The following is a 144179-nucleotide window of genomic DNA, read 5'->3' as shown; positions in this document are numbered from 1 at the left end:
GTATACAGAGAGCCCCTTACAAAGTACTGTACTGCAAGGGGGCACCCTCTAAGATATGCCAAGGGGAATTTCCCCACCCAATGCAATCTCTGGGGCTTCTGGCTGGCTGGTTGGCACAGATTCAAGGGGCTCGCAGTCCTTCACTCCTCTCTCCCCCTGCTTCATTTGTGCTAGCAGAGTCCACAGAACCCTCCAGCTTCCTTGGCAGACTCTGCCCAGCAATGTCAACCTCCCTGGAAAGAGGCACAGCTGGCCAGTAATTCAGTTACAGGTCTGTCTTGGGAGCCATACAACACTCCTAATACAGTGACCAACCATAAAACCAGCAATAAATAACACCCCACAAATCTTTAGAAAAGAGAGAGCTAAACAAATCAGGGGACTTGGCTGCAGGGCTGAGGGACCAGTGTCCCTCTTCCTGCCAAGCTGATTCAAAAGAGCAGCAGAGGCTCCCCACTGCCAGAGAGGTTGCACAACCCACTGGGTTATTGTGAGATGTTTCTGCCAGGGAACCCCTAACCCTGACTCTCCAGGGCTTCAAGAGAGATAGGATTTCCTGGGAGCAGACAGAGTATGATCTCTGCCCAGGCAGACAAGGCTGGGCTCCTTCAGTACTTCCCTCATCTGGCACCACCAGCAGCAAAAGAGGACATTTTCCCAGTTGCAGGTCCTTCCTGGGAGGGATGGGGAAGAAATCTGTCCACATTCCAAAACAATACTACGTGATCCACACATTCTGAAGCAATACCTCAGTTAAAACATACTCCTTCAAAACCTGCATTTCTCCAGATTTTGCAATGCCATTCCCCAGCCAAGTCATGTGTTCAAAAATGCATATAGCAGGGTGAATTGTGCACAAAAATGCACTTATTATTGGAAATAACTTAACAAATGTGTCAGGCACAAGGCAGCTTCCCCCCGTCGAACTAACGCAGAGGACAGCCCAGCACAAAAGGCAGATCATTAAGCAGTTTTCCTTCAAATGTTTAAAAATGCTGGAGGATAAATCTGCCCATGGATTTTCATTACAAGACATTATACAATGCATTGCAACAATCCTCCTTCAAAGAGCTGCGAGTGTTTGCTATCAGCATTAATCTCTTGCTTATGGAAATCTACCCAGCCAGGGCAGCTCCTCTGCAGTCTCCATTCATAGCTCTGCACTGCTCTTGCTACTCCAGCAGAAACCTCACCGCAAGGGCAGGGAGATGGAGAGCAGGGATGCTTACACCCAGAACCAGCTAAAGATCAACTCCGAATTCCTGGGGCTGAACATCAGTTTGCCCCAGAGCAGTCAGAGTGGCCAGGATTATCTGCCACCATCAGAGGAGTCTTTATAACTTACCGGACGTTCTGCCTAATTGACCAGAGAGCTTCCAGGCAGAAGTGAGGGCCCCAACTACCGTATCAGATTTACAAAATGAATGCAGCAACCACAGAAGCATGTTGAGCTCATCCGTCCCCCAAAGTGGTTCCCCCTTGCCTTGCAGCATTCAGTATCCGTCATGTGGTTTCCTGTCTCCTGCAGAATTTCTCCGTGTGGATTCCATGGCTTATTGTAGGCAAACACCTCCCATGGTAGCCAATCCATCTTCCTAAGGGGCTCCCAATTGCATTCAGTTTGAGAAAGCTCACAGAAACACAATCCATAAAACTGTTTTATATACAGCACCTAGATGCTGCAGGAATTCCTGGACGCAGCAAACGAGCTGGAAGACGATGCTGGCAAGACTCATTCGCCTCCTACCACCCAGCCCTGGGGATGAGGCACAATCAGGCGTGTTGTGGTGGTAGTGAGGAAGGGGGCTGCATCTGTAGGTCTGCTCAGCAGCATCCAGTGCCCCTGGGAAGCATGGAAGCAATCTGAGCCCACCCAGAAGCTGTGTACCCTAACCCCATGGTGGCCTTGACTCCCACAAAGAGAACAAGTGACATAGAACCTGCTTTATCCAGCCTCCTCCCCCATATTCTTCCACAACTTAATGTGCCCAAAGCACAGACATGGACCAGTGGGGACGGAGGTGAGGTGGTCATTCATCCTGCTGTTTGCCCAAGCAAGGCAAGTTGTATGGGCAACAAAGCATCCGCTTCAGCCTCCAGCCATCCTGAAGGCCACGTTCTGTCTCAAGGGCCACAGCAGTAAGAGTGTTCAGAAGAAGCCCCCCCTAATGTGAAGCTTTTGAGGAAGCCATTCCAGACCACTCCTGAAGTCACCCAGTGTCACCAGAAAATAGGGACACAGACAGGCTGCTGCCAGGCCTATATATGTGGAGATGCCCAGGAGGGAAACATGAAAGACCAGCAGGCTGTCCTTCCTCCTGTTCTGGGTGCCACAATTTAAGAAGGATATTGAGAAGCTGGGAGGTGTGCTAAGGAGGGTGACCAAGATGATCAAGTGTCTGGAAAGGAAACCAAGCCGGATGAGGAACGACTGTGGGAGTTGGGTATGTTTAGCCTGGTAAAGAGGAGACTGAGAGGGGATACAATAGCCATCTTCAAACATCTGAAGGACTGCAACACAGAAGATAGAACAAGCTTGTTTCCTCCTGCTCTGGAGGCTAGGATCCAAAGCAATGCATTCAAGTTACGAGGAAGGAGATTCTGATTAAATATAAGGAAGAACTTTCTGACAATAAGAGTTTTTCAATGGTGGAAAAGACTTGCATGAGAGGTGATGGACACTCCTTCCTTAGGGGGTTTTAAGCAGAGGTTAGATGGTCATCTGTCATGTATTATTTGGTTGAAATTCCTGCATTGCAGGGGGTTGGACTAGATGAGCCTCGGTGTCCCTTCTAACTCTACTTCGATGATTCAATTTCAGGCTCCCTGCCAAAGGCTGCCATAGCAGGGGATTTCAGGCAGCTAGACTCACCTTTAAGGACCTCCCACCTGATGCCCCTTCCACTCTGGCTATCATCAACACCGCAACAATGTCCACCTTTGTTGTCTTTCTCCTCATTCCTCAGTCTCACAGTGCCCATTAGCTTATGAGCCTTTGAGACAAAGATGCTTTCTACCAATTTGCTGAGGACAAAACTTCAGTTGACAGGTCTGCAATTTCCAAGATCCCTCCTTGATTATTTTCTTCTCAGTTGGTGCTCCATTTGGCTGCCTGCCAATCTTTGCCTTTTGTCTTGGAGCTCTTCCGTAGGAACCCACAGCTCAACGGGCAGCTAAACAGCACCCCCTCGCCTCTCACGGCATGAGATGCTCTCGTGGCTCTTTGAGGTTGAATCAGGCACATCACAGACCAAAAGCCCAACATCAGGCAGGCTTGGGTGGTGAGCGTCTTCTCCAGGGGTTTTACACAAATACCTGCATCCTCTGCCTGATCCAAATGGCCCACGACCCATGCCCCATAGAAAGGCCTGGTTGCCAACTCCTCTGATCACCCAACATTTACTCTGATGGTGGCATTCCAGAGCTCTAGCTGTACTACAAGACTGTGGCTGCTGAGGGCCACATGCTATGGCTCACAAGTCTCTTCTGTTGGCCATTAAGGAAGGATCCAGAGAGGAGCTGGCAGGAGTCAAGCGAGGCATTCTGAAACACAGCTTAATCTTTTTGCAGCCAAAAAGTCTTTCATCAAAACTGAGCTAAGCTGTGTTGGTGTGATCAACAGTTATTTGGCAGGTTAATTAACCGCAGCTACAGTTAGTGCAGTTCAGTGGGAGTGGAACTGACCAGAAGGAAGTCAAGGGCAGTCAGAAACTCACAAGAGACAGAAGAGGTGAAGAAGGAGGATCCAAAAATTGTGGAAGTACCAAATCAGCTGTTGGCAAAGCCTGTAGGAACAACAACTTTCTTTTGCCTGAGACATCATTCAGTATATAACCCTGTAGAAATATTTGGTACCAGGCAGTAGAGGAAACCATTCTGAGAAAGAGATGAAGAGTTCCAAGAGTGGTGGAAAGTTCTTTCCAGTACTGACTGCAACATCAAAATGCATTTTCATTCAATAGCCTAGTCAATATGCACTTATTAGGAATGGGCTGAAAACAAAGAATCTCAGAGCTATTTATTATTTTCAGCTCCATTAAGGTGAAGCACACTGAGCCATTCTCTCACTATTTCAAAGACTTCTTTTCAAACAGAGCATTAGATGTGTGCATCACAGTTAAAATTCCAAGGTACAACCAATGTTTATATATATCAAAAGAGAACCTTGAGAGCTGATCAACTCTCTCCCAAATAAATAAGCCAGTAATATGAGAATTATCAGCTCTGAGAAATGGCAGAAGCGAGAAACATTTCCACCAACCACAAACATTCAAGCAAAATTGCTTTGAACATGGTTAATAATGATAATAGAGATGAAAGTGCTCACATTTTACCTCCCAGACGAGCATCCTGGAATTGCAGCTGGCTTGTCATAAAGCAAATGATAACATTCTCTACCTTTTCTATGGCTCAGACCCAGCTGGCTGTTGCAGAGGCCCCGCTTCACATCCCTAGAAACGAAGACACAACAATCAGCTGTAAATATTAACCTGCATATCAACAACTCATCTAAGAGTACCACTTCTGCATTTCAAGCAGGTCCAATACTCTGTTCTCTGAAGCACACTCACATGTAAGGTGAATCTAAGCAGAATGATTTTAATTGCAGGGCGCAACTCTGTGTCTCTGACTAGGGATGCGGAACCCACCCCAAATGAATTTATCTCACAAATTCTGTTTTTACAAAACCAAGCATAGAACATACTTCAACACAAAGGGTTGCATTCAACTAAGTCTAAATCAGAGTAGACCCATTGAACATAACAAGCCTAATTTAGTTGTGTTGAGTAGAACTAGCATGAAATGCCCCCACCCCTTCCTCTACCCTCGCATCTGGATTGCTTCTATGCAAGTGTCAGTTGCAGATTTTGTAGTTCCAAGGTTCTGTAAACACTTTTCAGGCACATTTCACTCACAGTCACAGTGCATAAGGGTGATTACTTCCAAACAGGCTCCAAGCCAATGCACTCAGTGCTCCTTGGTTCAATTAACACACAGGTCTCGCTTCCAGCTGCCTTACCTACTCCAAGAGCAAAGCAGCTTGCAGATCCCCCTAATATTTCTAAAACCCAGGAACTCTGAGACAAATGCAGCCTGCAGTTCCCTTATAAGTTACTCAGAATGTAAAGGCAGCCTATCTTCCCCAAGTCTCACCTAGATCATACTGGCCCCTTACAACTCTGCTTCCAAATTGCAGTGGTCAAATGATGAAACATTATTAAAAATAAAAGGTAGAGGAAAAGCAGGCAGAAGGTCAAAACAGATTACAAAATCAGCAATGGCTCTAACACTGGAATTATCCTACCCACTAAAATATAACGATTCTAACTTAAAGAACATATCAGCATTTAAACTTGTGCCTTTTTGCAGAGATGATTTGATATAGATGCAAATCCCATTTGCCTTGTGAACTGTCTGGTATGTTAAATTGCTCTGTTGCCTATGTCTTCTCAAGTCACGCAGCAATCATCTACCTACAAATTTATCTAACCCTCTCTAAAAGTGTTTTCTTATTTTCAAAAGCACTTGTTTACTTGTTGGATTAGTTTTTCCTTCAAACAAACCCCTTCAGGTGGAGGGGCATTTTAAACTGACAATGTAAGGATACAATAATGGAGCGAGCCTTCCATTTAGTGAGTAAATACTTTAGCTAATATCTGTAATCCAAAACTACCTACATTCTAAAAGCTGGGGGTACACTCATACTCTACCAGGCAATAACATTGGATATATTGTTATAATGTGCAATGTTTTGCACATTAAAACTCTATTGAACTGGTCTGGTGTGTTTTGAGGAAGATGGTGGAATGTGTCTTGGGTCTCCAGTACAAAGCTGGGGCAGAAATCCATAAGAGGTTTGCATTATGCTGAGTCAGACCAATAGCTTATCTAGCTCAGCATGGCCTACACTGACTGGCAGCAGCTCCCAGGGGTTTCAGGTAGGTTTCAGTAAGGCTTTTGACCAAGTCCCCCATAATATTCTTGTGGAGAAGCTGGACAAGGTTACTGTGAGGTGGATTTGTAGCTCGTTGACTGACTGAACCCAAAGAGTGCTCACTAATGGTTCCTCATCTTCCTGGAAAAAAGTGACAAGTGATGTATCACAGGGTTGTGTCCTCGGCCTGTTGTTATTCAACGTCTTGGATGAAGGACTTGAGTGGATGCTCATCAGATTTGCAGATGACAGGGATCAGGAAAACAGAAATGGCATTCAAGATGATCTTAACAAATTGGAGAACTGGGATCAAACTAATAAAATGAATTTCGATAGGAACAAATGTAAGGCAGGAAGAACCAGCTGCACAAATATAAGATGGCGGACACGAGCTTGCAAGTAGTACATGTGAGAAGGATCAAAGGGTCTTAGCAGACCACAAGCTTAACATGAGTCAATAGTGTCCTGGTCAAGCCAAAGGAAGAAATAGTACTGCTCTATTCGGCCTTGGTCAAGCCACACCTAGAGTACTGTGTCCAATTCTGGGCACCACAATTTAAGAAGAGTGTTGACAAGCTGGCACATGTGAAGAGGAGGGCGACCAAGATAATCAAGGGCTTCAAATCCAAGCCTTATGAAGAACGGTTGAAGGAGCTGGGTATGTTTAGTCTGGAAAAGAGGAGACTGATAGTCATCTTCAAATATCTGGAGGGCTGCCACTTGGAAGATGGAGCAAGCTTGTTTTCTCCTAGTCCGGAGTTAAAAGAAAGGAGATTCTGACTAAACACCAGGAATAACTTTCTGAAAATAAGTGCCGTTAGACAGTAGAACAGATGCCCACAAGAGTTGGTGGACTCTCGTTCCTTGGAGGTTTTTAAACAGAGGTTGGATGGCCATCTGTCATGGATGCTTTAGCTGAGATTCCTGCATTGCAGAGGGTTGGACTAGAGGATCCTCAGGGTCCCTTCTAAAACTACAAATCTATTATTCTATTCCCTCTCCAAAACTGCTATTTGGAGACCAGGCCAATGTTCTCAGCCCCAGCTGTGTTCCAGGTAGATTTCTTGCCGTGCTAATTGCTCATTAGTCTGCTTCTTCAGTCCACCCTGGCACTCCCCCTCCCCCTCCCCCCCCAGCCCCAGCCAGCAGCCAGGAAGTCTGCCACACTCAAGGGAGAAAGCAAGCTATCTGCCTCACTTGACAGAAGCCTAACAATCACAACACCCATTAACACACCAGCTGCTGCACCAAAGCAGAGAAGCTCTGGATTTCAAGCAAAAGAGCTGAGGTTACTGATCTCAGCTATTAGCAGATCACAGCAAAGGGGAATAAGCAGCACAGAACCCATCTATCTGAGTATCCGCCATGATTCTCAGTAAACAACAGCAATATTTGGAGCCTATGGCTGCTGAGCATAAGTAGAGCTGGGGACAAGGCCATGCCTAGGGGCACGTGTTTGCTCCGTGTGATGTGATACACACACACCCAGAGGTCTCAGGGCGGTTCCCAAAACAGATCAACATAAAAACAACTATATCATCTATCTATATCTATCATCTGATCTATCTATCTATCTATCTATCTATCTATCTATCTATATCTATCTATCTATCTATCTATCTATATCTATCTATCTATCTATCTATCATCTATCTATCTATCTCTATCATCTATCTATCTATCTATCTATCTATCTATCTATCTATCTATCTATCTATCTATCTATCTATCATCTATTATCTATCATCTATCTATCTATCTATCTATCTATCTATCTATCTATCTATCTATCTATCTATCATCTATCATCTCTCTCTCTCTCTTTCTCTCTCTCTCTCTCATCTATCTATCCATATCTATCTATATCTATCTATCTATCTATCTATCTATCTATCTATCTATCTATCTATCATCTATCTATCTATATCTATCATCTATCTATCTATCTATCTATCTATCTATCTATCTATCTATCTATCTATCATCTATCTATCTATATCATCTATCATCTATCATCTATCTATCATCTATCTATCATCTATCTATCATCTATCTATCTATCTATCTATCTATCTATCTATCTATCTATCATCTATCATCTATCTATCATCTATCTATATCTATCTATCTATCTATCTATCTATCTATCTATCTATCTATCTATCTATCTATATCTATCATCTATCTATCTATCATCTATCTATCTATCTATCTATCTATCTATCTATCTATCTATCTATCTATCTATCTATCTATCATCTATCTATCTATCTATCATCTATCTATCTATCTATCATCTATCTATCTATCTATCTATCTATCTATCTATCTATCTATCTATCTATCTATCATCTATCTATCATCTATCTATCTATCTATCATCTATCTATCTATCTATCTATCTATCTATCTATCTATCTATCTATCATCTATCATCTATCATCTATCTATCATCTATCTATCTATCTCTATCTATCTATCTATCTATCTATCTATCTATCTATCTATATCATCTATCTATCATCTATCTATATCTATCTATCTATCTATCTATCTATCTATCTATCTATCTATCTATCTATCTATCTATCATCTATCTATCTATCTATCTATCTATCTATCTATCTATCATCATCTATCTATCTATCTATCTATCATCTATCTATCTATCTATCTATCTATCTATCTATCTATCTATCTATCTATCTATCATCTATCTATCATCTATCTATCTATCATCTATCTATCTATCTATCTATCTATCTATCTATCTATCTATCTATCTATCATCTATCTATCTATCTATCTATCATCTATCTATCTCTATCTATCTATCTATCTATCTATCTATCTATCTATCTATCTATCTATCTATCTATCATCTATCTATCTATCTATCTATCTATCTATCTATCTATCTATCTATCTATCTATCTATCATCTATCTATCTATCTATATCTATCTATCTATCTATCATCTATCTATCTATCTATCTATCTATCTATCTATCTATCTATCTATCATCTATCTATCTATCTATCTATCTATCTATCTATCTATCATCTATCTATCTATCTATCTATCATCTATCTATCTATCTATCTATATCTATCTAATCTATCTATCTAATCTATCTATCTAATCTAATCTATCTATCACGACTGCTGCTGCTGCTGCTGCTGCTGCTTGCGTGAGTGTAGGGAGGACCGCTCCCTCTCCTGCCAACTCCATCCGGCCTAGGGGGCGGGGCCTGCACTACCACTACAGTTTAGAAGCCTGAGCAGCTACCGGCAGCAATGGACAAAATGGTTTTAAATGTTTTAATCACTTTTAATTTGCAGCATTTTAAATGGTGGTTGTTGTTTTTTAGAATATTATATTATTTCATTATTTTATTTTTGCTTGGGGTGGGATAAGCACTGAGTCAGCAGTATTGTTCCTTGCTTTGTTTTGTTTTGTTTTGTTTTGCTCTGTTTTGTTTTATTATTATTATTCTGTTAAATTATTATATAGTTTGTATTTTGCCTTTTAAGGGGAGGGGTCATGGCTGCCTGGGAATGGGCCTCAGCCAATAGATTGGGTGGGGCAGGTTCCACAGGGGGGGATGTATTGGGACACCCGATCTCAGTGATCACGGGCAGGAGGAGGAGTTATGCTAAGACCAGACCATGTCAGTACCGAGGAGGCAGGTTTAGTCGTTGTCTGAGGACTATCCCTGCCTCCAGGTCTGGTCCTGACCGGAAGGATACAGTAATCAGCAAGGGAAACCCACATGACCTGAAAGTGTTGCTGTGCAATGCCAGGTCAATGATGAATAAAACCACTGCCATCCACGACCTGATTGTGGATGGAGGATTTGACCTGGCATGTGTGACAGAGACCTGGTTGGATGAAGCAGATGGGCCTGTCCTTGCCGCTGCTTGCCCACCAGGTTTCTCTTACGCACAGCAACCCAGGTCATGTGGGCGGGGAGGGGGGGTTGCAGTGATTTTTAGGAAGTCATTAGTCTGCACCAGGCGTCCTATTGGGAAGACCCAGTTTTCTGAGTGCATGTTCTGGAAGTTGGGCAATAGGGGCAGTACAGGATTCCTACTGGTGTACCGACCTCCCCGCTGCACCAAGGATTCCCTGCCCGAGCTGCTTCAGGTCGTGGCGGATATGCTCCTGGAGACACCTAGCTTGGTTGTCCTGGGGGATTTTAACATCCATGCCGACACGACCTTACAAGGAGCCGCTCGGGACTTCGTGGAAAGCATGGCCTCCATGGGGCTGTCCCTGAATAAGTCTGGCCCAACTCATAGCCACGGACATGCCTTAGACTTGGTGTTTACCTCTACGGATGTTGGTGATCTGACATTAACTAAAAGCGAAACAAAAGAAGTGCCATGGTCAGATCACTTCCTGGTGCAACTGGACTTCTCCGCAACCCTTCCCCTCCGCAGGGAGGTGGGACCGATTCGGATGGTCCGCCCCCGCCACTTAATGGATCCAATCGGCTTCCAGAGAGTGGTAGGGGATGCTTTATCCCAAGTTGATGGCCTTTCAGCTGATTCCCTGGTGGCCCGCTGGAATGCGGAGTTAACCAGGGCAATTGACTGTCTGGCTCCGAAGCGCCCTCTCCGATTGCATGGAGCCCGGACAGCCCCGTGGTTTTCCCCGGAGCTGAGGGTGATGAAACAATCGTTGAGACGGCTAGAGCGCCGGTGGCGGAAAACTCATTCTGAATCAGACCGGACACGGGTTAGAGCTCAACGTCGAGCCTACCAAGTGGCAATGGCGACGGCGAAGAGGGCCTTCTTCGCCGCCTCCATTGCATCTGCAGAAAACAGCAGCAGGAGACTTTTTCAGGTGGTTCGCAGTTTATCGGAACCACCTGTACCACCGGGGCCTGGTAGGGACCCCAAGATCTCCTGCAATGCTTTTGCAAAGTTTTTTGCAGATAAAATCGCTCAGATTCAGAAGGAGGTAGACTCCACCGTGGGAGCAGGGCCAGGGCGGGAGAGTGCTAGAGTTCTGTCTGGTCCTGTTATATGGGATCAATTCCAATCTGTTACCTCCGAGGATGTGGACAGGCTGCTTGGACGAGTGAAACCGACCACCTGTCTCCTTGATCCTTGCCCATCCTGGCTGATAAAAGCGAGCCGGGAAGCGCTGGGCGATGGGCTCTGCGGGGTGGTGAATGCTTCCCTCTGTGAGGGAGCCTTCCCAGACCCGCTGAAAGAGGCGGTCATTAAACCGCTTCTTAAAAAAACATCTTTAGACCTGGCCAATTTGGCCAACTATCGCCCAGTCTCAAATCTGCCATTCTTGGGCAAGGTGATTGAGCGGGTGGTTGCTGAACAACTCCAAGCACGCCTGGAGGAAACGGACCATTTGGATCCCTTCCAATCGGGATTCAGGCCTCACCATGGGACTGAAACTGCCTTGGTCGCGCTGGTTGATGATCTCCGGCGGGCTAGGGACAAAGGTGAGAGCTGTTTCCTAGTTCTGCTGGATCTCTCAGCGGCCTTTGACACCATCGACCATAACATCCTTCTGGACCGTCTAGAGGGGCTGGGAGCTGGGGGCACTGTCATACAGTGGTTCCGCTCCTTCCTCCTGGGCCGTGTCCAGAAAGTGGTGTGGGGGGTGAGTGTTCAGACCCCTGGGCTCTCACTTGTGGGGTGCCTCAGGGTTCTGTCCTCTCCCCCATGCTTTTTAATATCTATATGAAGCCGCTGGGAGAGATCATCAGGGGGTTTGGACTGGGTGTTCATCAATATGCAGATGACACCCAGCTCTACCTCTCCTTTAAATCAGAACCAGTGAAGGCGGTGAAGGTCCTGTGTGAGTGCCTGGAGGCGGTTGGAGGTTGGATGGCGGCTAACAGATTGAGGTTGAATCCTGACAAGACAGAAGTACTGTTTTTGGGGGACAGGAGGCGGGCAGGTGTGGAGGATTCCCTGGTCCTGAATGGGGTAACTGTGCCCCTGAAGGACCAGGTGCGCAGCCTGGGAGTCATTTTGGACTCACAGCTGTCCATGGAGGCGCAGGTTAACTCTGTGTCCAGGGCAGCTGTCTACCAGCTCCACCTGGTACGCAGGCTAAGACCCTACCCCCCCGCGGACTGTCTCGCCAGAGTGGTGCATGCTCTAGTTATCTCACGCTTGGACTACTGCAACGCGCTCTACGTGGGGCTACCTTTGAAGGTGACCCGGAAACTGCAATTAATCCAGAATGCGGCAGCTAGACTGGTGACTGGGAGTGGCCGCCGGGACCACATAACACCGGTTCTGAGAGATCTGCACTGGCTCCCAGTACGTTTCCGAGCACGATTCAAAGTGTTGGTGCTGACCTTTAAAGCCCTAAACGGCCTCGGTCCTGTATACCTGAAGGAGCGTCTCCACCCCCATCGTTCAGCCCGGACACTGAGATCCAGTGCCGAGGGCCTTCTGGCGGTTCCGTCATTGCGAGAAGTGAGGCTACAGGGAACCAGACAGAGGGCCTTCTCGGTAGTGGCGCCCGCCCTGTGGAACGCCCTCCCATCAGATGTCAAAGAGATAAAGAATTACCTGACATTCAGAAAACATCTTAAGGCAGCCCTGTTCAGGGAAGTTTTTAATATGTAATGCTGTACTGTTTTTAACACTGATTGGGAGCCGCCCAGAGTGGCTGGGGAAACTCAGCCAGATGGGCGGGGTATAAATAATAAATTATTATTATTATTATTATTATTATTATTATTATTATTATTATCATCTATCTATCATCTTCAAAATAAAAATGGCAACCCAATACCCCCCCCAAAAGAGCCACATTTTAAAAAGAGCATAGGATGTCAATCAGATCAAGAAAAGGCCTGGTTAAAAAGGAACATTTTTGCCACGTGCCTAAAGGTGTATAATGAAGGTGCCAGGTGAACTTCCCTGGGGAGAGCATTCCACAGGTGGGGAGCCACTGCAGAGAAGACCCTGTTCTCATGTTGCCTCCCTCTGGACCTCTCAAGGAGGAGGCACACAAAGAAGGGCCTCAGAAGAAGATATCAGGGTCCGGGTAGGTTCATGTGGAAAGAGGCATTGTGGTCCTGAGCCGTTTAAAGTTTTATAGGTCAAAACCAGCACTTTGAATATGGCAGCTTCCTGTGCATGGGCTGCAGCAAGTTGGGTGACAGATGCTATGAGGTAAGTGGATGAGGGACCCCAAGACCAGCTGCAGTGTATGGCTGCTCTTTGGGTGTGGCACAAACTGGAATTGGGGTCTTGTATTACTTGTGACCCCAGGAGCTTCCCTTTGGTTGAGCTATTCTTTGCTTCTGGCTGTTTTGATGGGGCAGGTAAAGGTAAAGGGACCCCTGACCATTAGGTCCAGTCACGGACGACTCTGGGGTTGCGTTGCTCATCTTGCTTTACCGGCCGAGGGAGCCAGTGTTTGTCCGCAGACAGTTTTTCCAGGTCATGTGGCCAGCATGACTAAGCCGCTTCTGGTGAACCAGAGCACGGAAACGCCATTTACCTTCCCGCCGGAGCGATACCTATTTATCTACTTGCACTTTGACGTGCTTTCAAACTGCTAGGTTGGCAGGAGCAGGGACCGAGCAATGGGAGCTCATCCCGTCGCGGGGATTCGAACCGCCGACCTTCTGATCGGCAAGTCCTAGGCTCTGTGGTTTAACCCACAGCGCCACCTGCGTCCCTTTTTTGATGGGGCAGAATCCTTATCAAAAGCTGAATGAGGTTCATCTGGCCAAACCATCTGAGTGAAGGGGTTTACAACAAAAACAAACCCCCCGCCTTGTGGAAAAAGGTGCCTTGAGCTGTCTTTAAGGAATCTCAAGCAAGGCAATGCCAGCAAACTACCAGAGAAAGTGAGCAAAACAAGATGCCCATTGCATGTGGCTCTTCTTGTTTCTCCTTTCCTGCCTTCCCATCATGCAACGCAGGCAGGAAAGAGGAGAAGCCAGGCAGTTTGGAGGTTTGGGGTGCCAAAGAGGTGGTGTGGACCAGAATGCAGAATCTGCAGTTTGAATGGGCCAGCTAAATCTTTGGCAGAGGACCAAAGGAGTCGCGTCACTGAGATGCCGCCAACATCAGAGCAAGACAAGAAGAAAGGAACAGCACCCTTCCAGGCACTCTCTTCTCCTGAGCAGGCAAAGGACATCAAAATAGTCTGAGGACTGCTGGGTCAAGTGAAAGAGGACTTCTCTAGTCCAGCACCCAGGTTGCCACTGTGGACAACCAGAGGCTTCTGATACACACTTGACCACCATCATACCGTATTTGGTCCATACCTTTACTGTCTTCCAACAATCCTCAGATGGAAAGACAGACATACCTCACTCCCCCACAACTGAATTTCCTCGATGCCACATGGCACATCCATGTGGACTACTGGCACCCAAAATGGCTTCCACGGTCTGGCTCTGACTGACGGAACAGGTGGAGCGGCAGAAGGTGGGGGGAATCAACAGATTTCTGACAGCAGGAAACTGGCTCCTTAGAAATACCCACTTCCTTCAGCGCAGGAAACTATTTTGCCTTGGATTTTGATAACAAAGAGCAGCAGCCATTAAGCAACACCACATTAACCTGCACACCTAGAGCGAACGCGTGCTCTCCTTCTGAGTTCACGGCCCTACCCAATGCTAGATGCCTGTAGATTTTCAGTGATTTCCTTACGATTACCCAGCAAGGCATTTAGGGGGAATTCGCGTCTGCTTTATGCTTTGTCATCTCGCAATCTCTCTCCCTGCTCCTCCCCTGGGAAGAAGATGTTTACTCCCGTCTGCATGGGGACCGACTGGAGAGCCACGTAAAGCAGCCGTGCTAAGGAAGCAAAGAGGCTGGCGGAGGCAGCAGTTCTGCAAGGCTGGAAGTGGGGACCAGCATCATGAATGAAGAAGCAATCTCTGTGTTGTTGTTTTTTAAAAAGATACCCACTATTGCCAAATTGTGAGGTGGGGGACGGGGGAGGGGACCAGAAATCATTTGTGCAGTCTTGTGTTACCATCTCTCCATTGAAATACTCGTGTACAGAAATGATGTAATCCCCAAGACCATTCTGCAGAGATTGGGAAGGGATGGGTTTTTTTGTAATTTTTAAAAATTAGTTTTCCAATATATCACCCCCTCAAAATAGCCAAATGATAACAACAACAATTAATTCCCAAATTATACCATTATCAAAATGCCAATCAACTTCCACTTAATACAGTTTCGTTAAAGTAACTCCCCGCGTGGTAGATTGGGTGCATTTCCGATCTTATATCACTGTGTTCCGTAATCTTAATTAATATCATTTACATTTCAGTTATAATAATAATCCCTTAGTCAACAGCTACATAATTAATGATTTCCATTCATGATGTTATAATATATAAATTTATAAAGCTTCAAGTGAGGAATTCAAACTATTATCTTTCTTCTGCCCTGCATGTGAAAGCTGTTATGTCCATGGAGATTCCTTCTGTCCATATATGTTGTTGCCTCTTTCACTTCCCAGTTGTTGTTTTCTCCCATAGTGATGTGGGCCAGAACTGAATCTTGAAGTTTCTCAGAGGTCTTATCTCTCCATCCCTTGCTTTGATGTCTTGGAGCAGGCAACTGTCAGCTGAAAACCATTCTACCTCACTAGTAAACATGTCACAGATCTTCGTCATTTTTCTCTCAGCCTAGGAAAAGGTGGGCAATTTTCAAATGTGCTAAAGATTTAATACTCCTTTCCAACTCCCAGAACTTTTGCAGCATTCTTATCACAGCCCCATAATTCTTTTCCTTTCAGCTAGAGATTTATGGCCCAATTAAACTTTATCTTAGATTACATTCCGTCAGTAGCACAAACAAATCTCAGTCTCTTTTTACTTGTCTGTTGTTTTTAAACAAAGGTGAGGGGAATTACTCTATCTTTCCAACACAGTAATACTTGAGCTCCCCACCCTCTCCTTTCTTCATTTCAAATCACACATAGTTTCCATTTTTGCTTGTTAATATCAATATTATTCCAATGTCCCTTCCTCACTTGTAAATATCTTTTTATCTTCTGTTCTGGAGAGGGTTGCCGAATCATAAATACATAAAAGAAACTTAGAATAAACAAACTGTGGGCTTCCCTCTCCCCAGTGGACTCACACTGAAGAAAATCTTATCTCAATCCAAACCTTTGATCCATGTAACTGATATGTTCCACAGTATGTTGTTGCAACCCTTTCCCATCACATGCTGGTACCTTAAAGTCATTTAAAAATCAAATTAAACAGAGAACCGCTGCTTCTTAATCTTAATCTTCTTAATTCTTAAGGAGGTTTTCGCCAGACGAAGTGCTTTTGCACTCAGCGCCTTCCTGCCTCCCACATTCCATGCCAGAATGAAAGCCAGGTACCGAGACGAACTGCGAGAGAAGCCCATTCCCCCCATCCCTGGGGGGGGGGGAATTTGCGAGGATGATTTACCCTCTGTCATCCTTGTTTTTCGTTCCCCGACGATCCCCCACTATCATGGGGGCTGCCTCCATTAAGGCAGGCAGGACTGGAAGCCTGGGAAAGGATGGGTTTTGACCAGGGGTTGTATCCCATACCTTCCAACATTCCTCAGATGAAAGTAGGGACATTTCTCACTCCCTGCCCAAATGGGCCCTACTCAACCCCCCCATGCCCACCCCTGTGTACTTGCTGTCAGAAGGAGGGCGAGTGCCCCCAGCACTATACGAACAGGGCCCAGCACCCACCCACACCACTCCATCCAAAGAAAACTCCTTAATCCCGATTTTATTTTATTTTATTCTTTGGTAGATTTACAAAAAGAAAAGCACACACCAATAAATAAATTTTAGAAAGTGGCAGGATTAGACACGGATACACAAAACTTTTTTAAAAAACAAAACCAAGCCAAGACTCCTTCCATTCCGTTCTGCTCCACTCTCTCTTTCTTCCCACCCAGCGGCTCTGCCCTCTGCCTGCCCTGAGGAGATTTCACCCCTCCCATATCCAAGAATCTCCTGATGAGTCTGCTGATTCTCCAGAGAGGAGGCGTGGTTTTCTACTCTCTACTTATTCTGCTCCAGCACCACATCAAAGAGTCAGTCAGTCAGTCAGTCAGTCAGTGTGTCGGAGAGAGAGAGACTGAGTGTTAGAGATCGTGTGTATAGATAAGGTTGCTGCTAAGAGCAGCTGCAGACACTCAGTATAGTGCAGCATTATGCTTAGACCTCATTAAGCTCTGTATATAGTTGTATAATAGTTGTAGATAGAATAAAGAAGATATTCTACAGAGCTGCTCTCCGAGTCGTTTGTACTCTGCTATACTCTGCTGTGCGACGACTGTCTTCTTGTTGGAGTGAATCCGGTGCTCACAACTCTAAGCTGTGAGTCCACAGCACTTTGACCTGTTCCTGTGCAGAAGGTGGTCTCTGGAAGTGCTACCCAGCTCGCCTAGCCCAGTCGGGGCTGAAGTAGATGAGTCCAGTTAGTGGCACTGGCTCAAGGGTGATGCTGACATGCCCCTCAGAGCCAGCGCATCATGTGGGGCTGGGTCTTGGTGGTGGCAGCCTCTCCTCCTCCTTGCCCACTCTCCAGTAGCCACTACGCACTGCCCAAGGGAGGAGCCCAGCAGTGGTGGCCATGGAGAGGCCATGGAGGGGGAACCAGATGTTGCCTTGCACCTGCTGCCACCCGGGACAAACACCAGCTCCTCTTCCTCCCCAAGCCTGGTGGTGGCAGCATTGGCGGGGGAAATAGGGACATTCTGGGATCAAATCAGAAGCCAGGATGGCTGTTGTAATTCTGGGACTGTCCTTGGAAAATAGGGACGCTTGGAGGGTATGGATCCTTAGATGGGGTTGTGTGTCAGACCCCCCTAAAGATGTTCCATTTTTCTAATATTTGTAATAAGGTTCCCACCAGTGTCTATCACAAAAGCGATTTCATTCCTCCTTTCTGCTTGATCAAACTGGGCCAGAGGTTGGATGTCCACTTCCTTGTTCAAAAGTTTCATCTTGGCAGGTTACCAAATTACCTGGTTCTCTGCCAGAGATGGCAATTGAATTCTTATCTCTCTTCTGTGGACATGGATCACAACTGCAAGACCGAGATAAGATAAGGATGGCAGGCGCCAGCCATTACCTTTGTGGTTTAACTTTGGAATCTTCATACTCTTGCGGCAAAGTCTTTTAAAATATTGCCCTGAAGGTATTTGGAGGATTCTTAACATGGCAGATTAACATAAAGTTGCCACCTGGCTTTGTCTTTTTGTCCGAAGGATCTTAGAGAAGCCTTCAAGGCCTGCAGGGACTTTATTTGCTTATTTCACAAGAATTATATACTGCCTGATTGAAATAGTAAAACCGCAAAGCAGTTTACAAGACTTGATTGCCCCTTTCTATCTGGTTAAGGTGACCAGAGTGAAGTTGTGATGAGAAATTGAGGTAGCGAGGAAATTGAACCGAGGAGTTGATTATATGCTCCAAAAGAAATATATTTTATCAGCACAGGAGCTGGAGCCCCAGACAGAATCTGCCAGGCCCTTTCTAAGATTTTTTTTGGCAGACGCGAAAGCCGGCTGCCACACTCAGTGCTGAATTTGTGACCCAAGAGGCAAAATCCTCCTCCCTCTTTGGCTCCCACACGTCCAACTCTCCACTTCCCAGTTTCTTTTCTTCACCCATCTCCGAAATTAGTACTAAGGTTCCAAACTTTTGCTTTCTGCTGCCTGGGATGAATCTCCTTGAATTAATCGTCTCCTGTAGAGCTAGGAACGAAATCCCCACTGACAGTGAAATGAACCACTTGTCAGAGGCATGAGACAAAACCCAGCCTGTGATTGGCATTTCTGGAAATCCCTGAGCCACCCGAGGCCTGACAATGTGCCCTCTTAACTTAGCAGCTAGAAATGACATTTCAGCCAAAAAAGCGTGGGGGGAGCATCTACCCCACTTTCACAATCTTTCATGCATCAGATTCAGGGCACAGAAATTTATAGAAATGTGTTTCTTTTGGACTGAGAGACATGGGTTGTTGTTGTTGTTTTGCTCTTTTTGCAATTTTTTTGCAAAATCTCAAAAAAAGAAAAGAAAAAAAGAAAAGTTTCTGAGCTATTTTTAAGGAAAATTGCAAAAATCTACACTTCCAACACAGACGAATCTCAGCTATGTCCGGGAATTTTGGACATACGGCAACCCTTACAAAGGGACTTTTGCCCAAGGGGTCTCCACAACCAGCCATCTCCCTCTTTTTGTGGATCTCATAGGAGCAGCCACCAGTGCCCTCTCCCCTCCCCAGAGCTATTTTCCTAGAAAAAAAGTGTTGCCTGAACTCACCATGAACACCTCTCTTGTTCTGTTAGAATGGCAATGGTGCCGACCTGAGAGGTGCAGGAACTGAGTTCCTCTGAGTTCCAGCTGGAGAAAGACCATGAGGTCTTGTGTAATGGAATTTTAAGGTCATATATATATATAATAAATGTTCATAAATGTACCAATGTCTGGAGCAGCACAGGAAGACCTTCCTGAAACCATTTTGACTCCCTGAAACCATTTTGACTCCCAAACTGACCAAATGTTTTCTCTGCAAGGAGGGAGGGGGCTGAGGGAACTTTCCCATTGTCTCAGGAAGTGGGTAATCACCAGGCAATCAGATAAGGCAGTATCAGAAAACCTGCCAGACAGGAAAAACAACAGCACTCAAATTTCTGCTGTAGACCGCCTTTTCCATGATGTAGGTATGATGTTTTTTTGGGGTGGTCTTAGGTTACACTCCTTCTGTGATGTATGTATGATGTATGGAGGGGTGGTCTTGAGCTCCAGGGCAGGGAATTTAAAATTTCTATATAAGGGCTTGGGGTTCAGGGTCCTCCTCCTTTCCTGCGTGTGAGGGGAGCACCCTGTTGCAACAGATCAATAAAGATCAGGCTTACTAGCTGCTTTGCTTCTCAATATTCTCTGGTTGGCCTCTGTTATTTTCTCCTACCAATAGGGAACCCACGTAAGGACTCTATACGGGCTCTTGGATACCCTGTAAGGGAAAAGGGGCAGATTTTGTTTACAACACTTGCAACCTGGCTGGGAATCCTGGGGGCAGTGCTTGTGGCACTCCACTGCCCCTGGCTGACCCTCCTGCCTGGGTCTGTCCCTCCACACACTCTGGGAACATCTCTTTTTCCACCAACTGGCCATTAATGCAATGCTGGCAGCCGAGGTGAGCTTGGGCTGTGCCACCAAAGATTCCCTCTTGGGAATATGAAAAAATGAAAAGCATCAAGTGGAGGGGTTGAAATGCCCCCCCCCCACAAAGGGTAAGGGGAGCGTATGAGAGGTTCTGGGATGGCAGCTGATCCGCTTCCTGCCTGACCTCGAGGAGGCAGTTGATGGACCATGCGAAGCAATCCTTGCTGGCTTGTCTGTGACATCAGTTGGACAGAGGAGCCATCATTGCTTCTTTATACACAAGAACCAAAGAAAGCTCCTCACAACTGAACACTGTGTGGAAAGCATCCTGCGCATCCTTCATCAGCCAGCGGTTTGGCAGTCTACCATGCCCTGAGTCAAAATAAGCGGTTGCTTCATGGCTGCCATCATAAAACAGGATGCAAGTTGCCTCATCAACTTCTTCAGAAGTTTCTTTCTTCCTCTCCCACTGCCTGCTTCTCCCAACCCCCTCACTCCCGTTGTTTGGCATCCAGGGAGCCCTTTAATCAGCCCCTCATCTTTCCGGAATGGACTCAGCCTCAAGGAGATTACCTGGCAGGTCTCTGGTTTGAATGCTGTGCTCAGCACCCTCGAGTCACAAAGTACAGGGAGGCAAAGGCAGTTGAACACGTCCAGGTTTTTTGTTGTTGTTGTCCTGATCCAAGTGGCAGCCTGATAAATTGATAATGTAGTAAAGCTGGGGGGGTGGGGGGTGGACAGGACACCCGATATAAAATCACATAGTACCCAACTGTGGGTGTCCTGAAATGCATTGTGTAAACAAGTTTTTAAAATTATTATTGAAACGTGTGTGTGTGTGTGTGGTGATTTTGCTGGGCGCCATCACCACACCCCCTACTTCTGTTGGGGAGGTGCTCCTTGATGGAGCCATGGTGGGGTGGGGTGTGATACACCTTTCTTTTTTAAATAACAACAACAACAACAACCCCACAATGATAACCCATTGTTGTGTGCAAGTCTGGCATATTGAAAAAATTGTATCTCAAAAATTAAAAACTTGGCCACAGACACAGGTAAGCACATACCTGCCGACATGCCTCAGGTTCCTAGAACATTGTGGGGGGAGGTTCTAATTGAGGGGAGGGGTCCCCAACCCACAGTGTAAAGACCCCCCATCCTAGCAATGCCTGCTACTGGGGACCTGGAACACTGAGATCACTCAATGAAAAATGCTCATTTGATAAGAGCTCAGTTGAAAGTGCTCGTGTGTGGATGCACATGCACAAAAGCGCATATGGAGGGGGAGGCTCAGATCTTTGTGACCCACAGACATAATGAACCCCAGTGCTGAATTCCTCTGGCAAACAGAATCATGTCTCCCCAACTGAGCCCTCGAAAGGTGATGTCAGAGTGGCCTCTGGTGGACCTGCAGAGAATTGTGCTTTCCAGAAGAAAACAGGAAAGCAGGTTTAGTGAAGAAAACAAAGAGCTGCAATACAAATAATGTACAAACTTCCCCCATTCCTGCAAAAGAAATCTGTTTGCCAGAATGCTAAACACAAATACATAGCTGGGCACAGTCCTAAATAATATTCAGAGTAGGCCCATTGCAACGAATGAGCTAAATTATGTGATCCCCGTGCCAAGGAGATAAGTAACCATACAACCTTTAGAAGACATCTGAAGGCTGTCCTGTATAGGGAAGTTTTTTAACGTTTAATGTTTTATTATGATTTTATATATGTCAGAAGCTGCCCAGAGTGGCTGGGACAACCCAGTCAGATGGCCGGGCTATTATTAATAATAATAATAATAATCACCATCAACATCACTGTCATGGAATAGTATAGGTAAAGGGACCCCTGACCGTTAAGTCCAGTCACTGATGACTTTGGGGTTGCAGCATTCATCTTGCTTTATTGGCCGAGGGAGCCGGTGTACAGCTTCCGGGTCATGTGGCCAGCATGACAAAGCCGCTTCTGGCGAACCAGAGCAGCACATGGAAACACTGTTTGCCTTCCCGCCGGAATGGTTCCTATTTATCTACTTGCACTTTGATGTGCTTTTGAACTGCTAGGTTGGCAGGAGCAGGGACCGAGCAATGGGAGCTCACCCCGTCGCAGGGATTCGAACCGCCGACCTTCTGATCGGCAAGCCCAAGGCTCAGTGGCTTAGACCACAGCTGCCCCTATTTGCATCGGGAAAATGTTGGAGGGTATGTTAAAGAGGGAACTGATGCCAATGGTCCACTTTGAATATGACACAGGGCCCCTCCAGGCATCCCTTGTTCTTCATGACGATTTGTGTCCAGGAGGGTATTGGGGAGGACTCACTGCCAATACTGTTTGAGCCTGCAAAAGGTTCTGGAAGGACAAACTGATCCATTTCCAGTTGGTGCATGCCTGGTAGCTTCCTGGCAGGAAAGGAGGGAGGGAGAGGGAGATTCTGGCAGGGTCAAGGCTCTTCACTGCAAAATGGCACATGCAGTTTCTCCATAGCTGTCAACCTTCCCTTTTTTTGCGGGAAATTCCCTTATTCCAGCGCTGTTTCCTGCTGCTTCCTTCTGCTATCCCAGATTGTTAGATATCCCGTAGACTGTCCCTGGGACAGGTGATGCTGCTGATCCCTTATTTTTGAGGCAGCTGATCCCTTATTTTCAAATCTGAAAGGTGACAGCTATGCGTTTCAGGCTTCGCATTGCAAGGCACAGGCTGGCGGTGATGATGAGGAGAGATGCACCCACCCCCACCATTTGCCTTGTCACCATTTGTGAAATTCTATCTATTATCACAAACAACAATGAGGGTTTATGCCCTGGAGGGTTTCCAGGGCGAGAGTTGGGGAGCAGGCCTCCCATTTCTGTTTCCAAAACAAGGTAGAATGTTGATACAAAAGGGGGGATTTTTCATCAATACTCCATCACATTCTGCAAAAGATGACACAATAAATCCTTTGCCCTTGATGCGTCTTCCCTGAAGGAATCTGAGCTGTTTTGTCTTTCAGTGGTGTTGACATCTGTCACAAGGTTGTTAACCACTAATTAGCTGTCTGCAGCCCAAGAAGCTCTCCCCCCCTTTAGTAGAGATCCTCAAGGTCTGACAAAGAGCGCTGGGCAAAGTCATACCCCCTCAGCCCTCCACAAATTGCCCAGTGTTCAAATATGGAGCTCATCACAAAACTGACCTCCTTTTCAGACGCTTGGAAAATAGAGAAGGCTGCTTCATTTGAAAAGGTTCCAGGATACCAGAGGGAAGAAGGGAGCTTCTTTCCTCCGTCAAAATCCCACTGACACACAAATGGAGCAGGAACAGCCAACGCAGGTGAGGGGGGCATATCCGTTTGCACAAACATGCACAAGAGGCCCAACAGCTGATTTTAAGAGGTTTATGGAAGGTTTAAACAGGCAATAAAGCAAAAGCACATGAAATAAATAAATAGCTCAGTTCTTCTTCTTTTTAAATATTTTTATTAGGAATTTAAATAAAACATGTTATCTTAAAACATATCATCCTTAATCCCCCCCCCCCGACTTCCCTCAGTTCCAATCTCTGGTTTCTCTATAGATGCTATTCTCTGCATGTTATAAAATTGTGTAAGCCCTTAGTTTATCTGACTGGTTATTATCAATAAAAGGTTTGTGAGTGTTTATTAAAAGCCTGCCAAGGAGTCCAGTTCACTTTGTTGCTAATAAATAGCTCAGTTCTACCTGTCCTAACACAGCTACTTCACAAAGAGACTTCCGATCTCCTTGTGAATAACATAGCTTCCTTGTATGTTCAAAAAGACATTGAGGGGAGACAGGGAGTTGGCAACATGTCAGCTTTCAAGGGCCCCTGACCCTGTCAAGCTCTGATTGACAGGTGGATCGGTCTAGCCAGTAGAATGAAGGCGAAGGAAGGTGCTGTCAGTGGTCCATTAAGGCAAATGTGTGCTGTCCCACCAACCTTAGCCTGCCCTCAGCCAGCCCCCAACTGTGTGCCTTCTTTTTTTTTTTATAAATATTTTATTGGGTTTTTAATAAACAAATTTCCACTTTCAAATACATACTTCCATAAATCCAATGGACTCCCCCCATCTCCCGGGCACCGCATTCCCTGTGTAACCAAAACCTCAGCAATTTGTTAACTTGTTTTATACATAACAATATATCTTCCATTTTATCGTGTTATCTAATGTAAACATTTCAATACAATTGCATTAATTTTTAATTTCCACACAATAAAAATATTTCGTTACCTTACTTCTGTCTTATAGTGTCTTATTTATCAATTCAGAAATTTGCCGATACTGAAGCTATACCTTCCTAGAGAGGAGCATTTTTTAACATTCATACAACTTATAATACTTTTTCAAATAGTCCTTAAATTTTTCCCAAACTTCCTCCGTTTCTTCTTCTCCCGAGTCTCGAATTCTGCCAGTCATTTCAGCCAGTTCCATATAGTCCATCAGCTGCGTCTGCCATTCTTCCAATGTGGGTAGATTTTGTGTCTTCCAGTGCTTTGCCAACAGAATCCTCGCTGCTGTAGTAGCGTACATAAAGAAAGTTCTATCTTTCTTGACCATCCTCTGGTCTACCATGCCCAGAAGGAAGGCCTCCGGTTTCTTAGGTAAGGTGAATCTCAGCCCCTTTTTTAATTCATTATGTATCATTTCCCAGAAGGCCTTCACTTTCGGGCAGGTCCACCAGAGGTGTAAAAATGTCCCTTCCTCTTCCTTACATTTCCAACATTTATTATCTGACAGGTGATATATCTTTGCAAGCTTGACTGGGGTCATGTACCACCGGTATATCATTTTCATAATGTTTTCCTTCAAGGCAGTACATGCCGTGAATTTCATTCCGGTGTTCCATAACCTTTCCCAGTCTTCAAACATAATGTTATGCCCCAAATCCTGTGCCCACTTTATCATAGAGGATTTGACAATCTCATCCTGTGTGTTCCATTTAAGCAGCAAGTTATACATTCTCGAAATTAGCTTAGATTTTGGCTCAAGCAACTCTGTTTCTAGTTTCGATTTTTCCTCCTGGAAACCCACTTTTTTGTCTGCTTTAAAAACTTCCTGAATTTGAGCATAATGCAACCAATCTCGCACCTTGTTTTTTAACTTTTCCATACTCTGTAACCTCCATTTATCTCCAATTTTTTCAATTATTTCCCAATATTTAGGCCAGTGGGCCTCCATATTGAGTCTTTTACGTGCTTTGGCCTCCATCGGTGAGAGCCACCTCGGAGTTTTACTCTCCAATAAGTCTTTATATTTTGACCAGACCATGAAAATTGCCCTTCTGACAATATGGTTTTTGAACAATTTATGAACTTTAACCTTGTCATACCACAAATATGCATGCCACCCAAAAGCATTATCAAATCCCTCCAGGTCAAGGACGTCGGTGTTCTCCAATAGAATCCAATCCTTCAACCAGCAGAGGGCTGCAGCTTCATAATATAACCTCAAGTCCGGCAGGGCAAACCCCCCTCTTTCTTTCGCATCTGTTAGTATTTTAAACTTTATTCGGGGCTTTTTGCCCTGCCAGACAAATTTAGATAAATCCCTCTGCCATTTTCCAAAACATTCCACCTTATCCACGATCTGGAGGGACTGAAACAAAAATAGCATTTTCGGCAATACATTCATCTTTATAGCAGCTATTCTGCCCAGCAAGGAAAGTTTTAATCTTGACCATGTTTCCAGATCTCTTTTTATCTCTGACCAACATTTCTCATAGTTATCCTTAAATAAATTCAAATTTTTGGAGGTCAAGTGCACCCCTAGGTACTTTACTTTTTTAACCACATTTAGTTCTGTTTCTTTTCTGAACTCCTCTATTTCAGTAGTTGTCAAGTTTTTTGCTAAAACTTTAGTTTTTTGTTTATTCAGCTTGAATCCCGCCACCCGACCAAAATCAGAAATTAATTCTAACGCTCTTTTAGTACTAGAGACTGGCTCCTGTAATGTCAATACCAAGTCGTCTGCAAAAGCTTTCAGTTTATATTGTTTCTCTCCGACCACAATTCCCTGTGTCAACCGGTCATTTCTAATCATGTTCAGTAGCACCTCCAGGACTGAAATAAACAACAGAGGAGATAGAGGGCACCCCTGTCGTGTCCCTTTTTCAATTTTAAACTCCTCTGTCACCACGTTGTTTACTATCAATTTGGCTTTTTGTTCTGAATAAATTGCTTCTATTCCATTTTCAAACCCCCGCCCTACTCCCATCCTTTCCAAATTTTTCTTCATAAACAGCCAAGAAATGTTGTCAAAGGCCTTCTCCGCATCAATAAAAATCAACACCGCTCTTGTGTTTGAATTAATCTGTAAAAACTCCAAAATGTCAATGATGTTTCTTGTGTTGTCAAATAAATGCCTACCAGGGAGAAAGCCTGCTTGGTCCTTATGAATCACTTCATTTAAAACTTTCTTAAACCTACTTGCCAAAATGTCTGCAAAAATTTTGTAATCCACATTTAGGAGTGAGATAGGACGGTAGTTTTTAAGTTGAGTTTTTTCAGATTCTAGTTTTGGAATCAACGTGATGAAAGCTTCTTTCCACGTTTCCGGTGCCTTCCTCCCCTCCATAATCTGGTTACAAACTTCCAGCAATGGTTGTGTCAATGAGTCCTTCAGTACCTTATAATATTTGGAAGTAAGCCCATCAGGTCCCGGAGATTTGCCCAGTTGGAGGTTCTGAATGGCGCATTCAATTTCTTGGGTTGTAATATTACAGTTCAGGGTTGCTCTCATTTCCTGGGGTATTTTTTGTAATCCATTAGTTATAACAAATTGGTCCACCTCTAAACTTTTTTGTGGCCTTTGAGAGTAAAGTTCTTTGAAATATCTCTGAAAGGACCTTCTAATTTCATCGGGTTTCTGAACCATTCTCCCTTCAATCTCTAGATTTGTAACTGTATTAAGTTTTTGTCTCTTTTTCAACTGCCAGGCTAACAATTTTCCACATTTGTTTGCAGATTCGAAGGATCTTTGTTTCATTTGTTTAATTTTCCATTCCACCTCTTGATTTATCAGTTTCGAGTATTGTGCCTGGAAAAACTTCACTTCTCTCAATACTTCCTTTGATTTAGGCCTGGATCTCAGTTTTCTCTCTCCTTCTCTTATTTTCTCCAAGATCTTCTCCTTCTTTTCATTCCAGAGTCTTTTTTTAATCGTGTTCTGTTGTATTAAAAACCCTCTTATCACTGCTTTGCTTGCGTCCCAAATTATTCTTTTTTCCACATTTGTCTTTAAGTTTATTTCGAAATAGTCCTTTAAAACTTTTTGGGCCTTCTTAACAATCTCCTGATCTCTTAACAAGGCGTCATTCATTCTCCATCTGAACGATCCGGTTGTATTTAGTCTCAATTCCATTCTCAAGGCGTTGTGGTCGGAGCAGGTCTTTGGGCAGATTTCCACTTTTCTGGTCTTAGGCGCCAGCCCTCTAGTTATCCATATTTGGTCGATTCGCGTCCATGTCATATGGGCCTCCCAACTGTGTGCCTTCTTGCTTGGGCCTAGTCCAGGGGGTGGTCCTCCTCCTCCTCCTCCTCCTCCTCCTCCTCCTCCTCCTCCCTGTAGAACTCAGAGGATGAGGGCAAAATGAGAGCCAGTTGGCTCTGTCCACCATTGACTCTGCCTCCATCGACTGTTGGTCTCTCTGCCTTCTGCCCACCAGTCACTGCTGGGTGCTGTTGGCCCCTAGGGAAGTGGAAACTGAGGCTGTTGAAGTATTCCTGCCTGCTGGATTCCCCCTCCCCTCCCCTCCTGAAGGGCAAAGTTCCCACAGACTGACTACTGGAAACTTGGTGGGACTCCATGGCCTGTCTCCTCTGGGAAGCTGAGGGACTTGGAGGTGTTTAACTACAGGTGTCTCAGGCCGGAAGGTAGCTGAGAATGAGAGGTGGCCCAGGATACAATATATTGTGAGACATATGAGCAGCCCTTCAAATATTGCTGGTGGCCAGCATGGGCAATGGTCAGGGAGGATGGTGGTGGGCCCCATGGTATCTAAAGGGAACCCAGTTGGGAGGGGAGCATGCGGCAGGGGCAGAAGAGCACCAGCTGGGGTGAGAAGAATTTGACTTCCCCCTGTGATCTAATGGATGATAGGTCTGGTCATTGGCCGGGGGTTTGCCACCATTCAAACTAAACTTCACCTTTTCCAGAATCTGCTTCTCTTCACCCTAGTTTGGAACTGAACTGGCTGAAAAAAGGAAGGCACCTCCATGCTGCTTCATTTATCAGAATTAAATGCACCAATCCTGAAGCCCAGTCATCTGCCCAGAATAAGGAGAGCGTGCCCAGTCATCTTGTGGTAGTGGGGGCCAACATGCACCCACCTTCCTGGCAGTGCCAAATCTTCTCCAAAGCAGGCTCAGCTATTCCACTGCAGCTTCAGGGAGAAGCTCAGGGCTGGGAGAGGCAAGGTGGGGAGGAGAAGGCTGGGTGAGCCAAGCCCAGTTCCGGCCAGCTGGGACTGCTGGCCCAGAAGGTGCCCAACCCTCAGCCAAGGTCAGTCTCTGTCAGAGCAGGCAAGGGGGGGGGGGAGGGAGCGTCTTCTGCGCTCAGCCAGCAGCAGCAGGTGGAGACCCAGAGAGAGCTCCTCCTCCTGTGAACTGAGAAGAGCTCTAAGAACAGCAAGCTCCCCACAGGCAGGCTGGACCCATTTCCCAGCACCTGGCTGAGGAGAGGGAAGAGACTGGTTAGGAGCACACGTCCCCAGCCCCGTGAAGAGCCTTGATGCTGGTGAGTTGGGGTTGCAGAACCCAGTCCTGGGAAAGAGTCAGGATCCCCCCTCTCCCTCCCTCCCTCTGTGTCCCCCTGCCCCACAAAGCTTCCCTGGCTCTGGGTCAGCATCAGCCCAGGGGAGTCAACAGAAAGAGGGTCCCATCTGGGCACTGAGGGACATACAGCCCACCTCATGCCAACTGCCATGAGCTCTCCTCTCTTTCGCTCCCAGTGGCTGGCAAGGAGGCTGTGCTAGTGTTGGGGTAGAGGAACACCAGTGTGGATTCAGTGGAGGGATTTGTACCCCTACCTGACCCCTGGGCCCTCCCCTCCCTGGATCTTTGGGGTGGGCAGGGGCAGGCTCTGGAGAGCCTACTTGCAGGGCCAAATTCAGGTTTGCCTTTCCTTGGAAATTTAGTGCCCGAAACTTTACACCCCACCCCATCTCAGTTTCTGGCACTATTCTAATATTCAGCTAATGTTTATTGGATGGATTTCCCCCCAAATTGATTTTTTGAATTCTGAATTTATTGTTATTCACGTTTTATACTGTATTTTATGCTGTTTTTTTTGTTGTGTCAATTAAGTGTTTTAGATTTGTTGTTAGGTGCCCTGAGCCCGGTTTTCTGAACTGGGAAGGGCGGAGTATAAATAAAATATTATTATTATTATTATTATTATTATTATTATTATTATTATTCTCTGACCCACCCTGCTGCTGATTACAGAGGAGGTTGTGTAGCTGCATCCTTTGTTTTGGGAGGGGGTTCCAGATGCTCTGTCTGTCAGTACCCACCTGGGCATAAATAACAAGGCCTGGGTCCTCCTTCTAATTCCATGCTGGTGTCATGGAGGGTCTGTGTTGGCAAGAGGTGGCAGGCAGGCATTTTCATTTTGGGATTCCCTTCTAAAAAAGGAGAGGTTCTGAGGCTTGGACCTGCCTGCAAGCCCCATCCGTCCCTCAGTCCCAGACACAAAAAAGCACTCTGCATATGTAAAGAGGCACTCTGTTCTCTGGGATTACTGTTAAACCTCTGGCTTTCAAACTGTTCTTTGGGGGTGGGGAGGCAGGGAGGTTGTGGGCTTGTAGGGTGTGGTTCAAATGACATTCCAGCCCTTTCCCCCTCTTTCCTCCCTGCAGGCAGCAGCCCTGCATCAAGATGCCTTGCAAAGCCCATTAGTCATCCTTGCTGAGTGTTTACCCTAAACAGTGGCTGCCTAACAAGAAGAAGGAAGAGAGGGGGGGTGAGAGAGAATGCAGCTCAGTCCCAAATGGAGAAGAATAAGGAACAGGCAGAAAACTTGGGCCATGAGAATTGCCAGATCAAAACAGTTGAGTTCTGATGATCTGGGGATTCAGTCCCACCCCACCCCCCCTTGCTGGACAGAGCCACAAGGTTGTGTGTGTGTGTGTGTGTGCGCATTTCAGAAGTGTGGCCCAGGCTTTGCTTCCTGATGGACCATAAATGCTGCTCTTGTGTACTGTTTCAACATGACCGGATGCTTCTGAGGAGCAGGAACCAAAACATGGCCTGTAAGATCTGCTTGGCAGGGTTGAGTGGAAAGAGAGGTCAAGGTCACAGGAAAGCTCCTGCTGGCACCTCTGCTTGACAACTGGGAGCATTTGGGGTCTTCTCACTCGGTTGACTTGCTTCAGACCCCTTTGCTTTGATTATAGCCGATTTTGTCCATTTGGGGTGCAGATATTGCTGAACTCCAGCTCTCCTCAGCAACCAGCATAGCTGGTGGTCAGGGAAGGATTCCAACAACCTCTGATCAGTCCCAAGATCCCTAAACTTGTGTACTGTTGAAGCCTGTGGAAATTCGAGGTCCCATCTGATAGTTTAAGCATTTGAGAGGCCATTATTTTTCCTTTATGGCCTTTTTCTTTAAAAGTTCAACATTTATGAATCACCATGGGGGAAGCACTGTTAAACCCCTTTGAAGCATTTGCAGGAATTCATCATGTTCAACCTGAGGCATAGCTCAGTGGTAGAGGATGAGACTCTTAATCTCAGGGTCTGGGGTTTGATCCCCATGTTGGGTGAAAGATTCCTGCATTGCACGGGGTTGGACTAGATGATCCCTGTGATCCCTTCAAACTCTATTTATTCTATGATCTTTCACCTTTTTCTAAAGCATTTTGTGTGCAAAGAGGTCTTGTAACAATTGCAAAACTTTGCATGTAGCCATGTGTGGGCCGTATGTATCAGCCACAGTTGAATTATATGGCGAGAGAGAGCCTGGTGTGTGTGTGTGTGTGTGTGTGTGTGTGAGAGAGAGAGAGAGAGAGAGAGAGAGAGAGAGAGAGAGAGAGAGAGAGAGGGAGGTGGGGACTTTGGTACTGCCTTCCTGCAGGCTTGTAGAAGATGTGTTCAGAGATTCTTCTTCTCTTTTCACTGCCCTGTTCCTCAGTTTAGAAGCAACATAAACTATTTTAATTAATATTGTGTCACCAAAAGGGCTTGAGATGGCCAATTGAATTCTACCAAGATATAGTATTTTGATGAAAACATATCTTTATTGATTGTTGAAGATGAAAATCATTCTTAAAATGCAATCCAGAGAAAAATCATATCCCCCCGAGAAAATTCCTGAGTGGCAGGCCAAGATTAACATCATAAAATTGAATTTGTGCTTCAAACCTTTGATGTAATCAGCAGCTGGAGGATGGTCTTGCCCTCGCCGTGCTCCTTCTGATGGTGGGGAATTATGGAGGGGAATGAAATAAGTGTTTCTGGTGCCACTCATCCTAGAAATACAAACAAGATATTACTGGCGGACCCTGGCTGGTTGAAATAGCCTATATTGATCCCTGGATCCAGCTCACTGTGAGAGAGTGAGGGTGGGGGGAAACAGCACACGTGGATGGCCAGGAGGTGGGGGGGAGATGGCTGTCACTCAGCAGGGACTCCTCTGGCCAATCAAAAGGCAGCCATTGCAGGGTCCCAGGAGCCCAGCAGGTTGGAGCTTCAGGCAGAATCCGGGGAGGTCAAGAGCTCTTGCACATGAAACAGAGACGGATTTAGGGTAACACAACTGCTGTGGTCACCCCGAGTGCCGTGCTGCAGGGGTGCCAAAACAATGCTATAGAACAGAGTGCACAGGGCACTTTGAGACACAGGACACCACTGAAATTCAAGAACCCCAAGTCCACCACTGCACAAAGGGAAGTGGAAAGGCCAAGAGGATGTGGCAAGGGCTCTTTATGCACAGCTGCTGAGCAAGAGGTGGGGCAAGATTTGGGGCAACCGACTCATCGCTGCACCTTTGCACCACATGATTATACCCCCTTCCATAATCTGAAAAGAGCCCACAAGAAGTCCGTGCCATTCCTAGCCTTCTGGTTATCCTGTGTGTTATGTACTGAGTTGAATAGGATCCAAACTGCAGCAGTCTGATTGGTCCTAGAACAATAGGCTCCAAAAGGCAGCAGTCTGATTGGTCCTAGAACAATAGGCTCCAAAAGGCAGCAGTCTGATTGGTCCTAGAACAATAGGATTCAGAATGCAGCAGTCTGATTGGTCCTAGAACAATGCAGCAGTATGATTGGTTAGCAGGAACCACCCAATCATGCTCCAGATAGAAGTGAATCCACAACCTGATTGGCTTACAGTAGAATTCCGGAATTAGCCAATCATGTGCAGCCCATTGTGTAAATAATGTATATAAAGCAGATACTTGAGGGGACTTTCATTCATTCCTCCTCACCACTATGAGCTGAATAAAGAGCATGAAATCACTTTGCGACTCTGAGTATATTTCACTGTGGGTTTAGCCTCCTCCTCCCAGGCCATTCTTCTGTCCCACCTCCCCAGAAATCACAGCATTTCCATCACAGCAACAACAAGATGGTGGCGTGTGCAGATGCTGTGTCCCCAAACACCCCGGTAATAATATCATTAAGTTTGCAGATGATACAATGGTGGTTGGTCTAATTACGGCTGGAGAGGGGGAGGCGGCCTATAGGAAGGAAGTCAAGCAGTTGGGGGAGTGGTGCAGGAAAGACAACTTACTCCTTAACTTAAAGAAAACAAAAGAGATTATTGTGGACTTTAGGAAACGTAAATCGAATATTCAGCCACTTATTATTGAGGGGAAGTGCATGGAACAGGTCTCGGTGTTTCGATTTCTGGGAATGGAGTTGAGAGATGACCTAACCTGGGGAGAAAACAGCAAAGACCTGATGAAGAGAGCACAGCAGAGGTTATATTTTCTGAGAATCCTCTGGAAAAATAATCTCTCAAACGACCTGTTGATGGCATTTTACCACTGTACTGTTGAGAGTGTATTAACTTATGGTCTCTCTGTGTGGTTTGGGAGCTGCACGGTCAGGGGAAAAAATGTTGTCCAAGATTGTAAAAACTGCAGAGAGAATAATTGGGTGCAGTCTTCCCACCTTGGATCAAATCTATGCTTCCGGGTGCCATAAGAAAGCTGCAGAGATAGTTCAGGATAGTGCGCACCCCGGAAATGATCTCTTTCAGGTTCTGCCTTCTGGAAGAAGGTACAGGGTTATAAAGACTAGGACTAGCCACCTGAGAATAAAGAGTATTGTATTGTATTGTATTGTATTGTATTGTATTGTATTGTATCGTGTGACTTCTAACTTCTGCCTCTGTAAATGAAAGCTGGTGTGTTCCATCTTAAAGTCCCCAAACTGCTCACTTCTGAAGACACACACTTCTTTGATATGTCCCTCTCATCTACCAGGAATCATAGAATCATAGAGTGGGAAGAGACCACAAGGGCCATCGAGTCCAACCCCCTGCCAAGCAGGAAACACCATCAGAGCACTCCTGACATATGGTTGTCAAGCCTCTGCTTAAAGACCTCCAAAGAAGGAGACTCCACCACACTCCTTGGCAGCAAATTCCACTGTCGAACAGCTCTTACTGTCAGGAAGTTCTTCCTAATGTTTAGGTGGAATCTTCTTTCTTGTAGTTTGGATCCATTGCTCCGTGTCCGCTTCTCTGGAGCAGCAGAAAACAACCTTTCTCCCTCCTCTATGTGACATCCTTTTATATATTTGAACATGGCTATCATATCACCCCTTAACCTTCTCTTCTCCAGGCTAAACATGCCCAGCTCCCTTAGTCGTTCCTCATAAGGCATCGTTTCCAGGCCTTTGACCATTTTGGTTGCCCTCCTCTGGACACGTTCCAGTTTGTCAGTGTCCTTCTTGAACTGTGGTGCCCAGAACTGGACACAGTACTCCAGGTGAGGTCTGACCAGAGCAGAATACAGTGGCACTATTACTTCCCTTGATCTAGATGCTATACTCCTATTGATGCAGCCCAGAATTGCATTGGCTTTTTTAGCTGCCGCGTCACACTGTTGGCTCATGTCAAGTTTGTGGTCAACCAAGACTCCTAGATCCTTTTCACATTGAGTTGACGGAACAACTTCCCTTTAAGTTAACACCCACCCAGCTGCATCTCCTGGCCCCACAGGTCTTAAGAGCATCTTCCTGGCTAAGAGCAAACTCTGCCCATTGTCTGTGGCAAGCAGGCAGCCCATAACTCATGGCCACCTGAGCTCAGACATCATGCATATGGCTTATGGACAGTGCTCCTTTCTTCCTGCCTTTGACCAGCTAAGGATGCTGCCTGCTTCATCCCACTCTGGAGTATATGAGCATTTTGGGACTCTCTGCTATAGTCTGCAGCTAGATAGCTGTATATATTCTTTCTGTCTCTTAGATCCTATTCTTAATTCTGAAAAAAAATGTTTCTTTCATCTGGTGTTGAAGTGAGTTTCTGATGGGCTCCTTCACCAGCTAAGGTGGGGCAAGTCCATGAAAAGTGAACTGTGTTGTGGCCTGCAGAGCAGGAAGGGAGTTGTCCTCATCCAGGAAGGTAGTTCTACCTTCCAAGTCAAGAGTGAGAGGACTAAGGGAGGCAGCGGCAGCACAAACATTGCCTTGCTTTTGTTGTGCAATTGGTAAGCACCTTGGCAAGAAGATGGACTCTAAATATATTCAGCAATTAAGAGAGGTCTCTGGAATAACCACATTTTCTTCCTCAGGTGCCAAACCGCCCAAAACAATGGGGCCAGGTGGAGGGGAGAGAGTTCCACAGGGGTGGTGCAATGACTGAGAAAGCTAAATAATAATAATCTCTCTCTATTCAACTGACCACTGAAAGCCCTTTCCTTTTGTTTTTAGGTTAGCTCACCATGAAGACCTCAGTTCAGCTTGTCACATTGTGGGGTAACCGAGCCCCAGCTCACAGCATCACAGCCATCTTGATCACGGAAGACCAGAGAACCATTGTTACTGGGAGTCAAGAAGGACAAATCTGCCTCTGGGACCTGTCATCATCAGACCTGAAGGTTTGTGGCATTGCAGGGGAGTCAGCCATCTTGCTGCCCCATCCTATCATGTCTTCCTTTCCTCTTTCCATCCCATGAGGCCTCTTATAGCTACCGTGCCCAAGACATGACACATCCGTGGTCAGAAATCCCTGTGGAAGAAACCCTTCTCAAATAATATTTCCCATGGTATATAAAACTATTAGCAGTACTATTTTTGAACAGCCACTTTAGAACACGGGCTTGTCGTGAGATACCAGAGGCTGTATGAATCTCCTTCCCCAAAAGGGCTCATAGTAACCCCAGAAGCACCAGCCCCCCTCTCCTCCTCTCAGCAGCAGGAAATCTGCTCTGTGTGGCCGAAGAAAAGCCACTTCCGCCCTTCGGAGGAGATGGAGTTGTGGGCTTCACAGCCCCACCACACACGCGGTAGCTGGAAACCAGCCCTCATGCGATTGCGGGGATCCCCGGGCGCGTCACCTCCTGGCCAGCCAATCGGCTGGCTCTGGGGGTGTGGCCTGCCCAATTTAAACCAGGACATGGCTGGGGATCTCCCTCTTTGCCGCCTGTTCCTGCTTTTCCCACCCTACCTCCCTATAAGGTTTTCGTTCCTTGACCTTGCTATGGACCTTGGTTGGTTGCTGTTGAGGGGCCTGGTAGGAATTTTTCCACTTAGCAAATTGACACCAGCCACTTGGTTTTTGCCTACCTTGTAGCAAATCGTCACAACTTTCTTGGTATTGGCGGTTAGGCATTGGTATTGCTCTGTAGATGGAAGAGGGGAGGTAGCGCCGTCACCTGCCCCGCATATTGAAGGGTAGTCTGATAAAGGATTCCAGGGGGCGTGGCCCTGTCCGCAGCCTGGGGAGGTGTGGGCCTAAGGCACGCCCCCTGTCAGTGACCCCGGGGGAGTTCCTAGTTGATGTGCATCAGCAGGACTCCCCCAACTGGTGGTTAACCCTTCCTGGACTTCAAGTGGATGGGCTGAAGTTGGATATAGTCAGTTATGACCAATGCCTAAGCCAATACTGCGCATCACCTGTAACCAATAAAGTTGTGGCCTTATTTAGCCCATTAACCTTAACAATTGTGTCATTATTTCCATGGGGGGGGGGGCGGCGGGAACTCGCCACGCAAGAATTTTTACTCGTGTGTCCTTAGAAAACAGCCACTCTGACATTGCTGCATGGTTTTGCTATTCTAGATTTCATCAAAGCAAATGCTCTTTGGTCACACGGCGTCAGTGACATGCTTGGCCAAGGCGAGGGACTTTGAGAAGCATCCATACGTGGTCAGTGCTACTGAGAACGGGTCAGTCGCTTGCATTTCCCATGATGTGCAACCATCTCTTCATTTCAACGGTGGGAATTCCCAGAGTGGCAAGGAAGGATGCAATCTCTTCTTGAACAGTAGGCTGGTGATTTGTGGCTTTGGGGAAGAGCGGTCCTTGCTAGACAAGATCCATCAGGAACATCTGGAGGAGCCCCATGGAAGATGGTTCTGCTACTCCTTCCCCAGGGGACAGTCTTGGGGGGAGAGTCCTTAGAGCATGAAGGTCTGGCAGATGTAGCAAAACAAAACGAGCTCTCCAAAATGCCACAGCCTGTAAACATAAGTGTATATATAGAAAGCATGTTTTTGAGCTCTTACGGTCTCTGAATATGTGCACCTGAGAATGATGAATGCCTGTGTGAGATAAAATATTTTAATACCACCCTTCACCCAAGGAGTCCTAGGCAGTATACAATAAGCATGAATAAAAGTATTCTTACACAACATAAACACAATAAAATCAGTGGCCTTCATAGCAAACAGAAAGGCAAAAACCCTAAAAACTACTGAACAGGACTAAAGCAACATAATAATTTAAAATTCCTGGGCATATAAGAATGTCTTCTTAATCTAACATCCAAAAGATGTAGAGACAGCCCCAGTCTTACCCCTTTGGGGAGGGCATTCTGAAGCCACAACCGAAAAGACCAGGTCCTCCTGTCTTCATGCATCAAGAATGTTTGCTAGAGTGTGGTATTGGTTGAAGATTGTGAGACATTTTAAGTGAAGCTGCTGGCACACCCAGAGGTGCTCCTTCGTGCATTCGGGTTAATGCCAGAATCTTGATCTGAGCTCAGAAGCCAGCCAGCCAATGTTGTTTGCTTTCAAAATATGAAAATACCTGGCTGAAGCAGTTTAAGTACTGTAATGTGCTTCCATGAAGTAGCTTGTGTGGTTATAATTGTATGTGCCCCAGCAAATGTGATGAAAGTTGATGTTTACCAATAATGTGATGAGATAGGAAGGAAATGTTTGGGATTTGGACATTTTGATAAACCACTGGATTTCATCATAATAGTCATCTTGTCTTCCTAATCTCACTTTTCAAAATGAATTTCATAGTGGCAATAATAATAATAATAATAATAATAATAATAATAATAATAATAATAAATTTATACCCCGCCCATCTGGCTGAGTTTCCCCAGCCACTCGGGGTGGCTCCCAATTGAGTATTAAAAACAATACAGCATTAAATTTTTAATTGAAGGATTATAAAGGGTGAAGATATTTAAACATGATATTGAGGCCCTTCACAGAGGCTGGTGCATCTGTGGACATTTCTAACAGAAGGTCATTCAGGTGGTCGGTCTGCAAGGTCCAAGATCATAGAATCATAGAATCATAGGGTTGGAAGAGACCACAAGGGCCATCGAGTCCAACCCCCTGCCAAGCAGGAAACACCATCAGAGCACTTCTGACATATGGTTGTCAAGCCTCTGCTTAAAGACCTCCAAAGAAGGAGACTCCACCACACTCCTTGGCAGCAAATTCCACTGTTGAACAGCTCTTACTGTCAGGAAGTTCTTCCTAATGATTAGGATGTATCTTTCTGGATGTTTGTGATGATGCTGACAGTCCACATAACATCACAATAGGCTGAGAAAGAAACAGAGAGGCTGCCAGGGGTTTGCATGTATGGATGCACTAGGGTTTTCTTGCTCTTCAAAAGAATAGTGCCAAATTAAATAGATTTAGGCTGCATTCCTATACTGCACTTATTTCCAAGTAAATGTGCATAGGATTGGGCTGCGAAAACGTTTTGATAGACCTAACAGAAGGCCTGTTTACTAAATTTGAAATAATTTGCACATAAAACAATAAAGCTTCAGCAGTATGAGCTCACGACCCTTGAATTCACACTGCTGGTTCTGCAATGAGGTGCACATCTCACAGCTGTCCTCAGGGTGTCACTGTTTGTTCTTTGCCCAGATTGACACGGTTTCCGAGCAGCCCTGATCCTGGGCAGAGAGAAAGGGGAGGGAGGATGCTTTGCAAAGCAGGCAGTTCAAGTTTAGTGAAATGAAAATCACTTTCTGCTCTTCCAGTAAATGATAGCTGCAGTGACAAGTTGACGAGCTGTAATGGGAGCCATAATGGCCGCTTTTGTCACAGGCCTGTCGTGCCCTTGCAGGTAGCTATGGCAGCAGCCAGCTGCAATTTCCAAAGCAAAGTGAGGCTGTGCTGCTCCTGCTGCTGCTCCTGCTGTCTGGCCTCCACCCCAATAAACAGCAGCAGTTTCCCTCAGGTTTCCCTCTGCAAGCCAGCCACACAAGTGGTCGGTCCTCTGTGCCAAGGAAAATCACCCAAACCACAAGAAATTATTATTCTGACTGGGTAAAGGTAAAGGTACCCCTGACCGTTAAGTCCAGTCACGGACGACTCTGGGGTTGCGGCACTCATCTCGCTTTACTGGCCGAGGGAGCTGCCGTTTGTCCGCAGACAGCTTCCAGGTCATGCGGCCAGCATGACTGAGCCGCTTCTGGCGAACCAGAGCAGCGCACGGAAAGGCCGTTTACCTTCCCACTGGAGCGGTACCTATTTATCTACTTGCACTTTGGGGCGCTTTCAAACTGCTAGGTGGGCAGGAGCTGGGACCGAACAGCAGGAGCTCACCCGTCGCGGGGATTCGAACCGCCGACCTTCCGATCGGCAAGCCCAAGGCTCTGTGGTTTAACCCACAGCGCCACCATTCTGACTACAAATCCTATCGGATGGAGAGTAACAACAAACTAATTTTTTTTGACAGGGAAATGTGCGTCTGGAATGTTATCTGTGGGCAGTGCGTGGAGAGCACGAGGCTTCCCTTTCGGCACACAGCAATTTGTGTAAGTACAGCCAACTTCACGGTGAAGAACTTCTGTCCATCTGCCCATTGGGACTCTCTGTACCCAGCCTGGATGATGCTTCTTCCATAAGTTTTTTAAAATAAAAAACAGATCCACTGAAATGCTGTCCTTCCTGGAGCAGATTAGGTCACTAGAATCTTAGCTAAACAGCCACCATTAGTACTAGCAACCTGAGCTGTCGGAATACAGGCTACCTCTTTATTTGCTGTTCAATGTCTCATTGGTGCAGCTGTTCCTTTTCTGCCTGCTGGTCCTTGTCCTCAGTGCCAGGAGTTAGCTGTTCCCAACACTGCAGGGGCAAATCATTGGGCTGGGTAGAGGTGGAAGCTCCACTGGTGGCCCCCTCCCCCCCATCAGGCCAATGAAGGCCAGAGAGGGAGAGAGGGAAACAGGTCAAGCTGGGCAACTGCTAGAGAGGTGGCTGGTGTGGATGCCACTGCTGAGGAAATGTATCAAAGTGCCACACCTGCTGCCCCTGGATATCCTCTCCTTCACACCCATGGGGCAGAGCAGATGCACACCTGCTGGCAAACCCAGCTGAGGACCTCAGGATATGGCAAGGATGAGCACCTGGACCAGAGGAACCCGACAGTCTCTTTCCAAAGAGATCAAAGCAAGCCACAAGGGAGTCTCCAAAACCTCTTGGGGGCCATGCAGCAGGCAGGCGAGAAGTCTTACCTGCTGGCCCCAATCCAGCTGCTTGCAGGAAAGCTGCAGGTGCCTTTTCTATGCAGCAGAGCACCTTTTAGCATTTTTTCGTAGGCTTTGAAGTGTGTCCAGTGTGGTTTCTGCCCATGGATTTGGACAGGTCGCAACCATTTCTCTACAAATGTCAAGCGTATGCAATGCTCATGCTGTTTATACGAGTTGTATTCCATTTGCCGCTTTGTATTCCATTTGCCACTTCCATTTGGGTCCTGATTCTATCATAAGCTGTACAAGTCTATTGTACGGTGTTGGAGAGGGCTGGGGGTGGGCAGGGAGGGGCATGAGCCATTTCCTCCACTGCTTGCACAGGACCTCTCTGCTCTGGGCACCAATGGGGTGTAAATCCATGGCATGGTCTATTCATTTGCCAGAGGTGCCAGGAATCTCTTTTTTGTCCACCTTTGGGCTTTGGAATAGGAATAGTCACCCTAGGGTAGTGGCGGCAGTTTTCCTGGGGAGTTCTCAGTGCAAACCAATGCTTTGGAAGCCCTCGTTGGAGTCAGCCAATTCCCCATCTCCAGATCTGCACCTAAGAGTAGCCAAAAAGCATTTTAATGTGGGCGACAACATTTTGCACATCAGCCTCCCATGACCGAAAGCAATCCCTCAGTGGTCTTTTTGTGGCTAACCTGTTGTGGCTTTCCCCTTTGCTCAGTATTACCACAGCTCGTTCCGCATGACAGGAGAGGGTTGGCTCCTCTGCTGTGGGCAATATAATGATATCCTCATCATCGATGCCAAAGCGCTGTCTGTGCTTCACACCTTGACGTCCTCCCAGTCTTCGGATTGGATCAGCTGCATGTGCTTAGTGCATTCCCCTCGCATCCAAGGTAGGTCAAAGCTGTGGGAATGTTCAGGGATGCAGGAGAGGATATATTGTTTGATTATATCCTTTTCCAACTTGTGTTAACAAGTTCACAATTTAGCAGAGTAACATTCCCCTTTTTAAACTTGCAGCGGATGTGTTTGCTCAGGCTTGCTAAAGCCTCTATAATAACTGTGCTGGTATTTCCCCCTTATTCCCTCATAAAAGATAAGACACGACACAGTCTTCTACAAAAGTATAAAAAGAGTTTACTCACATATCATTCTGTTCACAATAGGATCCCAGAAGGCAGACTTAGCTTAGAAAAGTAACATACACTTGGAAACTATTCCATAAAAAGACAGTGCCTTTGTCCGCTCTTGGCTGGAGGCCAAGAGAGCATCTTTGGCTAAGCAGATGTTGCTTCTTCGACGAAAGTAGTCATAGAGAGAGAGATGGCTGCCCTGCCCTGTGCTTTTGTCATTACCTGCACAGGTGAGGCCATGCCAACCTCTAGTCACATGCAGAGAAAGTCTGTCCCAGCCCAGAAGGAAACAGGAAGTTTACCTGCTGGCTGGACAAACATTCTTCCCCATGTGTAAACATGTTCACTCTAGGAATGTTGTACTTGGCTGCTCCTGTGTTTTACATCCCACAAAAGCTGGATGTTTCTGTGGGACTGAGGCCAAAGGCTCTTCACCAGGCAGGGCCAGGACCAAAAGGACAGGCTGAGGCATCCCTGCTACAGACCCTGCGGCTGCAAAGCAGGATCTCAGCTGAGTGGGTGTGCAACTGCTGGCCAACCAGTCTGTTCCTTTGGCCCTCCCAGCTGGTTTCCACCTGAGCCCTGCTTTCTCCAGGCCTTCAGCTTCCTCCTTGACACCTTTTGCTACTCTCTGCTGTCCCCTCTTCACCTTTCTCCCTAGTCCCTGCCCTTCTTTCCCCACTTATTCCTGTTCCTTTCTGTAGGAATGGATTTTGGCACTAAGAGAGGATATATGGCTTAGTTCTTACCCTTCCTTGCTCATGTGAGTGAGATCAGCAGAGTATCGTACTTGAAAGTTAAGCTTTTGCGGGGCCTGAAGGGACCTTGGCCCCTAGGAGTTGGCTTGTATGCTTGGGAGACGGCTGTTGTCAGGGGAACCGTTATGAACGGGCAGCTGCAAGAACCAATATTTCATGCAACCATAAGGAAAGAGCGGCGGGGGGGGGGGGGAACAGCTTTCAGTCAGGAGGAAAGGTGGCTCATGGGCATTAGCTAGAAATCCTGTTCTATGGCTTCATCCTATCAAGCATCTTTGCTCCTTCATTTCACACAACCAGCCCATATCCTCCTGCCTCGCCCCCTTGTCCATGCCCCTTGCCCTTTTGTTTCAGCTCTATCCCCTTGCTGTGTGAATTGCTCTTCCCATTGAAAATATGTCTGTGTTGCTTTTTCTCACAGAGGACTCCTTAATAGCCGTCTCTGCCACAGGAACCCTTAAAGTCTGGGATCTGTCCTCATCAGTTAGCAGGATACGGGTAAGGAGCTACAGTCTGGGCTGGCAGGCCCCATATGTCAAAATTCTAAATTCTATCCCTTGTGAAATGCTGTACTAGTTTTCTGCAGCTACTTGGCTTTTATTGAGGATCAGAATTTTTGACTCATCTGCAATGAGCAGTGGCTAGAAGAGGAGGAGGAGGAGAATGCAGATTATGGCTAGAGGAACGAGGAAGGGCCTGTCTGGCCCTAGGACTCTTAAACCTGGAGGCTTCTGCAGTCAGCACAGTATCACAGTTCTGAATGCTAGATTTATATTTATTTATTTTCATCCAGACTTTTAGGGTCAAACGTAAGGAAGCCTGATTAAAACATTAATATGATTAATAGCAAAACAATCCATAAAATAGTAGTCTGCCAACAAAAAACATCACTCAATGGAGTCAAGACTTTTTAAAGCATCCATTTGAAAAGTACAAGGGAGGCAGGGGATGAGGATATAAAGTGCTGGAGGGGTGTGGAGTCACCACCGAAAAAGCCCTGCTAACCTGATTGTAGCAGTGGACCACCAAGCTGGACCTCTAGGCTGGGCAGCATCGTGTGGCTCTAGGTGGTCCTTCAAGTGGCCTGATCCCGAGGCATATTAGGGAGCATATAAAGTGTCATACCAGCACTTTAATTTGAGCCTGAAAATAGATGCATTGTGTGTGCAATACTTGCAGTGTGTGGACTGGGAGGGCCTTGAATTCAAAAAGTTGCGGCAACTTTCTCTCAAGACACCTTGGGACGCTGGGCTTTGATAGTCAAGAATCACATGAAAGCCTTGACTGATCCACTCAAGCCACAAATAGTAACTTAGATTGGCCTCTTTAATGAGAGAATTCCTCATGGAGAGCCACGCCTGAAAAGGCTCTGTAGCTCCCTGTAGCAACTGGCCCTGAGCACCTGCGGAGAGCCACATGGGAGCAAGAGCATCATCTTCACGGCTTCTTGCAACTTCAGAGGAAAGGATGGAGATGTGAGGGAGAGTTTAAACATTCATGATGGAGCTTCAAGACCTTCCTCCTCCTCAGCCTCAGGCCCTCTGGCTACTTTTTTGCTAAAGGTCTGGTGCTATGCTGTGGGGTTTTTTTTTTTTTTTGTGTGTGTGTAATTATTGGTATGTTTGAAACAGATTTTATATATGTATATAGTTCTAATTCTATCAGTGTTTGATTGTGTATGTGAATAATTTTTTTATTAAATCTCAAAAAAAATTCCAAAACATTTATCGTCATATACTATATCTCCCCAACATAAATTTCTTCTTGATTCCCCACCCCTCCTTTCCCAATGTTTGTTTTGGGTTGTTGTTTTTATTTTTATTATGTATTTTGTGGTTTTATACAGTATCTTGATTTTATTCTGTGAACTGCCCTGAGACCCCTGGGTATAGGGCGGTATATAAATGCAATTATTATTATTATTATTATTATTATTATTATTATTATTATTATTATTATTATTACTTCTTATCAGCTGTTTTACAAGACATATGTTTTTATTATCTAAACTTCACTATCATTAGATCTTTCAGTAATCTACTGCTTATATTTCAAATCCTGCCGACGACTGAGTGATAGAGAAGTGTTTAATTGTTTTTTAGTGATTGCCTTTTTTATGTTTTCCGCCATTCTTGTTTCTATCTGTAAGCTGCTTTGAGTCCCGTTCGGGGAAATGGCAGGGTATAAATAAACATACAATGTTGTTGGCATCTGTCTGTCTCAAGGGACAATGGAGGAGTGTGCCTTTGGGGCTAAAGTCAAACCATTGGAGAGTTACAGTGTCTGCTATGGCTGTAGATATTGATAGCGGAGAGACATGTTTTATTGCAGATGAAGGCGTCTGGTTTCACTGTTACCAGATACACCATGGCATTTCTCTTCTCTGTGCTCCTCCTAGCAGACAATAATAATAATAATAATAATAATAATAATAATAATAATAATAATAATAATAATTGGAAATCGAGTGGGGGCAGAGGGAAGTGGGAGGAAGGAGAAAAGAATAATATGATGGATTCAGGAAATATAAATGTAAATGTATGGCGGGATGGGGAGGAAATGGTGTTGGCTTTGGCTTTGGCACATCTTTATTGTAATATAATATGAGAAAACCAATAAATAAATACATAAATAAATAAATAAACTCTGAGGAAATAATAATAATAATAATAATAATAATAATAATAATAATAATAATAATAATAAAAATAAATAATGTCCTAGCAATAGAAGAAGAATATTGCAGGGGTGGTGCTGGGAGCCTTAAAGGTGGGGGACTCCCCCCCTCAGCCTGTGCAGATGCAGCCTGTTGCAAAGGCAACGTTTACATCTTCCTGCAAGGAACCACCTGGGTGGCTGGACATCCCTCCTGCTGCCTCTGGGAGTTCTTTGGCTGCCCTGCTGAGAGACGGTGAGAGTGCCTTTTGGCTCATGCAATTCTCTTTGCAGACTCTGGAATGCCTTCAGTTGTTCCCTCGTTCTTTTCATAGCAAGGCCAAGGTCTTTATACCAAGAGCACCCTTTTATTAGGATGACGACTGGCTTTTTCTTGTTCAACGCAGCCATGCCTTGTTTTATTTTGCTTTCAGGAGAGGCAGAATATTCATGAAAGGGAATCCAAATCTCTGGACTGTGCTCCCTGCCGCACCGTCAGATTTTGCACTTTCACGGAAAGGCTTCTTCTCGTTGTGTTTTCCAGCTGCTGGAAGGTACATGCTACAGAATCGTGTCATGGAATAGTCTCTTTCTCTCTCTCCTTTCTGTAAAACTTCAAGAGCTTGTGGAATACCAGATGATTAGTGAACTCTCCATGGGTGAAATTGCAAAATAAAACCCCAAATCCATATATGTTGACAAACTCATGCAATCTACTGTTGTTATGTTGCTTTAATTTTAAAAAAGATCAACATTTGCCCAAGTTGGAAAATGAAATAAAACCAGAATAAAGGCTTACATCTTCAATTGCCATTTCTTTATCCATCACTGAATTGAAGCAGACTTTCCGCTATGTGAACTGTATCAATATTACAAAATCAGGCCTGTGACTCTGCACAGCTTCTGTGAGAGCCGATTAATGAGTTGCACAAGAGGTTTTCACCTTGACTTGGCAATTTGCTCTGTCCAGTGAGCTCAAATGTTTGCATGATGCTCCCTGGCCTGAAATAAATACCCCCCCTTCTCCCACCTGCCCCTGTTAAGAGGAGGAAAGCAGAGGAGGCAGCCCAGCAGCTCACACAAGCAAGAGCTACAAATTATTATTTATTAGCTTACATACCACTTGTGGAGCTGGGCAAATACGTTTTGCCATTGCCGGATTTCACTTCTTTATGGACACTGAATTATCCATGGAATGATTAGAACTGCTCCTCCTGACGTAATGAATGAATGAATGGAGCAGCCATTGATAAAGATCCTCCATGTGGGGCTCTAGGTACCAGACATCCCATTTTACATGGAAATTGCAGTTAAAACCCTTCTTTCCCTTGGGGAGACTATTGAGCCTTTGCTCATCAGAAGCTGCTATTAATCTCAGTGTCTCGACGGGGAAACCAGTATTTCTTTCTTTGACTTTAGATATACGATTACTGTGACTTCTCCTTGCTGTGGACTGAATTCAGCCTGAGTGGACAGTCCTTTGCTGGAGGCGAAGTCCTCGCCGCTCACAGGCTCATAATCTGGATGGAGGATGGCCGTGGCTTCATCTACCAGCTGCTGAACAGGTGGGCTCAGATGGGAAGCCCACAAAGAAGTTTCAGGCACCAGATGAACTTGGGGAAGCTCATGATGAAAAGCCCCCAGTCATAGCAATGGAAGCACAAGAAGCTATGCTCCAGTCTTTGTTTGGCCTGGCAGGGGGTGAGATTAGCCATGCCAGGAGCCATGTCAGCTGGCCAGGGGTGGGTGTATGCCTCCAAGAAGGAAATGCCCCATAATTACTTTTAGGTGAACTTGGGAGTCTCAGACGCTCCCTGCTTGTCGTCTTGATGCATTTCCAAAGTTTTGACCTTCACTCCTCCCACCTTTCTCTTTGACTTATCCAGTGGTCTTTCGCGAAGCATCCAGCCATGCAATGGACGACCGCTCAAAGAAACCCTCCACCCTCAGTTACTTTGTTCTACTGATGTGGGAGATGAGAAGGTAATGCAGTTGGGCTCCAGAGCCACCTTGGCAGCAAGTAGCAGCAATCTGTGGCAAATTTGGCAATTTGGCTTGGGCATTGCCCACCAGCTTAGGGTATCTTCTTTGCTTTTTGAATATCTTGCCTTTGTGCATGGAAGTAAAGAGCAACACTGAACACAGCCCGCCTCAGCTTGAAAAGTGGCTCTCTTCTTCCTTTGTGGAAAGAAGAGCTACCCAAATGATTTCTGCATTAAAGACTGAAAGGTGACAAGAAGGCATAGGTGCCAACTCCCTGGGGCCCTGGGTGCGTGAGCACCTACAAAATTCCCCATCAAGGGGCTGGGCACCCACAAATTTCAGTGCCAGGGCCATGCACGCTGCTTGGCACCCATGGCCCTGGGCATGCATGGTCATGGGGCCAAGCTGGCACTCTCGCCTGAAGGTGATTTCACAGGTGGCAGACTCAGACATTGACCCTTCCCAAATAGGCAGATGATATAGAGCTCTATTTTCCCCTCATCCTGAATCCTTTTACCCTCCCAGTGAATGCAGAGTGGGAGTGTGATGCTCTTTGACCACCTGAGCTGTGTAGTTATGGGGCATTCTCTGGTAGGTGGGTTGCTTCAAGAACCCTTGGCCTCCATTGCATGTGATGTTCTCAGATTCCATGATGACACTGGTGAAGTCAATGTGGGATCAGAGAGTTGACGCTGGGCCTTGCTGCAAGATCTAATTCTTGGGCTTTCAACTCTGTTAGGTGGTCCATTATGGGTGAAAAGTTTCTCCAGACTGGAAGACCATTTGCAGACAAGCGCTGGTCTTCCTTCTAAGCTTGTGGGAGAGATGGGTAATCTTCCAAGAGAGGCTGTAGATCCTTTTAGATGCACGGGAGAGAACTTCAGCAGGGGGGCTCTAGAATACCCTCCAACATTTGACAGAGGAAAATAGGGAAATGCACAAGATGGCTTCTGCATTTCCAGGAATGCCGTGGTTAAATTGTGGCAGTTGGAAACTATACTTCCACTTTCGAGCTTGTCGTGGCAACTTGCTGGTCTCACTGGGGGCTACTGTAATTTTAAGAATGCTGGAGGTGATTGTCCCAAAGATACTGCCCTCCACCTTAACTGCTCATGAGCAACAATGGGCCATCCCATAGAGATAGAGACCTACAACCCCCCCTTGCAACAAACCCCAGAGCCGACTCCATCCCTGCCAAGAAATTGTTCTTTTGCACATCTTCTAGCATGATATATGCCATCATATGTGCAAGCAGGGACCTCCTGCTATTTACATTGGCCATACCATTTACATTAGTATTTACATTGGTCTATTATTCAGTATGCATTATGCAAGAGAATAAATGGAGGCAAACGAGACATTAAAAATGGTGATACTCGGAAACCATTTAAATCTCCCTGGACATTCACTCAGAGACATCAGAGCTGACTGGGCTTAAGCAGAAAGTTTTAAGAGGAGGCTCGTGAGGTGCATTTCAGATGCAGGTTTGAGCTCACGCAAGACTGGCAATGGCTGCCTCACAGTCACTACTGTATATTTGGGAGTGGTCCTGCAGCAGGTGTTTAGCAAATGGTGTTCATCTTGCTTTGGCAGCTTATTATCCACTGGGAACAGCCAGTCCTTTTGTACAAAACCCAGTTCACAGTGGTAGACCACTGCGCTTTGCTTTGCTTGTGAGAAGTCCCAGATTCAATTCTTGGCAGCCCCAGGGAGTGTTGGAGAAGACTACTGTCCAGAACCCTGGAGGGTGGTGATACATGATGATGACGTTAGGTGGTCCAATCACTGTTAGCTGGGCAGCTTTCCTGTGCCCCTGTGATTGGATCTTCCACCTTTTCCACTGGACTTTATTGGCCTTTGACTAGGCGTAGTAATGGGGCATACCTCCCTCTTGAGTTGCAAGGTCTCTCAGTTTCACTTTGTAAGGACACACCTCATGCCATCTTCTGCGTTCATTTGATAGGAATAAGGCCCAAATAGAATTGCAAGACAAACTGTTAGAGTATATAGAACTGGCTAGATTAACAGAGGCAATTAGAGATCACACTAGACAAGAGTTTCAAAAAGCATGGGGGAAAAGCAGCGAACACTTCGAAAAACAGTGCCCTAAAAATACATACCTGGACTTGTTTCAATTAATGTCTGCAGGAGACTTTGTGGATATTTAAGTTATAATTAGAAAAATCTTAATAATTATTCATAAAGGAAACAGCTTATAAGAAGTAAATAAGGAGACCAGATACAGGATAAAGGAAGTCTTTTATTTGGTTGTTTGTATTGTTGGATGTTATGCTTATTGTATTTCTGTATTGGGGGGGGGTTATGTTATCTTGTAAATAAAATTTTCAATAAAAATTAAATTTAAAAAACGGAATAAGGCCCATATTGATGTGACCCTTTAGCCATGCTCCCGGGACATCTGCACAGATGCTGTGGGCATGACCAGTGGAGCATGCTCACAGAAGGGAGAGGACTAGTGGGCAAAATCCTGCTCCCCATCGGAATAGGGCCATGGATAGATATAATATGGATAATTCTTCATGCATCTGATAAAGTAGCCCACAAAAGCTAAAGCAACATTAAATCTGGTAGTCTTTAAGGTGCCACAGAACTCTTTGTTGCTTTTCCTGCAACCGACTAATACAGTTTAAACGTGTGGTTTGTTTGTTTGTTTTTAATAAACAGAGTTTTTCTTACATTATGGGCTTCATCAATGAAAGAAAGGAACCTTTTTATAAGATCCTTTACTGTGGAGCAGCATCAGGCAGAATCACTCTGTGGCATATTCCAGATGTGCCAGTTTCAACTCTGGACGGCTCTCCAAAAGGTTGGCTCAACTTTTGAATCATTCAGGAGGGCTGGGGGGTTTAAAAGGATTGTGAAATGGGAAAGGTCGGGGTCTCCAGAAGGGGGAGGAGGAGGAGGAGGAGAAGGAATGCCACCTTGCCCTGATTTGATTGAAGGCAGGATGATGACTCAGACAAAGGAAAACCTTTGCGAATTTTCAGACTCTGGGATCCCACTGCACTCAAACAACAAATGGCCTCTTGTCAACAGATATAATATTTTATGCTTCATTTGCCTGCTTTACTAAGGAGTTCCTCAAATTGGACACAGAAGACTGTTACATAATACAGAGGGTGGCTATTACTGAAAATGAGTTGTTCACATATCACCAACATGTCATTGAAAACAGTGTTGTTGTTTTTAAAGACCTTACTGGATTTAAATACAGAAAAAATACAGACTGGCATACTGATGCCAGCAATGTCCTATGAGTTTTATGAAAATTATAGAGCTGGAAGGGACCCCCACGGTCATCTATTCCAACCTCCTACAATGCAGGAATCCTGCCCACATGTGCTCCCACCCCACCTCACCCACAATCTGGAAGCAGCTCTTAGAAAGAAAAACCTGCTGGGTTTCCCCGGAGGCAAAGAGGCATAATGCTTGCTTTGAAAACAGGATCAGAAAGACCCCCATCCTAATTTCTATAGCCGTGGCCTACAGGTTGCAAGGCAAACATCAGCAAGGTCTTTGAATTTTGCCTCCGTCTGCTCGAGCAGTTGGGCTCTGTGGACGACTCCCTATTTCTTTTTCTCCCTAGAGATCCCTATAGCAACATCCTGGACTCTTCAGAACAGCTTTGACAGCTGCAGTCCTGCGGCTGAAGGCATCATCGACCACCTCTGTGGAGCTGAGAATGGGATGGGGAGTGAAGCCATCACTTCCTCCATTTATATCCCCAGCCTTGATAAACTGGTGTGCGGGTTTGCAGATGGCAGGATCTTCATCATGTTGGCTCTGCAGGCTGCCAAGGCCAGGCTGATGGGAAAGGGCTCCTTGCTGAAAGGTGAGTGAGAATCCTGCAAACACTCCGGTTGCCCGAGTTTCTGGCTGGCATGGGTTGCTCATTTTATTAACTAAAATGCTACACTGCTTACTATATACGGTATCTGTCTAAGTGCTTTGCATAGGTTTGTGTCCAATGAAGCTCTACTCAGAGTAGACCCATTGAAATCAATGGGCCTGTCAGTTACGCACATCCATTGTTATTATTATTTATTAAATTTACATACTGCCCGTCGTCAAGAGACCACAGTACGGTTTACAATGTAGAATTTCAGTATGTCAAACGTTGGAGACAACACAATAAAATGACAACAGCATTCCATAAAAATTCCTAACAACTAGATAAAAATGAAAGAAAACCCAAATGCACCTGTATTTAACAAATAAAGCTGAGCAGTGTACAAAAGAATTAAAAATAAAGAGTCGGGGTCCAGGAAAGCTTGGGTGAACAGGCACATTTTAAAGAGGCATTTAAAGGTCATTAAAGGTAAAGGGATCCCTGAACATTAGGTCCAATCGCAGACGACTCTAGGGTTGCGGCGCTCATCTTGCTTTACTAGCTAAGGGAGCTCCCATTGCTCAGTCCCAGCTCCTGCCAACCTAGCAGTACGAAAGCACGTCAAAGTGCAAGTAGAGAAATACTACTTCCCAGTGGGAAGGTAAACGGCGTTTCCGTGGGCTGCTCTGGTTCACCAGAAGCGGCTTAGTCATGCTGGCTACATGACCCGGAAGCTGTATGCCGGCTTTCGAACTGCTAGGTTGGCCAGAGCAGGGACCGAGCAACGGGAGCTCCCAAATTGCCCAAGGGAGGGTATCCCAGAATCCTGTTCTGTTCTGCTTTTGGGAGTGAGAGCAAGCTGCTCTCCCCCATGGCAGCCAAAGCACCAACCTGGGTGGTCACCATCCTAGCCCTGGGCAAACACTTGGAGGGGGTCTACTCCTCTTTACAAGAAGATGTAATCACGGAATCATAGAACTGTAGAGTTGGAAGGGACCTTGAGGTTGGCAGATGAAGGTGATAGACTACATGGAACTGGCGGAAATGACTGGCAGAATCCGAGACCAGGGAAGAGAGACAGCGGAAGAAGATTGGAAGAAATTTAAGGACTATTTTAAGAAACATTGCAAAATTAATGAATGTTAGAATGACGTTGTGTCAGGGAACTGCCATCCAAAGAACCGGAGGTGCAAAGGCTCATTGAGGTTGAGAGAGAAGTAGCAGCGGAAGAGGGAACCAGTAGAGGGCGAGCAAGAACTCCAAGGGAAAGTGAGTCGGAGGGATGGCTCAGAGACGCTTCCAGCGAAAACAGTGGGGAGGTCTCAGGACCTCCTATAGGGACACCCACTCCTCGCCGGAAACTGTCACGCCGAGAGTCCAGAAGACGTGTTTCCGTTAAAGAGCTTTTATGTTGGAAACGATTCCGAAAGCAACCACTTTCGGATTCTACTAGCGATTGACGCAGCCATGCTGGAGGGGCTCCGTCACAGGCAGAGGTTTGAAAACCTGATCAAACTCTGAGGGACTTGCATTTTACGCACAAGCAGCTCATCATCCCATCACAGCAATCCGAAAGTCTCCGAAAGCCAGCTTGTGCAGGGAGAAGGCATCATGAGCAACCCAGCCGGAACTGGAGGAGCAGGAGCAGCTGGAGGGGGTCCAAGCCTGGAAGAAAGGTACAGGGCGTTGGAGATCCAGCTGGCGCTGCAAACGGCGAGGCTTGAGGAGAGGAGGGCTCAGGATGCAGAAAAGGGAAAGGAGAAAACCACCCCGCTCGCCAGAAAGGTGCCAGGATTGGTGCAGAAATTCGGGGGGGATCCCAGGAACTATCATGCCTTTAGAACAGAGATGCAATACGCTCTCAACCTGCAGTTTGATGACTTCCCCGACGAGGAATCGCGAGTGGCTTTTGTAATTGGCCATCTCGAATCGGGGGCGAAGGACTGGGTTAGACCCCTGATGGCAGCGAATAATGAGATCCTAAAGGACACGAGGAAGTTTTTTCGTGCCATGGACCTGATGTTTTCCAGCGACATTGAGCAGGGGGTGGTGCGAAGGCAGTTAATGGCTTGCCAGCAGGGAAGCCGATCTGTCCGTGAGTACTGGACTGAGTTTACTATGCTGATTCATAAATTGGGGTGGGACCTATCGGCGGAACCCATCCAGATGCTTTTCGAAGAGGGGCTTTCTTCGGCCGTCAAAGATGAACTTTCCCGGGGGCCCAGGGCGGAGTCTATGGATCAGCTGACCAAATCTGCGCTGTCCATAGGAGCGCGCCAGGAGGCGAGGGCTTTGGAAAAGCGGGAAGGGAAAGGAGACCGTTGGAGGGAGCTCCGCATTCCAGACATTCCAGAGCCACCTTTCCCGCCGGCAGAGCCGATGGAAGTTGGAACAGCGCGGGCGCGCGCAGTTTCAAATCCCAGTGAAGGGCGGAAGAAGGAGGGAAAGAGCGCCAAGAGATGTTATCTCTGCCAACAGCCAGGGCACTTTGCCAGAGTCTGCCCACAAAGAAAGGAATGGCAAGGGATGGCAGGGGCTGTTGGGGAAAAGGAAGAGGAAAGCAAGGAGCAAGTAAAAGCCAACGCCTGGCTGCCACCGTCGGGGCACAGCAGCCAGGCCAAAGAGCAGTGAAAGTGCCCACGCCGGAACCTCCCAGACCTGCTTTAGTGATAGAGGTGTTACTAGAACTGCCAAACGGACACCCACTAAAGATCAAGGCGCTTTTGGATTCAGGCAGCTCCTGTAATTTCATGAGTAAGGAGTTTGCAGCTGAGCACCAGATACAGACCATCCCTTTAAGTAACCCCTTGCAGGTGACTACGATTGACGGCAGAGAGCTGTTGGGGGGAGAAGTTAGCCAACAGACTGTCCCGATGATAATGAGGGTGGCAAGGCACACCGAACGGATAGCGTTTAATGTGGCCACCTTGGGAGGAGCTCCCATCATTTTGGGGATGAGCTGGCTGGCGCTACACGATCCGCTAGTGGGCTGGCATCAGAGGGTGGTCTCCTTTGGGTCAGCGCATTGCCTAGAACACTGCAAGGAGGGGAAGGTTCCGGGAGGAGCCAGAGTCACCCTAGCCGGGATGGAAGTAATGGACAAAGGGAAGGTGCCCCCGCAATACGCAGATCTGAGCAACGTATTGAGCGAAAGGGAAGCAGACAAACTGCCACCGCATAGACCCTTTGACTGTCAAATCAACCTACTCCCTGGGGCCCAACTCCCAGTGGGCAAGCTGTACGCCATGTCAGACAGGGAGATGCAGGAGCTGAGGGAGTTCATTGACAAAAACCTGAAGCGAGGTTTCATCAGAGAGTCCCGAGCGGTGGGGGGCAGCCCAGTGTTTTTTGTGGACAAAAAAAACACAGATAAGCCGAGACTTGTGTGTGACTTTAGGGCCCTGAATGCAGTGTCGGAACCCCTGGCTTTCCCTATGCCCCGAATTGATGACATTTTGACCAGGGTAAGGAAGGGAAAGATTTTTACAAAGCTGGACCTGCGGGGGGCGTACAATCTGATACGCATAAGGAAGGGGGATGAATGGAAGACCACCATGTTCACCCCTTTGGGAGCCTTTGAATACCTCGTTATGCCCTTCGGTCTACAAGGAGGCTCCGCGTGCTTTCAAGCTTTTATTAACCACGTTCTGGGACCTTTGCTCTACAAGAATTATGTGGCCTTTTTAGACGACGTGTTGGTGTATTCAGAAGATGAGGAGCAGCATGTGAGGGACGTTCGAGAAGTGTTGGGCAGGCTGCAAGCCAACCAGCTGTGGGTGAAACTGGAGAAGTGCCAGTTTCATACCAAGGAGGTGGAATTCCTGGGGTACCGCTTGTCAGACAAGGGATTGGCCATGGATCCAGGCAAGGTCCAAGCGGTACTGGAATGGAAGACACCGAAGACCAAGAAGGATGTGCAAAGATTCTTGGGGTTTGGGAACTTTTATCGGAAGTTCATCAAGAACTTTGCCCACTTGACGGCGCCCATCACCGACTGCCTCAGCAGCAAGAAGAAATTTGTTTGGACGGCAGAGGCGGAGCGAGCATTTGAAGAACTGAAAAGGGCTTTCGCCTCGGAAGAACAACTTCTGCATGTGGATTTACGAAAACCCATGAGAGTGGAAACCGATGCATCCGACCGGGCGGTAGGGGCGGTACTTCTTCAACCGGGGAGGAGTACGTCGGAGTGGAGACCGTGTGCCTTCTTCTCGCGGAAGCTGAATAAATCCGAGAGGAACTACACGGTGTATGACAGGGAACTACTTGCCATTCACGAAGCGTTCCGGAGGTGGAGACATTTATTAATTGGGGCACAACACAAGGTGCAAGTGTGCACCGACCACAAGAATTTAGAGTATTGGAGAACAGCTCGAGTGCTCAACCAACGACAAGTGAGATGGGCACAGGAATTCTCCAAATTCCACTTTGAAATTTGTTATGTGCCAGGCCCAGAAAACGTCAGGGCGGACGCGCTCTCACGCAAACCAGAGTATTGGGAAGGGGAGGGGGCGATCGAAGAGAGACATGTCATCCCTGAGGACCGCTGGGTGTGTGGGGCGGCGCTGGTGGGGCAACGAGAACTGGTAGAGGAAACGGAAAATGATGAATATGCCCAGGATAAGCTCAGAGGTCTCAGGGGGGAGGGCGAGAGCCCCGGAGGTTTTGAGGAAAGAAATGGGGCATTGTATTACAAAGGGGCACTGTATATACCCGAAGGTGAATTGAGGGGGAGAGTACTCAAGCAGTTGCACGATAGCCCCACGGCGGGACATTTTGGGCAACACAAGACCATGTGGTTGGTTACCAGGGAATTTTGGTGGCCCAAGGTGAGGGAAGATGTAAGGGAGTATGTAAGAGGGTGTGACCAATGTCAGCGAGCCAAAGGGGAAAGAAGGGCGCCAGCAGGGTTATTAGAACCATTACCCACACCAGAACGGCCTTGGGAAGCGGTATCAATAGATTTTATGACGGATCTGCCGAAGTCCAAGGGGAAAACAGCCATCATGGTAGTAGTAGACCTGTTAACTAAGATGTGCCACTTTGTAGCATGCTCACATGCAGTCACAGCGGAAGAAACAGCGAAGTTGTTTGTAGAACACATCTTTAGGTTGCACGGGGCTCCCTTGAGGGTGATCTCAGACCGCGGCAAACAATTTACTTCCAGGTTCTGGAGGAAGCTCATGAGCTTGCTGCACGTGGAAGTCAATTTTTCAACTGCCCGGCACCCTGAAACCAACGGGCAGGCGGAAAGAGCAAATGGCATTCTTCAACAATATCTGAGGTGTTATGTCAATGACAGAGAGAACGATTGGGTCGAAAAGTTGGCGCTGGCAGAATTTGCCTACAATAATGCGGAGAATGTGTCCACAGGGATGAGCCCCTTTTTGGCTAATTACGGGTGTCACCCCAGGGCATTTCCAGGGGAAGGAGGGGAGAGATGGAGCGTCCCAGCGGCTGAACATTTTGTAGAAGAGATGGAAGCGATCCATCATCAGCTCCAGCTCAACTTAGAAAGGGCCAAGGCACAATATAAGAAGCAGGCAGACAAGAACAGAAGGGAAGGTGAAACCATAAGGGTGGGGGATCAAGTGTGGCTGTCAACCCAAGGGTTGCCGTTCAAAGGGGGTTGTAAGAAATTGAGGCCCAGAAGATTGGGACCCTTTGAGGTCATTCAGCAGGTCAACCCGGTGGCTTTCAAACTCCGGTTACCCAACCACATGAAATTGCACCCAGTGTTCCACAGGTCGTTACTGTCACCATACAGGGGGGGACGTGAAGGGGAGCACGTCAGGGGACCAGCCTTGGAAGAGAGGGAACGCCGCAACCATGTAGCGGAAATCCTCGATTCCAGGTGGAAGGGAAATCAGGTGGAGTATTTGGTGGCGTGGGAAGGGGAACCGGAGTCAGAAAACACCTGGGTGATTGCAGAGGAAGTCAATGACGAGGTTTTAACAGAAACGTTCCACCAAAGATTCCCGAGGAAACCTCAGCCGGTAGCAAGGTTTAGGAGGGAGTATTTCGGCACCACCGACGAGGAAGAGGAACTGGAAGGGTTCGCGGAGTCGGAGTTGGAAGAGGGAGTGGACTCCGATGACGAAGAGTACCGAGAGACCAGGGACAGCAACAAGTGGAGGGAAGTGTTCGAGACTTCGGAAGATGAGGGAGGTTCTTTCAGGGGTTTTACCTCCTCACCGCCCGTAGGGGAGGAGACGGGAGGGGGTGAAGGGGGCCCTGGAGGGGAGGTGGATGTCAGGGAACTGCCATCCAAAGAACCGGAGGTGCAAAGGCTCATTGAGGTTGAGAGAGAAGTAGCAGCGGAAGAGGGAACCAGTAGAGGGCGAGCAAGAACTCCAAGGGAAAGTGAGTCGGAGGGATGGCTCAGAGACGCTTCCAGCGAAAACAGTGGGGAGGTCTCAGGACCTCCTATAGGGACACCCACTCCTCGCCGGAAACTGTCACGCCGAGAGTCCAGAAGACGTGTTTCCGTTAAAGAGCTTTTATGTTGGAAACGATTCCGAAAGCAACCACTTTCGGATTCTACTAGCGATTGACGCAGCCATGCTGGAGGGGCTCCGTCACAGGCAGAGGTTTGAAAACCTGATCAAACTCTGAGGGACTTGCATTTTACGCACAAGCAGCTCATCATCCCATCACACGTTGGTTTAGAAATTATGTGGTTTACAGCTGTAATGGTTAAGTAAAAAGAAAAGAAAGGCTAAAAATTAAATGAAAAATAAGGGAGGGGATTTGCTGAATTAATAATTAGAAATTGGAATAGAGAAAGGGGAGGTATGAGGAAGTCGGGGAAATAAGTTACAAGAAAATAAGGGAGTGAAATTATACTTGTTTTTGTTTGTTTGTATTGTTGTTTTGTTTTGTTTTTATATAATCTTTGAAACTTTAATAAATATCTTTTTTTAAAAAAAGGAAGGGACCTTGAGGGTCATCTAGTCCAAGTCCCGGCAATACACAAATCCCTTACGCAACTTGGCGCATGAAGCCACAACCCTAAGATTAAGAGTCTCATGCTCTAGGAAGAGAGAGGGATGGACTCTCCTATTTAAAGCAGGAAACATTTCACTAATTTTACAATCATTTCAACATTTCAAAACTTGACCACCTTCCCTCTCCTTCTGCGGTTCCTTAAATTCATTTTTAATATCTTCTGCATATCCAAATTAACTTAATTTGCTCATTTATTCATCTACTTTCAATATATACTCGTAAACCTGCAGGTTATTACCATAATCCTGCCAATGTTCTTATCTGTTTACAACAAACCATTTCCATCCTTTTATAAAAAGTTTGTTATCTTGATTTCTTATTCTCTCGGTAAGTTTCACCATTTCTGCATATTCCATAAGTTTTTGTATCCATTCTTTCCTTTGCTGGGACTTTTTCTTTTCACTTTGGGGCAAGTAACATTCTTGCCGCTGTAGTCGTGTACATAAATTAATTTCTATACAATTTAGGTAGTTCTAGGCCTATAATTCCCTATACAGTCATACCTCGGGTTGAAGTTGCTTCAGGTTGAGCGCTTTCGGGTCGCGCTCCGTGGTGACCTGGAAGTAATGGAACGCGTTACTTCTGGGTTTCGCCACTCGCGCATGTACAGATGGTAAAAATGACGTCTAGATTTGTCTGGCAGGGCAAGAAGCCAAGAATTAAATTTAAGATATTAACTGATGCAAAAGAAAGGGGCGGATTTGCCCTGCCAGACTTCAAACTATACTACGAATCAGCAGCCTTTTGCTGGTTGAAAGACTGGCTACTTCTTGAGAACACTGACATTTTAGACCTAGAAGGATTTAACAATACTTTTGGGTGGCACGCATATCTGTGGTACGACAAGGTTAAAGCTCATAAAGGGTTTAAAAACCATATTGTCAGGAAAGCATTATATAATGTCTGGATTAGATATAAAGATTTGTTGGAAAGTAAAACTCCAAGGTGGTTGTCGCCAATGGAGCCAAAGGCTGTTAAAAAACTAAATATGGAGGCTAAATGGCCGAGATATTGGGAAATTTTGGAACAAGAAGGGGACAGATTGAAATTGCAAAGCTTTGAGAAATTAAAAGGGAAGGTGAGAGATTGGCTTCATTATTATCAAATAATGGAAGTATTTAAAGAAATATAGTAAAATTAATGAGTGCTAAAACGATGTTGGATTAGAAATTAAGTGGTTAGTAGCGGTAACGGTTAATTTAAGGAGAATAAGCAATATTAAAAGTAAGTTAAAAGCAAGGGAAGGATTTGCTGAAAATAAATTTGAAATTGGAATACAGAAAGGGGAGGCATGAGGAAGTCGGGAAAGTAAGCTATAAGAAATTAAGAATTGAACTTATATGTGTTTTATGTTTTTCTATGTTTTGTGTTGTGTTTTCTATTTTTTGTTTTGTTATGATAAAAATTTGTTGAAACCTTAATAAAAAATAATTTTTATAAAAAAAATGATGTCACGCGCATGCACGGAAGCAGCCAATCATGACCCGTGCATGCGCAGACGCACAGACGCGGGTTGCGCTTGCTTCTGGATGTGAATGGGGCTCCAGAACGGATCCTGTTCATATCCAGAGATACCACTGTAATTCTTCTTTCTGCTCATGGTGCATTATTAACACTTCTCCTGTGCAAAGGTGGCCACAGTTTCTGGCCAGATGACCTTCACTCTTTTCTGTCAGGAGAGAGTTAGCCCCTGCTGGACTCGTTGTTGACTTCTCTCTCTGTCTCCTCGTTCTTTCAGACACCCTGCCTCACAGAATACTCAGCCACCACAGCACCAGTGTGACCTCCTTACTTTACCTCCATGGCCGATCAGCCCGGTTTGATCCCAGCTGGCTGATGTCCGGGAGCCAGGACTCCAGTGTGGTCTGGTGGGACATTTTTACCGGGGAATTATTGCATTGCTTTTCACTGCAAGCTGGTCCCGTCACAAATCTGCTGTTGTCTTCAGAGAACTACAGGGTAAGTAAAGAGCATAAGGGAGATGGGTCTTCCTGGAAGGAGAGAAGAGACAGGGCTTAGTCTACCCTCCTGCCTGAGTTCTTGGGCAAGACTTAGAGGACAAGAGCAACAGGCAGGGTCAGATTTTATTTCCCCCTGGGGAAACTCAGCAGCACTCAGCAGCATGACAGGTGATGCAAAGCCCCATTCTTTGCACCCACCAGTCAGTAAACAAAATTAATAATAATAATAATAATAATAATAATAATAATAATAATAATAATTAATAATACTAAATAACAGCATGCATTGTCCACACATGACACAACTGTTTGCTCAGCTCACTGACATAGGATTTAATTGCATCTGGCTTTTGACATATGCCATAAAGAATGAGCTTGCAATTAGTTTTTGGTTTTTTGTTGTCCTTAATTTTATTACGTATTTTCTACTTTTTCTATTGTAAAAAAAACAAAAACCAATTTTATCTGTGTCTTCTTTGCATGTAGATGACCAGGGAGGCAAACTCTGCCAATTAAAAGTGCCTCTGTTTACTAAAAATCTGTCAGTGGCACCCCTCAGTTACCCCAGAGAAGCAGCCCATACTATTTAAAGCAATTTCTCTCTGCCTCTCAGCAAAAAAAGAAAGAAAAAGAAAAACAGCAAGCCCAAGGCATTCCCTACCCACTGCAGATAATCCAAAGCACAGGGCATGGGGTCCTGCCAGGCCAGCCAGCCAGTGCTAGCCCCAAGAGGTTGGAGGTGGTGAAGACAGTGAGCTTGGGGTACCATGAAGTGGGAGGGGAAAGAGGGTGGCCACCCAGACCTTCACCTCACCAGAGCAGCCCAGTTGGCTCTAAAGCTGCTTTTGCCTCTTTGTTCTGAGCCCTTGGCACAAGGAGGTTCATAATCAAAATATGGGATGAAGGGCAGGGTTTCATGTGGAATTTATGAGATGAAGCCTTTGCGTCTTCCTGTGATTCAGCCTTGCCACAGTGCCCTCATCTGGCCAGATGTAGACTTCAAAAGGCTTTCAGTTAGATTTCACAGAAGCAACCAACAAAGGAGTGTTCTTAGGGAAGAGAGAGGTGTCTGTCATCTTCTTGCCATTGATGGTTTCTTTTCTACTGAGAGAAGGAGTCAAGCAGTTCAGATGTGGGGTCAGTTGCTAAGGGTGTTCAGTGGCACTGTCTCTTCCCCTGATATTTCAAGAAGTGGAGGGGCAGGCAGTTGCCCAGTGGGGGTGCTTTGTATGGAGCTGATCCTGTCTTAAGGCAAGGAATGAGCTTCACAATTGCATTTCCAGTGCCTCTAGAAGACTAAAACCCTGTGCTCAGCATCCATTAGGTAAAGCTGTTAAGGGTGTGAAATTGGACTCATTTTGCACAAGTGTGCTTTGTTTACAGGTGTGTAATTGGAATCCCAGTGTTACAGCTTTATTATTTCCCCTCCTGTCCTATTCCAAGGGCAACAGGCAGTATGTATACATTTCCTTGTAGCAATTTTGAAGGGGGGGGGACAGGATGAGCAGAAATCTGACTGGATCCCAGGAGACAGAAGCAGGCAACTTGGCTGGATGCAGGAGCTCAGCCCCTCCTCAGCCCTGCTCAGGCTGCCTCTGCTACTTGTAAATAATAATAATAATAATAATAATAATAATAATAATAATAATAATAATAATAATTTATTTGTACCCTGCCCATCTGGCTGGGTTTCCCCAGACACTCTGGGCAGCTTCCAACAAAGATTAAAAATACATTAAAATGTCACACATTAAAAACTTCCCTGAACAGGGCTGCCTTCAGATGTCTTCTAAATGTCAGTGGTACCTCGGGTTAAGTACTTACCGGTAATTCGTTCCGGAGGTCTGTTCTTAACCTGAAACTGTTCTTAACCTGAAGCACCACTTTAGCTAATGGGGCCTCCTGCTGATGCCATGCCGCTGGAGCACGATTTCTGTTCTCATCCTGAAGCAAAGTTCTTAACCCGAGGTACTATTTCTGGGTTAGCAGTGCCTGTAACCTGAAGCATATGTAACCTGAAGTGTATGTAACCCGAGGTACTGCTGTAGTTGTTTATCTCTTTGACATCTGGTGGGAGGGCGTTCCACAGGGTGGGCACCACTACCAAGAAGGCCCTCTGCCTGGTTCCCTGTAACCTCACTTCTCACAGTGAGGGAACTGCCAGAAGGCCCTCGGCGCTGGACCTCAGTGGCTGGGCAGAACAATGGGGGTGGAGATGCTCCTTCAGGTATACTGGGCCGAGGCCGTTTAGGGCTTTAAAGGTCAACACCAACACTTGGAATGCATTAAATGCATTTCTGTTCCATCTGGAGTGTCATGCATAGCACAGTCCATTCAGAAACTCTAGCTTTTGCCTTACAGTGGTTTCCTACTGAGAAGAGAAGTCAGCTCCCTTTATATGTTTCACACATCCACACACACTCCCCTTAGCACACTTTGGTGTTTGTGCAGGCATCTGAATGACTCACCTTGGCATTATCCCTCTTTGCAGTTCAGAGGGCACCGGATCGTGTGCTGCTTGTGCAGCGATGACCATGCTGTGGTGCTTCTCCACATACAAGAGCGAGCCTGCCTCATGCATGCCCGGAAACACCTTTCCCCTGTGAAGAGGCTACGGTGGCACCCCGTGGAAAATCTCTTGGTGGTTGGATGCGAAGATGATTCCGTTTACGTCTGGGATATTGAGACCGGTAAGACCTCTCTCTTTCCCCGCCATCTTTGTAAAACACAAGGGACCCCACCTGCCTGGAGAAGCAGCTAGCAGAGGCAAACTCTGTTTGAAATGCCAAAGACAGAGAAAAGGCCAATCATAACTGTCAGCAATTTAACTTGGACTCTGAATGGTGAATGATTAGCTAGACTTCAGAGCCTTTGCTGTTCTGGCCAGTTGCCTGAGGTAGAGTGAGGCACAAGCCCTCTCCATTTCTGGTGACACTGAATTAGTCGATACTGATAAAGGGTGTCTCCAGGTTGTCCCTTTATTGTAGGAGTGATTCAAGCACATACCGGAACTTTCTGCATTTAAATCAGGGGTCGGCAACCTAGCGCCCATGGGCCACAAGCGGCCCACAGGGGTTGTTTAACTGGCCCATGAGCTGCTCCCCAACTGAGCCACCTGCTCGACGAGTCCCCCTGACACGTCGTGGCACAGGGACTTGATTCTGCAGTGCCGGAAATTGCGTCTGTGCAGACATAGATACCGGAAATTGCGGGCGCATGGGCGTGATCTGGCCCACGGAGGGATCTCCGCTGGAGCGAACCAGCCCAGGCGAGGTAAACCTTGCTGACCCCTGATTTAAATTAAAGCACTCTTGACACCCTGCCATAACAAATCCACTTTAAAAACACAACAAAACACAACACAGACTTTTGGGTGTTCAGAAAGCAACGGGGAAATGCATTGAAAAGTGTGTCTGAATGAATTAATAATGGGAAGACGAGTAAGCACCCCATAAGCAACTCTGCAGGATGAAGACTCATTGCTGTATAGGCATCGCTTAGACAAATGCTTGGAAAAGGCAGAACATTGGGGTCCCTCTAGCGTTTTTCCTCTCCTTTGGGTGCATTCTGCAGCATTGTGACACTGATACAACAATAGTGCCTCAGTGGTAGATTTATACTGGGTCATCCACATGTCATTCTGAGTTGCTCTGCAGTGCTTCCCCAATGCTACCATGCTCTTGCCACCTAGAAGGCCATAAAAAACCCCTTCAGGATGAATTTGAACTAGTTAATTTTGTAAAAGGGGGAACTAGTTCCTTTTTGGAAAGGATGAACTTGAACTAGAACCAGTTCCTTTTTAAAACACACTTTTCAAGTATTGTGTACAGACAGTCTGCTCTGCTGCAAGAATCCATGGATCAGGGCCCCTGGCTGTATTCTGCATGGGAAAGAAGACTGGTTGAGAAAATCATATCCTACATAAATCAGCATATAAAATTCGAGTCCGTTTATAGTCTGGAGGATTGCTATTAAAACAGTTTACTTACTGTTTTGGGCATGCTTGCATATCTACTACATAAAATATAGGCTTATAACAATGTGCTTTTAAAAATAAATAAATAAATAAATCCATGTATGTTCCGAGATGGTTGTGACATTTCCTGTCAATTTGCAAACATCCAGCGACAGACCCATTTGAGCTACAGTTCTCCTGGTTCCAAGTAAATGACAGGTCTTTATGACAAGCCTAGCAGTGGGTGAAAGAGTCAGACCTCTGCCATATCACACTCAGGCTGTGTTTCTAAATGAGAAATATTGGGGTGTCCAGGAGGGGGGCCACATGTTTGGGGCTTATCACGCCCATCCGATCTGCAAGACACTCTGGGACCCTAAGAAGAGGCATGCAGGAGCTGCTTGTTTGCAGTCAGCACTTCAAACTGCCCACCTTCTGATCAGCAGGCCCAAGCTCCTGCCAACCTACCAGTCTGAAAGCATACCAGTGCGAGTAGATAAATAGGCACCACTGCAACAGGAAGGTAAATGGCATTTCTGTGTGCTCTGGCACTCGTCACAGTGTCCCGTTGCACCAGAAGCGGTTTAGTCATGCTGGTCACGTGACCCAGAAAGCTTGTTGTTGTTGTTTAGTCGTTTAGTTGTGTCCGACTCTTCGTGATCCCATGGACCAGAGCATGCCAAGCTATCTGTGGACAAACGCTGACTCCCTTGGCCTGAATGTGGAGATGAGTGCCATATCCCCTAGTCAAGTTTGACTGGACTTAACCATCCAGGGGTCCTTTACCCTTACTTTACCTAGTCAGCAGCGAAGGAAATTAACTCTGTACATGCTCAGATTTCTGCTATTATTTCTCATGCTCTGGACCCAAGAAAGGGTCAGAGCGTGCCCCCAAAGTAAATTGCAACATGCTTTCTAGACATCAAGTGGATTGCCTTTAGAAACTGGGCACATGCCTCCATCTCTCCTCCTCTCCCCCGCCCTCTCCCTCAAGTTAACAAACTTTGCCTTGAGGGAAAGCTGACATTCCTTTAAAGAGGCATATAATCCAATTATGGAACCATTAGGTGTTTTCAGGGAGCTCTGTAAGCTTATGGCACCTTCCTGCACTCTGCTATGGTTGGAACGAGCATGAAGGAAATATCTGTGCTGCGATGCTTGACTATGAGCCTGTCTGCATTCTGGACATTTGGGTTTGCTGGATTTTTAAACGACTTCTTTGCACTTTTTGCCATTCTTTGATCATTCGTATTATCAGTATGCATGTACACACACACACAAACACGAAATACATATATCAAAACAAAGGGCTCAACGACAGTTCTGTTTGTCCCACGCCTAGAAAACAGAGGTCTTTCTGCTTGTCTCGCCACTTTCCCAGGGGAAAACCCCCTCTTTAGTGCTAAATCAGAGCAAACATTCCCTGCACACGCATTTCCTGTTGGAAATGGAAGCCCATGTTTAAGAAGACCAGAAGCTGGCCTCCGTTTGTCTCAGGAGACAATGGAAGAGTACACCGTTTGGGGGGGGTGAAGTCAAACTGTTGGAAGTTTACAGTTTCTGCTGTGGTGGTAGAGACTCATATGAGAGAGACATGTTTTGTTGCAGCTGAAGCAGATAGAGGCATCTGGTTGTGCTGCTGTAGATACACCATGGCGTTTCTTCTCTCTGTGCTCCTTCCTCTGATCACTGCTATGGATATATGACCAGCAGGGCCGTCTTAAGCATATCCGGTGCCGTGGTGCAAAGCACCCTCCGGTCCCCCTCCTCTGGTTTCTCAGAGGTTTTTTTAGGGAGGATGGCACTGCCGGCGGGGCTGAAGGAGGCAGACAGTAGCTGGAGGGCAGCTCCTCCGGCAGGAAAGAGGCGGAGGCTGGATGCGGCACCTCCCAGATCAGCTGGCCGCTTCATGCTGTGGTGACCACAGCAGACAGGCTCCATCTTGGCTTCGGCGCAGCATGGCGGAGGCGGGTGAGGGTGACGAGCTGATGCCGGGACGCGCCACGTCCTACCTCCGCCTCTTCCCTGGCACCCTCCAGAACTTGGTGCCCTGGTGCCCTGCGCCACTAGCCTCTATGGGTAAGATGCTCCTGATGACCAGATTGACAGTCTCCAGATCAGCAGAAAACTCAGCCATTTTTTCTCTGTGGTTTTTATTTTTATTAAGAACAAATTAGAAAACATACATATTTACAACAAAAGAAAATACATATAACCAAGGAGAAAAATTAGAGAATACCTTGTCTCTTTTCATATTTACAGTTATTTATACCTCTATAAAATGCTATTCACAATAAAGGAGTGAAATGAAAGATAAGATATCAGAAAAAAGAAAAAAAAGAACAAAGAAAAAATAAAGAAGTAAAAGAAAAGGATCGTAGGTGAAAATTTCGGTGTTTTGGTTTTAACTGAAGGCCTTTTGTCTTACTGGTTTATTTTTCTATATCAAAACTTCCTTAAATTAATAGATAAGTCCTTGGTGCCTTCTGAGGAAGTTCACTGCTGTGCTAGGATTTTCATGCAACAATATTTTTGAAAAAAAATAAAAAAAAATCCCAGCTCAGAATGGCTGTAAGAAAGTCTAGCAGAATAGAGGGACCTTCCACATTTTCATTTGTTCCATGATTTCAAGTGATAGGTCTGAGTGTTTTGTTTGTTTTGTCCCGCTGCTTTCCCTGGGAAAACCCACTGTTTGTTGCTGAATCAGAACAACCACCAATCGGGTTTTCTGTGGGCTGACATTTGTTCCGATTCAGCAGTGAATTTCAGGTTTTCCTGGGAAAAGTCACAGGACAAAAAAATAAAATAAATACCTTGTCAGATCTGTGACTTGAAATCAGGGACCAATGAAAGTGTGGATGGTCCCAAAGAGGAAGTGAGGAGGAGGAGGAAGACCTCTCTCAATGAAAAGAGCAATAGGATATTATAGAAAGGGAGGGAGGAAAATTGAGGCCTTCAGTGGCTTTGGTCTTCCAGTGAAAACAATTCAAGGAGTCAGCCGGAGAGTCTTGTCTCATGAAGTCAGAGGCCTGGTCCCTCCTATCTGTGCAAATGTAAGTAAGATGGAGCATAAATGAGCAATGGGAAAGATGCACTTGTGAAGAAAAGAAACAACAAAAAAGGGACCATCTGCCTCTTGTCATTTGATACCTGGAACACTAGGGGACAGCATTCAAATGCTGAATGGATGCTGACTATTGATTGGAGTTTTCAGGCTAACCTGTAAGTTATGAAGTGTTTCTGCTGAGAGACTGAAGGCGATTTGGGCAGGCAGCTTCCAGGGTAAAAAACAAATGGAAGAATGAAACAAGCCTGATGATGTCCCTCCCTTACACTCTGGTTGCCCTGAGCAGCATTTCAGATGCTGGAGAGCCCCTGGAAGCACATGGAAAACGTGGAACCAGGTACACCAAATGTGAATGGTTCCAACTGCTTTTAATGTTGCATTTCTACAGAGTTGCAACCCACCCAGGGACCTTATGAAGGGTGGGTAAGAAATCCTGTTGTTGTTGCTCGTTACAATATGATTTGATATAAGGTAGAATCCTATGCTGCTTCTACATTAGAATTAAATTAATCAGCTGCTCACCGGAAAGGGAATAAAATGTGATGATTATATCCATTGATTTCTTATCATTTAAGTGTACGTCTATAACTATCCCCTATTACAGTTATTAATTATTCCATTCACAGCAGCTGTGTATGGGGACCAACCATGTGGGTGACTTAAATGGTGTGATTCCTGGCATAAACTGGAGGCAGGAATGGCAATGGTGAGGGGTGGTTCTTCTTAACTTTGTGACTGTAGTCATGCTATAGGCCTTGTATGTTTATATACCTGGCATGGGTTCAGCTTTTGGCAGAGAATCCCTTTGGGAAGTTCTTTAAGCCCCTTACAGAACTGACAAAATCCTATACCAACTTCCTTCAGAATATTGCGCTCAGTGGGGCTTCCCATCTGAGCAGGCAGGTGCTGTATGATTCTGTAGCTGGCTTTTTGCTTGGTACCATTAAACAGCTATCCATGGGGCAGTCTTAATGCTCACCTTGGTGAATGAACTTGTCCAGCTTCAACTTACCTTCTTGGCCCTGATTCTGCCCCGGAGCTCCTGCTCTGCTTATGTGAAGTCATGCTCCGCTGCCTGTAAATTTCTCAAACCACTATTTCTCCTCTGCCCAGGAAGTCTCGAGCGCCATGAAACTGGGGAAGTTGCCCAGGCAATCCTTGCTTGCTGTGAGGACTCAGTCATGGCAGCAGCAGATTCTCTGTCGGCCGTCTTTGAAGAAGACACACCAAAGCAGGAAAACCTGGATGGCCAGTCTTCCAACTCCTATAAAATCGGCACTCTTTCCTACAGCAGCCTCGCTCATCGAGAAAAGTCTTCCCACCATCAGGTGAGTGCACAGAAAGGGGAGACTTCGGATCAAAGAATTGCAGAATTGTAGAGTTGGAAAGGACCTAAAAGGTCCCCTGGTCCAAACCCCTGCCACGGATCTTGGGCAGCACTCAGCAAACCTACCTTGATGCCACATGACCCAAAGTTGCTTTCCCATCCCCCTCTTTGGAAGGGATGGTGTTACAAAAGCACCATTCAGGAGAACATTAAAACTTTAAAGCAGGTTTTGCCTGCAAGAGCTGAGGCACGTGCTGATCTTGTAACTGGCCACTTTAGCCCAGGCTCCACGCTGGCTGAATCCTTATGGGTTCAGGATGTTGGCTGGGAGTGAACTTGCTCTGTAAATTGATAACAAGTCCATATACTGTATTTTTCCGTCTATTACACAACCCCATGTATAAGACGACCCCTATTTTTGGGAGCCCTCAACAGTTGTTGAGCTTCTTTTGTAAGTTCGCTGAGCTGTGGAGCAGCTTTTTGAGGATCCCCCACTCTGGCTGACGGAACTGGTGCCGTAATACACTGCATACTGGCGCTCACCAAATACTCTTCCTAAGCAGCCTCCTCTCCGACATTTCCCTGCTACTGCCACAGCATCCGCCCTTACTTACTTAGCATATTAACCCATGTATAAGACGACCCTCAATTTATCACCAAAAAAATTCAGAAGAAAGGTTGTCTTATACATGGAAAAATATGGTAAATGCTACTTAAACTATAGAAGCCCCTCCAATTTCTTATTGATCATGCCTCAGAACCACCAACTACGGATGAAACTAGCACTTCTAACAAGATATCTTGACCAGTAAATATATGAAATATAACTATATTGTGCTTGATGAAAAGTAAGTCTATGAGTTTTACATATACAACAGTGGCTCAAAAAGCTTTGGCTTTTTGGTGGGGAAGGAGCCTCGATTGTTCCCTATCTTTGCACATGTAGAAGGATCATTTAGGTATTTAATGGTGACTGCCCATCATCTCCTGTTGATTAGGAGCAGCTATTAGACATGATAATCACCCTCTTTGATATAACACTATTTATATAGACTAAACAATGACTGATGAAGAGCAGTAGTAGTAGTAGTAAGATGATAATGCTATTTAAATGTATGTGGTTAATGAGATTTCGAACCAGGTTCGGTGCTTAATTCTGCAAATCGTAAAATGGATCTGCTGGGAGACTGAAAAGGTCTCCACTGAAAACAGAGCTCTAAAATAGCAAGGAATGACCTAGCCACACTCCAGCACTTTAAAGTCTCATTGAATTCCAGAAAAGGGAGAGTTAACCACATGCTTAAATGCCTCCCATGGAAAACAGTGTTTAAGTGCTTGAGGCAGGCTGTGTGGCACCTTTCTTGTACCTCATGGCTGGCCAGCTTCTGAAGCAGATTCTCCATATAAACATATTTGTCCTCATGGAAATTGCAGCCACCAGGACCAAGGGCTGCTTGGGTGATTTTTGGGGTGGAACTGGGACGTGTGCCCAGAAGATAAAGTTGGCCCTGTTCCTCCTGGTGGGACAAGTGCCGTCAGTGCAAAACGAAGCATGCGTGTCGTCAAATTCCCTTGATATACAGTACTTAAACAGGTTTTAATTATTTCCAGCATCAAAAGGCCCCCTCATGTGCGGCATCATTGTTTGCCAGAGAAAGCGCCACTCTGAACGGGGGTGAAGGGGTCTCTCCCCAAAATCAGACCCTCAGCATTTGCCTCAGTCACTGACAGGGGGAGAGGCGGTAATTTGTGTGGTGAAGCCTATTTGAATAGGGTATTGTTAGAATACTTATGGTCCACTTGACAAGGGCTCTTGCTGTAAATAGCACAATTTGACTCCAGCTGTTAAAGGGAGGTTTTGACAGTCGCTGAATGGGATTGGGGGGGGGGGAGGTGCTTTGCTGCAGAGGAGAGAAAATCAATACTGGCCTTTCGTTCAAAGCAACCTGCTCTTTTTCTTGTTCAGTTCTCCTTCCGGGTTTATATAAGGTGATCTGCCATTTAGAAAGGAAGACCTAGCTACTGTTTAAATGCAGGGTTGGTTTGTGTGTGTATGTGTGCAGACTAAACCAGGCAACAAATGCTGGCAAAGTAGATATTTTTCTATCGGTAGATCTGTGATCCTAAACGAAATTGCACATAAATCCACATGAAAGCAAAGAGATCCACTTGGTTTCAGGTATTACAATTGCATTTCTGCATACAATCGGTTGCCTCTGTACTGTACTTCAGTTTTGGAGCTGGAACGACTGTCTAACTCTGCTTGTTTTTTCCCTGGCTGTTATTAAAAGTCTTACAAAATCCACAGCTGGGCAGTAAGACATTTATTAGTACCAAGCAACTTTCCAAAAGCCTGCCACTATTCTGTGACGCTGTCATTGGCCCTAATAAAGACATCACCCAACTGTGGATTTTTGAATTTTTTACTGGGCGATTTTTGCTTCTTAGAACAGATTCCTCTTCTGTGGACCTCTTGGGCTCCCTGACAGTGTGGCTTCCTCTATGGCCTGGTGCTGATCATTGCCATCTAGCCAAGCTGTGACCTGACACTCCTTAGTGACAGAATACCTGGCTAGGGGTAGCAAGAAGGCTTGGGCATGGGGCTTCCATGGCACCACATGAGGGGTGGTCTTTGGTAAATTTTCATAATATGGCACCCTGTGCGAGGCCAAAAATTGACGCACCCAAACTGATCTCTCAATTATGGATGTGCTCAATTGTATGGCTCTATGCTCTGTGCGGGGCAACCATCTAAATCATTTTGCAGCACAAGGGTTTGATTGTGCAGGTACCAGCCAACCTTTAAAAATGATCACTGCTCCCCACCACCCAAAAAACAGAAGGGAGGAGGAGTTCCAGTGCTGCGCATGCAGCAAAAGAAACATTTCCTTTGCTCAATTCTCTGCTTAATCCAGTTACCATTTTCTGCTTCTATGTAATGAAAAATGAAAAACACAGAATCATAACAATAGGGAGAGGACTCTTGGTTTAAGAGATTTTTCTCCTAAACAACGAGTCCTGATTTTTCTCCTAAACCAAGAGTCCTTCCCCTATTGTTATGGTTCTGTGTTTTTCATTTTTCATTACACAGAAGCAGAAAATGGAAACTGAATTATTATTATTATTAATGCTTAATTGTGAGTGAATTTAACATGTAATAAACTACAGTTTGCATGTCAGTGCATTGATATAGTTCTCTAACACCCCAGAGTTAAAATGGCTTCAGAAATAAATGTGTTCAGCATCTAGGCCCACATATGTAGTGGCACTTCCAAGATTCAAAGCTCCCAATTATGAGCATCTCTTTCTGTTGTCAGGAGCTGCTAGCTTTAAGTGCCTGGCGGGGGAGGAGGTGTGTGAGCCTCACTGAGAGAAGGAAGGAAAGACTATCCCCGACAGCTTCAGACAATGCAAAGGGGGGAGGCAGCAGATCGATGCTCCCTCCCCCAATCTTGGAAGTCTCTGCTGCTCCTCGCCCCTCCACTGTCCCGCCCCCACCCCCGGTCAATGTAATGACAAGAAAATTGGTGTAGAGGCCAGTCTTGCAGCTAGATCATTTTAGACCCTGGACTTAATGGTCCTCCAGCACACGCACACACACTAAACAGTCATGTGTGTTACTCTGGTTAGGAAGCTGACTGCTCTTCTCTCTAGCCATGCCAGGGTCTGGCACATGAGAGCGAAAAATAAACAGCCCCCCACCAAAACACACACACTAAAGGTTGGACAACCTGATAAAAAAAGAGAAATACTTTGAGCATGTGCCGTTGCATATTTTATACTCGCTTTAATCTCCAAGACTACAGGAATCAGCGGCGTAGCGTGGGTTGTCAGCACCGGGGGCAAGGCAAGTAATTTGCGCCCCCTAACCCCTAACCTGCCGCCGCTGCCAGCTTCTTCTTGCTGCTGCCTGGTCTGGTGTGGTTCTCTCCCGCGCTCAGCGCTGCGCTGGGCGGCCGCTGCACTGTCCCTCCCCCAGATAGTCCCTCGCTCTCTCTCCGCACCGCACGCCTGGCACCCACCCCCTCCACAGTGGGTGGCGACCCGGCGGCTCGGATCGGATTCGCACAGCCAGCACTGCAGTGAGAGAAAGTGAATGAGCCAGGTAGGGGCAGAGAGCTGTGAGTGCGAGCGCGCCCCCACAGATGTTGCGCCCGGTGCGGTCGGCCCCCCCTGCACCCCCCACGCTACGCCACTGACAGGAATAAAACAAGGTTTGCTTCTGTAGCCCTGAAGCTAGGCACATTTACTTGTAAAAAAAAGGATAATAAGTATTTTTAAAGTGAAAAGAAAAATATAGAAATGGGCATCTGTAATCGCCTGCTTGCCTGTCTGGCTCTCCCTTCCCCTATAACATGGTTTTAAAGGTATGAAAGGCTGCTGTGGGAGTAACCACTGTCAACCTCGGTGGGGCTGAGACCAGGCCTGCTTGCTGCTGCCCCCCCTGCACAATCTGTTGCTCCCCGGGTGGTCATTTGGTAGTGGGGGGCAGGGTGGAGGCTGGACTTTGGCCCCAGGTCTAGCCTGAGCTCCACCACCAGTAGAGCCTTCAACATTTGCATGAATTCTGCTCCTATTCCTAAATGTGTGCTAAATGAAGCAGAGCTGTTTTGCATTGCAGTGTGTGTGGAGAGCAGCAGCGGTCAGTGAGAACATAGAAGCCTCTCAGATACCCTCCTGTCTTAGCTCTGCGCTGATAGGCTCCCACCTTGGGTGCCTACAGCCAGCAGCTCTGCCGCGTTGGGGAGCTGTCCAGCCTCCTGGAGCCTGACAGCAGGACTGGGTAGGTGCCTTCAGAGTTGTCCCCAGGATCAGGTTGCTTGAAGGTTGGCAGGGCGGGCAAGGGGGTACATGGTGTGCATGCCCTATACTCCTGCCCCTGGTCCCCCACAGCTTCTTGGCCCAAGGTCCCATGTCTGCCCTACTGCTGTGTGAGCCCACTGGGAGACTTTGGCTGTCTGGAGGTTACACAAGGGTCCTCCCCACCCTTCGCAAATGACTGGGAACTTGAAAAACAAAACAGAACTCTTCTCTTCAAGGGCACGGGCATCTTTGAAAAGGAGAAAGCTGTACTGACATTCAAAAAACCTGGTTTTATATGGAATTTTACTGTCACTGAAATTAACTCAAGTTTCATTTGAAGATAACGCAGCACAGCTATTTAAAGCCTTCTGAATGCCAAACAAAGGCTCATTTCCGTGCTCAGTTATTACTGGGCCTCTGAACACTCTATGCTGGGTCTGGGATTATTTTTTTCCACTTAAAAATGTTTATATATTAATATAAGCAATTTGTAGATTGCCATTTATATTTCTTTTTTTAAAAAAGCATTACTGTGCTGCCATAACTTAAAATCTCAGGGTGATGTACAACAATGAAATATAAAACATAATTAAAAACTGCAGAAACCATAAAAGGGAGCGCACTGAGAGCAGAGCAGTCAAAGCAGCCTTGAAATACGCTTCTAACAAGTAGAACTTTCTGTGGCATAAGAATCTGGACCCATTTTTGTGATATCAGTTTAAATCAAACAAACAAAACACACCAAGCCGCCGAATGCAATTTCTGCCAGCCTCTGTAATCAAGTACAAGAAGCTCACTAAGCGGTGGCCTTTCCAGTCCAAAATGTTTGCTGATTTCGTGAAGCAATATTTTATGCTCATAAACTGGCTGCAAGGTGGGAGTGCAATTCTATTTATCTTGATATTCTTTAGCTTTATAGAGCCTGCCAAAGTGTCCATCTGTTCGGCGGAGATTGCTTCCCCTCGCGAGTGGTCAGGGGGAGTGAGCCAGGAGAGGTCAAAGGAGCTTCTTGACCTCGGGTGTTTCTCGCCGGAGCAATTGGAGTAGAGGGAGCCGGGGGCCATTACGAGGTGCTGCTCAGCAAAGCAGCCCCCACTTTAATTGGTAATGATAGCAGGGAAGACACAGCGAAGCCGCAGCCAGGAGAAAACAAAAGGCATCCAATATAGTAATTTATTACCGGTCGCTGGGTTTCAGCCGCTCGGTTGTTTTACCCCTGCCGTGGCCGCGGAGAGCAAAAAGAGGCTCCAGCACTTAATGCAAAATGGAGGCCTTGCTGCCGGCAGGGCAGCGTGGGGCTCGGAAGAAGATTGCCTCAGCTATTAGTTGGATCATGGATTTGTGCTCGTTGGCTCGGCTCTCCAGGCCCTTCTCTCCAGTGTATCAGCTGCAATTTCCGGCTTGCTTCTTCGCTTACAATTTGCCCTGCCAATCTTCAGGCTGCTGAGCTGGTGTCAGTACTCAAACATGGTGAGATGTTGGGGCCCATGGAGCCAAAAGAGGTGCATCTGTCCACTGTGTTGTCCTAGGATGCCTCTGGTCCCACATTTACAGGTGCCAGAGGCTGCTGCAGCCTCTCTGGGCAGTGGCCTGTGGTGTGCCAAGCACTAAAGCTGCCTCTACTCTTGAGCATATGGGTGGGGTGGAGGAGGGCTGCAGGTGGTTGGCACCAGTGGGGGGTAAGTGAGGGTGCTCAGCAGAGAAGGGCCAAGGGAAGCACTGGGAGTAGCTCATCAGGCTGCTGTCCACCAGGCACATCTTAAGGAACCTGCTTTGCATTTTTGCTCATTGCTTCCCAGAGCCAGCAACATAGCCAGTGGTTGGAGGGACTTGTTCCCTTGGCAACCATTTTGTATGGTTCGTTTAGTCCTACTTTGAATTCTGTCCATGATTCACCTGCCTAGTTATTCCTGCTCTCTGCTTGTTGTTCCTTAGGTAAAGGTAAAGGTAAAGGGACCCCTGACCGTTAGGTCCAGTCGTAACTGACTCTGGGGTTGTGGCACTCATCTCGCTTTATTGGCCGAGGGAGCTGGCGTACAGCTTCCGTGTCATGTGGCCAGCATGACTAAGCTGCTTCTGGCGAACCAGAGCAGTGCACGGAAACGCCGTTTACCTTTCCGCCAGAGCAGTACCTATTTATCTACTTGCACTTTGACGTGCTTTCAAACTGCTAGGTTGGCAGGAGCAGGGACTGAGCAACGGGAGCTCACCCCGTTGTGGGGATTCAAACTGTCGACCTTCTGATCGGCGAGTCCTAGGTTCTGTGGTTTAACCCACAGCGCCACCCACGTTTTGTTCCTTTTGCTAATCCAAAAGAGGACCTTCCCTCTTATTTCATGTCTTTGAAGGTGTCTTTGGTGAGGAAGTTTTATAAAAAGCTTTTTGAAAGTCTAAGTTCACAACTGTATCACCCCTCTCTATATGCTTGTTGACACTCCGAAAGAACTTGAAGAGTTTAGTAAGATAGAACTTATCCTTGCAGAAGCCCCACTGCTTCCACTTCAGGACTTATTCTTCTATATGCTTTGTAGGTCTTAGTTTAACAACACTATCCACCAGTTTTCCTGGAATAAACTTTAAGCTAACCAGTCTGTAATTTCCCCGATCCTCTCAGTATTCCTTAAAAAAATGTTGCTACAGTGGCTGCTTTCAAGGAAGACTGAAACAGCCCCAAGAATCATTCAGTTTTCCAAATAACGCATCCGATGGCAAAAGCATCGCACCAATATTATTTGAGATGTAGAAGAGGCATCTCTAACCCTGGTGCCCTCCAGATGTTCTGGACTACAACTCCCATCATCATCATCCCTGATCATTGGCTGTGCCAGCTTCTAGGACCAATAGGAGAAATGTTGGTGTGGAATGTGTGATTATTCACGGTGCGTATGAACATCCAATTAATGTTCAGATTTGTTGGGAGAAATTCTTTCAGGCAGATATGAATATTCAAATAGCATCTGGAAGATCTCTCCAAGGCAGGATCTGTGAAATGTGTACTGGAGAGATGTGTGCTCGATCATAGCTTTGTAGAATGTGCAAGGACTTGGCCTCAGATTTACTCCTGAGTAGAAATGAGTTGGTAGGCCTGTATGTTGCTCACCTTCAGCATTCTGATTCCCCCAAGTTTTTTGGGTGTGACAATCTCTGGAGCCTTTCTGCCCTGTCCTGACTCCATAAACACACAAGATATGGTATGTACGGTTGTTGACAGCTTTTATATTATCTTTGCTGTAAAAATGTGTGAGATTACAATATTGTATTTATTTGCATTACCCAGAGTTTGAACTACTGACGAAGCTTAGGACAGCGAAACAAGGCTAATATTACAAAAATCCTTGTCTTAGACACTGTGAAAGGATTCTGTAGAACTGCAACAACCTTTCATGTGGATTGTTGGACTCTATGAACAGACAGGTGGAACAGACACTTTCACATATATGGGCCTTATGCATAAACTGATTAGAGAATGAACTGATCCACTGGGTCTTCTACTTTTTTCGTTGAACTTTATGAGCTACTTCTGTTGAAATCTACAATTCAATACAATGAATAGAATATATTATTTTTTAAAACGTACAGCCGGTTACATCTTGTGTGTTTATTTAATATGTTTCACGTAACCAGGGGTTTGTTGTTGTTCTGTCCTGACTCAGACAGAGCAGCCTCCTTGCAGCTTCTGACTTTTATTTCCTATCCAAAGTTTCTTAGCAAAAGGCAACAGTTTCTCATTTGCAGACTTAGCAGACCTGGGTGTAAAAGCATCCAGATTTCCTTGTTTTCCACAGGTATGAATAACCATTCCAGTGTCCGTGCCACTGGGAACCAGGCCTTTATTTAGAGAGCACAGGGGTGTGGTGACCTCTCCCTTTAATGGAGAAGGGAGGATGGTTTTCTTTGCAAAACTACCACATGATTCCATTTCTTGGTTCCCTTGTGGAAGGAGAAAGCTTTGGTTGCTCCTGTTGTCTCTCGAATTAGCACTAATCCTGCCGTAGGATGCCTTGGCATCAGGAAGCTGGAGTGCCTGAAGAATTCAAGTGCTCTGCTTCCTAATGGACGTGTGCATTCTAAGTGGGCAAGACATAGTTCCTAGAAGCAGGTGAATCCCAGCGGCAAAGAGCCTGCAGAGATGAAAAGGTCACCTGGTAAAATAGCATTTCCATTGTACTTTCCATAAAATGTTTGTGTGGTGGGTCTGGCTTAGACCAGTTAAGGTTAATAGCCTGTATTGATGTATTTGAGGATGAGGGGGAAGAGAAGAATGACCTTTCCCTGGAAGCAGGGGATTAGTCTTCTCTCTCTGCTGAGTTTTGCCAGAGACTCTTTCCCCCTTTTTAGTCACTGAGTTTGCAGTGAGCACTAGCAGAAGCAGCGAAGTCTTGGCTCTTGTTGAATTGCACATGGTAGTTCTACATGGAGGAACTGAAGAGGAAGGAGCAAAAATGGTGAAAGAGACCCCCCCCATTGCAGTCAACACAGGCTCCATTTGCACCCTCCTCCCAAATTGACTTCACCACTCACAATTAAAATGTTAGGATTGCATTTTTATTTCACTCTGCCTGTTTTTAAAAGGAACTTCTAAAACAGTCTTACAAGGCATTGGAAGTTGTGGTAGTCATCAAAGAAAGCAGTTTGCTTCAGGTGAGTATGAAAGCATTCCTCCTCTGAGCATTTCCTAACATACTTTAAAAATTTATACTGGTACTTTCCTCTTCAACAGGTTTCCAGGGCAGCTTACAGAAAGTGAACATTACAATAGAACACCACCATACAAATCCATTTTGCCACCTGCTCACCTCTGAAATGCCATGCCCTGGTTGAGGTTGCTTTGCTCTCAGTGCCATCTTGGAATATGTAATAATAATAATAATAATAATAATAATAATAATAATAATAATACCCCACCCATCTGGCTGGGTTTACAACAGAATATTAAAAACACAATACAGCATTAAACATTAAAAACTTCCCTAAACAGGGCTGCCTCCAGATGTCTGCTTATTGCCTTGACATCTGGTGGGAGGGCGTTCCACAGGGCGGGCGCCACCACCAAGAAGGCCCTCTGCCTGGTTCCCTGTAACCTCACTTCTCGCAGTGAGGGAACTGCCAGAAGGCCCTCGGCGCTGGACCTCAGTATCTGGGCTGAACGATTTGAGTGGAGACGCACGAGAGACAGGGCCTTGCCTGGAGTGCTCTCCCAAGAGAAACCCATCAGACTCCTTCTGTGGGTCACCAGAGATTGAAGATGCTTTTATTTAACAGTCTTGACTTTTGGTTTGCATTCGCTTTTGGTTGTTGGTTGCATTTTGCTTTTAGAAATGGTTTGTTATATTTACCCTTCTGTTGTCTATACTATGTGCTGTGGGTAATTTTTAGTGGCTGACCAAAATGTACATTATTCTTGTTCTTATTATTTTCAGCTACCCACTGCCTGCCATACCCAGTGGCCTTTTACCATCCTGCCTGTGAAGACAGAGAGACAGAACATCCATTTTTATGTCCTTCTCTTTGATTTGGAAAAATTGGCCGAACTCCTGCATTCAGCCCAGCTCAAGGGACTGAGGTCCTCCAGCTCATTCCACAGCTATGACGCTCTAAAGAGAGCCAAGAGCACAGCTGACAAAAGGATGCTAATGCTGAAACGAAACAGAACTTCTGGGTCACTCTTTCCGTTGGATGGGCAAGTCAAAGCTCCAGCTGAAGAGCAAACATTTGGAGAGAGTAATGCAGTTGGCTCTTTGGAACAAAGTGGCGGCATCAAAAGGCACAAAAAGCCGAAGAGTTCAAAGAAGGTTCGGAGGCAGCCATCAGGAAAAGTCAATGTGAATGTTGTCATGGATGCAGCGAAGCTCCTCTTGTCATGCCTCTTGCCTTGGGGTATGGATGGGGAGTTGGATGATCTCTGTGTTCAGTATTTAGATATCTTGAGACTTCTCTATCCAGTCTCACTTGGACTTATGTCAAGGAACAATCATCTCTCTCTGACACTGCCGGGATGGCGCAATGCCAGTTCCCCAGGGGCGGAACAGCAGCAGGAGGCAAATCACTTGTTCTCCAGAAAAGTGCTGGATTTGTGTCACAGGTACATTAGTGTGGCCCAAGAGCAAACAGGAAGGTTCAATGGACACACAAAAAGCATCCGTACCACAGAGAGATCCCTGACTCTGAGTTACTTACTGAGAAGGATATATTTAGTTCAAAGGATATTTGGCAGGCCCTTAGAAAAGACCAGGTAAGAACTTTCATTTTCTGGTGTTTCTCTAAACCCAAGCAGGCAAAATGTTAGATGGCGCAGATGGATGGGCAGACATTCCTTTGTCTGCCTATCATTTGTCATTCATAGTGTAGCCTGGTGCCATGCCCTGGAAACCCATTAAGAGTGTTTCCAAATTACTCTTAATTAACCCACATTTACATCCTTTGGTGTACCACTTATGATTTAGCTCCTCATTTCATCTCCATGAAATGAGAATAATAATTTGCATCATTTATTTGTTTTGCTTGCTCTGTTTATTCTTTGCTTTCTAGGGGGTCTTACAGACAACTCTCACTTGGTTTACTCCCAGCTAGGCACTGCTCAGGGGCAGAAATCCTTTGCTTTAGTCACTGAACTTTAGTCACTTTTGCTTTCAGACCATTTTTCTGGGCCATGATTGTGATGGAACTGTGTTTTACAGTGCTTATTCCACATATTGTCACGTCCCTTAGGCTGCCACAAAAAGGGGAGCAAATGTCTCAGAAATTACCAAGGGCAGCCCCATATAACTTAGGCTTCATTTTATGACATCTAGGCTTGAAGACATGAACAAAGATATATTTTGTGAAACAGATTCCAAGCCACTGTTGAAAACTGGGGTCTCCACATAACCTTAATTTATGTGGGAGGCTGAACCTTGTAAATAATGATTGGGTTTATATCCAAGGAACTAATGACATCTCCCATGCCTAGATTCAGTTTCAGGCCCTGTCCCAATTCTCAGCTTCACCGAAGCCATCAACCAGATTCTTTCTTTTCTTTTTTAATGAGGAAAGAAGAGCTGGATACTATTGGTATCATGGCAGCATCTCACACTAAGTACTTCTGCAAAGTCCTTGCAGGTAGGGGAGAAGAACATATGGAAAAGGCTATGAGGAGGAGAAAAGTAGATCATCATCAATCATTCCTTGCTACCAAGAATGGAACCTGAGAGTAGTTTCCATTTGCCATGCTATCAACACTTCCTGCTCAAGAGTGTCACATACCTTAGAGTTGGGACCTAGTGAGCCTAGGACTTGCCGATCAGAAGGTCAGCGGTTCGAACCCCCACAACGTTTAGGATCACAGATATACCGATAGAAAAATATCTACTTTGCTATCATTTGTTGCCTGGTTTAGTCTGCACAAGGGACTTGGGTGGTGCTGTGGTCTACACCACAGAGCCTAGGACTTGCTGATCAGAAAGTCGGTGGTTCGAATGCCCGCGACGGGGTGAACTCCCGTTGCTCGGTCCCAGCTCCTGCCAACCTAGCAGTTCAAAAGCACATCAAAGTGCAAGTAGATAAATAGGTACCACTCTGGCAGGAAGGTAAACGGCATTTCCGTGCACTGCTCTGGTTCACCAGAAGCGGCTTAGTCATGCTGGCCACATGACCCGTAAGCTGTATGCCTGCTCCCTCAGCCAATAAAGTGAGATGATTGCCGCAACCCCAGAGTCAGCCACGACTGGACTTAATCATCAGGGGTCCCTTTACCTTTAGAGTCAGTCAATAGGACAGAGCTCATCTCTTACCCATCCCCACCCACCTCAGACATAGTTCAGCACCTCTCCCTTATAAGGCATTATAAGCCTGGAAACTAGTAAAGGTCTTGAAATTGAATATCATACAATATTTGTAGTGCACATTTTGAGAGACCTCAGTCTCCCTACCTTGATAGATATAAATATAGACCAAAAATGCCTGGTTGGGGCACTCCTGGTGTTCTATTTGCATATAAAAAACTGGACCTTGGAAACTGGCATTTCCCAGAATTAATTAACCTGAGCAGTTGAAATTGGCAAGTTGCAGGAATCATTGTCCCAAGACGCAGTAAGAAGGCCCCTTGTCTGGTCTACCCTTTTGAAAGTCCACCATTAGTTGCCTTTTTATTACACCTGCCTATTAAACAGGAATGTCAAAATGAAGTTGCTTGGTTGGTTTGCTTGTTATGTTCATACCTACTCAAGGGCACATTTATTTTTCTGGCTGCTCCTTCAGCATCTGGGCAGGAGAGAAACAATATGTGCCGTGTTTTTGGCCGAGCCAAATGGAGCATGCTAATTAGACAACTGGTGTGGGTGATCATTGTCCTTCAAGAAACCTGCATGGCTCTTGGGTCTGGCCTTCTAAGGACAACTAACTTGAAAGCTGGGGGGAGGGGAGAGATTGTACTGCTGATTCTGCCAACAGTCAAGGCAAGACGAAAGGTGGCTGTGAGGGAGGAGCCTGTGGCAGGCAGGCAGGAAGTCTAGATGGCAACTGTGCAGCTGCCAGTCATTTCAAAGGGCTGCTTTATGCCAAGGGCCTCCCATGACTGGCAGCTTATATTGATGAGGAGCACAGTCCTTTCCCAGGCCTGCTTCCTTGGATGCTGGGAACTGAGCCTGACAAGTCAACACATGCAAGAGGCTGGGGGTTTGCTTTGCTGTGGACTGTGGGCAAGAGAAGGGCCAGGCAGATGATTTTTCACACGGGATCCTTCTTGCTTTAAGCAAGTGAGCCTGCTCTCTGTGCCAGCCACTGAGGACAAATGGCTCTTAGGAGGCTGCCCAGCTTCACACTCTTTGATCATCTGAAAAGATAGCTGTACACTAAGGTAGGGTCCTCCTCCAGTTATATATATATATTGGGTTGGTCCCACTCAGAGTAGACCCATTGAAAATAATGGGCATGACTAACTTAGGTCCATAAAGGTCAGTAAGTTTACTATAGCCCAGGATTGCTTAGTGGTATCTCTGCTTGCCTGCACTAATCTCTTTGACTGTTATAACATTTCCCCTCAGTCGCCAGAAACTGGAGTCTGCACGCAACAAATGGAGACCCACACCATCTCTTGGGACCACAAGTTCTTATGAAGAGTCCACTAAACGTGAGTATCAGGAGACAGTGCAGAATTACGGCACAAGACACAACCCATGTTTGTTTTCTAGGCATGACAGCATTGAAAACACATTTCGAGGTGCTGAAACATTAATGTCATCCTGCGAGTTGTGAAAAGGGAGCCTGAGTTGGAAGCTGGTTGTCTGAAAGGGCCCAGGGAACAGAGCTGCTCAGTTTTTACTCAGAGTAAGCTCCATTGAATACAGTGTGACTTCTTTCTGAGTAGACAGTGTAAGGCTTCATTTACAATAAAGGAATCAACATTCCAAGTGTTTCCTGCTGCCTACAGAAGCATTGCAATTAAATAATTTAAAGTGGATTGGTGACCTTTTTCTTCAAAACTAAAGGAAGAGCTTCACCATTTCCTTCATTTGGTGCAGGGATTTTATTTTCCCTATAAACAGGACTCCAATTTTGCACCTACACCCCCCCCACACTTTTAACTGTTCTCCAAGAATATAGATGGAAAATAAGATCTGGACATGCAAGAATGAATAATAAATATAATGGAACCATGGAGAGGGTAGAGAGAAGTCAAGGGATTGGAGAAATCCCACACTGTGGTATTGTATTGATGTTTATTTTATATTGTTTGTTATGAATAAAACCAATAAAAAATAAAATAATAAAAATAATTGTTCTCTGAGACATGGAGGGAAGGGAAAAGGAAAACCAGGACATTCCTGGATCAAATCAGAAACTGGGATGGCTTCTGTAATTCCAGGACTAACCCTGGGAAATTGGGACACTTGGAGGGTATGTGAGGATAGAGCCTTCTGCCTGCGTGGGGCCTCTGCCCCGCCATTAAGTCACAGCCCCGCTGTGCTTCTCCCCACACCAACTTCTCCCATTTTCTGTACCAGCTCCATTAGCAGTTCCAGCATCCTCAAGATATTCCTTACTGCTCTTTTTCCGTTTAGCTTTATATAGCTCATATGTGGGTGATTTATGGGTAATTTAGCTATATCCTTAATTCTTTACTGATAAGAAAAATAGCCATTGGTAACCAAGACTAAAAATAAGGTATTGGTTTTTTTAAAGCTGGGAGAAATAGATACTCTCCTACGCTGATGTTATGTAAGTAAACTGGAGACCGTAGGGCATATTACATTACACCCCAGGATGGATTTTCTTCAGGGGAGGGACCTTGGAAATCAAAACTGAGGAATCCGGAACTTCAGTTACATGTGATTTGATATGTGTATGGTCAAGTGGATTAAATTTAAGTGGGCTGTATATTGCAAACAGAAAGTTCAGAGGTAGTCAACAATACCCGGATTGTTAACTTGTGTACAACCTTCCTGTTTAGTTGCAAATGCTTCATGAAACTTCTTCTCTTAAACTGCCATCATCTTTTACAAGGCCTTCAAGACAAGTGGTTCTGTTTTAAAGGCCTGGTGCATTGTTATACTTCAACTGGATGCAGCCTGACTAAGAGTGTTTCCTCTATTTTCAGACATATTGGGGTTTCCTGTCCATGAGCCAGAGAACAGTTCACTTGTCAAACTCATTTCTTCTTGGAGAGACCAATCCATAGAGGTAGGAAGTGGGTGCTCTTCTGCCATTGAGAACCACTGAGGACTATTGTGTAGGCTTCCTTGAAGCAACAAAGTGCAAAGAGACCTTGGACAGGTGGTGGCAATCCATTGCAGACCGCTGGCATGGGACACAATATATGGTAGCTGAGACATTTGGTGTGACAGAGAAGCCCACAGTCTGTTATCTGTTGGTGATGCACTTGGTGCCGAAATCCAGCCAGGATCGCCTTCCTTGTCAGCATAGTGTGTCCTGCAGGGGCACCTTGGCATCTAACCAAGGTCAGCTCATGTGCGCAAGGGAATCCAGACTAAAGCAGCTTTTGCAGATCTGGGGGAATCAGGAAAGCCCCACAGCCTCCAGGTCTCTGCCTTGATTCAGAACCAGTTCACCAACACAGACACAGCCTGCTGAAACCATGAGCAGAAACTCCATGTGACATATTTGTTGCTGACCTGTCGGATTTCCAGTGATTGCCCTACACATGTGTAAGACGATTGTGTCAGGGAATAGGCTGGCCCTGAACCTTTCGCATATTGTGCTAGTTCTGCATGTATAGAAATTATCTGATATGGACGACCATGCAAACCTCTGAAATAGCGCTTTGCATATAAAAAGGTGATGCATCTAGGGGGAAGTTTTGGCCTAGCCATCCGTCTGATGTGTCAGTGTGAGGAGAGGTCTTTTTTTCTTTTCTTTTTGACTGTTCAAAGTCAAAGAATATCAGGAACTGGCTGCTGTGTATGTGACAAGTGGTTGAAAAGTTCTCAGCCTCTCCAGTCTGATGGGCGGGAGAGGTTCTGGTCACCTCCTCAACCCCACCTAGCTGTAGCACCCCCAGGCCCCTCTTCTTCACCCCCTCCTATCATGAAGCCAGTTGCCACTGATAGAGCAATGCAGCAGGGCAAAGGGTCAGCCTAGCTTTGCCTTTCCTCTGCACTGAGCATCCTTGCATAGGTGCTCAGAAGCATAGGTAAGTAAGTAGGCCTTCCCTGCTCATTGCCCCCTCCCTGAAGCAGTGTTTGGGAGAAGAGGGGTGGAGGGAAGGAGGCCTGGGCTTGGGGCAGGACAGCCTAACATCCCCCTCACTGACAGCCTGCATCTCTGACAGATGACTGAAGCCATCCAGGCTGCTCTGCTGGCTGAAGTTTGGCAGGGCCTGAGAAACCATCGGAAGACCTTGGCCAACGGTCATGGGCAAGCAAGTGCCAAAGTGGAGGAGCAAAGGACCGAGGAGCCAGAGATAATAAAGAGCCACCCCTTGCTGGGTAAGTGTCTCATCTGTTGGTGTGAGGGCAGGTTAAGGTGGATGGAGAAGCATTTAATTTCTGAGATAATACCAGGGTTCTCCATCCCAGAGTTCCTGCTGCTGCAGATCTCCCTCAGGTAGTTGCTGCTACTATTCCTGTTCATCATCTCCATATTTAAGGCGTGGAGGGGAAAGGGTGTTGCTTTGTGTAAATGTTCAAAGTGCTTCTAGTATTTCGTTCTTGTGTATATTGGAAATACGATTGCAAACAATTGATGCATGCCATTTTATAGATAACATTAGTGAACAACAAATTATATGGAAATGAGCAGATGTTTTCAGATTTATCTTTTATCAATGAGATCAGACTTATACTAAAAATGTTGCTGCTCCAATTTTATAACTTCATACTATGAAATGTGGAGTTTTTATGCTTTGGTGGTAGAATAATCCACATTGTGGAAATTAGTTTTACAGCTGCATCATTTCATTTTACAGCGGGCCTAGTTGCTGTTACTTTTAATGGTGTTCCTGTTGATGGGCAGGAAAGTCTGATTCAGAATTTATGTTATGAGATGATATCCAATTTTCTTTAGGCCATTAGCTGAGCCTTAAAATTAAGTGACCTGAAGTTTACATCCAATCCTATTAGTGAGTCTTCTCTGTCATAGCTAATTCATAATCTCGTGGTGTGCATGTGTCTGTCATGAAGATTTGTGGCTAGCACGTTTGTTCCAGGAATCTAAGAAAAGTTAAAAATTTTCAGCCATAAAGAACACGGTTTCAGTTGTGCTAATATGGACATGCATGTGGGATTATCTTTTGTTTTACAATGGGTTCCCCTCTCCTGTCCCCATTCTACACCAATATTTTGGTATTAAGATTTTTATTAAAGTCATAATACTGCAAGATATAGAAAACTAATGTACATTTTAAAAGAGACAAAAACAGCTACCAAAAAGGAAAAGAAAAAGAAAATAATATTTGTCAAGTCAGGTTCCCCCCGGTGCAGGTTACATCAGTGTGGGACCCCTGAGCATTCATGGAGTCACAGTTCACCATGCGTAACCTGCGTTTACTAGAAGGTTGTTTGGTTCGAATATTTAGGAAGTGGTGGTGCATTGTGAACTCTGGAAGGCACAATTCAGGAAGAGCGTCTTGCGTCAACCAACTTGGAAAGAAAGGCGTTGACAGCTGAATCTCAGCAAGAAGTGGGCAGTTTGTTGTTCACAAAGACAGATATATGCTAATACATTAGAAAAAAACTTGTTGAAATATATAAGCAATTTCCTTCTTTCCTGGAATCTCTTCCTTTCCCATCCTTAGCTATTTTTGTACCAAGGCTGGAGAGGGATCCATGTTGTATGTTTTTGGTCACAAGGTGATCCTTTCATCTGCCGTTTGGTCTTTGCACGAAACCCAACTGGGCCAATTGGCATGACTCTGTCTTCAGTTACCGAGTCAACACTGGTATGTTAAAAGAACCCTGTCTAGGTGCTGTAAGTTCTCATTAGCCAAGCCAATTCAAGCCAGAGCTCAAGGGGACCTTAATGAAATCCACAAGCCTCACCCATAAGTACCCTCCCATTTTAGGCAAACGGTGCCCCCTCCCCCGTGGCTAAGGTCCTAACAGAAAAGGTGACTAGGAGGGACCTGGGCCACTGTCATTCCTGCACTGAGCCATGGCCTGCCAATCTTCTTATGCGGAGGTGAATATCTGTGTTCACTCTCAGGTTCTTCCTTGGCTACAGAAAGGGGATGTGGCAGAATAGAGGCGGAGTATTCTGAGCGGCTGAGGTGTGAGATTTCTCCTGCCAGCAGAAGTGGTGAAGGCCACTTTACTTCAGTGGCTCTAAAGAAGGGATTTGGCAAATTCACAGAGAAGGAAACAGCTTGACAACGGTCCTTAGCCATGATTGTTCCATGGAAGTACTGTGCTCTTGAACTGCCTCGGTAGAGGTCCCTGCCAGCACATTTCTCCTTCTCTTCCTCCTCCTCTTGTGGAATATGCATCACTGAAAGACATTACACCCTTGTTTCATATTACAGCCCTTTCCTGTAAAGGAACACAACTCAATTTTGTATTTTATCATCCAACCTGTGGTTTAACTTGGCTACTGTATCATCTCATAGACATTCACTTAAAACTGTACCTTGATCCAATATTCTCTAATATTAGTGGTCAAGTATTGAAGGAAGCAAAATGGAAGACTCTGTAGAACTGCAGCTTATTTCATTCTTTGCTTCATATATTTTACCAGACATAACTCCTTAATGCAACAGAAATCAGATTTGTTGTGTATTTTTACACAAAATCCAATTGTGCAGGCGCCATACCAGGCTCATCCAAAACATTAGAAAGGATACGGTTCTGCTAGGATATTGTTGAAACTCCACACAGAAGCAGCAACACTTTGGATGCCAAGGCACAGGAAGTGCCATTGTAAAAGGTGGCGTCGTCCGCTCCCCATCTCTGGTGGGTGGTTTGGGGGAAAGATGAATGATCCCGATAGCTATTATTTATTTATTAAAATTATCCCACCTGATGTAACAAAACAATAAACACACAACATTCAATGAAACTTGGTAAAAACAAAACACAACTCTCTCATACAAATAACACTGTTATTGTTGTTGTTTAATCGTTTAGTCATGTCCAACTCTTCATGACCCCATGGACCAGAGCACGCCAGGCACTCCTGTCTTCCACTGCCTCCTGCAGTTTGGTCAAACTCATGCTGGTAGCTTCGAGAACACTGTCCCACCATCTCGTCCTCTGTCGTCCCCTTCTCCTTGTGATCTTTCCCAACATCAGGGTCTTTTCCAGGGTCTCTTCTCATGAGGTGGCCAAAGTATTGGAGTCTCAGCTTCAGGATCTGTCCTTCCAGTGAACACTCAGGGCTGATTTCCTTCAGAATGGATAGGTTTGATCTTCTTGCAGTCCATGGGACTCTCAAGAGTCTCCTCCAGCACCATAATTCAAAAGCATCAATTCTTTGGTGATCCCAACCACCCTTATTTTTATGCAATGCCCCCTCCAATTGCACCCAAGGCTACTACCGCCCCCCTGGATCGTTCCAGTGCCCCCCAGGGGGCAGTATCGCCCACTTTGGGAAACATGGACCTAGATAAACCTAAGTTTTTAAGAGGCATTGAAAAGTTGTTACTGTGACTGTCTCACAAACTACCCGATGGAGGGCATTCCAGAGGCTCACTTACATATCGTCAGCAAGTGGCAGTCCACCAAGGACTATCCTCTTGGGAAGATCTTAGAGACTGGCTTGGTCTGTACTAAGTATCCTGGTCCCAAATGGGGCTTTAAATGTTGAGAACTAAACCTTGAACTTGGCTCAGTAGCTGTCAGGGAACTGCCATCAGGGCTGGAGGAGAGAGCGGGCTACGGAGGGGTCCCAGAGAGCGTTCCGGGATGGGGAGAGGCAGCCCATCTTCTGGGGAAGAGAATCAGCGTAGCACCAGTGGAGAAGGGGGGGCAGATGGGGGAATCGGCGAGGCGGTCCCATGACTCCTTGCCAGGGACCAGCGGGGACAGTAAGGGTCCTCCGCTGCCTACGCCCTCCTTGTGCAGAAGGCTTCCGCGCAGGGAGAGTAGGAGGAGACTAGGCGTCAAAGAGCTTCTTTCCTGGAAGAAGTTCAAGAAACGCCCACTGACGCTGGATGCTGCCAGCGATTGAGACAGCCACAGGTGAGTGGCTGTCCGGACAGAAAAGGTTCATTCGGGCAACCCAGCCAGGTGTTGCACCAGTTTACGCACAAGCAACCCCTAGAACCATTACAGTAGCTAATAGAACTTTCAACGCTGATGGGTAAAGCTGGGTGCCCCACTCCCAGAAGCTGCTGCAATTTGCACTGGTTGTGCTTTCTGAATCAAGCACAAGGGTAGAGAAGAAATAACTAAAAGCCAGAGCTGAGGTCTTATGGGGGTATTTGGGGCCTTCCTGCTTTCCTACACTTATCTTACTATCTTCTCCCAATGGGGGCTGGGCAAGAGAAGAAGAAGCCAAGTTGCCCTGAACTTTTTATGCTTAGATTTGCTGCAGAACTTGCTGCTTCTAGTTCCTTCATCTTGCGAACATGACTAGATCTGGTGTTGCATTGTGGCATCTGAAAGCATTGCACAGATTTTGGCCCACCTGACATTTGGTGGGGTCATCAAGATTTGTGCTTCGTGCACTCCATGCAATTTTGAAAACCTCAACTAAGCATCTGCCCACGTGGGCCTGATATCTGCTGTACATAATGCACCCATCAATCCATTCCGCTAGAAACTCTAAAAATAAATTACAAACAAGCAAACAGAAACTGGAGATGGGAAGCTCCCTCTGCAGTACCTCAGCTCTGCTGCTCTCCTTCCACAGCTAACCTCTGTCTGTCTCCACTGCTGAGCCTCATCCATTTCTCTCTCCCCCTGACATTTTGCCTTTGCTAGATCACAAACTGCCTTTTTAGAATCCACCTGGAAAGGGAATGCCTTTCCTCTGTGCCACAACCAGCATGAGCTGAGCTGACGGTTTAGGATTGCCAGCTTCAGGTCCTACCTGGGGGAGCCCACTTGCCTCTCAGCCATTACTGTAAGGATGAGTCATTTGCAGGAGCATAACAGCAGCAGTTTATGGCGCCATTTCTCTTAGAAGCTCCCAGTCGTCCTCTCCTTCCCAGGTCAAACTGGGGGTCTTCTTCCTTGGGCCTGATCCAAATGGCTGTGCTCTCCAGCATATGGGTTTTAAGAATGGTTGTCTGCCAGAGGAGCTGAAGCTAGGAACAGAGCTTGAAGCAGGTGACAGCTCGGCTGCTTGGAAGGTGATTTGATGTGACCCTCGTCCACTGCACCAAGGAATGAGAAGAGGCACCAAGAGACTCACCCACATGCTGATGCACACAGTAAACTTTGCCAACAACCCACTGGAGCAGCAAGCCAGCCAGCCAGCTAAGGTGCCCTCTCTGCTGTGCCCACCTGTGTTTCCCAAAATCAAGCTGGTAGAGCCCATTAAAATTCTTGTTTGTTGAATTCTCTTAGCTAAAATTGCCAGTCATAAATTGCTGCAGTCACCAGAAAGTATCGTTTCTGATCCTTTCACTTAAACATCAACTTGGCTGTGTTAGGAACCCAACCATAAAACTGTAATTCAGTGGCTAATATTTTTAAAACCTGTGAACTGTAGAGTGGCTGCTCCCGTCATTTGAGCTGGACTGAGATGGCTCAGGTGTCAGAATGTTCAGTCTCCTCTTGCATCCATCCCTAAGTGGCTGGAGAGGCTGCTTGCTTAAGTTTGCTCTCTCATACACCAAACAGTCAGTGCAAAAGGGACAACAGTGTGTGCTAAGAGATATGCCAGTCAAGGACTTGACTTGCTCACAGAGCCATTACTCTAAAATAGGGGTCTAGACTGGAGGCCTGATGCAGCCCCCTTGACCCCCACCAAGTGGAGTGGAGTTAGCAAAAAGAGCCACACCCCCCCCCAAGAAGACATGCCCCACAACATCCAAAGTGACTTGGGAGGAGTTCCCTGAAATCAATGCCACTGGAGCTGCAGCACAGAAACCTGAGATTCAGCTCTGTCTTGGAAGATCCCTTTATGGTGTCCCTCAGGTATCACTCTCTACAGTGGTACCTCGGTTACATATGCTTCAGGTTACAGACTCTGCTAACCCAGAAATAGTGCTTCAGGTTAAGAACTTTGCTTCAGGATGAGAACAGAAATCGTGCTCCTGCGGCGCGGCAGCAGCAGGAGGCCCCATTAGCTAAAGTGGTGCTTCAGGTTAAGAACAGTTTCAGGTTAAGTACAGACCTCCAGAACGAATTAAGTACTTAACCTGAGGTACCACTGTATTGTAAAATGGCTTAAAGACAAATAAAAACCCTGCTTTCATAGAGGCTGACAAGGTCAGGGTTTCAGAAGGTGTAAGCACAGCTCCCCGATATTCTTGCCTGGTCCCAGAACAGCATAGTACGGATTGACTATATTATTTCCAGTTACCGGTACTTTCGTTGCATGGAGGGTGGGGACAATCCCACCTTTGAACTAACACAATCTGCTGTCCCTTTAAATCCTACGAAGTCTGCAGACCCCTTAAATGCACAGGGGGTTGTTGGCGAAGTTAACTGTGTGCATCGGCGGGTGGGTGAGTCTGGAGCAAGGTGCAACCTTTCCCTGCACTGTAATAAAGTAGCTGTTCATCTGTGGTCAGGGATTGTCAAGAAAGACCTTGAGTTCCTCTGCGTTATTTCACAGAGAGGCCATCAGACAGCTTTGCATCATCTCACTCTATCAATCAAGGGCCTCAGCCACTGCCTTCTGCGAGAACTCTTCCTGTTTTTCACAGACAGCTCAATAACTTGTCTAGGGGTTGTGATAAATGCCCTACATGCCTCACAAACTGTCTCCTCCATCGCCACCTGCAGCTCGGCTTTGCAGAGCTGGTGCTTCCTTTCCCCCCATCCAGTCTATTTCATTTCTTTGCACTTTTGAATGAAAGAGCCGCCGCATTTATATATCTGGCCCAGCGGAAAAGCTGCACTGCAGATTCCCCATTTGTCCCCAACAGAGAAGATTAGATTTCCGCTTAGGAACAGTAAGTGGAGAATAGACGCAGGCAAAATGATAGGAACTGTTGTTTTTAATCCCTCCTCCCGCCCTGCTTGCACTGAAACACACACTCTTTTCCTTTAATTTCACACACCAGTCATATTTTTAAAGATCAACTTTTGCAGCCCCAGCTGATCCAACTGCAGCCTCCTGCTGGTTCCGGAGCTGGAAGCCCCACAGAATCCCATCTGGGCACAATTGCCAGCAGTTGCTCAGGAGGCTATTACAGTAAATGAATAACTTCTCTCTCAGAGAGAAGGTGGCTCTTTCAGATCAGGTTGAAGGTCAATGGCAGGGGAGGACGAGGAGGCTCTCGTGTTGCAGCTGTCTGCAAATGCGCTTGGCTTCAGATTCAAGAAGGTCAGAAATCTGGAAAAGAACCAGAACTCTTGCGAGGTGGGGGTGCGCACAAATGACCTAAACCATGAGGGGAAAGCAAACTGCTACAAATGAGGCTTTAATGAGGCTTAGGGGTTCCATAGTAAGGAGACAGGGAACTTTTAAAATATAGTGGTTGTTCTAGTTTGAAAATCTGCATTTAGAAAATCCTCTCCTCTATGGGAAGCTGGAGCATCTGCTGTAGCAGGGAAGGCCAAAGCGTTTGGGGATTTTTGGGTTTAGAAAACAGAGCAACTAAGAGAGGACATGGTAGGAGGCTGTAAAATCAGGCATGGTGCATAAACAGTGGGCAGAGAGGAGTGTCTTCACACTCATTCATGCACTGCCACATGGTGCATCTACGGCCACAAGGTCAGGTGGCTTTGAAGAGGGAATTAGACAAGTTCATACAAGAGGTCCATTATGACTACATGGATGGGACATCCTGGTTCATGAGATGTGTGTGCCACTGAATGACATTTTCTGAAGGGGAAACAATAGGAGGGGGCCTGTTGCCCTCATATCTTTGTGGGGCTCCCATTGGGGCCTCTGGCTGCTATAGGAAGAAGCAGGGTGCTGAACTAGATGGACAACTTTGGGCTATTAATCACAGTGATTATACAGATAGAAATTACAGGTGCTGAGGCAATTCAATGCTTAATATTTGGCTGGAGACTAATATGGTATGTGTGGTTGTGGATGAAGCTATTTCCATTCTGCTGCAGTGCTGGGCTTCCCTGAGGTTTCTAGCTGATCCCTGGGTCTGACCCAACACAAGCAGATCAGAAACAGCCTGTTGGTCTCTTCCTGACACATGTGGGATGATGAGGCTGAGTATCAACCAGCAAAAATCACACTGAGTAAGTGAAGTTAATTCTATTAGAAGAAACAAAGCCTGCTCATGAATTAATTGCTGAGCAGGCTTAATGAGCTCAGCAACTCTTCTTGGTAGGTCTTGCACCTACAAGGCAGTTGTAGAGACCAATGTTCCTCACATTCCCACAGCTGACTAAATCTTCCCAAGCATTCTGAGACTACACAGGTCCCTTTTTTTTCTCTTTCCACTTCACACCTCTCCTGGTCCTGGGAGACCAGGGGGAAGAGGAGCTTGTTGTAGCAGGAGAGGGAGACACCCTGTCATCTTCACCAGCCTGACTCATCTCTGCCTCTTGGCCTCTCTCCTCTTCTGCTTCCACTTCTGCTTCTTCACTTCTTTCTGCCACAGCCTCTCCCTGCTCACTAAACCCTGTTACCTCTTCCAACACCTCCCAGTCTTCTGGCTCTGACCACTAATCATCATCCAATTACCAGTCCCCAGGCTCTGAGCCTTCTTCTCTCTGGATTCCCCCACTGGTGCCTTCCACCATTCCTCTGCATCTGGCCAGTCCATTACACTGAGTGGGAGCTAAGGCAGCATTGCAGATTTGTGCTGGTGGTCTTTCTCCAGTGGACCTGGTGATGTGCTACCTCCTCATGAGATCATGCCCACACTGGGATTGGCCTTAGGAGGAACAACTCCATTCTGGGTTTCCTTGACCCCCTTGGCTTCCACTTTCAGGCAAATAGAGCAACACTTTCCCCTTCCTGTGAAGCAGCAGGCCAGTGACCTCCAGATTGGCAATTGCTCTATCCAGGAGCTCATTAGTGGAGCTGTCTGTGTCTTTGCCATCAGCATTTGGTGAAAAGGGCTGCCACTGACCCTGCCAGACTTGGGTCAGGAGGTCAGGAGGTCTCGTTTATTATTCAAAATTGCTTTCTGACCTTTTCTCCACTAGGCCAAATGAGGTGGGGTGTCTTCTGGTTGGTTGGAGGAACTGTAACCAAATGCTGGTTTCTTGTGCGATTGATTCTTTTATCAGTGCTCTAAATTTGTGTCTACTTGTATGTACCTACTCATAGGCACAGTAACCTGAAGATTCTTGCACAATGATTTATACATCTTGCCAAATATGTACAGCATTTTGAAAATAATTGCAGCGCCATGGAGTCTTTGTATTGCTTCACCTGCAAATCTACTGAGTGATTCAGTAGATTGATAGATATGATAGATAGTTTGTAGTTATAGATCAAGTCCGAGTCTTTGCAGAGCTCCATGGTCTGAAGTTTTACTGTTTGACACTGATGGTTGTGGCAGTTGACCACCACAGTGTCCCTATGATGATGCACTATGATGACATTTTGCAGATGACAGCTGCTTAAGCCTCCTCTGGCTTTTGACAAAACTCAAAGAGAGCTCTCAGTTTGAATCAGATGGAAGTCTCATGCTGATTGCTCTGATCCTCAACATAGATCCCTGCTCTGTCTGCTTGTGAGGCTAATCTTATTGCATACAGCTCATAGGTCTGATGAACAACCAAGAGTCTTGCGGCACCTTAAAGACTAACCCATTGATTATGGTGTAAGCTTTTTGGACTACAGCTCGCTTCATGAGATACGTACGTTTGCATGTTTATATGGCTCTTCTTATGAACCACTTGCAGTTTGAACAGAGACAGCTGTACTATTAGGCAGAATAAGGTGACTGCCTCAGGCAGCTGATTTGGCATATTATGAAAAGACAGCAAATTATTGATTATTCCATTTATTATTGTAATTTTATTGTCAGGGAAAAAGAGAAGAGCCTGTTGGGTTTTCTGCATCAGGTTCCAAAATAAGTTGAGTCGTGTTCAGCATATTCACCTTGACTTGAGGTGGAGGCCCCATTTGCTAGAGGAAGCTGCTCCCAAATGCCCTGATTTTGTCTCCATTCATCCACCGTGTTGCAAAGGGATTTGATCCAATTCATTTGGCTGTTAATGCAGCTGACTTGACAACTAGCCTCCTGTTAATTCTGGTGAAGAGGCAGATGTGTTGAGACCAGGCAGCGATCTCTCCCAAATCAGCACGAGACAGCAAAATATCTTGGGCTGGCCTCAAGTTTGACATTAATTTAAAGGCTGTGTTGGGGCACCTGTTGTTGAACTACACCTCCCATCCTCCTCCCTGACCATGGCCCTTGCTGACTGCTGGGGGTGATGGAGGTCCAACAACATCTAGAAGACCACTAGCTCCCCACCCTAGTTTTTGGAACATATGTCCCATTCCCCATCTCCGTAGGCCTTTCTTGGGTTCTGGCAATTACAATAAAATCAATTCCTGATGTCACAGCCTGCTGTCTCGTGCTGATTTGGGAGAGATCGCTGCCTGGTCTCAACACATCTGCCTCTTCACCAGAATTAACAGGAGGCTAGTTGTCAAGTCAGCTGCATTAACAGCCAAATGAATTGGATCAAATCCCTTTGCAACACGGTGGATGAATGGAGACAAAATCAGGGCATTTGGGAGCAGCTTAAGTTGCCCAAGCTGGGGGCGGGGGCAATGATCTTCATCTATAAGGCAGTCTCGCAAGTGCTGTCTTGCTCTCTCCCTCCTTCCCTCCCTCCAGATCCATCCCAGCTCTCTGTGGTTCAGTTCCTCATCAGTCCTGGAAAATACTGGTCCTGGCCTGCCTCCCTGGGTCCTTGGGAGGGCAAACAATAACTAAATGGGTTTGCCCTGAAACTGGTGTCAAAATTCAGAGAGGAATCAAATGATTTTGAGACACTTAAAAGAAACATGGTTTAACAGAAAGTAGAGACGGTAGATGTTATCATGGACTGAATGTCTTAAATATTTTGTTCTTTTTTTTAAGTAACTGGCAGATGGAAAAAGTCCTTTTTATCTTTCTTTATTGTTTCTTTCCCTTTTCTCTTTTTCCCCTTCTTTTTTCCTCTCTCGCTTTCCTTTCTACTTCCTGTTTCTTTTCTTTTTATCTCTTCTTTCTTTCTTTCTGGTTGTCACCTCTCTTCTTTGTTTTCTTCTCTTGCTTCTTCGGCGTACTCTGCTTGGGGCCTATATTAAGGGCCAGAAAATGTGTGCTCGTGGGGGTGGTAGATGGTTGGTGGAGGGCCCTGGCTGGGAAGGCAGGGAAATGTTGGTCTCTGCTTCCAGCACATGGACATGCCCCACCTAAACCAAGTAAATAAATAAAATACTTAACTAACTGACCAAATGCATCACAGATAATTCAGTTCTGCCTCCCCAAAACACATAAAGCCTGCCCCCCCTCCAAAATAAATCCAGCAGCATCAGCTCCTGCTTGTGGAAACAGTATTGAAAGCTTTGTTTTGGGTGGGAAAAAGGGAAAGAAGTTTCCAGTCCTGTAATTCTGCTTGCTGTTGATATCCTTTGAATACACCCCCAGGCTGTTTTGGTGTGTTTATATATATATTCCCCACCCCACCCTGCCAGCACAGATGACAGTAGAATTAAAGATCACATTGCCATTTACATAAAGTAGGGACTTCTTTTAAAAGAGCACTGAAACCAAATAAGTATTCTATTCCCTAAATGCCACCAATTCATTATGAGACTTAGTATGTGAAATGAAATGATTTTAGTCTGCAGTCAAGGGCTGTGCATAATATAACACTCCTGCTGTTAAACAAGTCACTCCAGACCATTTAAATGCCTTGTTCATTTTGAGGCATACCTGGCATTTGAAAGAGTCCCTCCTCCATAATGGGTTTCTCCAAAGCTGGAAGGAGGTTTGGTGAAAATTATTTTAAAAGGGTAAAGGGACCCCTGACCACTAGGTCCAGTCGTGGACGACTCTGGGGTTGCGGCGCTCATCTCGCTTTATTGGCCGAGGGAGCCAGCGTACAGCTTCTGGGTCATGTGGCCAGCAGGGCTAAGCAGCTTCTGACGAACCAGAGCAGTGCACGGAAACGCCGTTTACCTTCCCGCCAGAGTGGTACCTATTTATCTACTTGCACTTTGACATGCTTTCAAACTGCTACGTTGGCAGTTAAACCCAGTCATATTCTGACACACACATCCCTCCCATGTCATGTGATGGTCAAATAGGATCTCATAAGGTGGGGCCCCTTAGCTGGCAGGGCTGGCTGATCAAACTCTGCTCTGTGGCTCACTCAGAAACTTCAGACTTGCCATAGAGGTCTGTTCAATCAGCCCATCCTCTGAGAAGGGAAATCCCTGGATCTTTGCCAAAAATCTAGACCCAGTCACAGGCTTTTAGGATTACAAGTAACTTAATAAAGGATAATGACGACCCCCAAACTGAGCACACCAGTATCACAAGCCAGCTTAACCAAGTGCACTTATAAAGCAGCAGGTTGATATTAGGTTTTAAGTCAGATTAAGTTCTTGTATAACCTACAATTACATGGTTTTTCAGTTTTAAAAAAAATGGAGATGATTGGGCTCAATAGACCCTTCTGTATATTTAACTTCTGTTTAATTGGATTGGGAGCTGCTAAAACATCTTGGAGCTAGAGCCTCTAATCTGAGGAAATGATCCCAACAGTTTTGCAGAGCTTAGGGCAGCAGACAGATAACATAAGCATGCGAAGAAGGCTCACACCGAGGCCCCTTCATCACCCCAGTTTTTCAGCAGCTTGTGCTGCCACTGTTGTTGTTTTTTAAACTGCAAACGTATCTATTAATTGTGCTCCACTTTGCCCACATTTGCAGGCCAAAAAAGTGAGTTTGGCCTTAGTTGCTCTGTTTATTTATTTTCATGCATGAATCACTTCCTGTACAACACCTCCAAGTTACATATGCAGTAGGTAACATATATTTAAAACAAAACAATTCCAGTTTCCAATTCATTACAAAGCCTTAATTAGGAGAGCTGTTTCTTGTCCCCTTTGCATTTTGTAGGTGCCAGAGTCCAAGTAACCACCCTTAATGAGAGGAGCAGCTGCTTCCTCTTCGGAGTACAATGGCTGTCAGAAAATCTGTACTTCCCTAATGAACAAGTCGTCTTCTCTTGAAATCTAGGAGGAAACTGCCACCCGATCCACAGTAGGGTCATCAGTTGCAACTGGATCAGCTGTGTGGTGTTGTGGCTGGAGGATCATAATTGAACTGGGGAGAGCTGGGTTCAAATCCCCACTTGTGAAGCTCCCAGTGTGGTTTTGGGTTGGTTGGCCAGTCATCTTATCTTACCTACAGGGTTGCTCTGGGAAGAGGGATCACTGGACGGTATGCCTGAGCACGTTGAAGGGGTAAATATATAAGACCCCTCCTTAAGAATTGAATAAGACCTAAGGGGTCCCTCAGCCTCTCCCAATCAAATGGGCTCAAAATTTAATGTGTTACATAGATCTGGATTGTGCTTCAGGCATAATTGGCATGGATCTCCCTTCATTTTGCAGTCTCCATTGCCCAGGCAATGCCATTGATCTGGGATGATACGGTGCCAGCAAAGCCTCAACTGGAACTTCCTTTGCTTATTGCCTTCGGGATCCTGTGAATCATTCCTTTAGCCATTTACTGCTATCATTTAAATTTCATTTACAGATTACACTTGCACTCCAGTGTCCTGTTTCAGGCAGAAGACCCTGCTGGGGGGGGGGGGTTGGTTGGGGGGCACAGCTGGTTCCAGAGAAGCCAAATCCATCCAGGGTCTAATGAGCAGAGCCAGAATCAAAAGTCCAGAAAAGCAAGTCTTGTACTCCAAAATGTGTAGTCAGATCATAGTGGAATGCCAGGTCTCAAACACACAGAGCAGAGAAGTACTTATCAGCACCATGGAGAGCTCTAGCTAAACTGAGCCCAAAGGAGGGTTTGGGCTTATGGCCCCAGTATGGTCTCTATTAACCTTAAAAGGGACTTGATTGCTTTAGGGCAGCGGTTCTCAACCTGTGGGTTCCCAGGTGTTGTTGGACTACAACTCCCATCATCCCTGAGCTCTGGCCTTGCTAGCTTGGGGTGATGGGAGTTGTAGTTCAACAACATCTGGGGACCCACAGGTTGAGAAAGGCTGCTTTGGGGGCTTTTGACTGCACCAACATGAGTGGGGATGTGGCATTATATGGCTTTGGAGCTTGCGCCCCTGGCATCTGTGGATGGCAGTGGTGAAGGGCAGTCGGGGGTCTGGCTTCATGGAACTACCTCCTGGTGACATGCGTTCTCAGGAGGTAGGGGTGCTGGTGACTTTGTCATACTTGCTTTATATAGAACATACATGAGGTGTTTTGGTGTCACATTAATCCCATGTTATAGACATAGGTAACCAAGGGTCGAATTCAGCCTTCTCGTGATCATGTGTCACTTCCTAACAGCAGTGGGTGTCTAATAAGGGGTTAACATGCTCCCCTTCTCTTCTATCTCTCTGACTTCATTCAGGCCATGTGCAGCTGTCAGATATGGTCTTTGTATCCATAAGGAGGAAGAAAGGTCATCTTGCTCTCTGGAAATTACACAGAGTGCCTATTGGTGTATGATGCTCTGCCCTTGCTAACTGTTGACACTAGTCTCCTGGCTGACCCCATCTATGTCGGTGTCTCTAAGAGATATTCCCCTCTGCCATATGGTGCTCTACTCACTCCAGAGTCCTAATTTCAGGGCCTCTGGAATTAATTCTTTAATCTGCTCTCCAAAAATTGTAATGAAGACGCTGACATTTAATCAGTATAACAGCAAGAGCTTACTACACATCAGACCCCAACTCTACATTTCAGTAACCTCCCTACCTTTTAAAAACTACACCACCAGATTACCAAGTGCCCCAGTACCAGGACTGAGCCACGGACCAAAAGAGCCTTACAGGTCACTTCCAGCTGTGATTTCCCATCCCTTCTTTGAGCTGTGCCACTGCATGAGGCTTTCAGCATCTCTCAAATGACACAGTGCAGCTATTGAGTTCCTCTGGAGATGTGGAGCAACCTTGAGAATGTTTCACCTGGGAATATTTGCATTCTGCTCCCTCACAGAGAAGTCAAAATGAACACAATCACTCTAGACTTCATTAATGGTTTTCTTGCAAGCTTTGGTGGGAAAATGGTTTTGACGAATTAGATTTGAAGCTGCTCAGAAGTCTTGCTGAGCTTGTAACACAACTTAAATTAAGTTATAGCTACAAGTGATAAGCCGTGCTTGCTAATTTACAATTATATTTATTCACTTTGTTCCCAGAAGCTTCTGAATGCTTTCCCTAGTCTAAGATAGATTTGCCTGTTTACCAAATGCTCCTGACTTTCAAAAGGTGTGCTTAGCTGTGTTGCAGCCTGAATAGAATTATGATCTGCTAAGAGCAGCAAAACAATCAGATTTACCCTCCCCCTCCTCTCCTCCTTCTCCTGAGGTGACCCATTCAGGCTCTGAGGTGGATTCCTGGAAGGACAGTCTTCCGAACCTCAGCTTAGTCCATGTGCCTCTTGCTTCCCTTGCCAGCTCAGACTATTATCACAGTGTGACAGCAGGCCAGCAAAAAGTTTATACAGTGGTACCTTGGTTCTCAAACGCCTTGGTTCTCGGACAACTTGGAACTCAAATACTGCAAACCTGGAAGTAAGTGTTCCAGTTTGTGAACTTTTTTCAGAAGTCAAACATGCTCCATTTTGAATGTTATGCTAAGGTCTGTCTGTTTTTGCTATTTATTTTGCATTTCTGTGGCTCTTTGTGTGTGTGTGTGTGTGTGTGTGTGTGACTGTGTGGAACCCAGTTCACCTATTGATTGATTGTGTGACTGCAGTATATTGTTTATTGCTTTCATTTTAGATCTTGTTAGATAGTAAAATTCATGTTAAATTGCTGTTTTTGGGGTTGTTTTTAAAAGTCTGGAATAGATTCATCAATTTTGCATTACTTTCTATGGGAAAGCGTGCCTTGGTTTTGGAACGCTTTGGTTTTGGAACGGACTTCTGGAATGGATTAAGTTTTAGAATCAAGGTACCACGGTATAGAGATGTAGATGTTAGGATTTCTTTCTCATCTTGTTTGTTTCCCGTACAATATATGTTGGTATATATGCACTAGAGGCTATGAATGTTGCCTTCTCCCAGGTTCCCCCATGAATTTCCCTGCAAATTGTTGGCCACCTCCTCCACTGTGGTGCTTCTTTCTCCATTGCCCCAGAAGTTCTTATTCCTAAAAGCTGGCTCAGTTCTTAGAGCGTATCAGTGACTGGGGAAAACAGTTGTGCTGGGTGCAGATACTGGGAAAGAGAAGGAAGAGGAAGGGTTTCATGTTTGTTTCATTTCTGGTTTGACATATATTCACATTTATTTTGTTAAATCTTAAGACATTTGGAATTGGGAGGTCTTAGTATCCAAACTAAGAAAATGTGACCTCAGCATAGACAGAGCAGCTGAAAGAAAGTTAGCTATTTGCTAGAGTGTTACTGTTCTTCTCTTTTTTCTTTTAGCTGCCACCAGTTGTGACAACTGCACAACACCTGCAGACCTCCAAGAAGGAAAAGACACGGCTGAGAGGCAGGTCTTGGAAGAGTCGGAAAATCCAGGTGAGAGAATCCCAGGTTCTTGCCTGGTGCAGCCGTGTGAGAAAGCAGGCAAAGCAGAGGGGTCAAGGCAATGTGCTTTCCTTTGGGGCAGTCTGGCCAGTTGTCTCTGGAGAATCCCTTTCATCCAGGTCCAGGCAGGGCAAAGCTGATAGAAGAAGTTTCCCATAAGAATTTGTGATAGACTCAAGATGAGAAGCTGGATGGACCAGATAGTGATCTCTTCTTTCCCAGAAAAAAAGGACCAGGGTGCTGTTCAACTATCAATCATGCTGCTCTTGAGAAAATTTAATGGGAAACAGTATTGTTGCATTTCCTTTTTTCTCCAGATCAGCAACTACTGTATTTCTCCTTCTACCTCTTCTCACATCCATCTTTGGATAGATGCCAAGTTCTCCCCATTGTTTAATCTCTTGTCACATGTCCTGCATATGTCCATTTTAACTTCCCACTACATCTGCAACTTTTGATCTTTGTCATATCCATTTATTATCTTTTCTATCTTTTAATGATCTTTCTTAGCTTGCCTGTTCTATGGGATGCTGTGCCGTTCTTAAGCTGTTCACGTTTCTCTGTGTCATGGTCCGGTTCTCTGCTCCATCACAGATAAAATGCACATATCAAACACTTTAGCTTTCAAATCTAAGGTTATATTTTTATTTTTTTGATATAAAGCTAAATTTTCCAACAGCTGCTCATGATTATTTTAGCCTCCTATTTATTTCTGCTGTTTGCGCTTCTCTTCCCAATGCGATCTTTTTCCTAATAGTATTATCCTAATATTTTAATAAAGGGAGAGGGGAAAATCTCCTGGAGCATCCTGTGGACCGATATATATTTGTGCACAAAGTACTGAAGTTATGACATGTCCCTCCTTCGACCCAGTCGGCCAGGGCTGTATTCAGGAGAATTTGCAGAGTGCTGTCTCTCACTCACAAAAGGGCTAAGCAGCCTTGTCCATCCATTCCCTCCCCCCTGCCCTCCTGCCACCAATATATTTTCTTCTCCTACATCTTTGTGTGCCAATCTGTGAACCATAAGCTGAGTTCTGTCAGCTTAGTTAAAAGCTCCCCAAATCTAGCCACGCATGTGTGCTGCTGAGAGGGCAGCTGCTGAGCGGCCTGATCCTTCCCCAAGGAGCACTGCTGAGATTTAATTTTCAGTGAAAGGGTGCAGCAGCCTGAAATCCATGTCAGGTCCCTGAAGTCATCTCAGACCCCACCTCAGGCTGTGGGCTACACGATTGGATTTCAGAGCACAGGATTCTCCAGGAGGGAGGTGAAAAGGAGCCGGCCACCATTTACCTGCTCTGAGCTGGGCTTGGTTTCTAGCACTGCTCAGGAATGCAGGAGGAACAACTCTTCTTGTGCCATAATAATAATAATAATAATAATAATAATAATAATAATAATTTATTTATACCCCGCCCATCCGGCTGGGTTTCCCCAGCCACTCTGGGTGGCTTCCAACCAAATATTAAAAACAATACAGTGTACCTCGGGTTAAGAACTTAATTCATTCTGGAGGTCTGTCCTTAACCTGAAACTGTTCTTAACCTGAAGCACCACTTTAGCTAGGGGGTCTCCCGCTGCCACTGCACGATTTCTGTTCTCATCCTGAAGCAAAGTTCTTAACCATTGGTAATATTTCTGGGTTAGCGGAGTCTGTAACCTGAAACATATGTAACCTGAAGCATATGTACCACTGTACAGTGTCAGACATTAAAAACATCCCTAAACAGTTGTCTTTTAAAAGTAAAATAGTTGTTTATTGCCTTGACATCTGCTGGGAGGGTGTTCCGCAGGGCGGGCGCCACTACCGAGAAGGCCCTCTGCCTGGTTTCCTGTAACCTCACTTCTTGCAATGAGGGAACCGCCAGAAGGCCCTCGGCGCTGGACCTCAGTGTCCAGACTGGATGATGGGAGTGGAGACGCTCCTTCAGGTATACTGGACCGAGGCTGTTTAGGGCTTTAAAGGTCAGCACCAACACTAAGTTAAAGAAGGGCAGGAGCTTCTTCTGAGACTGGCTCAAAAACAATAAAAGTCAGCAATTTCAGTAACAAAAAGAGCATATCCCGTGGCCTCGTTTGGTTGTAACAATGAACAGCCTGCAGTTGCAAATACTCTCCATGATCTGTTTCCCTTTGAAGGAAATGTATATTCTGGCTTTTGATTGTTTCTGCCATTAGCTCCCTTGAAATAGAGCCCATTCCCCCCTCTCTCAGAGATGTGCAGCTTGAAATCCAAGAGGTGTCAGGCCAGCAGCAGAGGAGTTAAGGGAGATTTCGCCCACAGGCAGAGGTGCGCCAGAGAATATGTTTACTGCTACAGCCTCTCCGCTGCATCTGAGAGCTCTGCCTGGCTTGCTCTCTTTGCAATCATGAATTTCCCCAGCCTTGGCCTCTGTCCATTCCTGCATTTTAAAGAACTTTCCTCCTCCTCCTCGGTCGGGAAACCTCCAGAGAGTTTTCTACGGGGCTCGTTGCTTCCCACTGAGAATTTGTAGCTTGGTTGTCATGGCGACGTCGTATTTCTCCAAGAATTGCTCATATTGATCCGTGGACAGGCGTAAATGGACAGGCGAGAGTGAAGAATAGAGAGGGCGGCTGGGAGTCCTCTAATGTGGCCAGAGGTTATGGGGCTGGAAATCAGCTCATAGCCAGCATCTAGAGAGAGAGAGAGAAAGGGACAGCTTCATTTCATTTCAGGGTTTTGTTTTCACACTTTGTGCGATTGTCGACTTTCCCCGTTGACTGGCGGGGGGGGGGGGGGAGGGATGATGACTTGTTAGTCGCCTTGTCACGCCAGATCTTCAGCGCTTGCTCTGACACAGCTGTCAGCCTCCCCTTGCCGGGCAGTTTGGGGACCCGCAACAAAGACCCGGGGACATGAATTATTTATTGCCGCTTGTAGGGATGGAATTATGTGATAAGAAATCGAGACACTTCTGACAGAAGCCCTTGTTTGAAAAGAGAGGTCTGGAGAGAGGAGCCCAGGTCCTTCTTGATGCCTGCCTCTTAATCTTTGGGCAAGCAAAGTGCCGGGAAGATGGGAAGGGTGCCCAACAAGGGCTGCCCATCCTGCTTCACTGCCAGAGGTGAAACGGGAACTTACCAACCCCCCTCTGACCCCTGTGCCAAAGCTGTGCTTTCCAGGGTGGCGTAGTGCGACTCATGCCACACATTGGCGATTAATATACACAGAACAATAATTATACATACCTTATCAACCTTCTGAGAAAAATTCAAAACATTAAACAAAGCCACAAAGACTTGCGAACTACCCGGTCTAAAATGATGTCTGGTTTCAATAGATTTTTCAAATGCTTCACTCAGTCTTTTAGATCGGTTCATGAAGATACAAACGAAAGGTAAGTTCAGTGATATTCACAATACTGAGAGATGCTAGTAGAATTGTAGATAGATGTTGATAAAGTTGTAGACAATGAAGTTGTAGATGACAGGGTGCCGGCATTTTGCACCTGTTTCGCCCTGGCAGTCCAAGTAATCAAAAGGCCACTGTTCGCCCCCCATGGGGCCCTTTAACTGGGGCTTGCAGGTAGCACACTCCCAAGATAGCTTCCCAGGCTTCTTCAGTGGTCTAATCTCAAAGTCTTGAAACGTATATTTATATTCAATCTTATAGAGAATACTCTTTCTTAGCTTAAGCTTAAGAGACTGATTTGCTTCCAGGGTGGCGTGGCTGCAGCTTCTGGGTGCCCTGCTGTGCCATGGGAGAAGTGAGGAGAAGGGGCAGCCAGGATTAGATCTCTGCTGAACCCACCACCGCCATTTATCTTTGCTTCTCTGGCTGTGGCAGGGCAGTGTCCCCGCAGGATTCCACCACTGGAGGTGGCTGCTTCAGTCCATATAAGGCCAGCTCTGATGCCGAAATCTCTTTGCCCTCAATAGCAAAGCTTGGCTAAATGAGAAGTTACCTTAACCAACCAACAGTACCTGGTTGGCCACTGGGTGCTGACTAGCAAGCTGTGTGTTTTACTGCCCCATGGCTGAGCTGATCCTCATTGCAGGGTCACCTGAGCCTCACATGCCTCCTCCTCCTCCACAAGGGCCTCATCCAGATCATCATCCCAGAGGTGGAGGTGCCTCAGGGGCCACCCCAAGGCAGCCACTCCTTCCCCAAGCATCCTTTCAGGCTGAGCACCTAAACAGCTGGCGCCTTCACCTGACAGGGCAATGACAGGAAGGGGTGCCATAAACTGGGCCACCTCATTTGCTGTGAGTTGCTGTCCCCTGAGTTGCTGCCAGTAGAGTAAGCATCAAGGTGGCATGTTGCTGGGGCTGCCAGGGCCCCGACTCACACTCCACTAGGCAGTGCCTGAAGGTGTTGCCACCCAGGGGCATTTGAGATCCTGCCCACCTGTTTGCATTTGGCAGGAAAGGGCATGTCCACCATTAGCATCCAACGGGTGGCTGTGATGTCAGTGTCTTCCCTCCACTGCCAATAATAATACAGTGAAACCTCGGGTTAAGAACTTAATTTGTTCCGGAGGTCCATTCTTAACCTGAAACTGTTCTTAACCTGAAGCACCACTTTAGCTAATGGGGCCTCCCGCTGCTGCCCGATTTCTGTTCTCATCCTGAAGCAAAGTTCTGAACCTGGGGTAAAATTTCTGGGTTAGCGGAGTCTGTAACCTGAAGCGTATGTAACCCGAGGTACCACTGTAACAACAACAACAACAACAACAATTTATTTCTACCTCACCCATCTGGCTGGGTTTCCCCAGCTACTCTGGGCAGCTTTCAACAGAACATTAAAAAACAGAATAAAACTTCAAACATTAAAAACTTCCCTAAACAGAGCTGACTTCAGATGTCTTCTAAAAGTCGGATAGTTGTTTATTTCCTTGACATCTGATGGGAGGGTGTTCCACAGGGTAGGCACCACTACCAAGAAAGCCCTCTGCCTGGTTCCCTGTAACCTCACTTCTCACAGTGAGGGAACCACCAGAAGGCCCTTGGAGCTGGACCTCAGTGTCTGGGCTGAACGATGGGTTCCAATGGCAAGGAATTGCAAGTGAGGAGCAGGCTGAGTTCCATTCAGGCCCTGCTTGTGGGCTTCATCCCTTAGGGGCATCTGGTTGGGGCAGACTGAAGTAGCCATCTTGGGTGGTGGAATCCCATGGGGTGGCGCCCATCCCTTCCCAGCTGCAGCGGCCAGAATTGCAAGGCATCAACAGCTTCCACCAAAATCTTGTGGAGCTATCTCAAGTCTTCCACAAGATCTCACAAGAGTTCCATGAGATCTCATTGGAAGCCTTCTCCGCCACCGTGTGATGCTGGTGAGGTTTTGGTGGTGCACGTGGCACCTTCTCATTTCACCTCAGGTGGTGGAACGGGGTGGTCCACCTCTAGAACTGGGTGTGACGCTCAGATCAGCTGCTTGCAAAGCTGAACAACACCCAACCCCAAAGAATAGGTCCTATGCAGGCAGCAGCAAGGCCCCAAGGACTGGTTAGCCTTCTGGGCTGATGCTGTTTGGTCCTTATGCAAAACTGGAAGAAAACATGCCTCATTTATTTATATAATGCTTTATATCCCATTTATATAATGCATGATTTGTGACGGCTCGCAATAATTGAAATCAAAATATCAAAGGCAAGACAGCAGTATCAGCAAAACACAGCAAAGGCAGATAAGAACATGATCTTCAGATAAAGCATTATCTGCCTAGGATCCAGCCTGCTGGAACAAAAAGGTCTCCACTAGCCAGTGGAAGAGAACCGTGGTCCAAGGTGTCCAGAACTCCACTGTGGGACACAGAGGAGACCCCCTCCATGTTATCTTTAATGAGTTGGCAGGCTGGTCAGGGGAGAGGGAGACCCTCAAAGGACCTTGCTTTGGAAATGTTGGTCAACAAGCAAGAAGGCATTAATGGGCTGAAAGGGGCATGTCTTGCAAACAAAAAGCAGGCATGACACATTTTAGGAATGGCAGGAGAAGGAGTTCCTTCCAAGGAGAATTGGCATGACAGCTGGGACCTTGCAAGGCCAGCTGAAGCCTTTGAACCAAATGAACTGGCGCAAGAGCAGAGATGGAGGGGGTATTCAGTATAAACTCATGGAAGTTAATTCCATGCAAATAGAATTTCCATGGTCAGAGGCAGTATAAACCCAAGTGCCAGGGGCAGGGTGAAAATCAGGGGTTGGTCATCATCACCTTCAGACCTTGCATGTAAGCTTCAGTGGGAAGCATCTGAGTGGCCACTGTGAACAACAGAATTCTGGGCTAGGCTGACCATTCATCTTATGGCTGTTAGCCACAGTGGGTATGGGTCACCTGCATTTGAAGGAGACGCTGTGAACAGGCAGTGGAAAAGAGAGCTCTTGCCTTCTTCATCTGCTGCTTAGAATCCTAAAATTGTAGCATTGGAAGGGACCATGAGGATCATCTAGTCCAGCTCCCTGAAATGTAGGAATCTTTTTCCCAATGTGGGGCTTGAACCCACAGCCATGAGATTAAGAGTCTCTTGCTCCACCAGTTGAGCTATCCAAGGTCCCCCTAGTGGCATCTGACTAGTCTCTGGGCGATGATGGACCTTTGGTCTGTTTCAACAGGGGGTACTTCTCTGTTATTATATATCAATGCTCTTTTATGTTTTCATTTTCCTGTGTGTTAAGCTCTTCAGAAATGGCCAGCCTTACCCATGGCTTTTAAAAATAATAATAATGAAAACATCATCACTACCTTTCCCTTGTTGTAAGCCTATCAGCCAAGCAGACAATTCACATGACATTTGAATAATTTGAGGAATGCATAAGGAATGTATCGAGCTGGCATTTCAGTTTGTCACACCCAGGGATTTTGCACAGCATCCAACCAAGCTTGAACAATGTATTTGAAACAATAGCCAGATTTTGGTAAATAATGTGCGCCGACCACATAAAGTCAAATGATAATTTGATCTATTGGTATTATCTAGCTTTTCTGTGGAATTTCTGATAATCCAGATAATGTGTCTGCCATCCATCTGTTGGGCTTTGAAATCAATTTGGTCAAGCAAGAAATTAATCCAGGATTTATCTGTGATCCTGACCCATCAGATCCCATAGGCTACAGTAAAGCAATTAAAAAGTTGAGGAGTCTATTAACCATTGTCCCACCCTTTTGCCACGTACCACTCCATTCACCATTACGTGGCTTTTTGCCTCTGCAGGTGACCTAATTTCAGGTCTTGACCTCTAGAGTGAGGTGGAAATATTCACACACAAACACTTCTTAAGCTGGACTTTCCTTGCCCCTCCATTTTCTAGGTATATGAGAGGTGAAAAGTTGCACAGATACCAGTCTGTGGTATGGAGGGGTGTGTGTGTGTGTGTGTGTGTGTGTGTGTGTGTGTGTGTGTTGTTTTGGGCCACAACGCTGTGAAATTTATGCAAGGCTTAATTTCTGCAGATGTTTGTTAAAGGTTATGAAAATGTGTTGTTCTAAAGTCAAGTGGCTCTTTGTGCTGCATGTGCATGGGAACCTTTTAAAAACATGCAAAATGGATCAGAAGATTTTTTAAAATGTGGCATTTTTGTTTTGCAGATGAGAAGAAGTCGCATCCTTGGCTGTTCAAGGTGTGTTCTTGCAAACTGTGTTAGAGGTCGGTCACACCCTCCTAAGGAAGGCAGAAGATGGAGAATTGTAGCAAAAGTGGAAATTCACGCTGTGTTTTGGTGTGACTGCCTATTTCTTGGGTTTTGCATTAACCATATTTCACGGCACCTTCTGATCCTTCCATGCCTCCACTCCCTATCCCTCTCCCCATTATTACATTTACCTTAAATTACCAGGGCAGAGTTCCTGTTTTGGATCATTATGCTGCTTTGGATCATTATGTTTTCCCCCCAAAAGGCATAAAAATAAAAACAGAATTTCAAGGAGAACATCAGTGTCACTGGAAACCTTAGAGATGTCTTGTGAGAAATGCAGTTTCAGAACCAACACCTGATTCTGCATGTTTTTTTTTATAAAGATATCTGTATTAATCTAATATGCAGAAATAAATTTGTTAGGTTTTTAAGGTGCCATAAGACTTTGTTATTTATAAAGGTCAGCGATTGTGCATTCACATTTCCTCTATCTTCATAGCAACCACCCTGTTTCAGAATCTGCTGTTATTAAAACTTTGAGTAACTGGGCAGCCTGTCCTTCTGAATATCAGTTGCAATTGTGGGGCCTCATGGGGGGGGGCAAGTGCAGATCTTGAACTCGTGGCACTTCTTATTGGCTTTTCTTGGGGCATCTGGGAGCTGGACTAGACGGGTCCCCTTTGGCCTGACCCAGCTGCCTGGCTGTTCTTTGAAGAAAGATTTGATACAGAAGTTTGACTTGAGTTTAAATAAAGTATTGTTGCAAAAGCTGTGTGCCACCCCTACTCTCTGCAAGATTCCTGGGGGTACCAGATGCTCACCCAGGGTCTCTGTTCCTTTGGAGAATTGAGACACGGCAGAGACTGTTGCAGCTTTAAGAATTATGGTTTATTCGCCTATTTACACCTTTAGTCCTCATGGAGGAAGTCCAAATCTTACAGCATTGTCATTTCAAGAGGGGCTTGTCCCCCGCAACAGTGCAGCCCTGGAGTCCCGGGCATCTCTCCCAGCCAGCCTGCAGCCAGTCTGCCCAAGATGGATCCCAGTCCTCCTTCTTCCTTCCTCTTCCCAGAACATCTTGCTAAAAAACTCTCATTTCCTGTCACCCCAGACCCAGTTAACCTGGCAACCTTCCAACCCTGTCTCTGTTCATACCTCAGGGCAAGGGGGAAAGGACAGTTCTCTTGCACTGCCAATGGCTTTCAGTGGCCCTCTATTGTTTCTTAATGGTCCTAGTTTGGCCAGGTCACTTTGCATAGGCTAGCTCAGGAATTCCTCTGCAGCTTGTATTTCTCCCTTCACACCCCAAATAATCAAAATCCTACCATTTATTAATTTCTAGGTTTAGGGAGGTTTCCCCTCACCTGTAACGGTATATTTTGAGGGCATTCAATGGAGTGCTAAGGAGATTGCTCCAGCACAAACATTTCTCCTCCCCTCTCCTCCCCTAACGTACTGTTCTGGGGTTTCTTCTAAGCCCCCCTCAGAGCCAATTTAGGTGGGGCAGAAGTGGGAGAGGGTGGGGAACCTCATTGTGCTATCAGAAGTCCTTCTATTGGCTGGTGAGGTCATTTGACTCATGAGGTCATTTAGTTGAATTCGGGCCCTGGTCTCTGACCAATGCAATGCATAATATATGAAAAGCACAGCGATCCTTTCCAAAGGCAGTCCTTCCCTGGTGCTCAGAATTCATCAGGCCTGGCAGTGGCCAAGTCACAACTGGCAGGTGTCCACAGTGTTCTTGGGCGTCGTGGAAATAATTACATTGATGCAACATCATGTTTCACAGCTTGCTTTTAATTTTACATCCCAGCCATTTGGCAACAATGCTTTGGAATGCTTCCTGCAGAGGTGGCCCAGCTCCAGCCACTGCAGGGGCTGCCATAATTCAGGCCGTGTGTGAGCTTTCTGTGCACCCGAGAAAAGTAGCCAGGTTGCCCAGCTGCAGCAACAGCAACCTCAAGAACCAAGAGAGAGGTGCAGGTCATGGCTGCTGCTCATATGATGAGGGCAAAAGTGGCCGAGACCAGACCCCATTGGCTAATGAGTGTCTGAATGCTACCTATCAGGAATTCATTGCTACCTTATTACCAGCTCAGTGTGTTTGTTCTTTGTCCTAACTAATAGATGCTGTAAATGTTTGATTCATGTTACCTTTTAATATGAGAATGTTAGGAAATGTTCCTGAACATAATCTCAACCAGATTGATTTCCTATGAAAAATTAATAGCTGACTAGAGGACAGTAATATGGGGTGGGGAGAAGATCAGCCCTCATTATATCCAGGCTTCATCTGATTTTCATCAAGGCCAGAGATCATGTTGCATGTTGTTGCCCTGTTTAGGAAAGGCAAGGAGGTCTCTTATCCACTGGCCAAAGCCCAAAGTGTATACAAAACACCACTGTGGATCGATGCAGGATGGAACACCAGATTAAAAGATTGAAGGGAGGGGAAAGTGGAGCTGAATATTCATGAGGCTGGCATAGGTAAAGGTACAGGGACCCCTGACCATTAGGACTAGTCGTGGCCAACTCTGGGGTTGCGGCGCTCATCTCGTTTTATTGGCCAAGGGAGCCGGCGTACAGCTTCTGGGTCATGTGGCCAGCATGACTAAGCCGCTCCTGGCGAACCAGAGCAGCGCATGGAAACGCCATTTACCTTCCCGCTGGAGTGGTACCTATTTATCTACTTGCACTTTGACATGCTTTCGAACTGCTAGGTTGGCAGGAGCAGGGACAGAGCAACGGAAGCTCACTCCATGGCGGGGATTCGAACCGCCGACCTTCTGATCAGCAAGTCCTAGGCTCTGTGGGTTAACCCACAGCGCCACCCGCGTCCTGAGGTTGGCATAGCCAGGAGCAAATACCTTGACTTCAGAACCCGGGGCATTTCATTGCAATCCAGACAGCAGCTGGTTTTTTTGGGTGTGCCTGAAAATGCTTTGGTTCAAGGAATATCTCATTAATATGAACCAATCACTAGGGGAGGGAGGTCAAAATAGGACAAGATGGGAGCCAAGCAGCAGAGCACCTGTTCTGCATGCAGATGGACAAAGTTCCTTCCCAAGAAGCATTTCCAGTTGAAAGGCACTCAGGGAAGAGCAGCATAGCGGTGGGTAAGAGATCTCCTCTTTACCTGAGATCCCAGAAAGGTCACTACAAGACAGAAGACAAAAATACTGAGCTGAATGGGCAAAGATTTGAGTAGTGGTGTTTGCCAACACCCGAGGCTCACATGCTGGACAGAGGAGAAGCACGGAGGGTGAACAGAGCCCTCTGTACCAGCCCATCTTCCACTACTGAACAGCGGTGGAGCTAGCTACTCAGGCACCCAGAGTGGTGCACATGCCATGCACCTGGGGGGCAGGTTGAGCCACCTGGGGGGGCAATCGACATGGCTATTGGTGCCCATTGGTGGCAATCAGCACCCAAGGGGGCAGCGTGGCAATCCGCCCAGGGGGGATTTTGTCACCCCCTGTGATGACACCCGATGACACACTGCCCCCACCGCCCCCCTTCCTATGCCCCTGGAGCCAAGTGGGGCTGTCCTACACTGCCTGCCTGCACAGGGGGGAGCCTGGCTGACCCCCCGTGGCCTTTGATCGGCAAATCCCCCCTGACCCCTGTGGCATGGAGAGGAGTGCCAGGCCAAGCCACTCTGCAGGTCAGCCCTTGCTCACCCACCTCCATCCATTTGCACCCGTTCACCCTCCAAGCAAGGAGAGAGGGAGAGTGTTCATTGGATAGCCATTCAGAAATGGTGCCTGGGCACAGTGGCGAGGCCATTTGAGGTTCTGGGGCCCATAGACCGCTGGCAGCAGGCAGGGTAGGACAGGCATCCCTGCATGGGGGAACCTGGTTCACACCCCCTCAAAATTGTGTGTGGGGCCATGACCCCCCTGCCCCCACTATGCTCCTGCATTTGGACCTAGCTTAAGGCCACTTCCTACGCCCTGTGAAGGCCTGCGGAAATCAGGAGGTAGTCTTTCTTGGGTCTTGAAAGCTGGTCAGATGGGGTGCCTTCCAGGTGAGCCTTCCAGGGCCACAACCAGGAAGAAGAAGAGGAGAAGAGTTTGGATTTGATATCCTGCTTTATCACTACCCGAAAGAGTCTCAAAGCGGCTAACATTCTCCTTTCCCTTCCTCCCCCACAACAAACACTCTGTGAGGTGAGTGGGGCTGAGAGACTTCAAAGAAGTGTGACTGGCCCAAGGTCACCCAGCAGCTGCATGTGGAGGAGTGGGGAAGCGAACCCGGTTCACCAGATTATGAGTCTACCGCTCTTAACCACTACACCACACTTCATTCTGCCCAGCCTCACCTCTAGCAGCAGGTGGACCAGAGGAAGGGGGCTACAACTTCTTCTCTTATATATAAATATGTGTATTGATTTGTTACAAAGAAAATAAAAGTGTAAGCTAACAAACCAAAAGAAAACAAGGGATAAAAAATGTAAACCATAAAGCATCACAGCCTAGAAGGACAAAAGTTCAAAGATACAGCACAGCTCCAGAGGGATAAAAATGTATTCGCTCATGCAAAGGTACCCTATACAAAGAATGAAAGAACCTACTAGGGTGGACTGGCAGATGAAACTATTGGACTACGCAGAGATGGCAAGATTAACCAGGAAAATCAGAAACCAGGAGGATCAAAACTTCAATAAAGATTGGGACAAATTTATATTATTTGAAAGACCACTGTAAACACTTGAACTCTTTAGCAGGTTTTAAATAACTCTTGCAATGATACATAGACTTCTGATACAACGGAGGACAATAAATTGGATTGACTTATAATATGCAGTTAAAAAGTTACTCAAAGAACCCACGGAGGGGAGGAGGGAAGTCTTGAGATTTTGAAGAATCTTCTGAATCTTTTATTTTTTATTTTAATATGGATGAATATGAACAAATTTGTAAAACCAAATAAAAATTATTTTAAAAAGAAGAAGAAGAAAGGTATATTAAAATAAGCTTACACTCCATCTGAAAGAGCAGGTTCCAACAAAGGAGGAGTGGCTTTTGAAAGGAACAGACTATGCAGAAATGACAGCAGAATTAAGAGATCAAAAAGATGAACTCTCTGTAGAAGAATGGAAGCCTGTCGTGAACTATTTTTTAAAAATTACAGTCAAATGACATCGCAGGCAAGATTTGAGATAGAAGCAGTAGAAGAAAAATGATAAAATAACTAATAGGGAAACATTTTGTAATGGATAAAGATACAATACAGTGGAAAAGGTTTGAGCAGAAACACTGTGGAGGTGGAGGTGGGAGGTTAATTTATGAAGAATGTAATTATTTGATATGAAGATTATTGTGAAAATGTTTTGGGGGAATAAAATTATACGGTAAAATTCAGCTACCTTTCCGCACTCCCAGAGGAGACTTGAAAAGCATATTTGGTACTTAGAACTAAGGGAAGAAGGGGAGAGAGAGAAAGAAAGAAAGTAGGGCTTAGACAGTCAATTTCTCAGCAGTGTTACCAGCATCTCAAACTGATGGTGGCTGGAAATACTTAATCAAAAAGTTGGGTGAAGGATCTACATTTATTTTTATTTTATTTTTGAAGAGCAACTATACCTGGGGGGAGAGGGGGCGTTGCCTCACTCTGTGCTGAGGCTTCTTCTACCCATCATTTTCGCCATACTTTCCCGTTATTATCTGGGTGATGGCAGTGACATATTGAGCATACGTGGCAGTGAGAAAATTGATTTCCCGCAACAGAAATGCTTCCAATTTTCCCAGGGCCATAATTTTATGTCCACAACAAAATAAAAGGGTTATTTTCCTTAAGATGAAGGGAACTGAAATCTTTGATAAAAGCCATGGTAAATGTTGTACTTTCAATTGTGAAAACTACAGTTTTCAGGGACGTTGGAGCCTATCTGGTTTGTGAAGAAAAAGCAAACCATACAATTGTGAAAAGATTTGAATCTGTCCTCAGGTATCCGGGCCAATTCACAACTTTTTATATCTGCTGGGTCAACAAATTGAGCAGTGGAAGGAAGGAAGGAAGGAAGGAAGGAAGGAAGGAAGGAAGGAAGGAAGGAAGGAAGGAAGGAAGGAAGGAAGGCCAGTCCTCTAGCCAAAGGACACTCAGTTGCCATCACTCTTGTGTGTTGTAAGCTGTACCAGGATTAGCTTTTCATCAAAAAGCTGTCATGTAGGGTCTTGTGTAATCTTTTAATTTCTTTTTTTTAATATATTTTTATTAGTTTTGACATGAAGTTTCCAAAAAACATACAACATATTTTCTTATCTTAGTCAGATTTTTGGACTTCCATCAACCACATCTGAAGATTTTTCAATCTTTATCACTTAATCTGCATTTCATTAATTTCACTATTACTTTTAATAGTCCTTCACTAATAATTCTCTTCATACTTTTCTCTGCAATGTTTCACATAGTTCTCCTTACAAAACTTCTTGCAATCCTACTAGCGTAATCTGTTGATTACAATTGCTTTTCAAATAATTCACATATTTACTCCAGTCCTCTGAGAATCTCTGATCCCGCAGCTTTCAAATCCTTCCTGTCATCTTGTCTAATTCCGCATAGTCCATTAATTTCATCTGCCATTCCTCTTTTGTCGGTAATTCTTCTTGTATCCATTTCTGTGCCAATAGTATTCTTGCTGCCTTTACTGCATATAAAAACAGTTTATTATCCTGTCTATTAATGTCCTCCCCTACAATGCCAAGTAGAAATGCTTCTGGTTTTTTTTATAAATGTATGTTTCCACATCTTTTTCATCTCATTATATATCATTTCCCAGAAGCTTTTCACTTTCATACATTCCCACCACATATGATAAAAAGATCCTTCTTTTTCTTTACATGTGTAATTTTTTAATTTCTAATGGGGAGGGTATCTGGGAGGTCTGCATCCAGGCTCCCCATTTCCTCAGTGGACTCAGTAGCATGAAGGTACCAAGCTGAGCTCAGTGGCTTTTTCTTTTTCTTTTTAATGTACTGTCTGAAGTGAGCTAGGTTAGCTAATGGCTGTTCTGAGCTGAGGGAGGAGTCCCATTGCACTAGTAGTAACCCTTGTGCTGACAGGATGAGTTAGTAGAACACTGCCCTTGAAGTTTATTTGAAATTGCTGTGTTCGTTAGTACAGTTTCCTTGCGCATACTTCAGCGGTGTGTTCAAGTTTTCAGCCCACAGGTCATGTTTCATGCTCTGAAGATTGCATGAACCTGCTGCCCTGAATAGCAAGTTGCTTCTTCCAAGAACCCTGTGCCAAAGGAAGCCAGAGAAGGGCAGAGGGAGGCACAAATATTTGGATGCCTTGCTGGAAGTTGTGGAGCAGCTCTGGAGTATCGGAAAGGACATGGAAGAAAACCGTGTAGCAGCACTGCTTCTACCTGCGTCATCATCATCACCAATTATTATTCTTTATTCTTTATACCTAGCTCCGAACAGATTAAAAACACGATAAAACATCAAACATTAAAAACATCCCTAAAAACTTGCCTTCAGATGTCTTCTAAAAGTCAAATACAGTGGTACCTCGGATTAAGAACTTAATTTGTTCTGGAGGTAGGTCTGGTATAACCTGAAACTGTTCTTAACCTGAAGCACCACTTTAGCTAATGGGGCCTCCTGCTGCTGCCACGCCACCGGAGCACGATTTCTGTTCTCATCCTGAAGCAAAGTTCTTAACCCAAGGTACTATTTCTGGGTTAGCTTAGTCTGTAACCTGAAGCGTATGTAACCCGAGGTACCACTGTAGTTGTTTATCTCTTTGACATCTGATGTGAAGGCGTTCCACAGGGCAGGCACCACTACCGAGAAGGCCCTCTCCTTGGTTCCCTGTAACCTCACTTCTTGCAGTGAGGGAACCACCAGAAGGCCCTCGGCGCTGGACCGCTGTCTGGGCTGAATGATGGCAGTGGAGATGCTCTTTTTCCTGTGATTTCAAGGCATGGGTCCCCAAGGTTTTCCTTTGTTCTGCTGCTTTCCCTGGGAAAACCCTCCACATATTGCTGCATCGGAACAGGTGTCCATCTGCAGAAAACCCAATAACATCTGTCCCAATTTAGCAGTAGACCATGGGTTACCCCGGGGAAAGTGGCAGGGCAAAAGGAAAACCTTTTGGACCTGTGCCTAAAAATCACTGACAAATGGAAGTGTGGATGAGCCATGTAATGTCATGATGAGCCCACAAACCATTTATTTAAGCACAGAGGTTTACATTTAACTTTCCTTGACTAGCACTGACTTCTTAAGTTCTCCTTCTGGGTGTGGCAAATGACGGCCTCCTTCAGGCTCTGCCCACCATCTCCTGAACCCCGTCCCCCTTGCCCAAAGCCCTCTTGGCCATCCTGCCTGGGTGACATCCAGGATCATGATGAATCGTCCCCAACTCTGGCCTTAGATTGTTTTTTAACATTTAATTTAGTTTCTTCCTGTGCTTGGATGAACAGGGCTGCGTTATGGATTTCTGCTCTAATGTACACCAGCAGGTTGGAAGAACAAACCTCAGCAAGCTGTGGAAATTAGAGAGGGTGGATCAATAGAAGGGAAGGTCGTGACCCCCACCTCTGATGCTGTGCACTGGCCAGGGATTTTCTGCCCCTTACAAACCTCTGGCTGCGCGCTCTCCATATCCAAGTGAACACCTAGCAGGGAAATCACACCCATTGCCACAGCCTCAGACGTAAAAGGGCAATTGCACCCATATCGCACCCTTGGCTCACTTGGTCAATGTGGAGGTGCATTTCTTCTCCTACAAAACTCCAGTGGGTGCAGAATGCTGCAGCGAGGCTCCTCACAGGGTCTCTGCCATGGGAGCATATACACCCAGTGCTTTTCCAACTGCACTGGCTCCCAGTGGAGTACAGGGTCAGGTTGAAGGTGCTGGTTTTGACCTTTAAAGCCCTTCACGGCCTAGGGCCCTCATAACTACGAGACCACCTCTCCTGGTATGCCCCACGGAGAGCCTCAAGGTCCATAAATAGCAACACCCTAGTGGTCCCGGGCCCTAAGGAAGTTAGATTAGCTTCAACCAGAGCCAGGGCCTTTTCAACACTGGCTCCAGTCTGGTGGAACGCTCTGCCTCATGAGACCAGGGCCCTGTGGGATCAGATTTCTTTCCACAGGGCCTGTAAGACAGAGTTGTTCTGCCTGGCCTTTGGCTTGGAGCCAATTTGATTCCCTTCCCCTCTTTCTTTCTTCTTTTTCTTTTCTCCTCCTGTGATGAGGCTGCATTTTAATATTTAAATGTTTCAATATTTTAATTGTTGTATTTTAAAAACATGTATTTTAATCTTGTTTTTAAGTTGTATTCATTCAACTTGTTTTTTTTATTGCTTGTTAGCCGCCCTGAGCCCGGCCTTGGCTGGGGAGGGCGGGGTATAAATAAATAAATAAATAAATAAATACATACATACATACATACATACATACATACATACAAACAAACTGAAAGCAGCTTTGCTAGCTGTAATGGGAATTGGGGTTGCTCGTGCGTAAGTTGCCGCTACTCTTGGCAAGGTTGCCTGGTTAAACCTTTCCCTGGCTGCACAGCCCTTACTCCGCAGCTGTGTCAGTCACTGGCAGAATCCTTCAGTGGGCGTTTCTTGAACTTCTTCCAGCATAAAAGTTCTTTGACGCCCAGTCTCCGCCTAGCCTCCCTGCGCGGAAGTCTTCTGCGCAGGGTGGGCATGGCCAGCGGAGGACCCGTGCTCTCCCCGCTGGTCTCTGTGGAAGAGTCCTGGAGCCATCTCTCCGAAGCCCTCCCCTGCTCCCCTTTCTTCCTGGTGTCATGCTGATTTCCTTCCCCAGTAGATGAGTTCCCTCTCTCCCTGCTGGGCCCTTCTCTGGCGTCGCTGGGGAGCCTTACCTCCACTCCTGGCTCCGATGGCAGTTCCCTGACACTAGCCAAGGCAGAGAGCGCCATGGTGACTATGGTCTGCCTCCACAGTTGGAGGCAACAATGCCAGTTTCTGGAAACCACAGGAAGGAAGAATGTTCCTGTGCCCAAATCCTGCATGCGGGTTTCCCCCAGGCATCTAGTTGGCCACCCCAGGATGGTGGACTAGATGGGCCGTTGGCCTCACCCAGCAGGCTGTTCCTACGTTTTTATGTTAGAGCCTTTCAGCCTCTGGCTGCTGCCACTTGCTATCCTTTTTGAAACCATTCCCTGTGCTGGAACAACAACAGAATCTTGTTCACAGATATGCTCCATAAATATATGCATCAGAGGAAAGGCAGGCATGAAAAACCAGTGCAGGAGTTGCTATTGACTTATCTGGTTCCCTCCTTTTATCTCATTAGCAAGACATTACTTGCTGCAAGAGTCATGTCAATGCAATTTACCTCAGGGGTATTCTGTTCTAAGTTCCTTTACTAAGGCCAGGGAAGGAAGACAGACAAATCAGAATGCAGATGGGAAGGTGAGGATTTCATGCCACTTGGAGGGCCTAAAGACAGTAGAAAAATAAATACTCAAAGACAGAGGCAAATCATCACATCCTCCAGGCAATTCTGCTTCTACTGAGAAGCAAGGAGGTTGCTTGTGTTGAATGTAATCCATTGGAGCAGTCAAATACAACATTTCTTGTTTCCCTAGAGTGGACACAGACAGGGGGTGTTACTCCAGCCAAGGTAGAACTCCCTGTTCCACCTGGTCTGGAGCATCCTCCTCTGCATGTGACCAGGTAGGAGGGCGTGACCCTTGCAGACCTAACATAAGGTCCAGTCATGCAGCCATCTTCCTCTCTTGATGCTCTCTCCTCCATTTTGGCCACTGCTCCTGATGCTGTCTGCTGGCTCTCTGCCAGCAGCACATGGGCCCTTCCTTACAAGGATGTAAGCCACACTGTATCACAAGCTAAAGCCTGCCTTCAGGGATCATACTGTGAACTGCATGTGAGTAAACTTTTCATTACTTACAAGGAAGACTCTTGGGTCTTTATTCTTTTAGGAGGGAATCAAAGGGGTCTTACCAGGAATATACTCCAATGTGAGCATGCCAGATTGGTTTGCTTAACTAAAGAGATTCAAACGAATCTGCAACTAGTTTTTTGCTGTGTAAAGGGGAATGAGCTCTGCTTTATATATGTATGACACACTAGCATGAGTTAGGAAGGATAATACATATCAATACAGTGGTACCTCTGGTTGCGAACGGGATCCGTTCCGGAGCCCCATTCGCAACATGAGCAGAATGCAACCCGCATCTGCGCGTGCGCGGGTCGTGAGTCACTGATTCTGCGCATGCGCATAATATCATTTTGAGCGTCTGCACATGCATGAGCAGCGAAACCTGGAAGTAACCCTTTCTGGTACTTCTGGGTCACCTTGGGACACAACCTGAAAAGACGTAACCTGAGCCGAACGTAACAAGAGGTATGGCTGTATATCCTCTCCTACTGTCCCCAACACTCCCACAGGTTGCCACAAGTGGTGGAGTGTCTGCCTTGCAAGTGGCAGGTCCCAGGTTCAATCCCTGGTATCTCCAGTAGGAATGGGAGAGACTCCTGCCTGAAGCTCTGGAGAGCTGCTGCCCTACAGTGGAGACAGTACTGAGCCAAATGGACCAGAGTTCCCGGCCATGGGAAGCAGCTTTGGGAGAAGCTCCACCCACATGGCAGCTAACCTGTGAATGAAGCTGAAAGCTGCGCATCACAAAACTTGGCATTTTTTAAAGTGTTCAAAGGACTCCACTCAACACATTCCAGCTTAAAAGTCTGCTGGTGAATGCAGGTATTTCCCTCACCCAAGTGATTCAGAGATTCAAGAAGTATTTGACTGAGGGAAATTAAGAAGTACCAGTTGGTTCAATCAGGTGGTGGGGTGGGGAAACTAAGGCTGGTGCCTATCAGTTTGTTGGCTTCAAGCAGCAGAAACTGAGCTGTGGGTCTCAAGGCAGAGGGAGCCTTGGAACTTGCTTGACAGGCTTATTTCATCCAATCTGCATTATGAAATTGATGTGGCAAGAGGATGTGCTAATGCAAGGGACTCAACGTGCCGTAAACTCATCTTTTTGGACAGACTTATCTATTGCTAGTTCTTTTTTGGCTGCTCCCAGTTGGAAGGTCCAATTGTTCCTTTGAGTGAGTCTTGAAGAGAAAAGCAATGGCTGCTGGCAGGAAAACAGCAGCCCAGTCAAGGAGCTCCTGGTAGGCCAAGCAAGCCCTGCCATGTCATACATGTCATACATGGGTAGGTGCCAAGTTCTGACTGCAGTCTGCTGCTCCCTTCCGGCAAGTCCATGTTTAGTTTCTTATAGGACCAACCTGATTTCCCACTGGTCTCTCAGGCTTATTCTTTGTGAAACCTTTCCTCACACTGGCTTTGGGGTGGAGAGTTTCTCTATGCCTACTGATTCCTACTAAACCCTTTGGCCCATACATCACCTTGGTCCTGTCCTGCCTAGTCAGAGGCAAAACGCTGGAGGGTGGTGTGGCAATCACACAGGGTCCCCGGATGTTTCAACGTCTATTGATCCCTGTGCCACCACTTTATTTCTCGCTGCCACCACCCAGGCCCTACCTAGTACAATACTGAGTCCAGTCAGGGTTAATTTGGAACATAAACTTCTGTTTATTTATTGCAGTTTAACAAGTGTGTGGTTTCATAAACGGTATCGGTCAATTACAATCATAGGTTGCCTATCCAGACCTATAACTTCCGCTACCTGCTCTCAATCACTAAACCACCTCTCAGATATTTACTTGTCTTCCTAGCTCCTAACTGTTCCTGACTCAGCTTACAGTGGTACCTCAGGTTAAGTACTTAATTCATTCCGGAGGTCCGTACTTAACCTGAAACTGTTCTTAACCTGAAGCACCACTTTAGCTAATGGGGCCTCCTGCTGCTGCCACGCCGCCAGAGCACGATTTCTGTTCTCATTCTGAAGCAAAGTTCTTAACCTGAAGCACTATTTCTGGGTTAGCAGAGTCTGTAACCTGAGGCGGAGGTAACCTTAAGCGTATGTAACCTGAGGTACCACTGTATATCGCTACACTAACTCAACCTACCCACAGACTCTATCCCAATTCACTCCCACTCCAACCAACCACCCAACTCCCAACGAACTCCTCCCTTCACCCCTCCCAGAGCTGGTTTTATAGTCCCTCTGACTCCACCCCCGGGTTCTGATTGGGTAACTTGTTTAACTATTTCACCTCCAGCACTCTCATATGTTAACGTCACAGGTGGTGGCAGCCACAACTGGTCTGCACTTCAGAAAGGGAGACAGATCTCCCTAATTCCCTAGTACCATTTGAGGGCTTCCCTGTCAACTTTCTACCTGCTTTCCTGTTCCACCTTGAGCCACCTGGTGTCCCAGTCAGTGCCCCCTCCCCCTTAGAGTCAAAATGGAGGAGGCATATTTTGTCCTAAAGGCGTGTTATGTATTTCGGTGTTTTTATCCTCCTGCATTTCAGGGGGTTGGGCTAGATGAGCCTCGTGGTACCTTCCAGCTCTGCAATTCTATGATTCTATGAACTGGAGATGCCAGGGATGGTTTTATATGACTTTCTGTGTGGTCTTCAGATGAAGGGTGGTATAGAAATTTAATAAATAATAAGAAATAATTATAATATGTAGGGCTTAGGCTGCCAGCTTCTTATGCAGGCCTTTTCATGCCATCATTACCGAGTGCTCCATTCTTGGTGACAATTATACATTTGTGCATTTCACAGGGAAGTCCCTTCTGCAGTTCTTGTGTGGCTTCTCTGCTCCTCTCCAGGGCTCTTCCTCCTTCTTCCAACACTGGCAAAGCCTTGGCACCTCAGTGGTGATTTTTGTCAGTAGGGAAAGTGCCCCTTTAACAGCTATGGCAAGGTTAGAATCCTAATTTATAGGATTTTACCATTTGATGATCTTCTTTAAGACATTACAAGTGATTAAAAGGACCATAACAGATAAATGCAGCCTTTAAAGCTACTCATGCATTCTTAATGGGCAGCCTGTTAATCTGAGGTCTGGGTCATGAATTTGAATGCTCTTCACTAAACACCTCTTTGGCAAGGAAAGCCAATTTCCCCTCAGGGTAAACTGTAATTCATTAATTGTAATTAAATTAAACATCTGTGACTAACTGGGAATCCCAATTTGTCTCCTGCACAGGGCAGAGCCTTGGCATCCTCAGGCTCTTTTGGTCTCCCTCTGCAGAGACAGGGAAAGGGGGGAGGGTGTTGTATGCCTAACCAGGGCACAGACAGGAGGAGCCCTATTGTTTAGAATTTCTAGCATTTGCTTGCTGAATCCACAGCTTGCCATCCGCTTATTTCCTTTCATAACACAGCAGCATCTATGCGCATGCCAAGACTGACGTTTCCAATTTACTTCCTTAAGAAAAAATAAACTAACATAAAACGTAGAAATAAAATGCAACATGGTTTACCTCTGTCTTGCCCCCATCAGAGGAAAAGTACTGGGCTAGATCAACCACAGGTCTGGAACAACCATGTGCTTTGGAATTTTCCTCGGACATCCCTGGGGTCTTTAGGAGCTACTCAGGCACTTCCATGTGCTGCTGCCCCACCAGAGTAATGCTTGTTGGCTGTGGCTTCTGCTCACTTCTTTCTTTGCAATTTCCTCTACAGCAGTGGTGAAGTGAAGGGCCGTGAGGGCAGACCAAAGGGCCACCAAATTTGTTAACCTTTGTTGAGCTTTTTTTAGGCGCTTGAAATTGTTGAGGTTTTTTTAGGATTTGACTGCCACAAGAGGAACGCGGGTGGCGCTATGGGTTAAACCACAAAGCATAGGACTTGCCAATCAGAAGGTCGGGGGGGGGGTTGAATCCCTGTGATGGGGTGAGCTCCCATTGCTCGGTCCCTGCTCCTGCCAACCTAGCAGTTCGAAAGCACATCAAAGTGCAAGTAGATGAATAGGTACCACTCCGGCGGGAAGGTAAGCGGCGTTTCCATGCACTGCTCTGGTTCACCAGAAGCGGCTTAGTCATGCTGGCCACAAGACCCAGAAGCTGTATCTCGGCCAATAAAGCGAGATGAGCGCCGCAACCCCAGAGTTGGTCACGACTGGACCTAATGGTCAGGGTTCCCTTTACCTTTACCTTACTGCCACAAGGGCCGGATTAAACCGACCAGTGGGCTGGATTAGACCCCCGAAACAGACTTTGGACATGCCTGCTCTACAGGCTTCCTCACAGTGAAGAATCGAGTTCTGCCTGAACTCTTCACGCATTCTTAGACAAGGGGTGTGGGTGGGTGTAGAGATGGAATTGCTTTTTTTCCCTATTCTACATCTGACTTGTTGAGACCAAATCCATGCTTTATTCAAGAACCTGGTAAATATTGTAGCCCCAGAAGGCCCCTGCCAATAGCCACCCACCCACCATGGCAGAACAATGGACAAACTAGAAAGAAGAAACCTTTCACACAACAGCAAGTGCCGCGAGGCTGAGCAAGCCCTGTTCACCACATTGAGTCCCATTTCTAAGCCCATCGTAACCTTGCCTTTGTCTCAAGGCACAGCGCAGGTGCTCAAGGCTCACAAGACAAATGCAAACCATTGACCAAGAAAGCAGGTGCTGCACTGTGCTCAAGTGGAAGAGAAGGTCAAAGGGGGTGGGCAGAGGTGGCTGAGAGAAGAGGAGTGGAAGCCATCCCTCTTGGAGCCACGGCCAGTATGTTTATGATCATTTCAGAGCACAGAAAATGTGTATTAACAATGAACTAGAGCAGTGGTTCCCAATTAGCTGACGACCCCCTGTTTTTCAAAAGCCAAACCATGCACTCCTTACTTTTGAAACTTTTGATATCTTTATGGTAGTTTTTGTTATGTGAATGGAGCTTATAGTTAATGGCTAATGCCAGGTATGTTCCTCCTAGTGGTGCAGCAATAAAACTGCTGGCACATTTGCAAAGCTAATCGGGGTCCAGTAGGGTTTCTAATTGGATGGGGGACCACGTGCTGAGATTCCTGCATTGCAGAGGGTTGGACTAGATGAGGCTCAGGGTCCCTCCCAACTCTACAATTCAATAATTCTATTATCCTGGCTCAAATATATGTTGGAAATGCAAGGAAAAAGAAGGGACTTTTTATCATATGTGGTGGGAATGTAGAGAAATTAAAAAAAAATTGGGAAGTGATTTGGCAAGTTGAAGAAAATGTTTAGACTAACATTTGTAAAAAAGCCTGACGCATTTTTGTTAGGGATTGTAGGGAAAGACCTGCCAAGGAAAATGAAGAAGATATTTATGTATGCAACAACAGCAGCAAGAGGATTAATAGCACAAGGATGGAAGAATGAAGAAATCCCGACAAAAGACCAATGGCAAGAGAAATTAATGGACTATGTGGAACTGGAAAAACTGACGCACAAACTACGTGACAAGGATAACTGTGACTTTAAAGAAGAATGGGAACCTTTTACAAAGTATCTAAAGAATCAACAAAATGACTTGGACTCCTTGGCAGGTTTTGAATAAACATACACAAATTTATTTGTTAACATAATAGATGGATAGCTTAGAGATTTTTACATTTTTAAAATATGCAGAGAACAATATGTGTTAATAAACCAGAAAGAGGAACTGAGGGAAGTCATAGGGGGGAGGGGGGGAAATGGGCGGGGGAAGCAGTTGTTAAAATAATTTGTTATGTGAAAACTGACAATATTTTTTTAAAATAATAATAATAATAATAATAATAATAATAATAATAATAAAATCAGAGATTTGCCACACACAAAAAATAAAATAAAATAAAATAAAAGAGCAGGTAAGGCTGCAGAATAAGCATTACAGGTAATGGATTTTCAAAAAATGGAAGAAAATGCTAGAAAGACAATAAGGACTTTACAGACAAGACTGGGAGGATGCTCTGGGTCAAGGTTTCCAGCAGGGGGTTGGACCAGGTTGGTGGCATGATGTGAAGCCCTAAAAGCTCAGTCACTTCCACTTGAAACCCAAAGGGCACAGGCACATCCATGTGTGGATGTGATCCTGGTCTTTGTGTGGCAGTGACTAGAGCATCGTGTGCAACAAACATTCAGTGGGGCCAGATTCCTCCATGTCTCTGGTTCAATCTTTTGAGTTATGGGATCAGAACAAAAGCAACTGTTTTTCTGGCTTGTAAATATGTGACAAGTGTCAGTGTAGGAGCTCTTGATTCCCATTACAGTGATGAGGAAACAGCTTCATAGTCAAGACTAACTTTGCTCTAAAAAGGTAAAGGTCAAGGACCCCTGACAGTTAAGTCCAGTCGTGAATGACTCTGGGGTTGCGGCACTCATCTTGCTTTACAGGCCAAGGGAGCCGCCATTTGTCCGCTCCCCAGACAGTTTTTGCAGGGCATGCGGCCAGTATGACTAAGCCACTTCTGGCGAAACCAGAGCAGCACATGGAAACGCCGTTTACCTTCCTGCCGGAGTGGTACCTATTTATCTACTTGCACTTTTTGGGGTGCTTTAAAACTGCTAGATTGACAGGAGTTGGGACTGAGCAATGGGAGCTCACCCCGTCACGGGGATTCGAACCGCCGACCTTCTGATTGGCAAGCCCAAGAGGCTCAGTTCAAACACCTTAAAATTCAGCAGCAAAGCCCACTCTGAGAGGTGTGCTTTGAACTGCCTTGTCAGCTTGCCAAGGCACTTCTCCTGGCACTGCCCTTTGGATCTGAACACAGAGCTAAAAATGAGAACCAAACAACATGTAGCCAATGAGCGAGCTTCAGCACCATGGACTGGAAGCAAACACTAGCTGGGCTTCTGTTGTCTCATTCTGTCCCCCATTCTGTGGGGTAGGAGACAGGAGTTCAATCTATGTCCCCCAAGCCTACTCTACTGCAATGGATTTCTAACAAATTCATTAAATGGAACTTGCTTTTATGGAAATGTACGTTGAGGTCTAAAATATTTTAAAGCAGGGGAAAGTGCTCAATATAATTTTCAGGTAGGTCTGTCGTGTTTTAAATTTTAAATTTGAAATACTTTATTGTCACTTGTACAACTTGTATACAGTGAGATTACACGAGCACCCCCCACACAGTTCTCTTAGTCTTAATTCCCCTTGTTTAGTGACGTACATGCACCAAACCCAAAAGTCAGTTGCTCTGTTGTTATCTTTTCTTTCAGCAGCCTAACAGCCCAGGGATAGCAGCTGTTCTTTACCCTGTTGGTGCAACTAATCATGCTTCTATATCTTCTGCCCGAGAGCAGGAGATCAAGAAAGTGCCGGCCAGGGTATGAATCATCCCTGAGAATTTTCCTCACTCTCCTGAGGCAACGTTCTTCCGCAATGTCATTCAGTGGATTCACGGAACAGCCCATAATATCTTGTGCTGTATTCACCACCCTCTGTAGGCACTTCCTATCAGCTGATTTGGAGGAAGGTGACAGAAAACAGAGTGCTGCCCCTTCCATGAAGGAGAGTGACGTGGGCACTTGAAAGGGAAGCAAGATGATGCCCATTTAATTTATTATTCCTGTATTTTTGCTTTCAGGCATGGTGGGGAGAAGCCCTCGGGGAAAATTCTGCCTCTGGTGCACAAATACCTTGGCCAGCCCTGAGTACGATGAAGCAAACCTTGACTTGGAATGGAGAGGAGCATTTTCTGCTCAGCCTCTCATGCCTTGCAATGTCTTTTTCCTCCAGCCCTGAGACCACATCAAAGAGGACTGCTGAGAGTCCATCCAGCAGGAAGTTAATAGCCGGTTTAACCTTCATTTGGCTGCGGGGGATTAGCTAGCAGCATGGATAAATGGCAGGGACAGGTTTCTTCCAGCTGGCCAATGTTGTCCCCTGCTCAGGGCAAAGCGGGAGCTACGGCTTCCCTCCAGGTTTAAGCATTTCTGCCTCTCTTTACTTGCTCCACAGTTACCTCACCACCCTATGGAACATTGTGGAGCAGACCCCATTCACAGGGCAAGGGATTCCTCCCAGCTCAGCCCCATCTGCAGTTTCCCCAGTGATGGTTTTTCCTCAGGCTCAAATCCATTTCTCACTGCTTCACTTGGCTGATCAATGGGCGCCCTTCAGTGGTAATATTGACTTAGAAAACTAGCTTGGAATGTCAGATGAAGTTCAAACTGCTCCAGTCAACAGGAGGGCAGCAATCATCAGGGCCACTTTAGAGCATCACAAAATTGCTAGGGTGTTTTTTTTTTAATAGAGGCCTCTTGGAGCTGTATGTGAAGCGACTTCACCTCTTTTCTTGTGTACCAAATAACATCGTGTTTGTCTCATTTAAGGCAGTACAACCTCGTGCAAGCACGTATTTCTGTAAAAATACTCAGATTTCCACACGTTGAAGTGCTGCTGTGTTAGAGCCAGAAGCACAGAGGGGGGTTCAGCCATTGATTAGTCTGCCCATTTCTTGAGACCGGAAGTAGTCTTGAGTTCTGCATCAATCTGTGGATGTTTTTTTTAAAGGTCTCATGAAAATTCATGTGTGTATGCATTCCTTCTAATACATGTGATTTTGTATGCAATTTCCCTTAATGTGAAGAATTTATGTAGTCAGCACCACTTTTGCACACAGTTTCCACTAATATATGTCCTTTTGCACACAGCTTTGGGTTGGAGAACTGTATCACAAAGTTTGGAGGAGTTTGCATTTCAAAGGATCGCTCCCCATTGTTTGTGTCTGCAAATCAGTCAGGGCTTCCCACCCCCAGACCTATCTTTTTTTTTCTAGACCACCATATTGCAGCATGTAAACCAGTGTTTCTCAAACTTGGGTCTCTAGCTGTTGTTGGAATGAACTCCCATTATCCTAGCTAGCAGGACCAGACCAGTGAACAGATCCCAGGCGCACCAACTCTAGGGGGCAAAGGTGTCTTCTGCCCTCTCAAGATTTGTTTGACAGAGGCCTAGGGCCACCCCCCATATTGAGGGGGCCCGGCATAACATCGTAGAAGGCTGCACCTGCCTGCATGGTGTCAGGAGATGCCGCAGGAACTGGAATGCATGGTGTGAGGTCACACCAGCCTTGAGAGATGCTTCACTAGCCTATGCGGCATTGGGAAACATGTGTGACATCACCCAATGCACACATGACATCACACACACACACACATGTGATGTGGGCGGGCCAGCCCCCCCAAATATTGGGGGGCAACCCGGTGTCACTGGCACATCTTGAAAGGCACTCAATATCTCCTTTCCCAAATAAGGGAATGCTTTAAAAGGTAATGTGAACTTGGAACATAGACTCTGTGGATGGGGTTGAGAGGGCAGGATGTAGAAGGTCCCTGTGTCCCCAACCTCTGCATAACTGCTGGTGCTGGTCACACTCTCTTTCTGCCACCAGATGTTTGCCTCTTTCACCTGCTGTAGTCAGAATATAGAGATCAGCAGTGGGTTGCCCACAGTCCTCTGCAAATGTTGTAGGTGGTGGGCAGATGGCTGCGTGGCTGCTGAATGGACTGTGAGCTGAGGGGGAATAGGGGAATTTCAATTGCAGAAGTACAGTGCTGGTAACTGGATATGTGAATCTGCCCCCAGTCAGCCAACTCTTGCAGAGGGGTTGGCTCACAGACCCCTGACAGTTAAGTCCAGTCGTGAACGACTCTGGGGTTGCAGCGCTCATCTCACTTTACTGGCTGAGGGAGCCGATGTTTGTCCACAGACAGTTTTTCCAGGTCATGTGGCCAGCATGACTAAGCCGCTTCTGGTGAAACCAGAGCAGTGCACGGAAACTCCGTTTACCTTCCTGCCGCAGCAGTACCTATTTATCTACTTGCACTTGAAGTGCTTTCGAACTGCTAGGTTGGCAGGAGCAGGGACTAAGCAATGGGAGCTCACCCCATCGGGGGGATTCGAACCGCCGACCTTCCAATCGGCAAGCCCAAGGCTCAGTGGTTCACACCACAGCGCCACCCGCGTCCCCATGGTCTCTGTTACTGGACTCCAAACAGTGGAAGTGAATCCTATGCCATCCACAGTTTCAGAAAGTTCTGCTTGCAGTTTGTGTCCAGGTCTCTACATGATTGTGGTTAACTCACTTCCATGAGCGGAGAATGTGGTCATTGGGCTCTTTCTATCATCACAAATTGCAGGAGCAATTTGTGACAAAATTCTTAAAACACATCACACACCTGTCAGTGGTAAAATGTGAGAGAATTGTCATTGTCTGCAAACTTTCAGAGAAAGGACCAGTAAATGAAAGTGTCCTCATGACAGAAGCTGTTTCTGAGATCCAGAGTGGAATCAGCAGCTCTAAGGAGTAAACAAACGCCCTCATATCGTTGTCAAGAGGCAGCTCTCCTCTCTCTTTGCTTCCAGGTCTAAAGTTTTGGATGCACATTGTGCTCTCATGTGGAAACCTGGAATGTGACATTGTGTGGCAGGCCAAGCGAAGGAAGGTGAACACACAGGCGGAGGGCACCACTCAAGCACTCTGCAGGGTCGGCTGGAGTGGAGGAGGAGACCGCCGCAGGGCAAATGGCAGCCAGACAGCCTTCTGGAGCCAGGCCAAGTAAGCTGGAGGAGAACTCTGCCATGGGAGGACCTTCCCTTCAAAGCACAGGGGGCACCAGGGGAGAAAGGAGGGGAAGGAAGGAAGGAGGGGTACTACTAAGACTGTAGCCCAGAAAGTCAGATCTGTGAAAGTCAATAAGGGGTGTGGACCAGGACTTGCCCAGGAAAAGGGATGCACAGGCTCAAACTTGACTCTAAACTAAAGGTAAAGGTACCCCTGACCGTTAGGTCCAGTCGCGGATGACTCTGGGGTTGCAGCACTCATCTTGCTCCATAGGCCAAGGAGCCAGCGTTTGTCCGCAGACAGCTTCCAGGTCATGTGGCCAGCATGACTAAGCCACTTCTGGTGAACTAGAGCAGTGCACAGAAACGCCGTTTACCTTCCCACCAGAGTGGTACCTATTTATCTACTTGCACTTGATGTGCTTTTGAACTGCTAGGTCATGGGTAGGCAAACTAAAGCCGGAGGCCAGATCCGGCCCAATCGCCTTCTAAATCCAGCCCGTGGATGGTCCAGGAATCAGCATGTTTTTACATGAGTAGAATGTGTCCTTTTATTTAAAATGCATCTCTGGGTTATTTGTGGGGCATAGGAATTCATTCATTATTATTTTTTCAAAATATAGTCCTGCCCCCCGCAAGGTCTGAGGGACAGTGGACTGGCCCCCTGCTGAAAAAGTTTGTTGACCCCTGTGCTAGGTGGGCAGGAGCTGGGACCGAACAATGGGAACTCACCCTGTCGCGGGGATTCGAACTGCCAACCTTCCAATCGGCAAGCCCTAGGCTCAGTGGTTTAGAACACAGCGCCACCCGCATCCCAACTCTAAACTAGGCAAGAGTAAAACAAAGGACATGAACAAACACCTTTGCACTTCTTGGGTTCTGCCACAGTGGCGCTTGCTCTCAGGTAAATGCACCCTGACTGGCTTGTAGCAACTTTACAACCTGATGCTTCCTAATGTTTTCTGGGATTAAGTCTTCCTGGTGAGTGTAGGTAAATGTGCATGCAGGATCATGTGGGTTTAACCATTGAAGTACCCCACCCAAACAGAGGAGGCATATATGCATATAATTCCTTCAGGTAACACCAAGCAGATGTTATGGATTCCATTCTGTGTTGCTGCAAATGCATCTGAGGAGACCCTTTCAAAGCTCATTGAGAAAGATGCAACCCAGCACAGACACAAACTCCTCATTTCTCTTCTAAGCAGGACTCCTCCAGAATGCATGGCAATCTGCATGGTTCCTCTCTTCATAACTGTTACACCCAGTCCTGGCCATAAATGCATCACAATGCCCTTGTGGCCCCAATCCACCCCCTTCTGCTTGCTCCTGCTCCAAGAACAGTGATGGAGAGGTACCAGCACACTGGCAACCTCTCCCTTGGACCTCGTCTTGCCCACCCTGCCAATGTGGTTGCAACGGCTCCTGTGTTGGCCCACAGAAGATGATGTTCTGGGAGATGGGCTGGAAGTGGATGGATGGGAGGTGAAGGTACCTGTGATCAAGCAGTTAATTTGTTTCCCAGTCTTATCTACTCATGATGAGGCATTAAGAAAGGTTTCCTTAATATATCTTAACTCCATTGTTGGCAAGTTAAGCTCGAGAGGCCGTGTGTGAGATCTGGGAATTCCACTGATGTAGTCAGGATGTAATGTGCCCTGTACTCCCATCTTCTGCTCTATCTTTACAGCAGATATTTAAGCCTAAAAAGGCTGACACATTTCTAAATAATCCCCCAGGAAACAGTTTAGTGTGGGGCCATTATCTTGATAGTTCATAATTAGGTTCAATAAGAAAGCTTGTTTTGCCAACCCAGGTCAGATCCCCACTGTGTCCGCCTGTGCCTGTGCTCAGTGACCTTGTTCCAAGAGTGTATTGTTAGAAAATCCATTATTATCATCACACACACTTTGGAGAAGTGGCTGTTTTGCGAATTGATGGTGTGATGTTGCCACTTTAGATAAAAGAATCCATGAATTATTGACTTAATGAGTTAATGTTGCTTCAGTCTCCAATGAGACCTTTATAGGCTGGGTGCTATTTAACGGGAGACATCTGAGGCAAATACAGAGAGAGAGGGAGAGAGAGTGTCCTCTGCAGGGCATGGAGGACTTCCTAGAGCAGGCTTCTATCTTTTTGGACAATTCTGGGATTAAAATGCTTGCAAGGCAACCAGATGCCCAACTACATTCGTTTTGTTTAATGCACAATCACAGCTTGTGTCTTACTCATTTATCATGTAATGCTGGGGCAGGAGGGTTTCTGCCCCGTAGGAATGTCACTGATAACAGGTATAATATGAAAATCATTGAGACCATGTAGGGATATCAACTCCTGTGGTTTGGATGGTGAAAATCTGAGCATGTAAAATACAGTTTGGGTGACCTATAAACTCCCATCCATCTAGACCAATCTACCAACATAAAGCTCCTGCGCAGAGATCCTCTTGCAAAGGAGCAAAATGAAGGTTCCAGCCAGCAGAGGTTCCTCACAGCAGTTCCAAAGTTCCAGGAAAAAATGTGAAATTCTGGCTCTGAATAGGCCATCACACAGAAGGCTAACAAGCCTTCCATGTAAGAACAATTTGCCCACTAAAGTCTGTCTTATCCAGCATCAAGTTCTCAAAGCCTCTGAGAAGGCCACAAGCATCTTCTCCAAATGGGCCTCTGAGCACCTGTATGCCCTTTAGCAAACCTTTGCCTCCCCTGTCATCTAAAAGTCCAATCACCTCCCTAGCCAGTCTCTTGTTACTAAGGCCTCTGAAGAGCTTCTTGTTGGTCTTCATGTTTCTAGCACGGTGCTTCTCCAGTTACCTATTTGCCAATGTTTGTGTTCCTTTTTGTTTTCTTCATCCACACATTGTTTTAAAGGAAGGCATCCTCTTGGCCCTGGTGGTACTTTTCTTGATCTGTGGCAAACATTTCAGCGGAGCTTCTAATCTTGTGGTTTTGAACAGCTCCAAAGCATTATGGAGTGCTTTGACTCTCTTGACTTTTCCTTTCAACTTTCTTTTCTCTCTCTCTCCCCCCCCCAACCTTTCTTTCAACTTTCTGGTGCAGTCCATGATCCCAGTGAGAACAAGGAAGGAGCTGCTTCAACAACTTCAGTTCCTGTGGGGCTCTTCTTGTTGCATTTGCTTCAATGACTGAGCTGAGCTCTCCTTAGGAAAACTGTACTGGAAGTGTGGCAAATGAAAGGAACCCTTTCCTGCATCTTTTTCCTTCCTAGAAAAACATGAATATTGCTGTTGATACACTCTCTGTTGAGGCATCCAGTGCCCTGTTCTCTGCAATCAGTTGCAGTTAATTATGCCTGAGAACACGAACAAGACGCCCCCGTTTTTATTAAGCTTTTAATAGGTTTTATTTGATTGTTGTATTTTTATATGACTGTGTATTGATGGTGAGGGTTTTATGTCAACCGCTTAGATATTTCTTTTCATATTAAGCCATTTATAATTTTTATACATCAGTAATAAAGCCCATCTTTGAGTCTACTCCTGCCAGTCCCACAATCTTTCACTGTCTTCAGAATTCCTTTAGACACACATTTTAGCGTCCTGCTAATGTCACATTAGCAGATTGCAATCACGGTTGTTAAAATGAATACAAATGAATTAATAATGATTATCTAATTATTTGAAAGTGTCATCCTACTTTAGGAGCCATTTCACAACGTTCCCAGGGGTTAATGACGCCACTCACTTCCTGTTGTAAATCATACAGCAAAAGTGAGGGGGATGAAGGGGTGTGAGAAAGGAAGGCACTAATCTGATGGGCTTCACACCCTCCTTGGAAACCATGCAGGAGTGATGGGCCCTCTGCTCTGTGTCTGCTTGCCGAAAGTCTTCACCACAAGGTCCCTTTGTCCTCCCTCTCTCTGTTTATTGTTTTTACCTTGGCATTTTATTAGAGCAATTTTGAAGTTCAAAGAAAAAACAAAATGTCAATCAAAACTATTAAAAAAAGCTCTTTTTGTTTGTTGCCATTGTGGTGAGCGGTTGGTGGAGCTCGAGTATGTCTTCCCACAAGACGTTCAAGATCAAGCGGTTTCTTGCTAAGAAGCAGAAGCAGAACCGGCCCATCCCGCAATGAATCTGCATGAAAACTGGCAATAAAATCAGCTACAACTCCAAAAGGAGACACTGGAGGAGGACCAAGCTCAGACTGTAAGGAGAAGCAGCTCCAATCTTACTGGCACAACCCTGTATCTTGCATCAAACTCTCGAGCTCCAGAATGGTCTCTACCTACCAATCTGCCAGATTATCAGGGCTGGAATTCTGTCTTGTGCTGTGCAGTCTCTCCCGCCTTTGTAGAAATATTTGTTATTACATATATTAATGAATAAAAAACTGAATGATGGGAGGGGGGGAACTATAAAAAACAGCAAAAGGCAGCCAGTCTTCGGGGGGGAAGGTCAAAAACCAGCTAATTAATTAGCTAATTAACTATTAGCTTGGCTAAAATGACTTTTGCCAACTGTTGAAAAGCATAGCATGGCAAGTTGTCACTGCCAGGGGGTCATTGTATCCTTTCACTGTCTCCCAAACAGTGGGGTCTGGCCAAGGCAGAATACAGCAGGACTATTACTTCTATACTTCTGTTGATGCAGCAAACTCAAGAGATAGTGTCCATCCTTAGAAATAGCTAATTGGTTGATTAATTGCTGTTTTCAGCCCTTCCCATCTGGTAGGATTGAGGTAGGAAACCAAAACACAAGCAGCATGGGAGAGGTTATAGAACTAGGATTTAAAGTTTACAGCATGCTGTACTTTGAAAGAAAATTATATAAAAATGATGTATCGCTGGTGATTTAACCCCTAGTAAATTAGCTAAGGGTTAAACCACAGAGCCTAGGACCTGCTGATCAGAAGGTTGGTGGTTCGAATCCCCGCGACAGGGTGAGCTCCTGTTGCTCGGTCCCTGCTCCTGCCAACCTAGCAGTTCGAAAGCATGAAAAGTGCAAGTAGATAAATAGGTACTGCTCCAGCAGGAAGGTAAACGGTGTTTCCGTGTGCTGCTCTGGTTCGCCAGAAGCGGCTTAGTCATGCTGGCCACATGACCCGGAAGCTGTATGCCGGCTCCCTTGGCCAATAAAGCGAGATGAGCACTGCAACCCCAGAGTCGGTCACGACTGGACCTAATGGTCAGGGGTCCCTTTACCTTTAAATTAACTAAAATGTATAAAGCAAGTTCAAATACGTGCTGGAAATGTAAGGGCAAGGAGGGCACCTTCTACCACATGTGGTGGAGCTGTAAAATAGTAAAAGAATTTTGGAGGGGTGATATATAATGAACTGGAAAAAAAATGTTTTAAATAATATTTTCTTTAAAAAACCAAAAGCTTTTCTTCTAGGATTCTGGTGCATCCTGGGTCTCTTACTGCTGCAGGCAAGACCACCTATGGAAGGATGGAGCTGCCCATGGAAGCAGCTCAGTTTGCTGATGGAGATGATGGAGATGTCAAAAGGCAACCTGCAGCCAGAATGACAGTGTGATTAACTGAAATGAGGCTGAAGTCACAAGCAGCTCAGGCCACTGGGAAATTAAGGCACCAATTCGAACCATCAAGATCAGCAATGATATTCTGGCATATCCTAGCAACAGCAGCAACATTAACCTTGCCATCCTAGACAGCGAACTAATTTCACAGCAGCAGCAGCAACAGCATTTCAGCATCTTTTAATCCCAGAACTTTTTGAATGAATGCTGATATTCTCCAAATGGACCAGCTTCAGTCCTTTTCTTTAGGAGCAAATGGAGTGAATAATAGTGGCTTCCTCCCAAACTGTTCCTGCAGGAAAAGAGCGGTTGTACTGGTCAAGGAATCCACATCCAGGAGAGAAGGTTCGTGGTGCAGGAGCCACACAATTGCGGGGGGAGACTTTGGGCATCCTTCCCTCCCTGAATGAGGTATTAATAAATGACAGGAAGCAACTATGTGGGTGGCCATAGTTTGCATCCCAAATAAATCCATAAGTGCTAATGAGGTGTATCCCCCAGCAAGGGAGTCGCTTCCTGTTGTGCAGCTGGAGGTATTTCTGTGCTCTCCAGTAAGTGATCTGAGGATTTCTCCCTTTTCCAGTGTGATTCAACCACCACACAAAACAATTCAGCTCCATTAAGGCAAAGTCAGCTTGGTGGAGAGGAGTGGCTACTTGGGGGCAGGGGTGAGAGGTACTATGCCTCTACTCCAATGGGTCGCTAAGATGAAGCCCCCAACCCCATGTCAACCAACTCTTTCACAATTAAGTTTGTACCCTACACTGAACACTCCAAATCCTGAAGAAACAGTGTTGCAGCTGAACTATTAAAGACTGTGATCAGCATGTTGTGGGGTGGCTGCATCTGATGCTGAACTATATTGCTGCTACAAATTTCTGCTGCTGCCTGCCTGGTTCTGCCTGAAAGGCTCCTCCCAGTCCTGTGGGCATTAGATGGGCACCTGGTTCTCCCCAGAGACTTGGAGGTCTTGTTCTGACCCATCACAGCCCATGAGACAAGGTGGGCATTGCAGTTGCAGCACCACGGACAGCTCCACGAGAGAAGGTGGGCACTGCAGTTGCAGCACCACGGACAGCTCCATGAGAGAAGGTGGGCATTGCAGTTGCAGCACCACAGACAGCTCCAGGTGAGCCACAAAGGAGCTTGTCTGGGGTTGGGGTATTTGTGTTGTTTTGTTTCATAAATCAGAATCATAGAATTGTCGAGTTGGAAGGGACCACGAGGAGCATCTAGTCCAACCCCCTGCAATGCAGGAATCTTTTGCCCAACGTGGGGCTTGAACCCATGATCTTGAGATTAAGAGTCTCATGCTCCACCAACTGAGTTTGAAGCTGAATCACTAGAAGTTAGGATTATGCACATAGCTGTCAACTTTCAGATTTGAAAACAAGGGATCAGCAGCCTTGAAAACAAGGGATCAGCAGCCTCACCTGTCCCGGGGACAGTCTACGGGATACCTAACAATCCAGGATAGCAGCGGGGAATGGCGCTGGAATAAGGGAATTTCCCGCAAAAAAGGGAAGGTGGACAGCTATGATTATGAATCCTGGTCCCTGTTTTGACCTGAGAAGCTTCATGGTGCCTTCCTCTGATTTTGGTCAAATCTCTCCTCTCCCCTTAGACTAGTGGAGCTTTTAAAAAGAAGAAGTTGTGAAATTAGTGTCAGCTTTTAACAGCAGAATGTGTATTCATGAAATTATTTATACACCATATTTTGGGACATAGCCCACTCAGCTGTTGTCCAAGTGATGCAATCAGACGAGGTTTATTAATACCAGAACAACAAGAAATGTTTCCAAGTACTTTGGTAATAATGGGGTTGGGGGGAGGGAGGCCTGAATGTGCCTGCTGTGCAGAAGAGCAAAAGCTGTGATTGATCTCAATGTAAACAGGGTGATTTTTCTTTCTCCAACATGACATGGAGCCCAACCGTGTGTGATGGATTCTGTCGCTGCCCCTTCCCGACCATCATTCTCGCTTTTAATCCACTCAGTGCTCTTGTTGGGCTTTTGCCTGCTCCCATTTCATTTCACCCCCTCTCCAAACAGGATGCCTGTTCAACAGCAGTAGATAGTTTCCTTTAAGAATTCAGGAAAATATGTGGTGCTCCAGGGGGCAGGGGAATAAAAGCTACCAGCAAGAAAGTTTGATTTGACTTCAAATGAAAGTGATGATCTGTTGTAAGCGCTTTCAAGCCCTAGAATCTCATATGGCTTCACTCCTCCTCCTAATAGGTTAGTCCTTTTTGCAGGAAGCAATCCAGATTTCCTGAACCTTGTCAGAGTAGAGATAAAGTGGCCTTTACTGGCCATCTCTTGCACGGGGTTTCCTGAGCACCTCTCCTTGGGAAATGGGTGCCCAAAGCTTTCTTAGATAGAGTGCTGTGAAGGTCAATATCTGATAGATTCCTGACTGCTCTGGGGGAGTTTTCAGTGGATAGAGCAGGTAATCTTGTTGAGACTCTTGTCTCGCTGTGGAATGGCAACATTCTTAGGGCATCAGCATGATCATGCCTGAGGCTCCGCTCCAGTCCTGCAAAGGCCTCATTGCCCCTTAGTATTCTGAGAGGCTGCAGTTGATGAAACAGACTGGGGGGGGGGGAGAGAGAGACTGGTGGAAAGCACCATTAAAGATAAAATTATCAAACCTAGGAAAGGATCAGAGTTGCTGAAGAAGAATCAATATGGCTTCTGCAAAGGTATGCTCTGTCTGCCTAACCTTTGAGAGTTCTTTGAGAGTTCCAATAAGCATATGGGTAGGGGTGATCCAGTTGATACTGTGTACTTAGTCTCTTGAAAAGCTTTCGACAAAGTAGCTCACCTACTTAGTAAGCTAAGCAGTCATGAAATAAGAGGGAAGGTCCTCCTATGGAACAGTTACTGGTTAAAGAGCAGAAATTAGAAATAAATAAACAATCAAGGGATGTAGAAAGTGAAGACCGCCAAGGATCAGTATTGGGACCTGTGCTTTTTAAGTTCTTCATAAATAATCTAGAATTAGAAGGGAGCAATGAGGCTGCCAGGGTTGCTGGTGATTCCAAATGGTTTAAGGTGGTTAAATTACAATAGGAACTCTCCAAACTGGGTGAGTGGTGGCATAATCACAAATACAGTTCAGGACTTATCTACACTTAACTTTCCTCTGCTCTTTCCAGGCATGGTCCACAATTTGAAGGTCTGTGTCCAAACACCTGAATTGATGTTTGCTCCGACTGAACACCAAAGATCAGGTTTTTGTGGGGAAAGCTCCAGGGCAAAAAAGAAGAACTGCTCAGACAAGGAGCTTCAAAGTGCAGACCTGTGTCTGGAAAGAGTGGGGCAAAAGCTAAATATGGATAAGTGCTCAGTGTAAACAAGTTTAATGTTATGCATGTTGGGGCAAAAATTCTTAATTCCACATATAGTCTCATGAGGGCTGGTTAGGCACTGACTGCCCAGGAATGAAACTGTGGGATTGCAATAGAAATGTGAACCCAGTGTGCAGCAGCTACAAAAAAGATAGATAGATTCCATGCTGGGGAGATGTGTGTGTGTGTGTGTGTGTGTGTGTGATATGACACTAGAACTGAAGTTCTAGTGAAGCTGACTTTTGAAAGATTCAGGAAAGACAAAAGAAAGTAGATATTTACACAGTGCCTAGCTTGACTATTGAATTTGCTACTGCAATATGTGGCTTTGACCATCAACCTACAATGAAATCTTAGCATGTCTACTTACGTCTAGGTATGTAGGTACAGTGGTACCTCGGTTTAAGAACATCCCTGTTTACGAACTATTTGGTTTACAAACTCTGCAAAACCGGAAATAGTGTCCCGGTTTGCGAACTTTACTTTGGTCTAAGAATGGAAGCTGAATGGTGGAAGAGCACCAGCAGTGGGAGGCCTCATTAGGGAAAGCGCGCCTCAGTTTAAGAATGGTTTAAGAACGGATTTCCGGAACGTATTAAGTTCGTAAACCAAGGTACCACTGTAAAGGGTTGCAGCCTTAGATGACTTTAAAGGGGGATTAGATAGAGTTATGGCAAATAAGGCCATCATTGGCTAGGAGTCACTATAATGTTGCTCTACCTCCAGGACCAGGACCAGCAGCAACCCTCTGAAGACCAGTTGCTGGGGAGCAACAGCAAGAAGGGGCTGTCACCTGCATGACCTACCTCTGGGCTTCCTAGAACGGGCTTCTGGTAGGCCATGGTGAGGAATGGGGCTGCTGAATTAGATGGGCCCCCTTTGGTGAGATCCAGCTGCTGGAAGAAGAGTTTGGATTTGATATCCCGCTTTATCACTACCCTAAGGAGTCTCAAAGTGGCTAACATTCTCATTTTCCCTTCCTCCCCCACAACAAACACTCTGTGAGGTGAGTGGGGCTGAGAGACTTCAAAGAAGTATGACTAGCCCAAGGTCACAGCTGCATGTGGAGGAGCGGGGAATCAAACCCGTTTAACCAGATTATAAGTTCGCTGCTCTTAACCACTACACCACACTGGACTCTTCTTCTAGCCCAATCCAGGAGTAGAGCAGAGAACAACAGCCAAATCTGGAGCTGGAGGGCTGCTGTTGCAAACACAAGGACAGCCAGGCCACATTTCAGGCTACAAGACCCCTTTGCCCTCCCACATTTCATCACAGAAGGCAAAAAAAACCAAGGCAAAGCCTTCTCCATTGTGATTATCTGCTTCTCTGTCCCACTGATTTATTTGGTGTCAACCAGCAGAGAGCTTTTTATATAATGAAACACTGCCTGCATGCCATCTGTCATCCATCACCCAAAGTGGCACGCCATTTAAAAGGTTTTTGTTGGGGGGGGTGGATGGACAGACAGACAGAGGAGTGGGTGCACCTCCTACTAATCACCTGATTTCAGGAACTGGGCTGGGCAGAGACCCTGAAATGCACACATGGAGTGTGGTAGCTGCAACCGTGGGCCAGTGTGGTCGTGGTGCTCAGTCTTACTATCCCATGGCAGGATTATTCTGCTCACAGCGGTTGCAGCCTGATAATTATTATTGATTCACTCTCAGGCTGTCAATCTAGGAACAGCTCTAAAGTAGTCCATGATGGACAGAGAGAGAATTGGACAGCCACCATCCAACGAAGAAACTTCATCTTGAAAATGAACTTAGATGAGATGGTGCAGGTGGATAAGGGTAATTGATTATTGTTTTAGAGTGGAAGAAGGAGATATTTTTAAAGAAATATCTCTTTGGTATCCACCCTAAGAAATCTGCACTACTCATAAGACTGCGTGCAAATGTCATACACTTTTAAAATTCTGTGTATATGGTTTACTAAGGCTTATTTTATCACAGAAATGCAGTTAAGATTCCCTGGTTTGCAGCACGCACAAGGCAGCAGTTCTTTGGACAGTTTCCTCCTGGGAGTGATACAAGCTGTTCCAAGCTACATGACCTAGTGCCACAGAGAGACTAGCTTGTACCCTGCACTGTTAGGGACAGTGAGGGGTCAAAGTTACTAATGCGAGAGAACTTCCTTGTCATGCCCATGTTATAAGACAGTGGTTCCCAACCCACCCATGGCACCATTCACATAATGAAAACTACCATAGAGATATCAAAAAATTCAAAAGTAGGGGTCCATGGGTTGATTTCTTTTGGAGGGGATTCTTTGCAAAGTGTTTTAAACCTGATGTTTTGCTGTGTTGCCTAACATTCTCTGCTCCAGCTGCACAAGCCAGATTTCCAGTGCAAGGTGTTTGCCATGGAAAGATGCCTTCCAAAAGAGACGCAAAGGCAGGCACAGGCAAATGCACATTATTTCTAAAAGGCAGGGCACAAATATGTCCATGAATGACTGACTGAATATGAAGCTCAGTGAGTGAACAGGCTGACCTCCTTTGCAGGGTTGTTATTATGGGGATAAAATGGGGCAGCCTCCAGCTCTGCTGTCCTCTGGGTGCCTTTTGCCTTGGTGAACCTCTCCATTTGCTAACATCTAAAGGGGGACTTGGCCATGCAATGCCACCTGTGTGGCTCTGCATACAGCATTTGAAAACAAGATGTGATGCCGCTTGTCATTCATTTCTCTCTAAGTGGAATGCCACATTCAGGTTTTTTCGCAAGACTGCAAAAAAGCCTTCCCAAGGTTCCATCATCAAGAATGAAAACCCCTTTTCCTTGGGCTCTTGACTCCTTGTAATCATAAAATGCCTCTTGGAATCTTCAATGGGGTGACAATTTACTGAAGATTAATTCCAGGTGGCACTGTGGGTTAAAGCCTCAGCGCCTAGGACTTGCCGATCGAAAGGTCGGCGGTTCGAATCCCTGCGGCGGGGTGCGCTCCCGCTGCTCGGTCCCAGCGCCTGCCAACCTAGCAGTTCGAAAGCACCTCCGGGTGCAAGTAGATAAATAGGGACCGCTTACCAGCGGGAAGGTAAACGGCGTTTCCGTGTGCGGCTCTGGCTCGCCAGATGCAGCTTTGTCACGCTGGCCACGTGACCCGGAAGTGTCTCCAGACAGCGCTGGCCCCTGGCCTCTTGAGTGAGATGGGCGCACAACCCCAGAGTCTGGCAAGACTGGCCCGTACGGGCAGGGGTACCTTTACCTTTACCTTTAATTCTAGTGCAGGAGTCGCTGGGGCTCAAGCCAACTCTTTGATTAGCTGTAAATGACGTGTGTTGGTTGAAATGAGTCTCCTCCTATTATCTCGGAGCCCATTCCCAGGGCCAGCGCTCCTGCCCCTCCAGATGCAGCTGTTGCTGTATTTGCTTCCCAATTACACTGTGGGTGAACTCAAGAGAACACAAACCAGCGGAGGAGAAATCTGCTCAGTCTCACCACAATTAGGGTTTATGCTCTGGTTCAGGAAAAGGCAGGCAGACAGGTCACTCGTATTTGATTTTTGAGCATGTTATTTAGGATTTGGCCACAGACACAAATCATTGCACACAAATCTGTTCATTTGTTTTTTAAGGGAAAGATCTTCCAGCAGTGGTAGTATTGATTTTCCACTATTATGACTTAAAAACTGATGCACACACACACACAGTGTACACACACATAGCCTGCAGCACAGAGATCATTTTCTGCTTGGTCTTTTGCCAGCCACGGGCATTCCTGCACCTTGCAATTATATTGGAGCGCAGAGGCTGAGGGCTCCCTCAATCCACCACATGCTACTTTCTCCTCCTGAATTGCACCATGAGGACCTCTTCACTTCCTTGCATTCAGGAGGGGGCAAGATGAAGAAGACAGAGCCAGCACAAGCTCCTTCCCCATTTCTTTATTTAAAAAAAAATTAAAAGGAAGGAAAGGGTCCTTCTTGCAATGCTTGATTCGCTTTTGGGATCCTTAACCACAATGTGTGATGATGTGCCCCACGGCTTGCATGGACTTTTCAAAGCACAAGACAAATTCTTCTAAGACAAACAGAGACATCCTTAGGAGCTTGGAAGCTGGGTCTTCCAGCTTATCACTTGCAGTGCTCAGGCAACCAAAAGGCTTTGGAACTCAAGCCGCTTTTCAGAAGTTGCTAACAGATTAAAAATAAGGATTTATTTTAGCATCTAGAGATGTCATGAGAGAGTACTGCAGATATTAATAATGTGCAGCTTGAAGCAACTGGATGCATAAAAACGGACTCCTTTTGGAATAAAACATTGTCCAGACCCATAAGTATTGTTCAAAACTTTACTTGCAGAACTTCCTTGGAAACAGAACAAAATCCATAGTGATACATAAAAAATAGTTGCATACAATATTTTGTGCATGTCCAGCACAGACTCAGCATCTTATAAGAAAAAACTTTACTTCTTCCAGAAATAAATCTGTGTCTCTTTCCCATTCCAGGCTGTGTCTCTTTCCCATTCCAGCCTCCATCCACAGAAATAAATCTGTGTCTCTTTCCCATTCCATCCTGCCTAAGGCTATGCAGCTCCTGGAGAGCCATTATCACATCCTTTGTTGTCTCTGTGGCATCAGAGAAAGACTGACAACTCCCTTAAGGTTGGTGATTTGCAACTGAATGCCTTACTCATGTGATCTAAGGTTAAACACTCATGTGTCAGAGCAGAGAACATTCTCAGTTAATCATGAACTTGGTTAAAGCTCAGAGAGCTGCCATGGAAAATCCTGAAAGTTAGCAATACACATCCAGGCATTCTCCATTTCATTTTTTTTTATATATAATTTTTATTAGGTTTATAATATACAAAATTCAAATTCCAAATACATGTTTCCCTAAATCTAGTGGACTCCCCCCATCTTCCGGACACTGCATTCTCTGTAAAACCAAAACCTCAGCAATTTGTTGACTTATTTTAAAACATAATAATATATCTTCCATTTTATCGTGATATCTGGTCTCTAAACATTTCAATCCGAATCCATTAATTTTTAGTTTCAACACAATAAAATTATTTCATTACACCACTTCTGTCTTGTTGTGCCTTATTTACCAATTCAAAGATTTACCGATACTGAAGCTATAATTTCCTAGAGAGAGGCATTTTTTAACATTCATACAACTTATAATGCTTTTTCAAATAGTCCTTAAATTTTTCCCAAACTTCCTCCGTTTCTTCTTCTCCCGAGTCTCGAATTCTGCCAGTCATTTCAGCCAGTTCCATATAGTCCATCAGCTGCGTCTGCCATTCTTCCAGTGTGGGTAGATTTTGTGTCTTCCAGTGCTTTGCCATCAAGATCCTTGCTGCTGTAGTAGCGTACATAAAGAAAGTTCTATCTTTCTTAGCCACCCTCTGGTCTACCATGCCCAGGAGGAAGGCCTCCGGTTTCTTGGGTAAGGTGAGTCTAAGCACCTTTTTTAGTTCATTATGTATCATCTCCCAGAAGGCCTTCACCTTCGGGCAGGTCCACCAGAGGTGTAGAAATGTCCCTTCCTCCTCTTTACATTTCCAACATTTATTATCAGACAGGTGATATATCTTTGCAAGCTTGACTGGGGTCATGTACCACCGGTATGTCATTTTCATAATATTTTCCTTCAAGGCACTACATGCCGTGAATTTCATTCCGGTGTTCCATAACCTTTCCCAGTCTTCAAACATAATGTTGTGCCCCAAGTCCTGCGCCCACTTTATCATGGAGGATTTAACAATCTCATCCTGTGTATTCCATTTAAGCAGC

General features: G+C 45.9%; 1 protein-coding gene, 1 long non-coding RNA gene and 1 pseudogene across 3 annotated transcripts; all 3 read left to right on the top strand.

Moving 5' to 3' along the window:
• Positions 1-34946: 34946 nt before the first annotated feature.
• On the top strand, positions 34947-108380 carry WDR72 (WD repeat domain 72; the record flags this gene model as incomplete). The annotated part of the gene is made up of 19 exons (XM_081887844.1): positions 34947-35102; positions 36286-36392; positions 39163-39241; positions 40626-40800; positions 42220-42296; positions 44888-45007; positions 45873-46018; positions 46340-46436; positions 49122-49263; positions 50044-50289; positions 59030-59250; positions 61744-61942; positions 67388-67602; positions 77825-78636; positions 81425-81510; positions 82978-83060; positions 84169-84325; positions 100480-100575; positions 108123-108380. 19 exons carry the CDS (start codon positions 34947-34949, stop codon positions 108176-108178), a joined length of 3270 nt encoding a protein of 1089 aa, XP_081743970.1. The 3' UTR covers positions 108179-108380.
• A 19778-nt stretch (positions 108381-128158) lies between these two features.
• On the top strand, positions 128159-142225 carry LOC309356393. Its single transcript, XR_014162755.1, has 3 exons — positions 128159-128284; positions 129381-129573; positions 142140-142225. It is a non-coding gene; the product is annotated as an uncharacterized lncRNA (long non-coding RNA).
• On the top strand, positions 133550-133877 carry LOC309356415 (large ribosomal subunit protein eL39 pseudogene; annotated as a pseudogene). The gene has a single exon. The product of its transcript is annotated as a large ribosomal subunit protein eL39 pseudogene (transcript).
• Positions 142226-144179: the final 1954 nt, after the last annotated feature.

This window comes from Podarcis melisellensis (genome assembly GCF_964234715.1).
Source record: "Podarcis melisellensis genome assembly, chromosome: 14".
In the NCBI taxonomy this organism is placed as follows: Eukaryota; Metazoa; Chordata; class Lepidosauria; order Squamata; family Lacertidae; genus Podarcis; species Podarcis melisellensis.
This window is presented reverse-complemented; position numbering and strand designations above follow the sequence as displayed.